This window comes from Eubalaena glacialis, chromosome X, assembly GCF_028564815.1.
Source record: "Eubalaena glacialis isolate mEubGla1 chromosome X, mEubGla1.1.hap2.+ XY, whole genome shotgun sequence".
NCBI lineage: Eukaryota > Metazoa > Chordata > Mammalia > Artiodactyla > Balaenidae > Eubalaena > Eubalaena glacialis.
The window spans coordinates 44,436,706-44,540,709 of NC_083736.1; the positions used below are offsets into that span (position 1 = coordinate 44,436,706).

The 104,004-nt window shown below is 48.3% G+C and overlaps 7 protein-coding genes and 1 long non-coding RNA gene across 21 annotated transcripts in view; 4 read left to right on the forward strand and 4 right to left on the reverse strand.

The window, feature by feature from the left end:
- Nucleotides 1-4,340, reverse strand: part of TFE3 (transcription factor binding to IGHM enhancer 3) — a 10,867-nt gene extending 6,527 nt beyond the window's left edge. The window contains exons 1-3 of one of the 2 annotated variants that reach the window (XM_061177684.1): nt 4,061-4,340; nt 1,675-1,788; nt 393-696 (exon numbers count right to left, since the gene is read on the reverse strand). In XM_061177684.1, the coding sequence (XP_061033667.1) occupies nt 393-696; nt 1,675-1,788; nt 4,061-4,176 (534 nt within the window). In that variant the 5' untranslated portion in view covers nt 4,177-4,340. The remainder of the gene's footprint in view (nt 1-392; nt 697-1,674; nt 1,789-4,060) is intronic. The other variant, XM_061177685.1, reaches the window with a different exon arrangement.
- An 8,357-nt stretch (nt 4,341-12,697) lies between these two features.
- Nucleotides 12,698-27,468, forward strand: CCDC120 (coiled-coil domain containing 120). 9 transcript variants are annotated; one of them, XM_061178956.1, is made up of 12 exons: nt 12,698-12,980; nt 16,898-17,061; nt 20,323-20,422; nt 20,591-20,681; nt 20,824-20,957; nt 21,623-21,763; nt 22,118-22,421; nt 22,768-22,830; nt 23,131-23,305; nt 23,437-23,535; nt 24,879-25,793; nt 26,294-27,468. In XM_061178956.1, the coding sequence occupies exons 4-12, from the start codon at nt 20,633-20,635 to the stop codon at nt 26,406-26,408; spliced, it is 1,995 nt and encodes a 664-aa protein (XP_061034939.1). In that variant the 5' UTR covers nt 12,698-12,980; nt 16,898-17,061; nt 20,323-20,422; nt 20,591-20,632; the 3' UTR covers nt 26,409-27,468. The 9 variants fall into 9 exon arrangements, with proteins under 9 accessions (XP_061034939.1, XP_061034942.1, XP_061034943.1 ...); XM_061178959.1 differs by having other exon boundaries at nt 20,323-20,365; XM_061178960.1 differs by lacking the exon at nt 20,323-20,422.
- Nucleotides 27,469-27,910: 442 nt separating this feature from the next.
- On the reverse strand, nt 27,911-31,128 carry PRAF2 (PRA1 domain family member 2). The gene is made up of 3 exons (XM_061178713.1): nt 30,559-31,128; nt 29,173-29,390; nt 27,911-28,740 (listed from the first exon to the last, which is right to left on the reverse strand). The coding sequence occupies exons 1-3, from the start codon at nt 30,735-30,737 to the stop codon at nt 28,601-28,603; spliced, it is 537 nt and encodes a 178-aa protein (XP_061034696.1). The 5' UTR covers nt 30,738-31,128; the 3' UTR covers nt 27,911-28,600.
- Nucleotides 31,129-31,209: 81 nt separating this feature from the next.
- Nucleotides 31,210-36,454, reverse strand: WDR45 (WD repeat domain 45). 2 transcript variants are annotated; one of them, XM_061178712.1, is made up of 11 exons: nt 36,345-36,454; nt 34,831-34,902; nt 34,628-34,702; nt 34,434-34,538; nt 33,457-33,562; nt 33,239-33,333; nt 32,655-32,734; nt 32,334-32,542; nt 32,153-32,254; nt 31,924-32,069; nt 31,210-31,676 (listed from the first exon to the last, which is right to left on the reverse strand). In XM_061178712.1, the coding sequence occupies exons 2-11, from the start codon at nt 34,883-34,885 to the stop codon at nt 31,567-31,569; spliced, it is 1,083 nt and encodes a 360-aa protein (XP_061034695.1). In that variant the 5' UTR covers nt 34,886-34,902; nt 36,345-36,454; the 3' UTR covers nt 31,210-31,566. The 2 variants fall into 2 exon arrangements, with proteins under 2 accessions (XP_061034695.1, XP_061034694.1); XM_061178711.1 differs by having other exon boundaries at nt 33,457-33,565.
- A 51-nt stretch (nt 36,455-36,505) lies between these two features.
- LOC133082478 (uncharacterized) lies at nt 36,506-45,776 on the forward strand. The gene is made up of 3 exons (XR_009698954.1): nt 36,506-36,759; nt 41,000-41,391; nt 45,249-45,776. It is a non-coding gene; the product is annotated as an uncharacterized LOC133082478 (long non-coding RNA).
- LOC133082346 (cytochrome c oxidase subunit NDUFA4-like) lies at nt 43,825-44,182 on the forward strand. The gene has a single exon (XM_061178896.1). It carries the CDS (start codon nt 43,833-43,835, stop codon nt 44,079-44,081), a length of 249 nt encoding a protein of 82 aa, XP_061034879.1. The 5' UTR covers nt 43,825-43,832; the 3' UTR covers nt 44,082-44,182.
- A 20,933-nt stretch (nt 45,777-66,709) lies between the features above and the next one.
- Nucleotides 66,710-92,382, reverse strand: GPKOW (G-patch domain and KOW motifs). Of its 2 annotated transcripts, none has more exons than XM_061179026.1 (12): nt 92,122-92,382; nt 73,620-73,809; nt 72,681-72,835; nt 72,457-72,581; nt 70,546-70,655; nt 69,534-69,747; nt 69,032-69,164; nt 68,223-68,376; nt 67,921-68,044; nt 67,760-67,829; nt 67,140-67,225; nt 66,710-67,046 (listed from the first exon to the last, which is right to left on the reverse strand). In XM_061179026.1, the coding sequence occupies exons 1-12, from the start codon at nt 92,168-92,170 to the stop codon at nt 66,915-66,917; spliced, it is 1,542 nt and encodes a 513-aa protein (XP_061035009.1). In that variant the 5' UTR covers nt 92,171-92,382; the 3' UTR covers nt 66,710-66,914. The 2 variants fall into 2 exon arrangements, with proteins under 2 accessions (XP_061035009.1, XP_061035010.1); XM_061179027.1 differs by having other exon boundaries at nt 68,250-68,376; nt 92,122-92,379.
- A 5,471-nt stretch (nt 92,383-97,853) lies between these two features.
- Nucleotides 97,854-101,728, forward strand: MAGIX (MAGI family member, X-linked). 3 transcript variants are annotated; one of them, XM_061178562.1, is made up of 6 exons: nt 97,854-98,120; nt 98,909-99,055; nt 99,803-99,885; nt 99,960-100,196; nt 100,308-100,479; nt 101,199-101,728. In XM_061178562.1, exons 1-6 carry the CDS (start codon nt 98,072-98,074, stop codon nt 101,501-101,503), a joined length of 993 nt encoding a protein of 330 aa, XP_061034545.1. In that variant the 5' UTR covers nt 97,854-98,071; the 3' UTR covers nt 101,504-101,728. The 3 variants fall into 3 exon arrangements, with proteins under 3 accessions (XP_061034545.1, XP_061034546.1, XP_061034547.1); XM_061178563.1 differs by having other exon boundaries at nt 100,308-100,440; XM_061178564.1 differs by lacking the exon at nt 100,308-100,479 and having other exon boundaries at nt 99,960-100,014.
- The last annotated feature ends 2,276 nt before the right edge of the window (nt 101,729-104,004 follow it).

Here is a 104,004-nt window from a genome sequence, read left to right on the forward strand (position 1 = left end):
CAGTCCCCAAGAGGCCTCCCGCAAAGCCTGTGACCCCACCTAACAGACGTGGGAACTGTACATGGCTTCCCAAGGCACTCCAATGGCCAAAGAATTCCTAATGCATAACCATATGTGAAGTGCTTCCTACAAAGCCACTTCACAGACTCCAGGGCCCACTCAGGGCACTCATGAGCCTCCATGATCCACCAAGACATCCTATGGCCCCCAAGAACCCCTCACAACTCCACAAGAACGTCTTGGAAACCCTAAACACAATGGGATACTAGCACAGCCCCCTTTTAACAGTACCTGAGACCTTCCTTAGAGCCCCTAGGACCTCGTCCCAAAGCCACCAGGACCAATCCTCAGTCACCAGGAGCCCCTCCCAGGGCCTCTGGATGTCACCTTACCTTGAGCACCTCCCTGGGCACCTGAGCAGGGGGAGGACGACCCAATGTGTGGCCCCCAGCAGAGACGCCGACCACAGAGATGGCAGGAGAGGCAGGTGCAGGACTAGGGAAGGGAGAGGCTGCAGCCTGTTCCCGACGCTCACGCCTCTCCTGCTCCTGGGCCTGGGCCCGCATTAGCTGCTGCCGCAGCAAGACCCGCGATGAAGAAGATGACGACATGGCAGGGGTCCTGGAGCCCCCTGCAGAAGATGATGCAGAGAGTGTAGCTGGGGTGGCTGGTGTGGCCTGCAGTGATATTGGGAGGCTGTGGAATGGGAAATACGGGGCCACAGGTAAGCTAAAAGTCTCGGCCCAAGCCTAAGAAGTCATAGTGCGATGGAGCAGACATAGGAACCTGGCCTGTTCTCTTGCCTTCAGAAGCCACAATGTGGAGGGGAGATAAAGGAACCAGACCTGGTCACAACCCTCAGGGGTCACAGTCTGGTAGGGGAACTTTAGCCCTCAGTCCTTATGGTGAAGCCTGGATTTGGGCCTGTTCGTATATCAAGCGGAGATACCATCATTGTTCAGCTCTGCGAGCTATTTAAAGGAGAGCAGAAGGAAACAGAATTGAGGTTGTGGGAGTAGATACGGACACAGAGGGCTCATTAAGCTCAATTTGGGGCTGGAGATGCTCCCTGAGCTCCTGGGAGTGGGCATCAGGCTATATGGGCAACCGCAGGCCCTTCTTCCTCCCCTGCCTGGGCCTCTGGTCCCAGGAGCTAGTCAGTCTTGAAAATCTCAGAGATTTCACAATCCTCTCTTCCTGCCCCTCTTCCAGGTCCCCTCCCCTCTCTTAGAGCCCAGGCCCATGACTCAGCACATTTAGACTTCCAAGCTTGGGGGAAAGAAGACACCAGCAGGGGTTCTTCAAGGGCTGGGAGTGGGTGAATTTGTTGAGTTGGGGGGAGGGTGACCAGGGGTTATGGGAACGGCTCCGCCTACTTGGGGGCTGGGCTTGATCAGGCCACGCCCTGTGTCTGGGAACTCCAGGCACCCTGCAATTTTAATCTATGAATGGATGTGCAGGTGGGGGAGGAAGCAAGGGAGATTTTGTCTGAGATACTAGAATCCTAGCTTGGCCTCCTGCTTTCCACATGCTCTTTCTGGCTCTTAATTTTACTATCTGAAAAATTCAGGCTGGTGAGAGAATGGGTTGGACTGGCACTGAGGGCCTCTGCCCATCAAGAGGGGATGGAGGGGCCTGAGGAATCGGGAGGGGAGTCAGAGAGAGGAGACATACCTTGAGCGTAGCGATAGGGGTTGGCTTTTGAGCTCGTAGAAGCTGTCAGGATCAAGGACGTTTTCTAATTCGATGTCAGCAACAATCCCCGATTCCGGAAGCAAAGAGTTCAGGCTGAGGGTGGGGGGAAGGCAGGGGTGAGGGTCAGTGATTGTATGGAGACGTCATTCCCCTGAGAGAGACAGAGACAGAGACAGAAGAGAAAAGAAGAGAAGAGAAGCATACACCAGGAGAGAGGAGAATAGAGTGTATCCCTCACATTCGGCCACTTTGCTGAAACCACCACCATGAATTCCCATGTCTTCTCCCCTCTCCACTCTCTTTTGCTCCGTGTTACCCATAGGTCCTTAAGATTAAAAACAATAAGCCTGGACCCCAGCTCCTCGATCTAACAATCACCTGGGTGTACAACCTGGGTTTCAGGAGAATAGAAACGAAGAATTGAGGAATGACAATTCACTTTGTGGGATTCCTGACTTTGCATTCAGAGTTCTCCCAGCCCCCACACCCCCCATTGTTTTCCTGGCTGTTGAATGTGAGCCCACATAGGTCCACAGGCATACTGCACGGTAGGGGCTTCCCTCGGCAGAACAGTCCATTGTAACACAAACTGAATGCATCACAAAGAGAACTGGGGTAGCTGATTCACTTTACTGAAGGATCCGCTACTTCCCAAAAGAGCTCCCGGCTACCAACCCTGCCCCAGCCAGAGTTTGTGGGACGCGAACACACATCCAAAAACAAGATGGAAATAACAAGGGCTCCCCTCAGTCCAACAATCTGGATTGACAAGAGGGAGAATTTGGGTGGATGATCTGCTTTATAGGAACATTCTTTTCTTGGTCAGAGGAGCTTGCCCAGCACTCTCCAGTTTTTTCGATGGATCAAAACACAAACACACCTCCAGTACCAACACCCACTGACACACAAACTAAGAAGCCATGTACACCCGTCCCTTTCAACTATCGCCACTACTGTGATGATCTAGGTTGTTATAAAGGCATCAGGAGATGGTAAATTCATATATTGAAAGGCTCCTGCTCAACCCTCCATGCTGGCTGCAAGACACTAGTGTGTAGGGGACATTAACATGCAGGCAGATAGATATGCATCCTTGAATTTAGTCAAAGATTTAGAATCCTGAGATTGTCATTGACTTGCCCCTCCCCAAGAATCTGTCTTCCTCCCTTTCCTCACTCACAGACGGGGCCCTAAAACCACCCCAGGAAGTCGGGAAGAGGAAGCTGGGGAGCTGCTGAGCTCAGCACAATCCCAGACAGAAAGTAGGCAAAGCCCCCTCCCATGCTCACACTTCCATTGCACAGAAGTTGGAAGAGGTGGGCACTGGAATGGGCACGGTATGGACAGAGAGGGCTGGGGCTTCCAGGCCCGCTGATGGAAGTAAGGCTAAGAGGTCAGAGAGGACCCACCCAGGCAGGGATGGTGCAATTGGTGCTCATTCCAGCTCTAGGGTCAGATTCAAGATTGTCTCCAGGGCCTGAAAGACAGACTGGGAAGGTGAGATAAAAAAAAAACCTCTGTGTCTGTGTGTGTGTAAGGGGTGAAAAGAGCTGGCTGAGAGGCTAGGGCAGGTGGCAGCAGGAACAAGACCCTCCTCTGGGTTCCAAAATAAGGTCTGAGGCCTTCTCTGGGCTAAGAGGTAGCACCATCTCCATTGCCTGTCTGTCTGACTGTTTCCCATTCAAGCCCCTATGGGGTGTGGGAAGAGGGCTTTTCCACTACCCAGCTGGATGGGTGGGCAGGTGAAGGGATTATTCTGATCAAGTCTTGATGAATGTTGCTTTTCTTGTTCACTCACACACACTCACAAGGCTGGTCCCACGCAGTATATCCGAGATACCCCCAAATCCCTCCAGAGTCATTTTATCCCCAAACACAGCCTCCAGCAACCAGCCACTGGGAGTCACCAAGCTCCTAAGACAGCACCTCTACATCTTAGGACGCCTTCTCTGAGGGAGAAAGTCCCTTAAAAATCAGTGCCTCACCTACAGAGTGCCCCCTCAAATTCATTCCCCTCATATCTGAGTCAGAGACCCCAAATTCAGCCTCTAGTCAGAGTCTCAGTCCCCGAAGTTCAGCTACCCTAGACTAGTTTTTGGACACAACATAATCAGCCCCTCGAGACCCAGTCAAGGGCCCCCCCCAAATCTGAACTAGGCCTCCCTTAATGCACTTCCACGACTCCTTTAAGCCTCAGTCCAAGCAAGCCACCGCCAGATTCCTTAGGTGCCCCCACAAGTCGGGCGCCCAGACGTCCTCCAAGACTAGGCCGAGGGCCTCCAATCACAGTCCTGGGCCCCCGCTGCCCCCAGATCAGGCCCCCGGGAACCCCAGTTAGCACTACCGGTCCCAGGCGGTCCCGCACCTGAGCAGCTGGGCCGAGTCGGCCGGCCTGCGCTCCTCCAACAGCAGGAACACGGCTCGAGGACCCTCCGCGCTGGCCTCTACGCCGTCCCGAGCTGGCTCGGCCGCATGAGACATGACGCCCGGCCCCGGGCGAGCCCTGCCAGGCCGGTCGGGCCTCGGCCCGGTCCCCCTAACAAAATAAGAGTCCCCCTCCCCCGCTCGCCACCGCCTCCTCCGCTAAGCCATGGAGCAAGCTCTGCGCGGGCGGGCGGCGTCGGGGAGATGGGATGGGCTGTGAGTCATTCCCCCGCCCAGAACGGACCAACAACCCCCCCACCCCCAACCTAACCCCGGACGACCGCCCTCCTCCCCCTCGTCCTCTTCCCCCTCCTCCCTGGGCTGGGGAAACTCCACAGGAAGTGACCGCAGAGAGAATAGACAGCTCGCTGGGCCACGCCCTCTGGGTGAGGCGGCCAATCGTTGAGGGGTGGCTCAAGGGCCCGCCCTAAGCTACGCCTCCGAAGCCGAGAGAGAACCAGATTCCGCAGGCCCTTATTCCGAGAAGGGGGCACCGAGGCCACGCCCTCAGAGACAGAGGCAAATCAATGAGAGGTAATTAGATTGAACCACGCCTCCTCGTCTCAAATTATCCCTCCGCAAGCTATTAAGCCGGTCCTTGGGTCCTCTGCGCCTGCGTACTGATGGCCAGTCTGCGCGCGGAGGGTCTCCAGGACACACTTCTAGCTGCGGAAACGCGCCCTCTATAGGCCAATATACGTAGTATCCACTCCCTAAACCGCGCTCCAACCTTGAACTAGCGGTGCCTCCTCAGCCAAACCCATAGCCTTGAGGCCTAGGCAGCTACATTCCCGGAAGGTGCGCACCAGAAACCCCACCCTTTCGGTACCTACAGTCCAGCCGCCCAGCTGGTCTTCCTGGAAGCGGTCCGCCTACTCTATGTCATTTAGAGCGGTTGTTGTACTAGGTCATTGCGCTGCACTGTAGGTGCTTAGTGAATCCTTGACGGATGAATGAGTGGAAGGATGGAAATTAGATCTGGCCCCTTCTGTGGTTGACTTCTGGAATTATAAAGACCAAGGTTAGAATATGGGCAAGGGACTTCCCCTCTCTGAGCCTCAGCTTTACTGGCCTGTCAAATGGGGGTCATAATACCTGTTTGACAGGGTTGTTATGAGGATTGGAGGTAATTTTTGAATAGTGCTAGCAGGTTGTTTGGCATACAATAATCTCTCCAAAACTTGATTCACTCATTTGTGCACTGATTTAACAAACATTTATTGAGCTCCTCTGTGTGCTAGATACATGCAAGCCGGCTTGCACACAGCAGAGGGTCCCACCCATACCTTCAGATGCACAGTCAGCTCACAAAATACCCAGACCTACAACCTTCCCTTTATCCCTCCCAACATCCCGAGACCATGCCCATCAGTTGGACCACTGGGAACTTCGCTGAGCGCCCATTTGCCTTGCACCTTCCTGTATTGGCACCCTTATTTCCCAAGTTGGCTTGGTAAACACGCACATCCCCATACGCTCACACACAAACATTACCCACATAATAAAGACAGTTCTTCCCCAAATTAATCTTTAAAAAATCAATACATTACTAATAAAAATTGCAAAATGAAACTTGTAGACCTGATGTTAAAATTCCTACAGTGCCTTAAATACGCAAGAATATCTAATTTTATAAAAGAAAAAAAAGAGGAGGGCGTCATCTTACCAGATTCAAAATGTCTGACAAAGCTCTAGTTATTAAAACATTGTGGGACTTCCCTGGAGGTCCAGTGGTTAGGACTCTGCGCTTCCACTGCAGGGGGCGCGGATGGATCCCTGGTCGGGGAACTAAGATCCCACGTGCTGCGCAGCCAAAAATAATAAAATAAAATAAAATAAGCACAGGGAAATATAACCATAAAAAGAAGCATCGTGATATGGGAGTAGGAATAGAAAACTAGATCAATGGTACAGAAAAAAAATCCAAAAATCGACCCAGGTATTGTGGGAATTCATAAATGACAAAAGTGATATTTCAAGTCACTGGGAGAGACATGGACTATTTACTAAAATAGTTTGGGGAGAAATGACTGTCTTTTGGGGGGAGGGATTAGATTCCTAATTTACTCAATTCAGAAAAATTAATTCCAGATTGGCTAAAGACCTAACCATTAAAAAAGAACCTATAAAAAATATCAGAACAAAATATGTTTGGAGACTATGTTTAAGTCTTTGGCAAAAAAGAAGGCCTTCTTAAACAGGATACAAAAAGCGAAAGCTATAAAGAAAAGTAACAATAAGCAACATTTATCAGTCATTCTTGGCACTTTATCTGTATTCATTCATTTTAATCCTCACAACAGACCTCTGAGGAGGGTTCCATTTATTTTCCCAACCTACAGATTAGGAAACCAAGGTACAGCAAAGTTAAGTCACTTGCCCTAGGTCACACCAGTTTATAAAACCTGGGATTGGAACCCAAGCACACTTTTTAAAAAAAATTTTTTTGTATTTTTCTTAGTTTGAATGAGCCTGCCATCTTTTTTTCCATTTATTTATTTATTTTATTTATTTATTTTTGGCTACATTGGGTCTTCATTGCTGCGTGCTCTCTGTCTCTGTCTTTCTCTCTCTCTGGAAGCTGGGGTTTCACTGCAACACAACTGAGGGGTGGGGTGAATGGGAGATATGTAGGGAGAAGAGAGGGCAGTTGGATGGTGAAATTAGGGATGTTTATAGAGAGATGTGAGGGGTGATTGAGGGTGGTTTGGGGTGAGGTTGGGGTCTATTACAGGACAGTTGGCACACAACTAAAGGACCACGTCTTCAGGAGGAATGGGGCTGCTAGAGGACAGTTTAAGAGTGCAGGTGGCAGCTATTGGAGGGTAAATTGGGAATACTCTTGGGGGGTTGGAAGATGGTTTGAGATGCAGTTGGAGGGACTATGGAAGGTTAGTGTGTGGTCTTTTGTAGTTCAAGGAGTTGTTAATAGAACTGTTAACTGTCATAGGATAGTGTGGTAGCCTAATGGCCCCCCAAAAGATATCCATGTCCTAATCCCTGGAACCTGTAAATGTTACCTTATATGTCAAAAAAAAAAAAAAGGTTTGCAGATGTGATTAAATTAAGGATTTTCAGATAGAGAGATTATCCTGGATTATCTGAATGGAACCTAATTGTAACCCCTAATTGTAACCCCTTATAAGAAGAAAGAAGAGAGACAGATTTGACAAACCATAAAGGAGAAGGCATTGTGACCACAGAAGCAGAGATTGTAGTGATATGACCACAAGCCAAGGAATGCCAGCAGCCACCAGAAGCTGGAAGAGGCAACAAACAGATTCTCTCCTAGAGCCTCCAGGGAGAGTATGGCCCTGCTGACTCCTTGATTTTGCCCAGTGGAATTGATTTTGGACTTCTGGCCCCCAGAACCATGAAAGAGTAGATTTCTTATTTTTTTTTTTAATTTTTGGCCGTGCCACGCAGCATGTGGGATCTTAGTTCCCCAGCCAGGGATCGAATGCACTCCCCCTGCATTGAAAGTGTAGAGTCTTAACCACTGGACCGCCAGGGAAGTCCCATAGATTTCTTATATTTTTAATCCACCAACTTTGTGGTAATTAGTTACAGCAGCCACAGGAAACTAATATAGATTTTGGTACCTGGATATGGGATGCTGCTGTGTCTTAGTCTGCTTGGGCTATCATAACAGAATACCACAGACTGTGGTATTAAACAACAGAAATTTATTTTCGCACAGTTCTGGAGGCTAGAAGTCCAAGATCAAGGTGCCATCTGGGTTGATTTCTGATGAGAGCAGTCTTCCTGACTTGCAGATGACTGATATTTGCTGTGTCCTCATGTGGTCTTTCCTTTGTGCATGTGCACTCCTGGTGTCTCTTCCTCTTCTCATAATGACACCATTCCTATTGGATAAGGGCCCCACCCTTATGACCCCTTTTAACCTTAATCATCGGCTTAAAAGCCCTATTTCCAAATACAATCATATTGGGGGGTTAGGGCTTCAACAAATGAATTGGGGGGGTTGAACACAATTAATTCCATAACGTGTTGCAACAAATACCTAAAAAAATTGAAATGGCTTTGGAATTGGATAGTGGGTAAAGGCTGGAAGAATTTTGAGGCACATGATAGAAAAAGCCTAGATTGCCTTGAATAGACTGCTAGTAGAAATATGAATGTTAAAAGCACTGCTGGTGAAGGCTCAGAAGGAAGTGAGGAGCACAGTAGAGAAAGCATACATTGTCTCAGAGAATACGTATATCATCATAAACAGAATATTGGTAGAAATATTAATGTTACAGGTGCTGCTGTTAACAGGGCTCAAGGAAATGAGGAACATGTTATTGGAAACTGGAGAAAAGAAAATCCTTATTATATAAGGCAGAAAACTTAGCTGAATTGTGTCCTACAGTTGTGTGGAAAGCAGAGCTTGTAAGTGATGGACTTGAATATTTAGCTGAGGAGATTTCCAATGAAAATCTTGAGGTACTGCCTGGTTTCTTCTTGCTGCTTATAGTAAAATGTGAAAGGAAAGAGATAAATTGAGGGAAGAACTGTTAAGCAAAATGGATCCGGGATTTGATGATTTGGAAAATTCTCAGGCTGTCCAGATTGCAAAAGACATAAAATTTAGGAGATTCATTGTCAGGAAAGTATGCTCTGGAGAGAAAGCCAAGGGTGTGGCTGGACAGCCTTTTGCTAGTACTAAAGAGATTTTGTGTGTGACTCATGGATCCTCTCAACCATCTCAGTAGAAGTCAGGAATAGAGATGGGATTATCCATGAAAAATTTGAGGAGGACCCTCTTGTCTAATGATGTGAATCCTTGTGTCTTCCATGGGAGATCCAAAAGATTTTTCAGAATGTTATACTGACGGAAACACTGCCTGATTGGCTTGGAAAAAAAAAACAGAGACAGGATGAAATGAAGGAAGGATTTTGGACTCCCAAAATTTTACTGGAAGGATACAGGCTAAAACTACTCAGCAGCAAACATGTGCTACCTTTCAAGGGAAAGAAAGAATGACTCTGAGGACACAGCCTTGAGCCAGAGGTAAAGCATCAAGCCACAGAGGATTTATTATTCTCAGGCCTTGAAACTGAATGAAACTTGCACTGCTGGATTTCACCATTTCCTGGGACCAGTGACACCTTTTTTTCCTTCCGTTTTCTCCCTTTTGGAATAGGAATGTCTATAACTCTCAGCCTATGCCTGTCCCACCACTGTGTTTTGGGAACAGATAACTTGTTTTCTAGTTCCACAAGTCCAGAGATGGAGAGGAATTTTGCCTCAGGGTGGATCATACCCAGAGGCTCACTCATACCTGATTTAGATTATTTAAATGATGAGATTTGAAACTTCTGAGCTGATGATATTAAAGTCAGATTTTGAACTTGAGTTGATGCTGTAATGGGTTGAAATTTTGGGAGTATTGGGATAAGGTACATGTGTTTTTCACATAGAGTGGATGTGCATCTTTGGAGGCCAAATGGTGTACTGTTGTAGGCTGAATGATGCCACCACCAAAGATATGCACATCCTGATTCCTGGAACCTTTGAATGTAACTTAGATGGAAGAAAGAGAAGAAAAGAAAAAGAAAAGGGACTTTGCAGTTTGTAGATGTGATTAAGGTAAGAATTTTGAGATGGGGAGATTATCTTGGGTTATCCAGGCAACTCTAATCGTAACCATAGTGTCCTCGTAAGAGGGAGGCAGAAGCAGATTTGACAGAAAAGAAGGCAATGTGACAATCAAGCAGAGATTGTAGTGATGTGGCCACAAGCCAAAGAATGCTGATAGCCACCAAAAGAGGGAGAGGCAGCAAGCAGATTCTCCCCTAGAGCCTCTGAAGGGAGCATGACCCGGCTGACACCTTGATTTTGGTCTTTTGGCCCCCAGAACTGAGAGAATAAATTTCTTATGTTGTTTTAAAATATTTCTTATGTTTTAAACCACCAAATTTGTGGTAATTCATCACAGCAGCCACAGGAAGCTAATACAGATGGCTTAGGGGTAGATTTGGGTTTGTTGGAGGGGCTTAGGGGTATGCTTGGAGGTGATTGAGGGCAGTTTGAGGGTATAACTGGGGCATTTGAAAGTGTTTGGGTACAGTTGGAGCCATCAAAGGGAAGACTGAGGTGGGGTTGGGGGAGTCACCAGAGGGTGGTTTGGAGGTGTGGTTCTTGAAGGGTGGTTTGGGTGGTACGGTTGGAGAAAATTGGAAGATGTTTTGTGGGTGTAGTTGCATGTCCCTTGGAATCCATGGGGAGATTGGTTCCAGGACACCCCCATGTGTGAATACCAAAATCCAAGGATGTGCAAGTCCCTTATATAAAATGGCATAGTACAGTTAGCCCTCCCTATCCCTGGATGTGGGACCAGTGGATATGGAGGCCGACTGTAATTTAAGACAGCTATAGCTGTCATTGAAGAGTGGTTTGGAGGTATAGTTTGGGGCTGTAGCTGTGGGACCAAGGGAAGGTAGTTAAGGGGTATTTAGAGGCAGAGTTGGGGGCTCTCGGAGGGGAAATTTGGGGGGACGAGGTTTGTAATTGTTGGAGAGTAGTTTGGAATTAGAGTTGGGTATCATTGAAAGGGCACTTTGGGGATATTCTTGAGAGTTAGAGGGCAGCTTGAGGGTAAAGTAGGGTCAGTTGGAAGGTTTGGGGGTGAAGGTGAGGACCTGGTTGGGTAGTTTAGTGAGGAAGTTTGAGGGTCAATAGTGTGGTTTGGGGATATAGTTGAAGGCTGGCGGGTACAGTCTGGGATGCAGTTTAGCGGCCTGTTTTGAGGTCTGGATGTCAGAGGGATTTTATGCGTTATAGTTGAGGAGCTATTAGTGGGTGATTTGGGGGGCAGTGAAAGATCATTGGACGGAATACTATTCTCAGCAATAAAAGGAATAAACTGCTGATACATGCTACAACATGACTGAACCTCAAAAACGTTATGCTAAGTGAAGGAAGCCAAATACCAAAAATCCACATATTGGATTTAAAAGGCAAATCTATAGAGACAGAAAGTAGATTAGCAGTTGCCTGGGAGTGGGAATGGGAACAGAGATTAAATGTATTTGGTGCCGCAACTAAGACCCGATGCAACCAAATAAATAAATAAATTAATTAATTAATTGAAAAAGGTATTTGGGCATGAGGGATCTTACAGGGATAATGAAAATGCTCTAAAACTGGATTGTGGTGATTGTTGCACACTTTGGTAACTTTACTAAAATAATTGAATTGAATTGCATGCTTAAAATGAGTGACATTTATGATATGCAAATTACACCTCAATTAAGTTATTTTAAGAAAAGATCATTGTCACAACAATGTGAATGTACTTAATGCCACTGAACTGTACACTTAAGACTGGTTAAAATGGTAAATTTTATGTTATGGATATTTTACCACAATAAAGAAAAATGTAATAACTGCAAAAAAAAAAAAGAAAAGATCGTTGGAGGATGCTTTGTAATATATTAGAGTCACTGAAGAATGATTTAGGGTGTGGATAAGAGTCATTGGAGGGCTTGAGGGACACATTTGGGGTCACGGGAGTATGATTTGGAGGTTCAGTTGGGTAACTACAGAAAGTTAGTGGTTATGGAGGTTTGTTGAGGACTGTTGGAGAGTCCCTCAACTTCGGGGTCGGAGTTTGGATCAGTGGAATGTGGTTTGGAGGTGGAGAGGGTGTTGGAGGGTAGTTTGAAGTGTGGTTGGGGGATCCACCTTGAGTAGTTGGGAGTACATGGGAGTTTTGCCAGGAGTGGGGTTGGTCAGTGGAAGGTTTGGTGGTGTTGGTGGTGGTGGGAGTTCATGGAACATGGTTTGGAGTTAGAGCAGGTGACTGTTGGAACTGATCTGGCGTGCAGGTGGGGGACACTCCAAAGGTAGTTGAGAATGTTTGGGGTGGTGTTGAGGGCTCTTTAGTGCCATTTGGGGATCAATAGAGTATGGTTAGGACGGTACATGGAGAGTGGTTTAGGGTCATGGAGGGTGTCTTGGGTGCATATTGGGGGTAGATGGAGGGTGATTTGGAAGTGCTCTTCAGAGGTTAACAGTTTCAGGGCTGATTGTAGATGGTTTGGGGGAACAACTTGGGGGTATTGGAGGGTAGCTTATTTGTACAGCTTGGGTGTCCAAGGAAGGCAGATTGGGGGTACTGCTTTGGGATCAATGGACAATAGTTTGGGGATACAATTTGGGAGATGATGGAGTGTGGTTTGGAGTGCATTTGGGGCACCGGAGGGTAGTTGGGGGAATTTAGAAGTGTGGTGGTGGCTGATAGAAGGCAGTCTGTGGGTAGTTCTTGGGTGTTCGTTGCACGGTGAATTGGGGTGAGGGGCGCTAGTCTGATCACTGAGGGGGCGTGGCCTCGGTAGGGGACAGCTCCACCGCCCTCGAGAAAGCGTGTGCGCAAGCGCTCCGAACTGGTTCGCTCCTGGCGCTCCCAGGGCAGGGCAAAAAAAAAAAAAAAAAAAAAAAAAAAAAAAAAAAATCCGAAGACCCGAACTGGCGCCTGCGCACTTGGCCTCCGCCGCTGCTGTGGTCTTGCGCCCCGCCCCCTGTCTCTCCGCCCCCCCCTACCCCGCCCCTCCAGGCTCGCGCCTAGCGGCGGAGGTGGCGGTGCCGCTGGGAGCGGACAGACCTGAGTTGAAGGTGGGGGGCCGGGGTCCACTGCCCTCGGCCGAGCGGCTGCTACCCTCCCACCCTCCCCGCGCCCCCCGTCTGGCCCCCAGGGTTAACAGTCGCACGGCCGAACGCGGCCCACGGGCAGGGCGCGGAAGGGGAGTAGGCACGAGCCCGGGAACGAGCTGGGGGCAGCGAGGGAGGGGCGCTCCCACCACTCTTTCAGGCCTGCACCGACCCCGCCTACGCCGCGGGGCGAGGACCCTCGGTGAGTAACGCCCGCTTGGGGTTGGAAGGGAGGAGACGGCGGGGTGAAGGCCCGGAAACGCCGACCGGCGATGTACCTGCTCGCGCACCCCCGACCTCTGACCCCGTGGTCTCCCCCTCGACCCCTGCCTTACCTGGCTACATCTTTTTTTAACCTCGAAACCCGGCCAGTCTTGGCCCCAGGAGCTCTGGTCTGACCCCTGACCTAACCATATTTTGGCCTGGTGTGATCCTCAACCCCTGTTTTGTACCTCTAAATCCAGTCCTGACCCCAACCCCATCCAGTTATGTTCTCAGGATCCTTGACCTGACCCCAGATCCTTGCCTGACCCTGTTCCATCTCTGAAGCTCATCTTGCCTTGTCTTGATCTCCCCAGTTTCCGTCCTGATGCTTGACCTGCCTATTCTCTTGTCCAGTCCCTGAACCCCTTCCAGTCATGTCCTGTACCCCTAACCCCAGTCTGATCCAGGTCTGTCCCGATTCCTGACCTCTGACTTATGTACTTTCTCCCCACCCAGTACTATCCCCCGGGTCCCCCTCCTGTCTCCTGAACTCCATCCTGGCCCACCACCTTTAGACTGTCCCTCTTGCCTCCTGCCATGTCCCTGCCCCCAAACCTATGCTGTTTTCCCTTGTCTTCTCTTGGCCCATCACTGTCCTCGTTCCTATCCTCATTCTGTCCTGGTCTTTTCCTGTTCCTTACCTCCACCCTGAACCTGCTCTTTTCCCTATCCTCTTCCTTGAACCGCTGTCTTGGCCTGTCCCCCATCATGTCTTCTACCGTTTTATACTGACCCTGATCCCTGCCCTCCTCTTTTGTCCCCTACTGTCCCCTACTTTTTCTCTGGCCTTTGTCCATCCTATCCCCTGGCCAGTGTCCTGGATTCTTCTCTGTCTTATCTTTTGACCTCCATCCTACAACTCTGATTCTGTTTTGTCCCTTATACCCCTTCCTGTCCTGTGTCTTCATTCTGTCCCAACCCCAGGCCCCTGTTTTGCCCCTTACCATGCCCCTCCACGCTGTTCAGATCTCCCTGCTTCGTAACACCCACTTTCCATCTCCTCTGAGCCCAGAAGGACAGGGGTTCCATTATACCCTGACCATGAACTTGGAGGTTCCGCTGTACCTGTTATCTCTGAAATTCATCCCAAATGCTTCTCTTAGCATGAGCAAGAGCAAGCAGCCTTGTGGGCCCCGTGAGGCTGAGGGAGTTTTCACACGTGATTTCCCCCACCCAGTGATCTCACACAGAGCTTGCATTTCTCTCCCTGCCCCAGGAGGGCATGGAACTGTTCCTGTGCCCGCTACCCTCTCCAAGTGTGAAAGAACACCCTAAATTATTCAGTGACTCTCTGGGAGTCTGTGAGGTCTGGGTCATGTTTCCAGCCTTGCTAGGTTGGGGGCTGCCCCATGTAGGGGTGGGGGACTCAGGGGTATGTGTGAGTCTTCTAGGTCATGTTACCCCCATCTCCTGGTCTTGATCCCAGGTGCAGTGATCCCTGCTTTCCTGGCCTGGAAAAAAGTCCATCCTAGGCCAGAGGCTTCAGGGCTTGTTAGGGGTAGGATGGGGGCAGGAGTTTATCCTCCTCCTGTCAACAGTAAGCAGTACAAATCTTGATGCTGAGTCCATCCTACCTCTGTGGGCAGGTCTGTGTGTATTGGGGGATCTCTGGTAGAATCAGGCTCATCCAGTAGTGACAATAACAACAACAAAAAAAATAAGAAGTTCTCTTACTGCCTGAATCGCCTTGATTTTGAGGACAGACAGGGAGAATTTGAATAGTGAGGAAGTAACATGTCATTCAACTATGTTTTATTACCGTATTTCTCATAGAGAATAGTGAGAGTTTGAATAATGAAATATCAGACCTGTTTCATTTATCCAAAACAGGTATCCAAACCTATTAATAACAACACACACATCCCTCACTGTCCCAGTATATTTGGTACCCAAGTTCCGAGAGGGAGAGTTTGGATAGTTCAGACAGTGAAAGATATTAAGTTATCTGAAGTTATTTTGTTTTTGCATTTTGCAGAGTGAGTAGGGAGAATTTAGATAACGAGGGATAATGGCTCTAACTCAGAAATGTATTCAAATCTATTCATTTTCCTGTGCTCCAGTGGCAAGAGTTGGGATAGTAAGGGTACAGCATTATATAAATGTATTTGGTTCCTCTATTTTGCCTGGTGAGTAAGGAAAGCTCAGAGAGTGAGGGATACCAGTCCTATCTCAAAAATGTATCCAAATCCATTCAGTTCCTGTATTTGGATAGTGAGAGTTCAGACAATTTTTCTGAATATATTTGGTTCCTGCATTTTTGATGTTGAGGAGGGAGAGGTTGGATAATGAGGGAAAACAGCTCTGTTTCAAATATGTCTGGTTTGGCAAGTAAGGAGGGTTCTATATCTGGGCTGCAAGTAGGGAGGGTTTCGAGGCTGAGGGATACCAGCTGTGTCTGAAAGTGTGTGTGTGTGTGTGTGTGTGTGTGTGTGTGTGTGTGTATTTGATTCCTGAGTTCGGACTGGGAGGAATACTTGTAATTATGTACGACATATTACATATACATATTGAGCACTTACTGTGGGCCAGGCACTGTCCTAAGCAAGCTTTGAATGTCTTAGCTCCTGTCATGCTCCCAACCCCCCGGTGAGTTTTATACTGCTGTCAGCATCCCCATTTTACAGATGAAGACATTGAGGCACAGAGAAGTTGAGTGACTTGTCCAAGCAGTCACACAGCCAGGAAGTGGCAGAGCTGGGTTGAATCTCAGACCCACCACTTGCTAGCCCTATGGGAGGCCACAGGAGGCTCAGGTCCCCGCTGGGGTGGGGCTTAGAGGTGGTTGTCTTCCAGACTGTTAAAAGCTGTGGACCAGGGCAATGATGTGTGTGGGTGACTCCGCCTTGCCTGGCCCAAGAGACCCAGTTACCTGCTCTTCCCTCCTTACTCTCGCCCCAGCCCACCTCTGCCTGAGTTTATTATTGTAGTTATTAACAGTTGTTAATGATGTGGTATGAGTTTTCTTGCACTTTGAAATGTCTTCCAAAGTTACTTTGGTCTCCATTGGCTCTGTTAGCACCGTTTACCCGTTTTCCAAATGCAGAAATCTAAGCCTTGAGACTCAATCTGCATTGCTGGCCAGGTACACTTGTCCCTCTCGGCTCTGATGGTTTTTTTTGGCCGTGCCACACGGCTTGCGGAATCTTAGTCCCCCGACCAGGAATCGAACCCATGCCCCCTGCAGTGGAAGTGCGGAGTTCTAACCACTGGACCACCAGGGAATTCAGCTCTGATTTTATAAACAACCCCCTTCCCAGCCTCCTTGGTGTCCCACAAGAGGTGGGAGAGGCCATGGCTGAGAGGACACTCCCCACCAACACCCAGCTGCCCACCTTGTGGCTGCTGCCTCCATCAGCCCCAGGTAGTGAAGGGAGGGAGAAGGGGGGTGATGAAAGGGGCCTTTGTGTCCCGTGCCGGAAATCTCACACCCAGCAAGAAAGGTGGGCAGGGTGGCGGGAAGCCTCAGTAACACGTACACTGGGGTACACTGGGCGTTGCTGATACAGAGCAAGTTCCTCTCCAGGCTTGGCCCACCTGCCAAGTGGAGAGGGAGCTTTCCTCACTCTCCTCTTTCACATCTTGGCATGGGCTGCTGTCGGGGCCTGGGTTGGGCTTGGGCCCTGAGGTCACAGGGCAGATGGTCCCAAATGGAGCTCAAGATGTGTGGTGTGTGCCGGGGCAGGCCCAAAGCCCAGGTGATGGTGGGGGGGAAACAGTACATCGCAGAGACTCAGAGCCCTCCATTTCCTTGACTCCTGGCCAGAAATGCCCCAGGAGGTTGGGGGAGGAACTGGGGCGACCCAGCCTGGATGTGAAGAAGCATGAGCCCCGGTTCCCACTCCTCCTCCCTTGCAGGAGTTGCCTCTGTCAACTTGCAACCCAGGACCCAGCCCCCTGAGTTCTGATTCTACCTGCTCTCATGCCTCTGTGATCAGAATCGGGCCTCTTCACCTCTGCGAGCCCCAGCTTTCATCTCTCCAAGCTGGCTATGAGGAGCTGGGTCTGTGCCATCCTCCCAGGTTTGTAGGGGTCAGGAGGGGTTAAACCACCAGTGTGTTTCTTCCGTTTGCTGGGATGATTTCTTCTGAAGCTGCAGAAGGTGGTAGGGTCTTGAGACATGGTCTCTCCTTAGAAAAGTGGACCTTGTCTGTCCCAACTTGGGAAACTATTACCCCAGTGAGGGTGGGAATTGCCCTAAGACCTTCTCCCACCCCTGCCTTGCCCTGGGAGGAAAGGATAGGGGTGTCAGGAACGTGGAGTGCTGCCAAGAGACGCACACCCGAGGTACCCCAAGTCCTCTCCTGTGCTTACAACTCCCCAGACCTCCATCCCTTGGCTCCCAGGTAGTACCCTAGGGTGGGCAGGGTCTGATTTGGGTACTTGGGCAGCACCAGAGGCAGTCGCCGCTCCCACGACCCTTAGCCCTTCTTCCTCAGTCCTCTGTTAGGTGTATGGGGTGAGGGGGGAGGTCCAGGCTCTCTTCTTGGCCGTGCTGGACACCCTGAGGGGACTTGGCTCCAAGACAGCTCCTAAGGGTGGCCGGAGCCCTGGTGTCAGGCAGGCAAGGGTTAAAAGGTATGGGCCGGCCCAGTCCCTGGCCAGGTAGGCTGGGCCATTGCCTAGTGGGAGGCGGCCTAGGCATCCGCCACTGCGCTCACCCGCTTATTGCCACTACCAGCTGGAGCAGGGCCTGGTTGAGACAACTACTTTTTTTGAGGTACCTGAGGCCACCCCACAGCACCTCTCTGCTCTGGCATTGGTGAGCACCTGGGAACAATGGGCCCAGGGGCGAGGGGTCGGGGGAGAAGGGCACAGGGTGTGCTGAAGTTCCCTGCGGGAGGCAGCTAGGTCTCTGTGAGAGGCACAGCGAGGAAGGAGGGCCTGGCTAGAGGGGCGAAGCCTAAAATGTCCAATTTTCTTTCCTGGCATGAAGCCGATTCCTTGCCGGAAGTGGACGAGGGGAAGGGATGGGGGAGAAGAGAAGCCAGCGTCCCCCTTCTCTGCTCCCCGCTACTTCCTCTCCCCCTTCCTCCCCTGCAGGGGTAGCCTCTGCCCTCCTTCAACCTGGGGCCCAGCCCCCTAGGAAAGCCCAGACTGGGCTGTTGAGAAACTACTTGCCGGCACCTGCCTGGTCCTCCACACTGTTCCCCTAGAGTGCGGGCGGTGGGGGAGGACCTCTGGGGCGGTGTGGGGAACAGGCCCAGGCATTGGGAGTTTGTATTTGCTCCGAAGGTGGCGGGATGTGGAAATGGGGGTCCCACTGAGGTGTTGGGGTGCCACCCAGGTGAGGTGTCTTGGTTGTAAACAGTCATTACAGCCAGGAATTTCTTTCTCGGCTGTGGTGTCAGAAGGGCAGACCTGAAAAACCTGCTGGGCCCGCCTCTGGGTGTGGGGGGTGCCCTCTGCAGCTCTCTTGCTGCAGCCCATCCTGGGACGGGACGGGGACACGGGGTCACCAGTGGGGAGACCCAAGGGCTGGTGTGTGGGTGTGTTGGGGAGGGGACTGCTGGGATTCCCCCTTCTCACCATCTTTGGGTGGGAACCAGGCAGTCCCAGGACCCCAGGCCAATATGCGGAGGGTAGGTGAGCAGAGGCAGAGGCTTGGGAGCGGGTGTGAGCGTGTTGGGGGTGTGGAGCGTGGACCCTGCCCGATGACCCCATGACTCAGGCCCTAGCTATGTCCCCGAGGTCAGGCTGACAGGGTGGAGTCGGGGTTCCTGCCTATACCCCATGTGGACTTCCAGGATGCCACGAGCTCCCAGGGAAGGAAGGCTCGAGGCATCCCAGTGTGGGATGTGGGACCAATCCTGGTGAACGGGCCCACTGGGGAGGAGTTGAGGTTCCTGTTGAGGTGGAGGAAGGTTTAGAGTTCCTCAAACCCAAATGGGGGCTGGGGAAGAAGGAACCCCAGGAGCCGAGGGGCAGAGCAGGCTAAGCTGGGACCTCAAGGAAAGCCTGCCGTGCCGGGCAATGTCAGACCTTGGAGGGGGGTGGTGAGGGCATGTGAGCACCTCTGCAGAGCACATGCTGCTGCCTGGATGTGCAAAAAGGCTTTAGGGACTGACCCCGCCCCTGATGTTGAGGACAAGGAACCCCTGCTTTGTGGGAGGGGCACAGCCCCCATGGGGTGGGTGGGAGGACTGCCGAGAAGCTGGTGGCACCCTATTAGCAGCTTGGCCACACCCCCAATGCATAGATGGGGAAGGGGCTTGAACCCACCCCTCCGTGGCTGCCTGGGTCTTCACACCTGGCCACCATGTCATGACAAAGTGCGAGGTAGGTGGGGATGGGACCTCTGTGGCCTCATGAGGTCCTCCCAATCGCCTGCCACCGAGGTCAGGCCAGGTGGTGGGAGGTGATGTCACCTGGCTGCCCAGCTGGGGACTGAGCAGGCTGTGGGACGGAGGGAGCAAACTCCAGAGGAAGGGATGAGGGCAGGGCTGGCAGCCAGCCAAGGCCGGCTCCATGGTCAGCCAGGGTGTCTGGGGGCAGAGGAGGAGGCAGGAGGCAGTCAGCTTGTTATCTGCAGCTGTGGGCTCTGCCACTCCCAGTCCCAGCAGGCTGACTTCCCTGTGCCGGGTGCAGGACAGGCTGGCGTGCGGGGAGGGGCCGGAGGGGTCCTGAGGCCAAGTGAACGCTCTCCCTGCCGCACGAGGGCCGCGGGATAGAGTTGGGACAAGTAGCGACCCACAGACCACAGTCATTCTTTTATTCACCCAGCAGACTTTCATTGAGCACTTGCTGTGTGCACAGAAGTGTTCTGAGTGCCAGAGATACTGATACATTTTCTGTCCTCATAAATGTACAAGGGAGGCACAGTCTTGTTTGACAGCAGTTGTGAGGGGACATAATGCGGGGGCCCACCTCTGGAAGTGACACTGAAGCCCCAGAATGTAAGAGAGAACCAGGGGCTGGAGTGGCGAGAGGTGAAAAGTGCACTTTGGACAGCAGTGGCAGCCTGCGCAAAGGCCTGGCGGCCTGATGGGCTGGGAGCTTATGAGGGATTGGTGGGGTTCAGCACCTCTAGTAAGGGGGAGTGTTGGACCGGAGGGGTGGGCCTGGCTACATCCGTAGCTAAGGGCAGATTATTTCATCTCTTTGTGTCTTACTCTCCTCATCTCTAAAATGGGGGTAATAATAATCACAGAACTGCCATCACAGGGTGGTTGTGAAGATTAAATGTGGCATAGAAGGTAACTGTTCCAGGCACCCAGGTGCTTAATAAATGCCTACTGTTCTTGTAGTTGGTTGAATCTGTACCATTAATTCTCCCTTCCCAGGCAAGACTCCTGACTGTGGCCCATGGGCCTTTGAGGAGGCATTGTAAGTCCGCCCAGCTCCCCACTTGCTGAGCTCCCACTCAATGGGAAGGGAACCAAGGTACCAGGGCCTTGACATTGACACAGATTCTCAGAGGGCAGGCCAAGCAGGTGGGCGGGGTCAGGGTACCCCTTATTCCCAGCTGGGGTGTGGGAACCTGGGTAGAGGGGGAGGTTGGCGGTGCACACCGGATGTGCTTCCTCAGTGGCTCCTGTGCATCACTGCTAGGCCTTGTCCAGCCATCAGCCACAGCCTCTTGACAGCACCAGGATGGAAGTCAAAGGTCAGCTGATCAGCTCTCCCACCTTCAGTGCCTCAGGTTAGTATCTGGTTCCCCCTCCTGCTGCCTCCTCCCCTGCTCTGAGTCACCACCTGCCCACTTGGGAAGGGTTGGTCCCTGGCCCCACAGCTGCCCCAGGCTGCCCTGATTGCCCCCCGATCTTTGCTCCCTCTGTGTCCAGCTGCTCTGTTTGGAGAGGCTGCCCCCCAGGTGAAGTCAGAGCGTCTGCGGGGGCTGCTCGACCGTCAGCGGACCCTGCAGGAGGCCCTGAGCCTGAAACTTCAGGAGCTACGAAAAGTGTGTCTCCAGGAGGCGGTGAGGGCCGGACCCTAAGGGTGTCGGTGCGGGGGGAGGAACAGGCACGAGGTAGGCAGACTGCGGTGGTGATTGCTGAGCCACTTGTCTGAGCTGTAGATTCCCCAAAGCTCAGCTTGCATGTCTTAGAATCAATAAAATATGGTGATATTTTGCCACCATCCCCTATCAACAATTTGAAATTCAAAAAAACTCAAAAACAGAACAAAACAAGTTATTTCCAAAACTTGGCAGTGAAACCTGACCTGAACTGACACGGGGTGATTTATAGTTTCGATTTATCCCCCTTGCTGTGAATGACCACACAGTTTGCCAGAAATAATAATGCAGTTCAGAGCATGCAGCCCACGCCCTGAAGGAAATGTCATATAATATGCAGTGTACAGATGGTGTCACCTTTATAAAAACTATGAAATTCTGTATTCCAAAGCAGGTCTCCCTGCCTCCCGTGCCCACTGCCCCGGGGACTTGGGCCACTGAGGCGCTGAGAGTCTCTGCTGCATACCCACCTGGTGGAGAATTGGGAGGAGGAAGAGAAATAACAGGCATGGGTGCTGAGCAGGGCTGGGCTCCTAGTAGGACTTCTGTACCTTCGGGGGTCGTTACTGCTTTGCCACATCCCCCCAACTAACACTTGGTAGTCTCTGACCCCTGCCCCCGCCCAGGAGCTGACTGGCCAGCTGCCCCCCGAGTGCCCACTGGAGCCTGGTGAACGGCCCCAGTTGGTCCGCCGGCGGCCACCTGCAGCCCGCGCCTACCCTCCACCGCACCCCAATCCAGCACACCACTCCTTGTGCCCTGCCAAGGTGAGCAGATGGGCGTGCAGAGCAACATGGGGGTGGGACAGGAGCCCGGAGGAAGCCGAGAGCGGGTTGCAGCCAGGGGAAGGAGAGGCTACGGTGAGGAGGGAAGGAGCTTGAGGGAGGTGGGTTCCAGGTCTGAGAGAGGATGCTGGTCCCTGTCAGGATAGGCCTCTCACCCCCAGGAAGATGAAGAGGCCCAGCCCTAATCCACACAGGCCCTGCCCCCAGAGGGAGAATAGGCCACCCCCAGGAGGGGCAGGCCCCGCCTCCAGCATAGCTGGGCTTTGCCACCACTTGGTCCTGGTGCTTGGCCATTTCCATTTCCAACATTTGGTCCTGTCCCACCCTCTTGGGTAGGCCCCGCAGGAGCTGGCGCTCGAGGCCCTGGAGCGCGAAGTGTCAGTGCAGCAGCAGATTGCGGCAGCTGCCCGCCGCCTGGCCTTGGCTCCTGAGCTCAGCGCCGAGCAGCGCCGACGTCGGCGCCAGGTCCAGGCAGATGCTTTGCGGAGGCTGCATGAGCTGGAGGAGCAGCTCGGGGACGTCCGGGCCCACCTGGGTCTCCTGGGGATCCCGCCGCCCCAGCCCCTGCCGCTGTCTGCTGGGACAGTTATCACTGCCCAGGGAGTCTGCCTGGGCACGCGCCTCGCTCAGCTCAGCCAAGGTGAGCCAGGCCCTGTCACCCCACCGATGAAAGCAGGAAGGTGGGCATTGGCTAAGGGACATGGTAGAGGTGGAGTGGGTGAGCAGCCAGTGAAAAGTGGGAGGTAGGCAGAACTTAAGGGGCCCTACCAGTAAGACGAATTGTGTAAACTGGCTCCTGGGCAAGGGTGGGGCCATTGGGAATAGGCATCAGGAAAGTGAGGGACCAAGCCTCTGGTGGTCTTGGATTTAGGTAAAGGTGGATTCTTGGGAAGTGTACGGGATGGGGAGGAGACGGCCCAGTGGTGTAAGGGGATGGGACCCAGACCTTGCATTGATAGGCCTGGGTCTCCCCTTCTTACCTGTAGAAGACGTAGTTCTGCACTCGGAGAGCAGTTCCCTCTCAGAGTCTGGGGCCAGCCATGATAATGGTGAGGACCCCTGTCCCCCAAATCCGCCCATCTTTTGATGCTTAGCCCCCACCCTCCCTCTTCAGCTCCTCTTTAGCCATGACCCATCCTCCTGTGGAGCCCGCATTTTCTTTGCTTCAATCCCCCCGCCCCGCCCCATCAGCCCCAGTTCCTGCCTCATCCCTTAGCTCTTCCTCAGCTTGTCGTACCTGCTTAGCCCTCTGCCCCTCCCTACCTCCCTAGCCCCTGCTCTTTGCTTTGCCCACAACCCTTCAGGCACCCTCCCATTGAATTCTCCCCCACTTTCTCCCTTCCACCCAGAGGAGCCCCGTGGCTGCTTCCCTCTGGCTGAGCGCCCTTCACCACCGAAGGCCTGGGACCAGCTGCAGGCAGTATCTGGGGGCAGCCCTGAGCGGCGAACCCCGTGGAAACCACCCCCGTCGGATCTTTATGGGGATCTGAAGAGCCGGCGGAACTCTGTGGCCAGCCCCACCAGGTGAGGGTGAGCCCCTCCCCTCCTTCCCCAGGAGCCAGGAGTGGGAGCTGAGCCTGGGCTGGCAGGAGGGCCTGCTGCTAGGTACGGTCTCTAACCTGGACCCCCACCTGGGCCTGCTCGTCTCTGTCTAGCCCCACACGCTCGCTGCCCAGGAGTGCCTCCAGTTTTGAGGGGCGAAGTGTGCCTGCCACCCCTGTCCTCACCCGGGGCGCTGGCCCCCAGCTCTGCAAGTAAGTGGACTCTGAGGGTGAGATTGAAGGTCAAAGGAGGGAACCGGTAGTTCTAACTGGGGGTGTTGGGGAGAGCATTATCAAAGGGTGTGGGACATGAAAGACTGGCCTTTAAATCTATCAGTTTTATTCTGGTTTTCTATGTAGGTTGTATGAAAACGCAAGAATTTTATTTTTGTTTCAGAACTTTTGTTCATAATGCACCCTATTGCATGATAAAGAAATATAGGTAAAACACCTTTTGGAATATGCCATATGTGTGTATGTGTAATGTCACATTATAAATAAAATTTTTTTAATTGACCAAAAAAAAAAAAAAAGAAAAGAAAAGAAAGGCTGGGTTTTGAAAGGTGAATAGGAGTTGTCTTGGTGGAGAAGGGGGTGGGGATTTGGGGCAGAAGCACCAAAGTTTGAGAATGGGCTTTTCTGTGCATTTTGGGCAAGTCATTTCCCTTCTCTGAATCTTTGTCTCCTCATTTGTGAAATGGGGATAATAATATCTGCCTGTGGAAGATACTGTAGGCATAAATGAGTTCTGGTTAACATGTACTGCGTACCTACCATCTGCTAGGAATCAGTGCTTTACTTGGTATCAAACTCATTTAATTGTCACAACATCCCTGTGAGGTAGGTGCTATTATTATTCCCACTTTAGAGATGAGGAAACTGAGACACAGAGAGGTTAAGTAACTTGCTAGTAAACTGAAGACCTGGTATTTGAACCCAGGCAAGTTTGACTCAAGAGTCCGTGCTTTTAACCACGGTACTCTACTACTTCTTAAACAAGTATGTACTTACTAAGTGCCTACTTTTTCCGGGCTGTGAACAAAACAAAGTCCCCATCCTTGTGACACTTGCATTCTATGAATAGTGGCTGTTGGGATGATAGTTTTGGGTGGTTCATACACATGATGGGACAGAGAATTCAGGAAGGGTCTTGAATTCCTGGCCTAAGGTTTAGGACCTCATGTTAGAGGAGGCGGGGAGCCCTGAGAAGCACCTTAGCAGGGGATGAGGGGTCAGATGTGTTAGGAAGAGCCCTCCGCCCTCCCCTGCTAGCATTTCCTCTTGAGCCCTACACACACTTACATCTCCCTCAGAGCTAACAGTCCCAGGCACCCCCCGTACGTTTTTAACCCCTCTGCTCCCCAGTCCGTGGCAGAACCTCTGCTGCTCTTTACATGCCACTACCTTTCACCTTTATACACACAGCTTCTAATCCTGGGCCTATTTTGGAGGTGTGGAAGTGAAGGCTCAGAGAGAGGCAGGATAGGGAGGGCACTCATCCCATCTCCCTGATATTTCTGACCCTTCTCCCATCACCCCCACCTCTGCTCCCCCAGACCTGAAGGCCTCCATTCTCGCCAGTGGTCCGGCAGCCAGGACTCCCAGATGGGCTTCCCCCGGGCGGACCCTGTCTCCGACCGTGCCTCCCTCTTTGCAGCTCGCACCCGCCGCAGCAATAGCTCCGAGGCCCTTTTGGTGGACCGGGCAGCTAGTGGGGGAGCTGGCTCCCCGCCTGCGCCTCTGGTTCCCCCTGCCGCTGGTCCCCCAGTCTGCAAGAGCAGTGAGGTGCTATATGAGCGCCCCCAACCAACTCCTGCCTTCTCCTCCCGCACGGCTGGCCCCCCAGACCCTCCCCGGGCTGCCCGGCCCAGCTCAGCCGCCCCTGCCTCCCGCGGGGTCCCCCGGCTCCCGCCTGTGTGTGGGGACTTCCTCTTGGACTACTCCCTGGACCGGGGCCTGCCCCGCAGTGGCGGCGGGACAGGCTGGGGGGAGCTGCTGCCCGCAGCTGAGATCCCAGGACCCCTCTCCCGCCGGGATGGGCTCCTCTCCATGCTCCCAGGCCCACCACCTGTGTATGCAGCTGACGGCAGCAGCCCCCTCCTCCGCAGCAAGGACCCCCACAGCCGTGCCACCCGCACCAAGCCCTGTGGCCTGCCCCTGGAGGCCGCTGAGGGCCCAGAGGTGCATCCCAACCCTCTGCTGTGGATGCCCCCACCCGCTCGTATCCCCCCAGCTGGTGAGCGCAGCGGCCACAAGAACCTTGCCCTGGAGGGGCTGCGGGACTGGTACATCCGGAACTCGGGACTGGCCACAGGGCCCCAGCGCCGGCCTGGGCTCCCCCACATGGGCCCGCAGCACCCGCCCTTCCTCCATGCCCGCTGCTATGAGGTGGGCCAGGCGCTGTATGGGGCCCCCAGCCAGGCGCCACTCCCGCATTCAAGGAGTTTCACGGCGCCCCCTGTCTCCGGCAGGTATGGGGGGTGCTTTTACTGATGGGTAGGGGTCTCTTGAGGCAGATGGCAAAGGTGTCCAGGCCAGGGAGCCAGCTAGTCATGGTAGTTAATGACATGGACCACGAGAGAAGTAGCTGCAGCCTTGGCCCGGGGTCATTGGGCCCTGCCTGACTCGCATTAGTCCGTGGGGTCTCGGTGGAGGGGTATCTTGGGTCCTGGTAGCAGCAGTTCTTCACCAAGCTAATACAAGAATTTTAATATTTGAACAACCAGTGCATGTCAGCTGAAAATGAGCCTTGAAACTAGGGTGCTGGGAGGAAGGGACGTCCTGTGCCCCTTGCCTTTCTCTTCCTCTTTTCACCACGCCCCACGCTTGCGAGCCTAAAGGTGCTGTCCTGTGCCTGCCTCCACCTCTTTAACGAGCCTCTTTTCCTCTCTCTTTCTGTGTCTTGTCCGTCTTTTCCTCTCTCCTCTGTCTTCCCACCCTGTCCTCCGGATTCCTGCTACCCCTTCTAAAGATACTACGCGGACTTCCTGTACCCCCCGGAGCTGAGCGCTCGTTTAAGTGACCTGACGCTAGAGGGGGAGCAGTCCTCCGGTTCTGACCCCCAGACCCCGGGGACACTGGTCTGACCCCTTCTCATATGCCCCTTGTTGGCCTGGGTATGACTTCAGTCTGGGGAGCACACAGCTGACCTCGCTGAGCCCTGGGGTGTGGCTGCTCTCGGTCCTGGGGGGCACCAACGTGATCTTCTAGGGCTCCTAGCTCCCCGTGGGCCCACGAAGGTGTCTGACACCCTGTGTCTCCTCTCACGCTGTGCTGGGGACTGGGGGCCCTCCGCCAGCTTAAAAGAGAGGGGAGGGGATGATGTAATGGGGACTCCAAGCCCCTTCCTCCATTTCTGTTTACAGTTGTGATCTAGGTAGTCACTGTCTTCCCTCAACACTAGACGTTTTATAAAAAAGGAAACTGTGATCTCGTCCTGGTTGGGTTCATTCCTGTCCCCATGCCCAACCTGTTCCATTCAGGAGCCCCCTCCACAAAACGGGCCATATAGGGTCTCAGGGCTCAGTTTGGGGCAGCCAGGAGACTCCGGTGTGAACAGAACTCCCTGCCACCCCCCACTGGGGCAGTTTTTCTTGGGGAGGTGCCCACATTTGGAAGGAATGAAGTCTCTGCCCACATTTGGAAGGACTGAAGTCTGGGTGGGGGGCTTGCGTTCATTTTCCCTCCCCCAGGGTGCCTGAAGGCGCCCCAGTCCCTGTCTGCCTGTCTGTGCCCGCTGCCTCTGCCCACAGAGTGAGATGACCCAGCCTTTGGCGGCAGCCTCCTCTGCCCCGACTATCCCCAGTCAGGAGGCCCCGCAGGAGGACCAAAGGGCAGAACCATTGGGTGTGTTGTGTCCTGGGATGTGGCGGTGGTGGAACCTGGCGTCTGGTAGATGACAATGAAATCCCCAAGTGACGTCTCGCCACGGGTTATGTCACACCTTCCTTGGCTTTCCTTCCATCCACCACTTTTTAAACAAATCCACACAAGCTGTGTTTTCTATGATACCTATCTGTGGCTTTCTGGAGCTGGGGGTTCCCCTACCCCCTTTACCTAGTGTTAAACTTTTCTTTTTGTACTAATGGATCTGGGCCCAAGACACTACCCACACTGGAAGGGGATTTCTATAATAAATGTGTAAACTGAACCCGTGCATTGCTTCCCTGTCTGCCTTGCCTTGGGGGCCCACATCTTTAGCTAAGACTAGATAATGTATTTTTACAAGAAAAGAAAATATAGCACCATGGAAACAGCCTGTGATAATGTCATCTGCTTTGGTTTTACTTGCTTTGTGATGTGGGGCAACTTCTTTGCCTTTCCGTGCTCAGATTCCTAGCCAAGAGCCCTTAGTAATACAAATGCTGGCAGCAAACACTCTGTGCCCTTAACTCCCTTGTGTGTTAATGCCACCCTAGAGGTAATAGGTTCAAGAAAGGAACTGAGAGCTCGTCCTTCAGTCCACATATTTGACAGAGACCCAGTCAGAAAGTCTCTAGTAGAATTGAAAAGCAGGTCACTTCTGGCCATTGAAACACACAGACTTTACCCAGGAGGCCCAAATTGGCTTGAGCAACGCAACAGCCTTTATTGTTGTAGCAACACTGATATATATGCCCCATTCCTGGTCAGGGCTACCCCCACCCCACCCCACCCCATCCCACCCCTTGGTCCTTGTCACTGTGGAACTTTGTGGGGGGTGGGCTGGGGAGTGGCAGAATCCCTAAGCAGAGCTGGAGGGAGGCAAGTGGGACTGGTGAGTGTTGGGGTCACCTGGGACCAAGGGTTCAACTGGGTCAGGATACCTGAATCCTCCACCCAGATGGGGGCTGAGAACACTTGGATCCTGGGTTCAAAGCTGGGGTGGGGTCTAGAAAAGCCTTGGTCCAGGGTTCAAGATCTGAGAATGCCTTGGTCCCAGTCCCCAGCTTTGGGGCTGAGCGTGGGAGATAGGTGGGTCCCAGATTGGGGTTGGGGGGCAGTGTCTCTGGGCCCAGAGTTGGAGGTTGGCCATGGATGCTCTGGTCTCCAAGCCCCAGTTTTGGGCTGGATGTGGGTGTCTCTGGTTCCCAAGTTCAGGGCTGGGAAGACTCTGGTTTCCTAAACTGGGGGGCTGGGTATGAGGGAATATCCCAGTTTGGGACCTGGGGGAAGGGTTGCAGTTGTCCTGTTTTTTGAACTGGGCAGGGGCTCCTATTTTAAGGACTGGGAAAGGGCTCTGGGTCTGGGCCAGGGTGGGGATGGCATTCTCCATGTCTTGGGTACAGATCCCAGGGCCCTAGGATCCAGCCTCCTGTTCTTGTCCCAGCGCCTCCAGCAGCAACCCCATTGGCGTCCGCTTGAGACCAATGCTCTCGATCTGGTTCTCAATCTTGTTCTTGAGGTTGCGCAGGCGCAGTGACGCGTGCACCAGGATCACTGTGGGCAATACCGAGAGGAGTGGGGTCAGTGGGATGGGACATCAGCCTTTAGCTAATGGGGGCCCAGAGAAGGGAACTGGAGCACAGGCAGACCAATGGCGTGGTCAGTAGCCAGGACGCCTCTGAACCCTGCTAGTGTGGCGGAGTAATGCGCTTCGCAACAGGGGCGTGGCCAGGGAGGGTGCCCAGTAATGGGGACGTGGCCGGTGGAAGGCACTTCATACTAGCAGTGACGCCCAGAAGGGCGGTTGTAAGAGGGACGTTCCCAGAGAGGGGAGCAAAGCCAGGGAAGCGCTTTGTAAAGGAGGTGTGGCCTTGCCCGCCGGGTGTCCCAGCCCCCTCTCAGCCCAGGAACCAGGGTACGGCGGGCCTGGTGCCGTTTGCGAGCGCTGGCCGTCTTCCCGGCCATCTCAGGGTAGTGGAGACTCACGAAGCACGGGCCCGGCGATGCTGAGCAGGAAGGTGCAAGCGCCGCCCGCGGCCCAGAGAACGAGGAGGCCGACGGCAAGCACTGCGGCCAGGCAGGCGGCTGGGTGGCTGCGACGGCAGCGGCGCACGGCTGCTCGAGTCTCAGCCGCCCACACCAGCATGCCAAGGGCCACCGCCACTACCAGCGCGCTTAGGAGGGTGTGCAGCGGGCGCACGTACCTGCGGGGACAATGGAACTAAGCTAGCTGGGCAGGCGGGGAGAGGGCCGCCTGGCCCCCGTGCCTCCCAGACCACCGTCCACCAGAGTCCGTGCCCCAAGAGCTTTGGTTCCCACCCCCACCCCCACCCCCCGCCCCCGCTCCCGCTCCGGACCCTCCAGCCCGGCAAATACTCCCGTCAGCCCTGTCTCCAACAGGTCCACCCTTCAGGGATTCCAACTCCCAGGAGCCCTGGGCTCCCCTGGAGCCTGTGGACCCTGTGGACCCTCATTTCTTTCTGTCAATCCTACAGTCCCATCTTCCTGAGATCTGCTTCAGGCCCTCCCATCCCGCTAGGCCCCAGGGCTCACAGCCTTTCCCTGCTCTTTCCTTCCGACCCTACCCCTGCAGGACCCACTCCAGCCGGCCCCCCCATCCCAACGTGCCCCAAAACCCACTCTTTGCAAAGGCCCAGCCCTTGCAAATTCCTCTTCCAGTCCTTCTGTTTCCATACATTTCCCTCTCCCCAGGCCCAGAGTCCCTTCCAGACTTCCTCCCCTTCAAATTCCCCCTCCAGGCTCCCATTTCCTATAGATTCCTCCCTCATTACTAGAACCCCTTCCAGGCTTTCAGTGCCACTCTTAACTTCCAGTCCTGCCCAAGTCCCTCTTCCAGGTTCTCCATCCCTCCCTGGTCTCAGGCCTTCCATCCCCGGGTCCTCCCTCTAGACTCAAGTTCCCCAACAGGTACCTGCTCCTGGAGCATTCCAATTACAGCCAGGTCCCTCTCCAAGCCCAGATCCTCCAGAAGTCCACCCTTCAACTTGACCACGTCCTGTCCCTGTCGTAAATCCTCCAAGGCCATCTTAATCTGGCCCCATCACCCCTCAGGCACAGTCGTGTCCCACTTTCGGGCCCTCCTTATCTTCAGGTCCACACTTCCCCCTACCCCCGCAGGACCCACTCCAGCCGCCCCCCCATCCCAACCTGCCCCTAAACCCACCCTTTGCAAAGGCCAACCCTTTCAGATTCCTCTTCCAGGCCTTCTGTCTCCCAGTTTTCCCTTCAGTTTCACACTCTACTGAATTCGCCCTTCAAGGTCTTGCAGCCCCCTCAAAATCCCGCGGGTCCACCCTCCATGCCCAGCGGGCGCCCCCGGCCAACCTGCGCCTCCCTCCCTCCCTCCCTCACCCGGCCAGAGCGAGACCGAGGCCGAAGCAGATAAGGTAGTTGGTTTGATAGTAGAGAAGGTTGTTGATGACGCGGTGGCACCATCGCTGCGGGTCGCGTGGATCCGGGGCCGCCAGACGCGCCGACCCCAGAACGAAGTCGTCCAGGGCGCGTAACGGTGGCAGCCGCACCTCCGACATCCTGCCGGTCGATGTAGCTGGACCAGCCAGAGGAGCGGCCGGACTACAACACCCGTTCTACACCGCGCCACCGTGGGGCACACCGGGAAACGGAGTCTGGGCCCTGCAACCGCTACCCTGACGACCTAGTGGACTGCGCAGAGGCAGCAGCGCACGTGACCGAAAATACCAACAACACGCCGGAACTGTAAGGTAGCAGGGGCCGCTGGGAAATTAAGTCTCCGCCGCGGGGCGAGGCATTCCCGTCCACCCCCAGGCGGGGGCGCCACGGGGACGGTTCTGGGCGGTGCTGGCGGCTCTGGCACACAGTGGCCAGACATTAGAAGACATGCAGAGACTGTCAGATGGACCCGAGGAGGATCCCACTTCCTTCCTGTCAGGGTCCAAGAGGTTCACACCTTTCCAGGAAACTCCTGCAGGGCTTTTTCAGCCTCATCTCCTCCAGGCCCCACTCCCGAGGTCCAGCCATAAATACTATTAGGGGCCTTTTATTCATATTCATCATATCAGAGATCGTCTCTTTCTGGTAAGTCTTTTAACACTCCCCACAGGTTGGATTAGGGCACCCACTCTGGGTCCCTAGCAGTCTTCTCCAGGCTGGGAGCCCCAGGGGGGCCACTGTCTCTCTGAGTCCCTGGCCTGGCTCCGTGGGCACACAGTCATCAAGAAGTGCTTGGGGCGACTGAGCTGTTTAGGCATTGCTCTTAAGAGTGGAAAGTGGGCACCTGCTCCATTAATGTTTGCTGGCTGGTGGCTTCCACAGCACTCCCACCCCCGCACAGGCTTTGCAGTCTGCCACTGCAGGTCCCTAGCACAACCCACAGGGTCCTTAAAAGTCATCATCATCACAGATGTCAAGGTACACATCGAAAGCCTCTCTGTTGCAGTTTCCATCGGGAGTGAAGACATATTTGTGGAAGGTCCCATCTACACAGATGGCTGGAGGAGGGGGGAGGATTGGAAAAGGTTAGATGCTGCCAAAGCCACACACTCCAGTCCTCTCAGGTGTCCCGTGGCCCAGGGTCTATCTCCAGGTCTTTGCCCACGTGCCATCTCCCTTAGTGATGGTGGAAGTGAACCACCCGTTTGGCTCCCTCAGGCCTCCCATGCCCTAAAATTCTTTCAGGTCCAATTTGTAGGCCTTCGCCCATGCAGTACCCCCCAGTCAAGGGCTATTCCCACTCACCAATGACAGAGTTGACATTCTTGGAAGTGTTGCGACCAAAAGCACAGATGCAGGCTGACTCAGCAGGCACGGTGAAGCTCGCCAGGCTCCACTGAGAGTCCACATACTGCCCAATCATAGGCCCCACCTTGCCCACGCGAGCCAGCCTGCAGGCAACACTGGCTAAGCCCAGGTGTGATATATGGGCAGGGGGATGGGGGTGAGGCAGGGTGGGGCAGGAGGCACTCACGCAGAGCGGCGGTTGAGGCGGGTATCCTTGAGAGCAAAGATATGGACTGTGCCCTTATCACTGGATGCACACAGGAAGGAAGAATCATGGCTGAAGTTGATGCTGAAAGACAGACCAGCAGTGATGCCCACGTGTCATGTGGTGTGGGGTCAGGAGCCCACCACGCATACCCTGTGCTCACCAGTAGAGGGTGGCGGGGTCAGTGCCTCGGCGCAGCTCCACCAGCTTCTCCTTGGACTGCGTGTCAAAAAGGCGAATAAGGGTGCCCTTCTGAGAGGCTGAGGCCACTACCGTGCCTGGCTGGTTCAGAGACACGCAGGCCACGTCGCTCTGATGTGCATTGATGGTAAATGGAGCAGATGAGGTGCCGGGCTTTGTGCTTGCCAGGTCCTATGATAGAAGAAGCAGTTTGGGCTTGGGGTAGGTGGTAAGGAGGTAAGTTGCCAAGAGTCCACAGGGAGAGCCAGCCCACCTACCCACCCCTGCCCACTGGACAGCTCACCACAAGTTGCAGGCTCCCGCACTTGTGTCCTGGGAACACTAGCAGTTGTTTCTCCAGGCTGGGGCAGAGGTCACAGAGCCCTAGGGTGGGGGGCGGTGAGCTGGTAAAGAGGACGTCGGGGCCAGGCAGGGTCTCAGGATGGACAGAGCTGGATAAGGGCCGGACTTCAACCTTCCATGATACATGTTACCCACAGAACCCACAGGGGGCTTGCCCTCAGGTGTGCTCCCCACCATCAAGGCAGATTCCCTGCCTCCCTATGCAGCTCTGGCAGCCCCAGGAGGCCTAGGAATCCCTGGCATACCCATTAATGTCCTTAATGAGCCTTTCTGCTCTGCTGTCTGAGGTAGCCAGGGGTGAGGCGGGGCCGAGAGTAGAGAGAGAGAACTGGCTAAGGATGGGAAAATGGATAGACTGGGAGTGTGGGCATCTCAGCCCACTGGAGCATCTTTATACAAAGAATCTCTCCCTGCCTCTCTTTCCCAGTTACTCTCTGTGTGCCCCTTTCTGTCTCTCTTCATTTCTGCCCCTCTGCCCCATCCACTGCCTCCTGCCACTACACCTGCATCTCTGGGTCCTCTCACCCTTGGGGTTGTCCCGGGTGTCAAACTCAAACAGCTTTCGGGGATTGTCGGGGAAGGAGTACACATAGATGCGGTTCTTCAGCACGATCACGATTCTGTGGGCATCACACAACACAGGATGGTCGTGAGAGGAGGGCAGGGTGCCCATGCAGGACTAACCCTCTAGCCTGCTGTGGGGACCTCCGACCTCCCCCACCCCCAGCCCACCTCAGGCTCACTTGTCATGGCGCATGCGCACAGCCAGCACTGGCTTGGTGAAGGTGAACTCCAGCACCAGCTTGTCCTTGGAGTCCTTGCCCTCCCGGGCATCGTCCCAGATCAGCACTGCTGGGCAGGTGGGTGTGTTGTCGGGGCCAAGGTTTAGGGTGAGGGGCAGCCCTGGTGACACAAGACCTACCCCTACTCCCCACGGGACCTCAACCCACTTGCTTAACCTTTTGCTAACACCCAATATGACCTCACACAGCATGAGCACTTGTAGATGTGATTCCTGAGAAGACAGGTTCTAGAACCGTTATACTCATTTACAGATGAGGAAGCTGAGGCTTGAAGGGGTTTTCTATCTAGGCAAGGACCTCACAACCCATCAGCAACCAAGCAGGGACTCACACCCAGGCCTGTAACTTCTCATCAGTAACTATTTCTGCCTCCAGGGTCCCAGCTCATACCCCCCAGAAGATTTCTGTGAGGAATCCTAGGGTATCTCTTGCCATGTCCCAGTGGGATCAACAAAAGCCCTTAAAATAAGATGGTGCTTGAGACTCAAAGCAAGAGGGCACTGGGGAGACAGCCCCAAGATTTTAAAACCTATTAGTTGTGTGACCTTGGATAAATCACTTAACCTCTTTGGGCCTCAGTTTCTTCATCTGCAAAAATGGGGATGATGATACTTCCTACCACACAGAGTTACTGTGAGGATTAAATGAGTTAATACATGTAAAGTGGTTACAACAGCACCAGGCTCACAGCAAGCGCTCCATAGGTAAGGACATGGCATACAGGAGGCATTCAACAAGTGTTTGTTAAATGAAGACAAAACACCAAGCTTCTCAAGCGATAAGATCCAGGACTTGTAAGCTGTAGGCCTCACTGTGTGACTCTGAGTTAACTCTGACATCTTCATTTGCCAGAGCCTCCGGGAGGCCAGGATTCCGGGGAATCTGGGCCAAGGGTGGGACCGGATGAGGACACTTACCTGAGATCTCTGAGAACTTGGGGCTGCTACCACCGCCCACCAGGGCCAGCAGGTTGGAGCGGTGCAGCATTTCCACCAGGCCCATGCTGCCCACCTGCTCATGGTCTGGACAAGGACCAGGATGTCAGTAGGGGTGGGTGCCAATACCCAGCCCATCCCTTCTGCCCATTGCCCCTCCCCCACCGACAGCTCACCCAGATGCCCCTTCTCCATCAATGGCTCCACGTTGTAGATGCGCACACCTGTCTCCATAGCGCAGCAAAAGCAGCCTGGGAACGGGAGGAATCCGGGCTGCCTCAAAGGATGCCCAGGTGGGAAGCTAGGGGCTTAACACCCACCTCTGGCCATTCTCTCCCTCCCTCCCTCCCAAAAGGGCACAGGCACAAGCCTCTCTCACTTTGGTCTTGGTTGAAACGCAGACTGGTCACTCCTCGAAGTGGCTGCTGAGTCATGGTCCAGGATTGCTTCCCTGGACACAAATGGGGGTAGGGTTGGGAAGAGTCCTGGGGTCTGTTCTCTGAGTCCTAGAACTCCTGTCCCCAACTGATTTCTTCTTCCTCCTCCCACTCTGCTACCTAACCCCAGCAGGACTGCAAAGAAGACAAAATCAGGGGGAGAATCCTAGGGTCTCCACTCTAAGCTCCCAAGACCCCAAAGAGCATGGACAGGAACATTCACATCTTCTTACACTTGGTTGACCCCAGCTCTCTCGGCCTACCCTGACCTGGACCCCCCCCCCCCACCTCTTCCTTACTCCCTCCCTGACTGACTGCTTATCAAGAGATAATGGGGTAGGGGGTATCCCAGTGATACCTCCTCTCTACCCTCAGCCAATCCTGGCCCCAGTGCCCAACATGGCCTGGAACCACCCCCTACCCACTTCTCATCTTTACACCTGGACCCAGCACCTAAGTCTGCCTGTCAATAAATGGGGAAAGGGGGCTCAAACATCCGCTTCTTCCTGCACCTCCTTGACCTGGCCCTGAGACCTGCTATGGTTCGTCCACCGCTCACAGGAACTCCCCCGCCACGTCCTTCTACTCCAACCTATTCTACCACTCCAGAGCTCTCTCACACCTTCCTTCCTCACAGGCTTCCTGAAATCCCTTCAGGATCCCATTCCCACCTCCACACAACCCCTTCTCATGACATGCTAACTTCTGTCCAACCATGGACAACCTGGACCTTCCCCCAGACCCCTGTATGCCCTAAAGACCCTACCTCAGGATTCCCTTATCACTCCAAATCCCCCACCCCTGGGACATACCCTTCCACGTGTTCTGCTGTCCCTGACTCTGACATGGGTTGGCTTGGACGTACCCCCAGGAATTGCATCCCCCTAAGGTTCCTCCTCCAGACCCCCTATCGCCTCCCCAAGACCCTGCTCCAGGGTCTGACCCCTAACCCCTCAAAACCCTTGCCCAGGACACACACTTCCCAAAACCCCTACCTGGGACAACTCAATCCCCCCCGCAAGACGCCTGCCCTGGACCCCCCCTAATATTCTTGTCCCAGAGTCCCCATACTCCCTTCAAACCCCCATCTCCCCAAAACCTTTGCCCAGGCACACCCCTTCCCACTCTCCAAACGTCCTCGCTTCCCCCCTGTACCACCTCCACCGGACCGCCTCACCCCCAAAGACCCATTCTTTGGACAGCCCCACCTTCCAAGATCCCTTTTTTGGGACCCCCATTCCAAAGACACTTGCCACCCAGGAACCCTGCCCAGGGATGCCTCACACATCGCTCCCACCACTTATGTCCAAGACCACCCTCATACTCCTTCCAGTGCCAGCACCTCCCTGTCCTAGATACCCCCATCCACCAAGACCCTTGCTCAAAAGACCCCTCCGTCCCCCAGACCGCAACCAATTCTTGGACCATGCCCCAGCTCCCTGCCGCCTGCACTGACCTGACCTCTGCGCGTCCCCTATCCTGGCCCAAGCTCTCGGTGCCGCCCGCGGCACGGCTTCCTGACCTCCCGTGCCTTGACGCCCCACTCCGGTGTTTACATCAGGCCTTACTTCCGGGGGAGGGAGTCTGTGACCGGAAATGACTCACCCTCGCCGGAAAGCGCGGCTGCAGTCCTCCAAAACCAGCTTCTGGGGCTTTGGAGCAGAGAGAGGGAGTGCGGCGTTCTCCCAGGAGAGCACGGCGAGCAGAGGACGCTCCGCCAGGGCATGACTGTCTGAAGGAACCGAGGACGGGTGGGAGAGAGAGAGAGCCTTCCCCTCGCTGAGCGGAAAAGGGCGAGAATTCCTTAACTCGGTCCTGCTCGGAGAGCTAGCGGCGTTACCTTCTGGGCTAACAAGACTTGGACCTCCGAGGTGGGCTAGAGGGGCCGCCCCTGTTAGCTATTTGTAGTTCTCCCAGACTTCTAGGGAGGCGACCAGGGAGCCTCGAGGCGAGGGTGGGCCTCGAGGCGGGGGTGGGCCTGGAGACCTTCAAAGCTGAGTCTATCCCCATAGCCAGGGGATGCCAGGATGGGATTCCCCACCCCACCCATGCTTCGTTTTATTTACAAAGTGAAAAAGTATTTTTGATGGCAAGAGGTATAAGTGTTCACTGTGGGAGGAAAAAAGACCCCAATTGTGTACATACTGGAAATATTTTTGTATTCAACTTATAAATTTTGAGATGTGGACTCACGTGTAGTTTTGAGAAATAATACAGAGAAATCCCATGTGCTTTAACACTTCCCCCTGAAGGTAACATGTTGTATAGTAAAATACTACACTCAGAATGTTGACACAGTTGTGACACTAAGTATCACAGAGTTGTGATATTGACACAATCCACCCATCCTTTACTTTTTTTCAAATATTGTTTTGATGCTTTAAAAATTATTAATATATAATAGACATCTGTTTTATTCATCCATTTTAATTGATTCATGGTATTCCGTGGAATAAATGTATAACTGTTCAGCTGTTCCCCTACTGATGGCCATCTAGGTTGTTTGATGTACTGTGTTGTCAACATCCACAGACATATTTACTTGTGAATTTTGTCCCCGTGTACTACCCTAGGCGTGACTCCATTGCTGTGCTCCTCAGCAAAGCCAATCTTCTGGCTTTCTTCGGTCTCTACTTCCTCACATCCCAGAGCACATTTAACTTTTTTTTTTTTTTTTTGGCCACAGCATGGGATCTTAGTTACCCAACCCGGGATTGAACCTGGACCCTCGGCAGTGAGAGGGCCGAGTCCTAACCACTGGACCACCAGGGAATTCCCAGAGCATATTTAACTTAATTCAGTTTGGCTTTTGTCACTTCCATGTCTCTGAGACTGCTCTTAACCAGATCACTGATGAGTAACAATCTTCCCAAACCAGCAGTCACTTCTCTACCCCTTCTTGTAACCACCCAGCATATTCCACAGTTTCTTGCTCTCACTCTCTTAGTTTTCTCCTATATCTCTGGCTACTCCTCCATCTTTATCCAATTTCCAAATACTGTGGTATCCTTAGGTATGATCCTGGCCGCCTTACTTTTGTAGTCAGTATTCTCTCCCTAGGTGACTTCATGTTGTCTCATAGCCTTAATTATTGCAAATATTTGGAAGATCCACTAATTTAGGCCTCTAGCCTAGACCTCTTTCCTGAACACCAGACTCATATGCTATGGCCTGTTTGATGTGTTCACGTGGATGTCTCATAAGGCATCTCAAATTTAACGCATCCAAACAGATCTCTTGAATTTCCCTGGCTCAACCACCCTCCTGTCTCCCTCATCTCAACCAATGGCACCATAACACCCAGTTTGTCACTCAAGCCAAAGAGCAGATATATCATGCTTGATTCTCCTTCTTTGTCATTGGCAAATTCTGTTGGTCCCACTGTCCAAGTGGTGTCACAAATACAACCCCTGGCTCATGCATTTTTAGTCAAGATGGAGTAACAGGGACCAAATTTGTCCTCTCACATGAAACAACCAACCACTGCCCCCCCAAAAGGCAGAATACATGAAACAATGGTTTTCAAGACATACACATCAGACAGTGAAGGACAGTGATCCCTGAGAAATGGGAAAGAAGATGAGTCCCAAACTGCCCCAAGTTACCACTTGGAGAGTTTTCATGCTGTGGCACAGAAAGGGGAGAAGGCAGAGCCTGGTGGCCTCCCTAAATTAAAATAATCCAGAGAGACAAGGGCAGCTAGAGTTCGAAGGACAGAATATCAGGAGAGAGCTTCACAGAGAGAGAACCACAGAGATCTGCAAAGAGTCCCCCTTGAATATTCAGCAGAGTACTGATAAGTGCATGCATATGAAGAAACTACCCAAGTCCAGGGAAAGAACCATCCAACTGGATTAGAACAAGGCCTGGCACATAGGTCAATTGGAAAAACGTAATTCACAGGGCACAGAATACACAGGAAGGTTGTGGGGAATAATTAGCCCTGGACTTAGTACCAGTGCAGACCCAATTAACAAATCATAAAAGGAAGACCCTGAAAGATCAAATTGTTTCCAAGTAACTTAACTATCTCAGTACAAAGATCAGGAAGATTTATAGGAATACTAATAATAAAACCCTAGCACCTAAGGTAAAATTCACAATGTCTGTTATCCAAACAAAGATGATTAGGCATAAAAAGAAGCAAGAGGTACATACCACAATATGGAAGAACCTTGAAAAACGTATGCTAAGTGAAAGGAGCCAGTCACAAAGGACCGCATATTGTATGATCCCATTTATAGACAATGTCCAGAATAGGCAAGTCCATAGAGACAGAAAGTAGATTAGTGGTTGCCTAGGGCTGGTGGGGTGGGAGAGGAAGGTGACTGGGGAAAAAAAGGCAATGACTGCTAAGGGGTATGGGATTGCTTTTTGGGGTGTTGAAAATGTTCTAAAACTGATTGTGGTAATGGTTGCAGAACTCTGTAAGTATACTTAAAAAACCATTTAACTGTACACTTTATTTTTTTAATGAATTTATTTTATTTTTGGCTGCGTTGGGTCTTTGTTGATGTGCGCGGGTTTTCTCTAGCTGCAGCGAGCGAGGGCTGCTTTTCGTCGTGGTGCATGGGCTTCTCATTGCGGTGGCTTCTCTTGTTGTGGAGCATGGGCTCTAGGTGCGTGGGCTTCAGTAGTTGTGGCACACGGGCTCAGTAGTTGTGGCTTGTGGGCTCTAGAGCACGGGCTCAGTAGTTGTGGTGCACGGGCTTAGTTGCTCCGCAGCACGTGGGATCTTCCTGGACCAGGGATCGAACCCATGTCCCCTGCATTGTCAGGCGGATTCTTAACCACTGCGCCACGAGGGAAGTCCTAACTGTACACTTTAAATGGTGTATTGTGTGGTATGTGAATTATATCTCAATAAAAGAGCGTTGTTTTTTTTTAAACAGGAAAACACGAACCATAATGATCAATCAATGGAAACTAACACAGAATGGACACAGATGTTAGAATTAGGAGAGAATGATGCTAAAAAAGTTATTAAAGCTACACTCCATATGTTAAAAAAGTCGAGCAGAGACATGGAAGATATATAAGTACCCAAAATGAAATTCTAAAGATGAAAAATACACCAGATGGGATTAATGACTAGACATTGCAGAAGAAAAACATCAGTAGTTTAAATCATAGCAGTAGAAACTAAGAAAATGGAACAGAGGAAGAAAGAATCCCCCAAAACTGAAAACAGAAAAAAGCATAAATGAGCTGTGGGACAATTTCATGTGGCCTAATATGCAGGAAATAGAATCCCCAAAGGAGAGGAAGGGGGACAGAAAAAGTATGTGAAGAAGTAAAGTCCTAAAACTTTCCAAAATTAATAAAAAATATAAACTCACAGATCCAAGAAGTTCAATGAACACCAGCAAAAGGTAGATGAAAAATACTACACAAAGGCACATTGTGGGAATTCCCTGGCCGTCAAGTGGTTAGGACTCTGTGCTCTCACTGCCGAGGGCCCGGGTTGGGGAACTAAAATCCCACAAGCCACGTGGTGCGGCCTAAAAACAAACAAACAAAGGCACATTGTTATAAAACTGCTCCAAACCAATGATACAGAGAAAATCTTTTTTGTTTATTTTTTCTTCCAATTTTATTGAGATATAATCAACTTACAGCACTGAATAAGTTTGAAGTGTACAGTGTAATGACTTGACTTACATACATCATGAAATGATTATCACAATAAGTTTAGTGAACATCCATCATTCCATATAGATACAAAATTAAAGAAATAGAAAAAAAATTTTTTCCTTGTGATCCTCTTAGGATTTACTCTCTTTTATATATAACATACAGCAGTGTTAATTATATTTATCATGTTGTACATTATATTCCTAGTACTTATTTATCTTATACCTGGAAATTTGTACCTTTTGACTGTCTTCATCCAGTTCCCACTCCTCCAACCGCACCTCTGGTAAACACAAATCTGATCTCTTTTTCTATTAGTTTGTTTTTGAAGTATAATTGACCTTCAACATTCCTGGTGCTGTTATAACTTCTGGTTATAGAAGTATCACCCCACCTTCACCTCCACAATGAGTGTTTTACCTCACCTTTTTTCCTGGAGCAAATAGGACTTAACGTCTTTTTTTTTTTTTTTTTTAGTTTTTGGCCAGGCTGCGCAGCATGCAGGATCTCAGTTCCCTGACCAGGGGTCGAACCCGCACCCCCTGCATTGGAAGCGTGGAGTCTTAACCACTGGACCGCCAGGGAAGTCCCTAGGACTTAACATCTTATTTGAATTAAGATGGGTTCCTAAGTCTTTAAATTCTTTTTAGTTTGCTTTTCAAACCAGTGGTCTGGTTATTCACTTAATGTTGTATATTAATAGGACAGTCACCAGAGAATGAAGAATCATGCACATGCCTGTCATACAAAGTTGTCATGAGGAAGGGTGTCAGAGTTGAAAAGGACCAAGATCTAATGACCGAGTAACCTGTGGAAGAAATCCAAACTTGGATGAACGTTTAGGCATTCCAGATTTGTGGGAATGAGTTGTAAGTATCTATGTCTCAGTAAAAATCTTTCTCAAAACATAAATCTTGAAGTTAAGCATGGCTCTGCTCAGACCCGGTTGGGTCAACTTTAATATTAGAATTGCTCCTTGGAGCATTTCACCTTCTTTTGTGGACGTGACTCAATGAATTAATTTTCTCTAATGCATCCTGGAAAATGGATTGTTTGTAGATTGAGAAATTGTTTAAGTTTTGCTCTGATGTCTTGAAAAGTAGCATACTAATCTCCTTCATTTAACAACTAATTATTGAACATTCATTCATTCATTTATCCAATATATATTGAGTGCCTCCAACACACCAGGCACACTGTGCTAAATTTGGGGAATCAAACAGTAAACAGAGCAATGTCCTTGCAGGAGAAAGGTGATGAATGAATGAATATACATATATTTATATTTATATATAAATTAGAGATAAGATGGATTAGGAGATAGGAAGGGTCGAGGTAAGGGTAGGAGGTTGCTATCTTATTTGGGATGATCAAAGAAACTTCTGTGATAAGGTGACATTGGAGCAGAAACCTGAAGGGAGTGAGGGAATGAACCCTGTGGAAATTTGGGGGAAGTGCATTCTGGGCAGAAGGAACAACAAGGATATCAGTGCAGCTTGAGCAGATGAGTCACAGAGGGGTGGAGGGGGGGCAGAATATGCAGGGCCTTGTAGGCCATTTAAAATGCTTTGGCTAATTGTGAACATGTGGTTTCCCCAACCTGAGTAACCTTCTCACATCCCTCTGTTGTTCCCTACCATCCCTTGGCCACATCCTCTGTATAACTTGTACCAATTCCTGAAGGCTTAGTTTTTGCATTATACTTTCTTGAGAGTCTTTCCTAATATAAAAGTTGTATTAAAAATTCCTCCCCCATAGTGCTCTGCACCCCCCACAATGTTACAAGGTACAGAGTTGACTTGCTATGCTTGAGACTTCTCCAAGGGCAGATGTTATGTATCCCCAGTGCCCCTCATCAAACCTAATACTTAGTAGATGCTCAAGAAAATGTTTGTTGAACCAAATAAATGTACAATTCATTAAAAAAAATGCTTTGACTACTATTCTGAGTGGGATAGGGAGCCATTTGGAGGGTTTGGAGCACAGGAGAGAGACACGACCAGACTTGCCTTTTCAAAATAGCACTGGCTTCTGTGTGTGGACTAAGGCAGGGAGCAGGAGAAGGGAAAGCAAGGAGGGCAGTTAGGAGGCTATTTCAGTAAGCCAGGCAATGGTTTTTGGTGGTTTGGACACTGGGCAGTGGAGGAGATAAGATGTATTCTGGAATTATTTTGAAGGTAGAGCTGCAGGGATATGTTGATGGGTTAGATATAGGATGTGTGGATGATAGAAGTTAAGAATGACTCAGAAGGTTTTAGGTAAGCTGAGAGTCAGCTGGAGGAACAGATTAAGAGGGGGAATTGGGAGTTTTGTATTATTTTTTGAACTCTGAAATGCGTATGAAATATCATATAGAGATGTTGGGTAGGTGATTGGATATAACTGAAGGTCAGGAGTGAGGTACAGGCTGGAGATAACAAATTTAGGAGGCATCAGTATATCAAAGTCGTTTAAAGTCAGGAGACAGAGGAGATCACCTAGGAAGTGAAAGTAGGTGGGGAGGTTAGAAGCCTAAGCCCCGAAGCATTTCCAAGGTACAAAGGTCAGGGGAAAGAGTAGGAACTGGCAAAAGATTGAGTAGGAGCAGCCAGTGAGGCGGGAACAGAACCAAGAAAGGATTTCTGGAAGTAAAGAGAAAAGGCATTTCAAGAAGGGAGTCAAATGTTGCTGAGAGGGAGGAATTCCCTGGTGGTGCAGTGGTTAAGAACCTGCCTGCCAATACAGGGGACATGGGTTTGAGCCCTGGTCCAGGAAGATTCCACATGCCGCAGAGCAACTAAGCTCATGTGCCATAGCTATGGAGCCTGCGCTCTAGAGCCCGCGAGCCACAACTACTGAAGCCTGCCCGCCTAGAGCCAGTGCTCCTCAACAAGAGAAGCCACCGCAATGAGAAGCCTGCACACCACAATGAAGAGTAGCCCCCACTTGCTGCAACGAAGACCCAACGCAGCCAAAAATAAATAAATAAATTAATTAATTAAAAAGAAAAATGTTGCTGAGAGGGAAGATGAGGAGCACTCATGATATGCACGCACTGGGTGTACAAAGATGAACCAGAATGCCAGGCACATAGTAGGTGTCCATGTACTTTTAATTGTAACAAAATATACATAACATAAAATTTACCACCTTAACCATTTTTGAATGTACAGTTCAGGGGTGTTAAGAATATTCACACTGTTGTGAAACAGATCTCCAGAACTTTTTCATCTTGCAAAACTGAAACTCTACTCGGTGCGGAGACTGTTTAGTCCCGGGCCTTGCAAGTTTATTGTTCTCTCCATCTGGACTCGAGGCTTCCGTCACAACCATGCTCCGCCAAATCATCGGTCAGGCCAAGAAGCATCCTAGCTTGATCCCCCTCTTCATATTTATTGAAGCGGGAGGTACTGGAGCAACACTGTATGTCTTGCACCTGGCATTGTTCAATCCAGATGTCAGTTGGGACAGAAAGAGTAACCCAGAACCCTGGAACAAACTGGGTCCCAATGATCAGTACAAGTTCTACTCAGTGAATGTAGATTACAGCAAACTGAAGAAAGAAGGTCCAGACTTCTAAATGAAATGTTTCACTATAAAGCTGCTTAGAATGAAGGTCTTCCAGAAGCCATCCGCACAATTTTCCACTTAACCAGGAAACATTTCCCCTCTAAATGCACGAAATCAGGGACTTCCCTGGTGGTCCAGAGGTTAAGACTTTGCACTTCCACTGCAGGGGGCGCCGGTTCGATCCCTGGTCGGAGAACTAAGATCCCACATGCTGCGTGGTGCGGCCAAAAAGTAAAAAATAAATAAATAAACGCACGAAGTCATGTTGGTGTATTGTGTTGGGGTTTACACTGATTAATAAATAGTCTGAAACTTGAAAAAAAAACTGAAACTCTAGACCCATTAAACATCTCCCCATTTTCCCCTCCCCCAGCCCCTGGCAACCACCTTTCTACTTTGTTTCTATGAATTTGACTCCTTTATTTTATTTATTTATTTATTTATTTATTGGCTGTATTGGGTCTTAGTTGAGGCACGTGGGATCTTTCATTGCAGCGCACGGGCTTCTCTCTAGTTACGGCACGTGGGCTCCAGAGCATGTGGGCTCTGTAGTTGCAGCACGCGGGCTCTCTAGTTGTGGTGCACGGGCTTAGTTGCCCCCTGGCATGTGGGATCTTAGTTCCCTGACCAGGGATCGAACCGGTGTCCCCTGCATTGCAAGACCAATTCTTAACCACTGGACCACCAGTGAAGTCCCAATTTGACTCCTTTAGATACCTCATATAAGTGGAATCATACAATATTTGTTTTCTTATGACTGGCTTATTTCACTTAGCATAACATCCTCAAGGTTCATCCATGTTGAAGCATGTGTCAGAATTTCCTTCCCTTTAAAGGCTGAATAATATTCTATTGTATGAATATACCACATTTTGCTTATCAATTCATTTATCAGTGGACACTTGGATTGCTTCCACCTTTTGGCTATTGGGAATAATGCTGCTATGAACATGGGTGTGCAAAGTCTCTTTGATACTGTGCTTTCAATTAATTTAGATATTTGTCCAGAAGTGGAATTGCTGGATCATATGGTAATCGTTTTTTTAATTTTGGGGGGAACTGCAATATTGTTTTCCATAGCAGCTGCACCATTTTATATTCCTACCAGTAGTGCACAAAGGTTCTAATTTTCTCCATATCCCAACCAACACTTCTTTTCTTTCTTTTTTTTTTATAGTAACCATCCTGATGGGTGTGAGGCCCAGAAAATTGTCATTCTTGACCTGTATAGCAGTTCCCTGGAAACCCTCACTTATAGGGCTTGTCTTTATTTGACCTGATTCAGAGCTCTCTCAGGTCAAATAGCCTTTTAAAAAATAATTGGTGACAACTGTTTAACATCACAGCTGCCCGAGGTGGTGATAACAGCTGGAGCAAACAAGAAGTTGACCAACAATCATGAAAAACTGGGAATAAGATATCCAGAGGGACCTTGAAAAGCTCTGACATATTTCTGGGAATCTGGAAGGCCATATGCATGTGCAAGTGCAGGGCTGCAAGCATGCCAAGGAAAGAACTGAGAAGGCCCTAAGCTTTCAACTCTGGGTGATTTTTTTTTATTGGAGTATAGTTGATTTACAGTGTTGTGTTAGTTTCAGGTGTACAGCAGAGTGAATCAGTTATACATATATCCACTCTTTTTTAGGTTCTTTTCCCATATAGGCCATTACAGAGTACTGAGTAGAGTTCCCTGTGCTATACAGTAGGTCCTTTTTTTTTTTTTAAATAAATTTATTTATTTATTTTTGGCTGCGTTGGGTCTTCATTGCTGTGCGTGGGCTTTCTCTAGTTGCGGCGAGCGGGGGCTACTCTGTTGCGGTGCGCAGGCTTCTCATTGCGGTGGCTTCGCTTGTTGCAGAGCACGGGCTCTAGGCGTGCGGGCTGCAGTAGCTGTGGCTCGCAGGCTTAGTTGCTCCGCGACATGTGGGATCTTCCCGGACCAGGGCTCAAACCCATGTCCCCTGTATTGGCAGGCAGATTCTTAACCACTACGCCACCAGGGAAGCCCTACAGTAGGTCCTTATTTGTTATGTATTTTATATATAGTAGTGTGTATATGTTAATCCCAATCTCCTAATTTATCATTTCCCCCCACGTTTTCCCTTTGGTCACCATAAGTTTGATTTCAAGATCTGTGAGTATGTTTCTGTTTTGTAAATAAGTTCATCTGTATAATTTTTAAATTAGATTCCACATATAAGCGATATTGTATATTTGTCTTTCTCTGTCTGACTTACTTCACTTAGTATGATAATCTCTAAGTCCATCCATGTTGCTGCAAATGGCATTATTTCCACCTCTGGGTGATCTTGAAGCTCTATGGAGAACTCTGCTAAGGCAGAGTTGTAAACTACCTTGCTGGAGTGTTCAAGCATGCTCCAACACACACAGAGATACCCTAGGCAAAGGTTGAAGACTTATTGGTTCAAAACATTTAAAGAAATCTCTCTCTAACCATTAGCTGACCACTAAGTTAATGGAGCAGAGACTTTGGTGATCACACATATCAAAGAATACAGACTTTACAAAACTAGTTCAGAAAAGTCACTAAACAGACAGCAGCAACAATAAAGCCTGGGGTGGAGAGAATCTGAATTCCAGAGCTGCTGCATTATTTAAAATATCCAGATTTTAAAATTGCAATGAAAATAGAAAGTATGAACCATACACAGGGCAAAAAAAAGCATGAAATAGAAACTGTCCCTAAGGAAGCCCAAACATTGGATATACTAGACAAAGATTTTAGGGTTTTTTTGAAGTATAGTTGATTTACAATGTTGTGTTAGTTTCTGGTGTACAGTATAAGTGATTAAAAATATACATATTCTCTCTCTCTTTTTTTTTTTTGGCCGTGCCTCGTGGCATGCAGGATCTTAGTTCCCTGACCAGGTATCAAACCCGTCCCCCCCTGCAGTGGAAGCACAGAGTCCCAACCACTGGACCACCAGGGAATTCCTGAATATATATATTCCTATATATATATATATATATATATATATCTGCTAATCCCAAACTCCTAATTTATCCCTCCCCCATCCCCTTTCCTCTTTGTTAACCATAAATTTATTTTCTATGTCTGTGAGTCTGTTACTGTTTTGTAAATAAGTTCATTTATATCATATTTTAGATTTCACATATAAGTGATATTGTATGGTATTTGCCTTTCTCTGTCTGACTTCCTTCACTTAGTATGATAATCTCTAGGTCCATCCATGTTGCTGTAAATGGCATTATTTCACTCTTTTTTATGGCTGAGTAATATTCCATTCTATATATATACCACATCTTCTTTATCCATTCATCTGTCGATGGACATTTAACTTGTTTCCATGTCTTGGCTATTGTAAATAGTGCTGCATGAACATTGGGGTGCATGTATCTTTTTTTTCTTTTTTGGCTGCGTTGGGTCTTCATTGCTGCATGCGGGCTTTCTCTAGCTGCAGCGAGCGAGGGCTATTCTGAGTTGCAGTGCGCGGACTTCTCATTGCAGTGGCTTCTCTTGTGGCGGAGCATGGGCTCTAGGCGTGTGGGCTTCAGTAGTTGTGGCGTGTGGGCTCAGTAGTTGTGGCATGTGGGCTCATTAGTTGCGGCACGCGGGCTCTAGGGCACGCAGGCTGCAGTAGTTGTGGCATGTGGGCTCAGTAGTTGTGGCTCACAGGCTCTAGAGCGCAGGCTAAGTAGTTGTGGTGCATGGGCTTAGTTGCTCCATGGCATGTGGGATCTTCCCAGACCAGGGATCGAACCCATGTCCCCTGCATTAGCAGGCGGACTCTTAACCACTGCACCACCAGGGAAGTCCTGTATCTTTTTGAATTAGAGTTTTCTCCAGATATATGCCCAGGAGTGGTGTTGCTGAATCATATGGTAACTCTATTTTTAATTTTTAAAGGATCCTCCATACTGTTTTCCATACTGGCTGCACCAATTTACATTCCCACCAACAGTGTTGGAGGGTTCCCTTTTCTCCACACCCTCTCCAGTATATATTATTTGTAGACTTTTTAATGATGGCCATTTTGACTGGTGTGAGGTGATACCTCATTGTAGTTTTGATTTGCATTTCTCTAATAATTAGCAACATTGAGCATCTTTTCATATGCCTATTGGCCATCTGTATGTTTTCTTTGGAGAAATGTCTATTTAGGTCTTCTGCCCATTTTTTGATCAGTTGTTTTTTTGTTGTTGTTATTGAGTTGTATGAGCTGTTTGTGTATTTTGGAAATTAAGCCTTTGTTGGTTGCATTGAAACCATGCAACTCAGATTGCGACTTGAACCCAGATGGTTGTTTCTGGATGCAAAAAAATAAAGTGATGGTTACAGAAAGTAATGAAAGGTTTGTGGAAAGTGGACTGTGAGAAAAGTGTTTTGTGCACAGTCAGGATTGACTAAGTTTAGAATATATTTAATTGAGTAAATGAATTTTAAAAGTAAGCTGGTGCAAGACTTGAATGTGGCTTTTCTCTCTTTTAAGAGGACATTTTTTTTTTAAATAAATTTGCTTATTTATTTATTTATTTTTGGCTGTGTTGGGTCTTCATTGCTGTGTGCGAGCTTTCTCTAGTCGTGGTAAGCAAGGGCTGCTCTTGGATGCGGTGCACGGGCTTCTCATTGTGGTGGCTTCTCTTTGTTGTGGAGCATGGGCTCTAGGGACGCAGGCTTCAGTAGTTGTGGCACACGGGCTCAGTAGTTGTGGCTTGTGGGCTCTAGAGTGCAGGCTCAGTAGTTGGGGTGCATGGGCTTAGTTGCTCCACAGCATGTGGGATCTTCCTGGACCAGGGCTCGAACCCGTGTCCCCTGCATTGGCAGGCAGATACCACTGCGCCACCAGTGAAGTCCCAAGAGGACAGGTTTTCTTAAAATGTTGAACTGCCTTTGATAACAGATATTAAGTTTCTTTACCTTTTAAGTGACCTGTTCTGTATTTGTCTTTGAAATCTTTTATTGTCACTTTGATTACGGAATAAGTATTGTCTCACAGTGACCTATGATCTTATTTGACCAAGTGTTTTAAAACTTTTTGACAAACTTCCCAAATATCAAATTTTAATTAAAGTTCTTTTGATTTCCAGCTAATTTTGGGATACTGTAGAGGGCCCCTGAAGTATCTCAAAGAGAAATATTTAACTAGGGTTATTTGGTATGTTAAGTTAAATGTAATCATTCGTAATTCTGGTTATTGTAACCAAGTTTCTTTACCGATTACACTGTAATCAGATGTTTAACCATGCCTTTTAAGTCTTTTGTCATTTATAGATAGTTATTTTTGTACTCTGATGCTGTTACAAAACGTGCTTCATCATCAAGGAGATTCATAGAAAGGCTATGGAAGCAGTTACAACAGTTCCACATCAAGATGATAACTATGCGAGGATTCCAGCCCATACTGACTTAAAACAAGTAGCTGTCTTTCCCCTGGGGCCCCTAGATCAGGCATCCAGAGATGTTTTTACTCCCTGACAGGCAGGGTCGACACCCCTACTCAGCCTCGAAGCAGTTACAGAAGATGGACCATTGCCCCTCTGCTTCCCATAAGAATATGGGAGTGAAATCTCTGAGAGGAGAATGAAACAGGAGGGGAGGGGGCAGGGCACAGCCTTTAAAAGAATGATATAGCCCAAGGACACAACATAAACTGATTAGAACCAAATAGATCCAAGATGGCTTCCACTAGACCTTGAGCCTCAGTTTATGCTCATTGTAACACACCCGCAAGCTAAATGACACACCCACAGGTGACATGACAGTTCCAAGGCCGACCATAAAGGTCAAAAAGTGGGCGGTGGCCCTATTTCTGGAAATCCCCACCCCTTCCCCAAAATAGCTGGAATACTCCTCCCACTCATTAGCCTATGAAATTACCCACCCCTATAAAAACTGACAACCCCATACCCTGGTGCTGCTCTCGCCTTCTCAGATGGCCCACACTCTGTGGAGTGTGTTTCTCTCTAAATAAATCCACTTCTTAACTACTTTGTCTCTCACTGAATTCTTTCTGTGATGAGACATCAAGAACCTGAGCTTCATTAAGTCCTGAGACCAAGTGTGTGATCTCAGTTAAAAAAACGTGGGTTCAAGTCCCAATCTGGGTTTTGGCTGGGTTCGAGTCCTGGCATGTGGGTTCAAGTCCCAATCTGAGTTGCACGGTTTCAGCATCATTTGCAAATATTTTCTCCCAGTCCCTAGGTTGTGTTTTTGTTTTGTTTATGGTTTCCTTTGCTGTGTAAAAGTGTATAAGGTTGATTAGGCTTCATTTGTTTATTTTTGCTTTTGTTTCTATTGCCTTGGGAGCCTGACCTAAGAAAACATTGCTATGATTTATGTCAGAGAATCTTTTGCCTATGTTCTTCTAGGAGTCTTATGGTGTCATGTCTTATATTTAAGCCTTTAAGCCATTTTGAGTTCATTTTTGTGTATTGTGTGAGGGAGTGTTCTGACTTCATTGATTTACATGCAGCTTAGACAAAGATTTTAAATCACTAGCATAAATATGCTCAAAGAACTAAAGGAAACCATATCTAAAGAACTAAAGGGAAGTATAATAACAGTGTCTCACCAAATAGAGAATATCAACAAAAAGATAGAAATTTAAAAAAAACAAATTCAGGAGTTAAAATAGTTGAATATGATAAAGTTAAATAAAAAATAAAAAAATAATAGAATATGAAAATAATGTAAAGAAAATAAATATGAAATAACTGAAATGAAAATTCACTAGAGGGGCTCAACAGCAGTTCCCCATATCCTTTGTCCCACAGGATGATACTGAAACAAAAGGGTCCAGATGGCTGCAACACAAGTGGTGGAACACCCTGTTGCTGAGGAGCTGATTTCATGCTGCAGGTAAGCATTTTTATACCCTGCAGCTGTACCCTAAGGGTGAGACAGAAAGCCTCGTACCTCATCAGAATTTGGGAGATGATAAGAATCTCTCATGACAGCTTCCCATGAAGATAAAAAAGTGAGTGGGAAATGGCCTTGTAGCAGTTCTTCACAAGCTTCCCATGCTCTCATGTTCTGGGAGGATCACAAGGCTTCTGCCAAGACCTAGATAGATCAGCTGTGGTTAAGCATTACCTACAGGAACTATGAGGATCTATGCAAGGTCAAGGCACCAGCATGAAGCAGTTTCCCTATATTACCAAGATAGACCATTTTCTGGGCCATAAAATTAATCTCAATAAATGCAAAAGGATTCAGGTTATACAAATTGTTTTCTCTGGCCACAATGGAACTGAATTAGAAATTAATAACAGGAAGATCTCTGGAAAATCTCCAAATATTTGGAAACTAAGTAACACACTTCAAAATAATTCATGGATCAAAGAAGTCAGAATGGAAATTAGAAAACATTTTGAACTGAATGAAAACGAAAACTCAACATATTAGTATTTGTCAATGCCACTACCGCAGTATTCGGGGGTGAATTTATTGCATTAAATGCCTGCCTATCTTAGAAAAGAAGAACGAACTAAATAAGAAAGGTCTAAAATCTATTATCTCAGCTTCCACCATAAGAAACTAGAAAAAGAAGAGCAGGGCTTCCCTGGTGGTGCAGTGGTTGAGAATCTGCCTGCCAATGCAGGGGACACGGGTTCGAGCCCTGGTCTGGGAAGATCCCACATGCCGCAGAGCAGCTAGGCCCGTGAGCCACAAGTACTGAGCCTGCGCGTCTGGAGCCTGTGCTCCGCAACAAGAGAGGCTGCGACAGTGAGAGGCCCGCGCACCGCGATGAAGAGTGGCCCCCACTCGCCACAACTAGAGAAAGCCCACGCACAGAAACGAAGACCCAACACCGCCAAAAATAAATAAAGTGTAAAATTTAAAAAAAAAGAAAAAGAAAAGCAAAGTAAACCTAAGGTAAGCAGAAGAAAGGAAATAATAAAGATCAAAGTAGAAATCAATGAAAATAGAAAACAGAAAAACTATGGAGAAAATCAGTGAAACCAAAAGCTGGTTGACTGAGATCAACAAAACTGATAAACATGAAGACTTACAGGAAAAAAATAAAAAGGGAGAAGACACAACTTACCAATATCAGGAATGGGAGGTGACATCACTACAGATTCTACAGATACTAAAAAGGTTAAAGGAATATTATAAACAACTTTATGCCAATAAATTCCACAACTTCATTGAAATGTACAAATTCCTTGAAAGACACAAATTACCAGAGCTCACTCAAGAAGACACAGATAGCTGCCAGGGGTTGGGGAGAGGAAAGAATGGGGAGTAATTGTTTAATGGGTACAGAATTTCAATTTTGCAAGATGAAAAGGTCTGGAGATGGATGGTGGTGATGGTTATACAACAGTGTGAATGTACTTAATGCCACTTAACTGTACACTTTAAAATGGTTAAGATGGTAAACTTTATGTTATATGTATTTACCACAATTTTTTAAAAAAATAGAAAACTTAATAGCCTTATATTTATTAAATAAATAAATAAACTTTATACTTAAAACCCTTCCTGGAACTTCCCTGGTGGCACAGTGGTTAAGAATCTGCCTGCCAATGCAGGGGACATGGGTTCGAGCCCTGGCCCGGGAAGATCCCACATGCCGTGGAGTAACTAAGCCCGTGTGCTACAACTACTGAGCCTGCACTCTAGAGTCCACGAGCCACAACTACTGAAGCCTGCGTGCCTAGAGCCTGTGCTCCGCAACAAGAGAAGCCACTGTGATGAGAAGTCCGTGCACCGCAATGAAGAGTAGCTCCTGCTCGCCGCAACTAGAGAAAGCCTGTGTGCAGCAATGAAGACCCAACACAGCCAAAAAATAAATAAATTTATAAAAAACAAAACAAAACAAAACAACAAAAAAACAAAAACCCTTCCTACAAAGAAGACTTCAGGCCCAGATGGTATCACTGTCGAATTCTTTTTTTTTAATTTAAAAAAATTTTTCACTGGTGAATTCTATCATGCATTTAAGGAAGAAATAATATCAACTCTACATAAATTCTTGCAAAAATTTGAATATTTCCCAGCCCATTCTATGGGACCAGCATTACTCTGATACCAAAATCAGATAGACATTACAAAAAAAGAAAACTAATATCCCTTATGAATACAGGTACAAAAATTCTAAACATAATTTTAACAAATTGATTCCAACAATATATTATAAGGATAATACATCATGACCATGTGGAGTTTATCCCTGGAATGCAGGGTTGCTTTAACATTCAAAAAATCAATCAATGTAACTTCTCATACTAACAAACAACAAAAGAAAAAAAAAACGTGATCATCTCAATGGATGCAGAAAAAGAAGTTGATAAAATTAAACATGATTTCCTGATAAAACTCTCAGGAAAGTAGGAATAGAAAATAACTTCCTCAACCTCATAAAGAGCATCTGTGTAACAGGTATATTAAAAACACTCATTGCCACTAATTATCAGGGAAATGCAAATCAGTACCACAATGAAATATCACATCACACCTGTCAGGATGACTATTATCAAAAAACCAAGAGACAACATGTGTTGGTGAGGATGTGGAGACATTGGAACCCTTGCACACTGTTGGTAGGAATGCAAAATGGTGCAGCCACTGCAGAAAACATAATGGATTTTCCTCAAAAAATTAAAAATGGGGGGGGGGGAATTCCCTGGTGGTCCAGTGGTTAAGACTTCATGCTTCCACTGCAGGGGGCACAGGTTCGATCCCTGGTTGGGGAACTAAGATCCCCACATGCATGCAGTGGCAGCCAAAAAAAATTAAAAAAATAAAAAATAGAACTACCATATGATCCAGCAATTCCACTCCTGGGTATATATCCAAAGGAATTGAAATCAGGATTTCTTAGAGATATCAGCACTCCCATGTTCATTGCTGCACTATTCACAATAGCCAAGGTATGGAAACAACCTAAATGTCCATTGAAAGAAGAATAAACAAAGAAAATGTAGTATGTACATACAATAGAATACTATTTAGCTCTAAAGAGGAAGGAATTATTGAAATATGCAACAACATGAATGGACCTCGAGGACATTTTGCTAAGTGAAATAAGCCAGACACCTTATGTGAGGTATCTAAAATAGTCAAATTCATAAAATCAAAGACTAGAATGGTGGTCAACAGGGGCTGATTTAGAAGGGGAAATGGGGAGTTATTAATCAACAGGAATAAAGTTTCAGTTAGGTAAGATTAATAAGCTCTAGAGATTTGCTATACAATATTATACCTATAGTCAACAATAATGTATTATATACTTAAAATTTGTTAAGAGCATAGATCTCATGTTTAGTGTTCTCATCACAATAAGATTAAAAAATAAATAAAAGCTCCTTGGAAGAAAAAAAAAAGATATGTGGATTGGCTAAACTATTTTGGAAGCCTTCTGCATTTTTCATTAATAGGCATGAGAGTCTAGTTGTGACCATGGCCTCTGTCCTTAGAGACATTGCCCAAGGTTTGACCCTGAAACAGATCCACTTCTGCCGTTTTCCTGTGAAAGCAGTTCGTAACTGGTGCTTACATCATAAGCCCCTGGGGGGTTCATTATAACAGAATGCTGGTTCCTATCCCCAGAATGTCAAATTCATTAGGTCCAGGAAGAGTCTGAGAATTTGCATTTCTACCCTGTTTTCAGGTGATGCTGCTGCTGCTGGTCTGGGGTCCACACTTTGAGAATCACTGGTTGCCTGATACCACGAAGTAACAGAACTCTGCCCCTGGAGTATTGTCCTAACTTCCTCAAGGGAACCCTTGATTCAAGGTATGGCCAGAGTCCCTAGAAGGACAGGAAGCTGGGATTTTGCCGTGTTTATAAACAGGTTTATGGTTAGCATGTATTGAGCCTGCTTGGTAATAAATGTTTGTTTAATAAATGACAAGTACGTTGGAGAGAGAGAAAAAAAAAACCCCTGCAGCTAACATTGTACTTAATGGTGAAAGACTGAATGCTTTCCCTCTAAAACCAAGAAGAAGACAGATACCTACTCTCACTACTGCTATTTTATATTGTACTGAATATTCTGGTCAGTGCATAAAAGGCAAGAAGAAGTAAAAGGCAATCTGAATTGGAAAGAAATAAACCTGTCTTTATTTGCAGAAACATGATTATCTAGTAGAAAACCCAATGGAATCTATAAAAAAGCAAATAAAATTAATGATAGTTTAGCAAGGTTGCAGGATACAAGATCAATGTACAAGAATCAATTGTATTTCTATACATTAGCAATGAACGATTGGAATTTTTATTTAAAAATAATATGTACATTCAAAGAAAGATAGACAAGATGAAAAGGCAGAGGGCTATGTACTAGATGAAGGAACACGATAAAACTCCAGAAAGACAACTAAATGAAGTGGAGATAGGCAACCTTCCAGAAAAAGAATTCAGAATAATGATAGTGAAGATGATCCAGGACCTTGGAAAAAGAATGGAGGCAAAGATCGAGAAGATGCAAGAAATGTTTAACAAAGACCTAGAAGAATTGAAGAACAAACAAACGGAGATGAACAGTACAATAACTGAAATGAAAACTACACTAGAAGGAATCAATAGCAGAATAACTGAGGCAGAAGAACAGATAAGTGACCTGGAAGACAGAATGGTGCAATTCACTGCTGTGGAACAGAATAAAGAAAAAAGAATGAAAAGAAATGAAGACAGCCTAAGAGACCTCTGGGACAACATTAAACGCAACAACATTCACATTATAGGGGTCCCAGAAGGAGAAGAGAGAGAAAGGACCAGAGAAAATATTTGAAGAGATTATAGTCGAAAACTTCCCTAACATGGGAAAGGAAATAGCCACCCAAGTCCAGGAAGCACAGCGAGTCCCACACAGGATAAACCCAAGGAAAAACACGCTGAGACACATAGTAATCAAATTGGCAAAAATTAAAGACAAAGAAAAATTATTGAAAGCAGCAAGGGAAAAACGACAAATAACATACAAGGGAACTCCCATAAGGTTAACAGCTGATTTCTCAGCAGAATCTCTACAAGACAGAAGGGAGTGGCATGATATACTTAAAGTGATGAAAGGGAAGAACCTACAACCAAGATTACTCTACCCGGCAAGGGTCTCATTCAGATTCGATGGAGAAATCAAAAGCTTTACAGACAAGCAAAAGCTAAGAGAATTCAGCACCACCAAACCAGCCCTACAACAAATGCTAAAGGAACTTCTCTAAGTGGGAAACACAAGACAAGAAAAGAACCTACAAAAAGAAACCCAGAACAATTAAGAAAATGGTCATAGGAACATGCATATCGATAATTACCTTAAACGTGAATGGATTAAAGGCTCCAACCAAAAGACACAGGCTTGCTGTATGGATACAAAAACAAGACCCATCTATATGCTGTCTACAAGAGACCCACTTCAGACCTAGGGACACATACAGACTGAAAGTGAGGGGATGGAGAAAGATATTCCATGCAAATGGAAATCAAAAGAAAGCTGGAGTAGCTATACTTATATCAGATAAAATAGACTTTAAAATAAAGAATGTTACAAGAGACAAGGAAGGACTACATAATGATCAGGGGATCAATCCAAGAAGAAGATATAACAATTATAAATATATATGCACCCAACATAGGAGCACCTCAATACATAAGGCAACTGCTAATAGCTATAAAAGAGGAAATCGACAGTAACACAATAATAGTGGGGGATTTTAACACCTCACTTACACCAATGGACAGATCATCCAAAATGAAAATAAATAAGGAAACAGAAGCTTTAAATGACACAATAGACCAGATAGATTTAATTGATATTTATAGGACATTCCATCCAAAAAAGCAGATTACACTTTCTTCTCAAGTGCGCATGGAACATTATCCAGGATAGATCACATCTTGGGTCACAAATCAAGCCTCAGTAAATTTAAGAAAGTTGCAATCATATCAAGCATCTTTTCTGACCACAATGCTATGAGATTAGAAATGAATTACAGGGAAAAAAATGTAAGAAACACAAACACATGGAGGCTAAACAATACGTTACTAAATAACCAAGAGATCACTGAAGAAATCAAAGAGGAAATCAAAAAATACCTAGAGACAAATGACAATGAAAACACGACGATCCAAAACCTATGGGATGCAGCAAAAGCAGTTCTAAGAGGGAAGTTTACAGCTATACAAGCCTACCTCAAGAAAAAAGAAAAATCTCAAATAAACAATCTAATCTTACACCTAAACGAACTGGAGAAAGAAGAACAAACAAAACCCAAAGTTAGCAGAAGGAAAGAAATCATAAAGATCAGAGCAGAAATAAATGAAATAGAACCAAAGAAAACAATAGCAAAGATCAATAAAACTAAAAGCTGGTTCTTTGAGAAGATAAACAAAATTGATAAACCATTAGCCAGACTCATCAAGAAAAAGAGGGAGAGGACTCAAATCAGTAAAATTAGAAATGAAAAAGGAGAAGTTACAACAGACACCGCAGAAATATGAAGCATCCTAAGAGACTACTACAAGCAACTCTATGCCAATAAAATCGACTACCTGGAAGAAATGGACAAATTCTTAGAAAGATATAACCTTCCAAGGCTAAACCAGAAAGAAATATAAAATACCAACAGACCAATCACAAGTAATGAAATTGAAACTGTGTTTAAAAATCTTCCAACAAACAAAAGTCCAGGGTGAGATGGCTTCACATGTGAATTCTATCAAACATTTAGAGAAGAGCTAACATCCATCCTTCTCAAACTCTTCCGAAAAATTGTGGAGGAAGGAACACTCCCAAACTCATTCTATGAGGCCACCATCACCCTGATACCAAAACCAGACAAAGATACTACAAAAAAGAAAATTACAGGCCAATATCACTGATGAATATAGATGCAAAAATTCTCAACAAAATACTAGCAAACAGAATCCAACACCACATTAAAAGGATCATACACCATGATCAAGTGGGATTTATCCCAGGGATGCAAGGATTCTTCAATATATGCAAATGAATCAATGTGATACACCATATTAACAAATTGAAGAATAAAAACCATATGATCATCTCAATAGATGCAGAAAAAGCTTTTGACAAAATTCAACACCCATTTATGATAAAAACTCTCCAGAAAGTGGGCATAGAGGGAACCTACCTCAACATAATAAAGGCCATATACGACAAACCCACAGCAAACATCATTCTCAATGGTGAAAAACTGAAAGCATTTCCTCTAAGATCAGGAACAAGACAATGATGTCTACTCTCACCAGTATTATTCAAAATAGTTTTGGAAGTCCTAGCCATGGCAATCAAAGAAGAAGAAGAAATAAAAGGAATACAAACAACAGATACAAAAGACCTGTATGCAGAAAACTATAAGACACTGATGAAAGAAATTAAAGATGATACCAACAGATGGAGAGATATACCATGTTCTTGGATTGGAAGAATCAATATTGTGAAAATGACTATACTACCTAAAGCAATCTACAGATTCATTGCAACCCCTATCAAACTACCAATGGCATTTTTTACGGAACTAGAACAAAAAATCTTAAAATTTGTATGGAGACACAAAAGACCCCAAACAGCCAAAGCAGTCTTGAGCGAAAAAAAACGGAGCCGGAGGAATCAGACTCCCTGACTTCAGACTATACTACAAAGCTACAGTAATCAAGACAATATGGTACTGGCTCAAAAACAGAAACACAGATCAATGGAACAAGATAGAAAGCCCAGAGATAAACCCACGCACCTATGGTCAAGTAATCTATGACAAAGGAGGCAAGGATATACAATGGAGAAAAGACAGTCTCTTCAGTAAGTGGTGCTGGGAAAACTGGACAGCTACATGTAAAAGAATGAAATTAGAACACTCCCTAACACCATACACAAAAATAAACTCAAAATGGATTCGAGACCTAAATGTAAGACCGGACACTATAAAATTCTTAGTGGAAAACGTAGGAAGAACACTCTTTGACATAAATCACAGCAAGATCTTTTTTGATCCAGCTCCTAGAGTAATGGAAATAAAAACAAAAATAAACAAATGGGACCTAATGAAACTTCAAAGCTTTTGCACAGCAAAGGAAACCATAAACAAGTTGAAAAGACAAGGGAGGGTGGGAGGGAGGGAGATGCAAGAGGGAAGAGATATGGGAACATGTATATGTATAACTGATTCACTTTGTTATAAAGCAGAAACTAACACACCATTGTAAAGCAATTATACTCCAATAAAGATGTTTAAAAAAAAAAAAAGATGAAAAGACAACCCTCAGAATGGGAGAAAATATTTGCAAACGAATCAATGGACAAAGGATTAATCTCCAAAATGTATAAACAGCTCATGCAGCTCAATATTAAAGAAACAAACACCCCAATCCAAAAATGGGCAGAAGACCTAAATAGACATTTCTCCAAAGAAGACATACAGATGGCCAAGAAGCACATGAAAAGCTGCTCAACATCACTAATTATTAGAGAAATGCACATCAAAACTATAATGAGGTATCACCTCACACCAGTTAGAATGGGCATCATCAGAAAATCTACAAACAACAAATGCTGGAGAGGGTGTGGAGAAAAGGGAACCCTCTTGCACTGTTGGTGGGAATGTAAATTGATACAGTCACTATGGAGAACAGTATGGAGGTTCCTTAAAAAACTGAAAATAGAATTACCATATGATCCAGCAATCCCACTACTGGGCATATACCCAGAGAAAACCATAATTCAAAAAGACACATGCGCCCCAATGTTCATTGCAGCAGTATTTACAATAGCCAGGTCATGGAAGCAACCTAGATGCCCATCGACAGACGAATGGATAAAGAAGAAGTGGTACATATATACAATGGAATATTACTCAGCCATAAAAAGGAACGAAATTGAGTCATTTGTTGAGGCGTGGATGGATCTAGAGACTGTCATACAGAGTGAAGTAAGTCAGAAAGAGAAAAACAAATATCGTATATTAACACATGTATGTGGAACCTAGAAAAATGGTACAGATGAACCGGTTTGCAGGGCAGAAGTTGAGACACAGATGTAGAGAACAAACATATGGACACCAAGGGGGGAAAGCAGCGGGGGGGTGGTGGTGGTGGTGGTGTGCTGAATTGGGCGATTGAGATTGACATGTATACAGTCATGTGTATAAAATTGATGACTAATAAGGACCTGCTGTATAAAAAATTAAAATAAAATTCAAAAATTAAAAAAAATATGTACAATAATATCAAGAAATATGAAACACTTAGGGATAAATCTGACAAAAGATTTATCCTTTTTTTCTTCAATACAAAACTTATACACCGAAGACTACAAGAACTGCTGAGACAAATTAAGGAAGACCTGTATAAATGGACCTTGTTCATGGGTTGGAAGGCTAAATGTTATTAACATGTTAGTTCTTCCCAAATTGATCTATAGATTTGATCCAATCCCAGTAGGCTCTTTTGTAGTAGAAACTGACAAAAAAAATTCTAAAATTCATATGGAAATGTAAAAGACCTAGAATAGCCAAAGCAACTCTGCAAAAGCATAACAAAGTTGCAGGGCTAATCCTACCTGATTTCAAGAATCATTATAGGACTTCCCTGGTGGTGCAGTGGTTAAGAATCCACCTGCCAATGCAGGAGACACAGGTTCAAGCCCTGGTCCAGGAAGATCCCACATGCCACAGAGCAACTAAGCCCATGCACCACAACTATTGAGCGTGCGCTCTAGAGCCCACGAGCCACAACTACTGAGCCCGCACGCCTAGAGCCCATGCTTCGCAACAAGGGAAGCCACCACGATGAGAAGCCCGCGCACAGCAATGAAGAGTAGCCCCCGCTCTCCGCAACTAGAGATAGCCTGCGCGCAGCAACGAAGACCCAACGCAGCCGAAAATAAATTAATTAATTTTAAAAAAAGAATCATTATAAAGCTATAGTTATCAATACAGCATGATACTGGCATACAGATAGACAAATATATCAATAGAACAAAACAGAGTCCAGAAATCAATCCAAAAATATGTGGACAACAGATCTTTTTCTTTTCTTTGTGGTGGATAACTAATTTTTGAAAAAGCGGAAAGCAATGCAGTGGAGGAAGGGTAGTCTCTTCAACAAATGGTGCTGGAACAGTTGGATATCCATACCCAAAAGAATGAGCCTGGTTCCATACCTCCCACCACACACAAAAATTAATTCAAAATAGATTAAAGACCTAAACATATAATCTAAAACTATAAAACTTCTAGAAAACCTTTGTGATCTTGGATTAGGCGAAGATTTCTTAGATATGACATCAAAAGGACAATCCAGAAAGAACAAATTCATAAATTTGACTTCATCAAAATTGAACATTTCTGCTTTTCAAAAGACATTAAGAGAATGAAAAGACAAGCCACAGACTGGGAGAAAATACTTGCAAAGCACGTATCTGATAAAGTATCTGTATCTAGAATATATAAGAACTGCTTTTTGAAAACAGTTTATTAATAGGATATGGCAAAAACAAAAGGGGTGGTGTATCTGTAATTTTCATAAAGATTCTTAAAGCGCTTTTTTTAAATAAATGTTTGCTTATTTTTTATTTATTTATTTATTTATTTATGGCTGTGTTGGGTCTTCGTTTCTGTGCGAGGGCTTTCTCTAGTTGTGGCAAGCGGGGGCCACTCTTCATCGCGGTGCACGGGCCTCTCACTATCGCGGCCTCTCTTGTTGCGGAGCACAGGCTCCAGACGCGCAGGCTCAGTCATTGTGGCTCACGGGCCCAGCTGCTCCGCGGCATGTGGGATCTCCCCAAACCAGGGCTCGAACCCGTGTCCTCTGCATTGGCAGGCAGATTCTCAACCACTGCGCCACCAGGGAAGCCCAAAAGCACTTTTTTTTTAAAGAATCAGGTTTATTTTTTTAGAGCAGTTTTAGATTCATAGCAAAACTGAGTAGAAAATACACCCCTGCCCCTACCTCCATGCACATCTTCCCCCACTATTGACATCTCGCACCACGGTGGTACATTTATTACAATCAATGAACCTACATTTATTGACAATAGTACATCATTGTCACCAAAAGTCCCTAGTTTACATTAGGGTTCACGCTTTGTGTTGCACATTCTGTGGGTTTTCACAAATGTATGACACATGTCAACCATTAGAGTAGCATACAAAGTAGTTTCATTGCTGTAAAATCCTCTGTGCTCTGCCTATTCATCCCTCCCTTACTCTCTAACTCCTGGCAACCACTTTTTACTGTCTCCATAGTATTGACCTTTCCAGAATGAATGTCATATTGTTGGAAACATTCAGTATGTAGCGTTTTCAGATTGATTTCTTTCACTTAGTAATATGCATTTAAGTTTCCTTTCATGGCTATATAGCTCATTTCTTTTTAGCACTGAATAATATTCTATTGTCTGGATGTACCACAGTTTATTTATCCATTCACCTACTGAAGGACAATTGTGGTTGCTTCCAAGTTTTGGCACTTATGAATAAAGCTGCTATAAATATCCATGTGCACGTTTTTGTGTGGATATGTTTTCAGCTCCTTTGGGTAAATATCAAGGAGCGTGATTGCTGGATCATATGGTAAGAGTATGTTTAGTTTTTTAAGAAATGGCCAGATGGTCTTCCAGAGTGGCTGTACCATTTTGCATTCCTACCAGCAATGAATGAAAGTTCCTGTTGTTCCACATCCTCACCAGTATTTGGTATTGTCAGTGTGTTGGATTTTTGCCATTCTCATAGGTGTGTAGTGGTAGCTCATTGTTGTTTTATTTTTTTTTTATTGTTGTTTTTAATTTGCAATTCCCCAAGGACTTAAAGCACTTTTGAAGACAAGGATGGGATGAGGTTATAAGGAAAATCAGTACTACCAAAAGATTAGTGAGCAAAGTTGTGGCATTTAGTCCTCTTCTGAGATGCTGTGGGGGAACAGGATATATTTAGTGCCTCTCCTCTTTAGCTGGTGGTGTCTGTTTTCAGACAATAACTCTTCCAGAGAAGCGGTTAAAGATCGGGGGTGGGGTGGGGTGGGATGTGGAAGTCAGGTGCTGAGGGTGCCTCCGAGGCCTGGGAAGGAAGTTGCTTCCCAAGTTTGAGGCAATGCCTCAAAGTACCACACTGGCACTGACAGAGAAGTAAGCCTTCCAGGAAGTTCCAGCAGCCCCACTGGGCAGCCAGTGGGAGAGTCAGTTCCCGACAGTGGAAATCAGCCAGACTGACCAAAGCACTTGAGGGGCAGCTGTATTTAATGTGGCTGTGGGGGTGGGGGTGGCATCAGCAGGCAGTCTCTGGCAGTGGCTGCATGAAGACTTATGATTGTCACCTCAGTCAGAACATTGCATGTGGCCCTCAAAGCACCATAGTACCTCTCGGACCTGACCTACATCCCCTCTCCCTCATTTACTCCCCTGCAGCCACACTGGCTTCACTATTCCTCAAACACACCAGCAATGGTGCCACCACAGGGCCTTTGCACTTTCTGTTTCCCGACTCAGACCACTCTCCAGATAGCTGCATGACTCTCCCTCACTTCTTCATATATTTGCTCAAATGTCACCTTTGTAGTAAAGCCTTCCCTGGCCATCCTATGAATACTGCCCACTCTGGATCCCCTTTACCCTGCTGTACTTTCTCCCTGCTCCCCCCGCCACCAGCCCCATGGCTGTTAGCATCTTCTAACATACTGGATAATTTACTTCTTATGCTTATTGTCTCTCAGCCCCACTGGAATGTCAGCTCCACAAGGACAAGGATCTTTGTTTTGTTCATGGTGTTTTTTAAATCTTCAGTAGCTAGAATCATGCCTGGCATAGAATGGAGACTCAATACTTGTTGAATGAATGATTTACCCTTTACTGTATCCCTAGCATGCAGAATAGTATCTGGCATACAGTAGGGGTTCAACAGATGCCTGCTGAATGAATTGGAGCAATAGGGGTAACCTGGTGAGGACGTAGCTTTCCAAGTTGTTGGATACTTTCTCTCTCTGCTTGATGCTACAAACATAGAGATTAAGAGGCCCCAGTGTGGGAGTGGAGGGGAGCATTCCCCGGCTGAGGAAGCAACGTCAGAAATGAAGGGCCTACCTGTATATTTCTGCCACCAAGCTCAGCCCCACGCAGTAGTCCCAATCACCCAAATAATTCACTTCTCTCTCAAAAGGCAGAGAAGCTGCTTCTTGAGTCTGCTGCCACACATTCCTGGTTCAGTGTCTGGACAGTTTTTTAACAGAGGTTGCACCCTGCCAGGGAAACTTTTGGAGACTTGGCAGAAGAGGCAGATGCTTTTTCACCCACATCTTGCCCAGACCCTGTGATGTGGAAGAAGCCAGTCTGGACAAATTGTACGGGTCATGGTCTCCGGCTTGTGAGTGGTCTGTGGAGAGTTCATGGGCTCACAGAAGCTGTCGTTGCAGTAACCACTGCCGAAGGGGCAACACTGGCAGCAAGCACAGCAGCCGAGAAAACTGCACAGACTCAAAGGGTATTTGTACACAGTGAACAAGGGGCAGATTGGGAAAGCTTCCTGATATTGTCTACGCTTCCCGGAATGTAAGGAGCCCTGTCCTCAAACTGAGGGATCAGGAGGGATCCTCTCAGGGGAAGCATGTAAAGCCCCGATGATCTGCCCCGGGGGGACCAGGTGCTCTGCCCAGGGCTAGGCTTTCTGGACACAGCGCCGTATGCAAGAACTTCAGGCCCCATTTCCAAAGGCAGGCTCAGGAGAAACATTAACTCCAGGAAATCAGATCTGATGAAAGATCTGTTTTAAGTGTCATGGCGCACAGAGGAGATGGAGGGATTTGTCTGAAACTGCCAGGTTATGCCACGTTGCAGGGCAGACACATGGGACCAGGGCCATTCCCCGAGGAGCTTTCTGTCCTTCTCAAGGGCATTACCAAGATGGATTTATTATGATTTGGAGAAAGGAGGCGGCCTTCTTGACTGGGTGAAGCACGTAACAGCATAGGAAACTGATTTCTGGGTGTGCCAAATTGGGAACCTCTAGAACTCCCAACCCTTCCCAAGATTTTTTTAAAAATATTTATTTATTTATTTTTGGCTCACGCCAGGTCTTTAGTTGCAGCACATGGGATCTTTTTTTTTTTATAAATTTATTTATTTATTTTTATTTTTGGCTGCGTTAGGTCTTTGTTGCTGCGCGTGGGCTTTTCTTTAGTTGCGGCGAGCGGGGGCTACTCTTCGTTGCGGTGTGTGGGTTCTCATTGGGTGGCTTCTCTTGTTGCAGAGCACGGGCTCTAGGCGCACGGGCTTCAGTAGTTGTGGCACGCGGGCTCAGCAGTTGTGGCTCGCGGGCTCTAGAGCGCAGGCTCAGTAGTTGTGGCGCACGGGCTTAGTTGCTCCGCGGCATGTGGGATCTTCCCGGAGCAGGGCTCGAACCCATGTCCCCTGCATTGGCAAGCGGATTCTTAACCACTGCACCACCAGGGAAGCCCCATGTGGGATCTTTTAGTTGTGGCATGCGGGCTTCTTAGTTGTGGCACTCATGTGGGATCTAGTTCCCCGACCAGGGATCCAACACGGGCCTCCTGCACTGGGAGCGTGGAGTCCTACCCACTGGACCACCAGGGAAGTCCCCTAACCCTTCCCAAGATTAAAAATACAACTCAGCCTGGAATTCCAGGGCAGCGTGTGCAATCATGATGACGACTCGAGAACGAGCAACTGGGGGTGGGGGTTTGTTCTCTGGTATCTGCCTTAACAACCCTGTTTGGCTAATCTTGAAAACAGAGTTCTGGAATTAAGCAGGGACGATAAAAAAAAAGTAAATCGGTCTGTGTAAGTGTCCCTCATATTGGGGTTACTATACTGGAAGGTTTTCTAATCATCCCTTACCTTACTGGGCACACTGATCTGGCCAACTTACTGTCTTTCTATACCTGCTCATTTTGGCTCAAAAGGGTAGTCTGCCTCTGCTTGGCAAGGACAGAAGCTCACCTTTATTATCCTGCTTGAGGGGGAAGTGTTTAAATTCTCCACAGCTGTGCCGTGTTCTGAAGCATCAGTTTATAGCAGAAGCCTAGATCTAACTCAAATACCATTAATTACATCAATGACTTAGTGACTGGGGATGATTTAGAAACACTTGTGCCTAAAGTTCTGACTTCCCCTGATTTTTTTTTCTTCCCTTGTTGATTTTGTATCTTAGGCCATTAAACAGGAAAAAGGATTCTCTGGAACCCTTTAATGGAAAAAGGATAACCTTTTTGAGAATCCAGTTACCTGGAGCAACCAGAGAAATTCTACCCGAGATAGACAAAACTTCTTCACCTTTAAAGTTTTGGGACTAAAACGGGGGCCCCGAGATTAACTGGCTCCTCTGGAAAGTAGTGCTAACACGTCCCATTGGTGGGGAGAAGCCTCCCTTCCACTTGACTCCTGTCACAGGCTCAAGATATCCTCTGGGCATCTGCTCTGGACCAAAAGTAAAAGCAGAGCCTGCTAGATTCTTGCTCAGAAAGTTGTCCAGAGATGTGGTGTTCCAGAATCCCTAGTCTCTGCTCGGGGACAGTGTTCATAGCTTCTGGACTCCGATAGTGAGCTCGGGAGTGGATGGATCCTTCCACTTGGTGAGCAGCCCAAGCTAGGCGGTGGGGCTGAAAAAAGGACTGGTTCCCACCTCAATCAGCGCGGCTCCCATCTCCACTCACAGCTCAGCACACCATTTATGATCTCTTCATGTTACAAAGCATTTGAACTGGTTTTTATTATATACTAACTTCTGGTAAACACTGGGTTTGTTTCTAGCCTCCCTTCTGGTCCATCCTGTCCCAGGGCTGCACTGCAAGTGGAGGGCGGAACCATGACCCCCCCACCTTCGTGAAGGCAGGCTTTTCACACTGTACGGGATTGGTAACAACCTGGGGGATGGGAGTGTGTCCACAGGTCAGTCCTCCGAGTCGCTGGGGCCCACGTACTGGCAGATGGCATCATAGTGAAGCTCCACCACCCGATTCTCTCTCTGCAGCTGCACAAGAGCCCGGCTCTGCTCTCTGTCCCAGTCCAGCAGGCGGCCCACCTAGAGTAGGGGCGGGTGGAGTCAGCAAGGCCAACCCAGACTCAGGGACATTCCCTGAGTGCTCCCGCGCCCATTCCCAGGTCTTGGACTCACCCTTCCAGCCCATGGCCCCAGCACCACCATCACCCGGTTGCCCTGGACCTTGGGGACCAGGGTCTCCAGCATGTCTTCCCTCAGGCCTGTGGACAAGGAGAGGGGAGTGAGGCCCGCAGCAAGAGCCAGCCCAGTCAGGGTCCTGTCAGAAGGGCCTTTCCTGTATTCCCTGGTGCCACTCTGTGCCTGTTGACAGATGCGAGGCCCCCACATCCATTTCACAGAGGAGGAAATCTAAGGAGCGGTTCCTGGCAATAGTTGTAATAAAGGGAGCATTTATGTATGATGATGATGGGTGGGGGTGATAACAGACACCATTTATTGTGGGCACGTTGTATGCCCTGCCCTGCACGGGGAGCTTACACACATCCCTACAAGGCACCAGTTATAAGAGGGAGAAATAGGTTATCTCCATGCTAATTTTGCGGAAGAGGAAAGTGGGGCTCAGATATTCACCATCATGGAAGCGTCTGATGATATGTTAGAGGATGCTGGGCCTTGCAAAAAACTTAACTCTGTCCAACCTCCCGCCTTTGCCTGGGCCAGGCTCTTGGCCCAAGACAGCCGTCTCAGGCAGCCTCCAGGATGATAACGACCCAATGGCCATCCCTCAGACTCACCTTCCAGGACCTGGCCTTCATCTGTCCGACACACACAGGTATCTGGGCTCAGGACATCTTCGATTGTCATCTGGGGAAAGGGTCAGGGGACATGAGAATGTTAGAGAGCTAAGTGGGCCCAGTCCCTGGGGAGGAAGCGGACCCAGGTGCGGGGTTCCCACCTTGGTGTTGTAATACTGGCCACCCTTGTGCAGCTTGTCCACAAACCGCACACGCAGGTCCCTGTGCAGCCAGTGCTGACTCCTGGGAGCTGCTTTCTCACTCTTGGCTGCAGGCGCATCCTGTCTGTGGAGCGGGGCCAACACCAGGCTTAGTTCCTTATCAGAGGCACATTCTGGTCATCCCACCTTCGCCGATGTCTTAAAACCCACTCATAATGCCATTCCTAGTTCCTTCTAGGCACGTGCCTTGCCCTAGAAGCCTTCTCTGACTGCTGGAGCCTCCCCACAGCCCTGTCCCCTACCCCCATCTGAGATGCTCAGGGTCCCACCGGTCTGGATGGTGTTTCCGCTTCCTCGCTGAGTCCTCCTGCCGGACGTGGAGGTCCTGATCCTGAAGGGCCTTCCATGACGAGGTTGTTCCGTTCTGTTGCCTTGGGGAAGCTTTGCTCACCTGGCCTGCTCAAGGGGGTGTGGAGAGAACCAGGAAACAACCTCAATGTCTCCCTCTCTTCCCTTCCAGGCCACACCTCAGCCTCAGGCCACCTCCCATCTGCCAAAGTGCCCGTCTCACCAACAATCCTTTGCCTGGGCTATTAGAATGCTCTCCCCTTCCTTTCAGCTGTCTCGGCCTCCTTCAGGAAGCCTTGCTCAACCACCCCAGCCCGTCCTGTCGGCGCTTACCTGAGTCAACTGCCTAGGGCGGGCTAGGGAGTCCTGGAGGGCTGTCGGCTCCCATCTCCTACGTGCCAAACTGATCCATCCTACTGACGTGCCTAGAATGCCTTTCTCCCCATTATGCCCTAGTCCTAGCTGCTCTCAGTCCCTAGCAAAAGAGAGGTTCACCACCCCAAAGAGACAAAGACATCCCAAGGGTAGGAACTGGTTTCCACACTTGTTCCTTCCTCCTCAGAAAGAGGCTAAAGACCCAAGGGTACTAGATCAACCTCTCTTCAATCAAACTGAATAAACCACTATGTTCATTCTCACCTCTTAACTCTGACCAGAAGTCACCCTTGCCAGGCAGACCACTGTCCTGCCCCTCTGCAGATCTAACCCCCCGCCCCAGGAATACTTCTCCAACTCCCCCAGCTAAGTTAAGAGGCTCACTCACTCGGATCCAAGGAGTTCTTGTCAAACTCCTGCTGGGAGACAGGCCGCAGGCAGTACTCACTAACTGTCACCATGCGGCTCCCCACAGCCAGACGGACCATGGCCCGAGCATTGTCAGGATCGAGGCCTTCCACCTAAAGTGTTGGGGGGGAAGAAGTGAGTGGACCTGACCCACGTTCCTAGGACCACGCTGTCCACCCTTACCTCTAATAGGCCTGACCCCTGTGCCTCTCCCAGCAGACTGTGGGGCTTGGAAACACTTTAAGTATGTAATCCTCAGGGACTTGTGGCATATGGCATTCTCTCCATTTTAGTTGAAAACTGAGGCTCAGAAAGGCCCAGCAAGTAGTCCTGAGTTATTGAATGAGGCGACAGGCCAGGCAGTCCTGAAAGACAAGGACTTCCGGCCTTTATACCCCAAACCCAATTCTGCCTCCCTCTGACCCTCATGTCAATTTTCCCTGCTGCCTGTCTTGGGCTCCAGGCACATCTTGGTTCCTTACCTTCCCATAGAGGCCTCGGTGAGGGCCAGAAAGGACCGCCACAGCTCCTCCAGGCGCCAGTCCTTGAGGCTGGTCTTCCTTATCCTTCTCTGGCTCCTCATCTGGCCTCAGCAGGTGGTGGGGGCCGGTGGGGGCCAGGGCCTGGACCTCAGTCAGGTTGGCGCCTAGCCCTAACCCCCTGGGCCTCAGTGAGTTGACACGGGGCTTCACCACTCTGCAGGGAACACAGAATATGGGCTTGTTGGGGGGATGCATCGGTCTTCAGTGCTCCGTTCCCCACCCCTACCCCCAACCACCACCCAAATCCCAACCTATTGATATGTTTGAGAGTATCCTTCCCAATCTCATATTAGGGACTATTTCTGACCTGCAGAAATGGCAATTTTATTTGGTTCAACCTAATAACCTATGGTGTATAACATCTATGACACAGTATTTACAGTGGGATATGAGGCAGATCCCAATAACCAAATATACTAATTTTTCTACAGGGGAAACCATTACTATTCATACCAAGCAAGAGAAACAGATTGTAAAAAGCTCAATGTCAATTCAGTTCACATTTGGCTGCCAAATAGTTTATGAAAAAAAAATGTTTGGTTTTCAGAATTCTTTAGACTTTGGAACTGTGGAGAACGGATTGTAATCTGTATGATCATGATAATAGCAAGTGTTTAGCCTATGCTTACCTGGGGCCAGGGCCTGCTGTAAGTGCTTTATGTGTATCATTTCACTTAACTCTCACAACAGCCCTGGGAAGTCAGTACTGTTATTATCCCCATTTTTCAGATGAGGAAGCTGATGCCCAGAGAGGCAATCTTTACATAATAGGATCTCTTAATGGAGTTTCAAAGGGCAAATAGGAGGCTTAAACAGTAGTGGAAGGGGCTACTGAAATACATAGGGTAGTAATGTGCCCTCTCCCTGCCTGGATGGTTCTAGGTGGGCGGTAACCATGGGGGTCTGTTCCCTGGCCCGTCTGCTGTCCCCTGCCCCTACCCTAGAAACTCACTGATTGAAGGTACGGCCGATGCCCTCGCCAGGTTTCCAGCCCATGCCCCGCAGCATGGCCAGCCCATAGGCCTCTACAGGGACTGCCTCATAATCAGCCTCCTCCGGCACCTATGGGTTTAGGCAGAGGAAGGACGGTCAGGCTTGGCTTACAGTGGGCCCTCTGAAGTGTACTTGCTATCACCCACTGGGTGACCCTCGAGACTTCTTTTCCAGTCAGCTCAAGGGTGAATTTTTATTTCTTCTTGCCATCCCTCACTTTATTCCTCCATGTTCAGTCCTTGGACAAATCTTTATAAAGCACCTATTCTGTGCCAGCTACTGTTCTAGGTGCTGGGGATAAAACAGTGAACAAAATAGACAAAAACTCCTGCCCTTTGTGTGGCTTACATTCTAGTTGTGGAGACAGAATAAATAAAATTCATAAAACATGATATGCCAGGTAGTGATAAGTCATATGAAGAAAAATAAAGCAGGTTAAGGGGATGCAGAGGGCTGAAGAAAGGAGTGTCACTGAGTTGATATTTGAGCAGAGACCAGAAGGAGAGACAGAGGGAACCCTGAAGATAAGAGAAGAGTCCTCCAGAGAGAACAGTAAGAGCAAAGGCCCTGAGGCAGGACAAGATCTGCTATGTGTGGAGAGCATTGTGAAAGTCAATCTGACTGAAACAGATGTGGAGGCAAAGAGAGGTGGTAAGGGATTAATCAGGAGAGCTGGGCAGGAGCCACGATAGGGTGGCAGCCACAGGGGGACCAGTGAGGAAGTTACTGCAATAGTCCAGATGAGAAATGCTGGTGGCTCAGACCAGAGAAGTGGTAGTGGTGATGGTGAGAAGTGGTCAGATTCTGGATGTATTTTGAAGGGGAAGGATGGATGGAACTGTGATCAACTGAGATGCGGAAGGCTCTGAGAGGAGGGAAAATTAGAGAAAGGAGGCCAAAGCTGGAACAGGATGGAGAGTGAAGTGAAGGTCTTTTTAAGATGAAAGATACCAGAGGATGTCTGAAGGCTGATGAGAACAGTTCAGTCGAAAGAGTCTCTCTGGTTTGGGGCTATAGGAGAACTAGGACCCAAACAAGCATTGCCAAAAAATTGTGAACGAAGAGGTGAAAAGTAGGGTCCATGGGTATGAAAGACAGACTTGGTTACTTCTGTGGACACACCCCTCACCTCTCCTGTTATCACCTCCCATCATCACTCCCTCAATTCTTTATATTCGCTCTAGACACACCACAGATTGTCACTGATGGACACACACCATACCGATTTTCTTCCACCATGCCATTGTCTGGGTGGTTGCTGCCATTAGGAGCACTCACCCTCCTCTTCCCTCTCACTAAACCCTACCTGTCTTCCCGGCCTCACTCCTACCACTCTGATCTGAGTCTCCATCACCTCTAGCGTGGACTGCTGCTCTCCTTGCTTCTGCCTCTGCTTACTAGTCTGTTCTGCTCATAGCAGCCAGAGAGAGCCTGTCAAATCATAAGTCTTGTCCCTTCTCTGCTCAGAGCCCTCCCATGGCTCTCATCCCACTCAGAGTAAAAGCCCAAGTCCTCACCATGGCCCACTTCTGACCTCACCTACTACCCTTCCCTGTCACTCATTCCACTCCAGCTACGTTGGTCTCCTTGATGTTCCTCAAACACTCCAGGCAGAGTCCACCCTCAGGATCTTTACATTTCCTGTTCCCTTTGCTCATCTCCTTCAGATAATCCCAGAATCCAAGTATCTTTTCACACCTCAGTATCTGGATTCATTTGTTAATGCTTCCAAAAAGGATGGAAGGAGGCAGGGCGAGGCAGCAGGCCTTTAGTACACACACAGACTCTGCCTGCTGTGTGCAGGGACGCAAGTCCTGGCAGACAGGGCAGTGAGAGACTGGGGAAGGAGGGAGGCCAGGGGCCAGCTCACTGTCTCAGCCCGGGGTTCGCTGTCTGCCCCTTCCCCGTTGGGGGTGCATCCTTTCTGGATCATGGGGATAGCGAGCGTGGGGTCGACACCCGCATTCTCTCTCTCCTCCAGAGACTTCGTGGATTCTAAAGAAGAATGGGAGGGAGCAATGAGGTTCCACCCTATCCTTCCATTTTCCTCCCCTTCTTCCTTCACTAGGGCAAGGCAAAGGAGGGATCACTCACCCTCAATGAGCTCCTTCACAGCCTGGGACAGCATCCCATCCACCAAGACCTCAGTATGTGTGGATGGCCCAGGGGCCTGGGTCGGTGGCTGCCTGAGATGGCCATTCTGGATCAACGGGATGACAAGTTCCTTGGGGGCTTCTGAGGGCTGCACACTGATGTGGACACAGAGGGGTGAAGTTGGGAGAGTAGCACAATCAGTGAGTTCTGAGCCACAACCCTTCATTCAGAAGAAACAGAAGAGCCACACACACCCCCAGCCCCATTGACTACACCCTCCCTTCTCCTGTCCGGCTCTCCTGTTATATCTCTGGTGGTGCTTTCTTTGGATTCTCTCCCCCACCCCCAACTCTTAAATGTCAGTGCCTTCGAGGAATCAGTCCTCAGTTCTGGACCCTCTGTTCATCCCAAGACCCACTTCCGTGGCTTCCACTATGACCTAAAAATCACCATCTTCAGCCCAGACTCTCTCCCCAGCTCCAGGCTCCACACCAGCTTCCTGGATGGTTGATTCTCTTCTGGAAGTCCCTCCCTCAGACTGTCCTTTCCGAATTAAGCTGACGATCGCCTCCCCCAACCTGAATCTGCCACTCCATCCTGCTCCCCGTATGGGAGAAGCCCCATCGCTTCACCTGGGACACTAGGAGTCCTGTCATTCTCCCCTCCTTTCCTTCTTTCAGAACGCACGCTCCTCAGGGCCCTCAAGGCCTAAAGACACTCCCTCTCAGGAATACATCCTCTCCTCTCAATCCCCTCGGCCAACAGGTCCAATTTCCCCACCTCCCCTACTAACTCCCTCCTTCTGAGCTCCACGGATTTTCTCCGGCTGTGCTTCAGACTTCCCAGGCCACTGTCACCAAGACAATCAACTCAAGATTCCACCCTCCCGCAGGCACCCACCGCACCGCTTTCCAAGGGATGAAACACCCAGCGCTTCACCTCTGCAGCTCCCTCCCTTTCTCGGTCTTCAAGAAATCCTTCTCCGGAGCCGCGTCTCCCGCCAGCCGTCTCCGGGCGGACGTGCGATTGAAGCTGAATGAAATTGGGGCACTGAAGGCTCCCGCAGGCCGCAAAACACCATCTTTGGCGTCCGCCATCTTCCCCTCGTCCCAGGCCGGCGCGCTGCTTGCTGGGAAGTGTAGTTTGCGCTCGCTTTGCTGGGGCTTGACCACCAGTGCTACAACTACCTTTCCCAAGAAACACTGGCACCGCCAGGCGAAGGCGGATAGGGGCAGTAGGAAGTAATTGCCGCTCTTTTTATTTCACAAGAGCGCGTGGCGCCAAGCGTACAGGGAAATGTAGTTCTTGCGGAAGGTAGGCGTGGTAGAAGGTGGCTTCCTTCTTGCTAAGTCGTCACTCTTTCGTATAGGCGTTTATTGGTCGCCTACTGTGTGCACGTTACTGTGCCCTACTGGTGTGGGAAATGTAGGTAAAATAAATCATTAAGAAAAAAATCTGGGCTTCCCTGGTGGCGCAGTGGTTAAGAATCCGCCTGCCAATGCAAGAGACACGGGTTCGAGCCCTGGTCCGGGAAGATTCCACATGCCGCGGAGCAACTAAGCCTGTGCGCCACAGCTACTGAGCCTGCGCTCTAGAGCCCGCGAGACACAACTACTGAGCCCGCTCACCTAGAGCCCATGCTCCCAACAAGAGAAGCCACCACAATGAGAAGCCCACGTACCACAACGAAGAGTAGCCCCCCCGCCCCGCTCTCCGCAACCAGAGAAAAGCCCGCGTGCAGCAACGAAGACCCAACGCAGCCAAAAATAAATAAATAAAATTAAATAAATTTATTAAAAAAAAGAAAGAAAAAATCAGTGAGTGCCAGTTGTGTACAATAATAAATAATAGACATGTAAGTGGTACCTACACGATGACAGATTTAATAGTGGACAAACTCTAGATTCAAATACAGTTGACCTTTAGATAACACGGGTTTGAACTGTGAGGGTCCACTTATATGTGGATATCTTTCACTAAGTAACCTACTACAGTACTACATGATGCAAGATTGGTTGAATACGAGGATGCAGAACATGGAGAGCAGACTGTAAAATTATACAGGGATTTTAGGGACTTCCCTGGTGGCCTAGTGGTTAAGAATCCACCTGCGGGGGGGGGGGGTGTGTGATGAATTGGGAGATTGGGAATGACAATATATACACTAATATGTATAAAATGGATAACTAATAAGAACCTGCTGTATAAAAAAATAAATAAAATAAAATTCAAAAATTCAAAAAAACAAGAATCCACCTGCCAATGCAGGGGACACGGGTTCGAGCCCTGGTCTGGGAAGATCCCACATGCCGCGGAGCAACTAAGCCCAAGTGCCGCAACTACTGAGCCTGCACTCTAGAGCCCGTGAGCCACAACTACAGAGCCCACGTGCCACAACTACTGAAGCCTGCGTGCCTAGAGCCCGTGCCCTGCAACAAGAGAAGCCACCGTAATGAGAAGCACGTGCACTGCAACGAAGAGTAGCCCCCACTGGCCGCAACTAGAGAAAGCCCGTGCACAGCAACGAAGACCCAACACAGCCAAAAAAAAAAAGTTATATAGGGATTTTAGACTGTGCTGGGTCGGTGCCCCTAATGCCTACATTGTTCAAGGGTCAACTGTATTAATAAAATAGTCTGGCCTCCTCTCTAGAGGCTCCAAGTCTAGTGGGGAACAATGACACTCAAAACGGATTTTTAAAAAAATAGTTCCTACCAACTTTAAATATGTTGTGAGAGCCAGGTCCTAAGCCCTCAGAAGATTAATGAGACAGACTCCTGTCTCAAGAGTTTGTAAAGTAGAAGAGTGATACTTAAACAAATAGTCACAAGAAAGAATATTACAAATCTGCTAAAAATTCATCCCAAGGAAATCATCCAAGATGTGCAAAAGTATTTTTATATGAGATTCATCAGAGTATTATTTATTGTAACAAAAGCTTGAAGACCACTTAAATGAACAACAAAAGGGGATGGGCTAAATGAATTACAGCACATGGTTTGGGTGGAACGAATATACTAGAGCCTTTAAATGTGAAGCTATACATATAGTTAAATGAAATGGGGACATAGTCACAATGTTTGGAAAGTAGAATAGTATGGTGGGTCAGAGGTTGCTCTTGAAAACAGGAAGCCCAATATTCAATCAATTTTGTGGCCCTGTTTTGAGGCTTACAAGCCCTGGGCATCCTGGGATAGGCCCTGGTATCTCAAGGGAGAAGCCATTTTGGTTTTCAAAATATACAACAACAACAAAAACTTTAAATTTTTATTTTGAAATACTTTTAGACTAAAAGAAATGTTGAAAAAATAGTACAGAGAGTCCCTGTATATCCAGATCCCCCCTAAACATTTTATATAACAATAGTATAATTATCATAATCAGGAAATTAACATTGATGCAATACAATTAACTAAATGATAATTTTCTGTTCCAGGATTCAATCTGGGATCATACTTTGCATATAATGGTAATGCCTTTTTTTAAAAATTTATTTTATTTTATTTTATTTTTGGCTGTGTTGGCTCTTTGTTGCTACGCACGGGCTTTTCTCTGGTTGTGGCGAGCGGGGGCTACTCTTCGTTGAGGTGCGCAGGCTTCTCTTGTTGTGGAGCACGGGCTCTTGGCGTGTGGGCTTCAGTAGTTGCGGCGCACGGGCTTAGTTGCTCCGCAGCATGTGGGATCTTCCCGGGCCAGGGATCAAACCCGTGTCCCCTGCATTGGCAGGAGGATTCTTAACCACTGCACCACCAGGGAAGCCCTGGTAATGCCTTTTTAAGTCTCCTCCAACCTGTGAAAATTCCTGTCTTTCCTTGTCTTTCATGACCTTAACATTTTTGAAAAGTACAGTTCAGTTATTTTGTAGAATGTCCCTCAGTTTGGGCTTGTCTGATGAGTTCTCACAATTAGGCTGAGGTTATGGGTTCCTGGCAAGAATGACACAAAGGTGATGTGCCCTTCTCATCACATCATATCAGAGGGTTCACAATATTATATCTTATTACTAATGATGTGAACATTGCCTGGGAGGTGAACTGTCCATGGCTGAAGTGATACCCATTTCCTGAAGCAGCCACCTGAGATAGTGTGCACAATACAGGCTTATGCAGGCTAGGGCCAGAGGTCCCTGAGGGTCTTGCCTTCTGGGTTGGTTCACACCTGGTCTCTGACTCACTCCTGACATGTGCCACAGAGCTCATGCCAAGTCCTGATGCAAAACTTCGTGGTGAAAATGTAATGGGAGAAAAGACACTTTTTTCCCTATCTTTCCTTCATTCTGAACACAAAATCAGGAAGTTTTTTCTATACAAGCACTGAGAAAAGTATTTGCTTGCCCTGCAATGAAGGAAGAATATGAAAGTTTTGCAAATTCAACCATTTATTCTTTTGTTCATTGAATAAACATTAATTGAGCACCTACTCTGTTACATGCCCTTCCTTCAAGGTACTCATATGGGATTATGGGAAAAACCCATGGTTACGAGTGTGGTTATGGCTGTAGACAGACAGGGCTGTGGGAAGGGGTGGCTGAGAAGACAGAAGGGGATTAGTTGTACATGATACCACTTCTAAGAGGGGTGAAGATTTAAAAAGCTTTCTAAAAGATGGCAGGAAGTGAAGCTGGAGTGATGTGCAGTGGCTTGGTCATGGGTAGCAAGGAATTCGAGGCTTAGGACTTTCTGCTGCATGTGATGAGAGAGTCATGAGAAGGTTATGTGACATGACAAAATTTATGTTTTAAAAAAGTAATGTAGGGGGGCTTCCCTGGTGGTGCAGTGGTTAAGAATCCGCCTGCCAGTGCAGGGGACACGGGTTCGAGCCCTGGTCTGGGAAGATCCCACATGCCGCGGAGCAACTAAGCCTGTGCACCACAACTACTGAGTGCTCTAGAGCACGCGAGCCACAACTATTGAGCCTGTGTGCCACAACCATTGAAGCCTGTGCGCTTAGAGCCCGTGCTCCACAACAAGAGAAGCCACCACAGTGATAAGCTCACGCACCGCAATGAAGAGTAGCCCCCGCTCGCCGCAACTAGAGAAAGTCCGCGTGCAGCAACCAAGACCCAATGCAGCTAAAATAAATTAAAAAAACAAAAAGTAATATAGGGACTTCCCTGTTAGTCCAGTGGTTAAGACTCTGGCTTCCACTGCAGGGGGCGTGGGTTCGATCCCTGGTCGGGGAGATCCCGCATGCCATGCAGTGTGGCCAAAAATTAAAAAAAAGTAATGTATATCAAAGGTATAGGGACAATGTACTCAATACACAAAGAACTCCTGTAGTTCAATAACTATAAAAGGCAAGCAACCCCCAACTGAAAAATGGGCAGTGGACATAATTAGGTGGTTCACGAAATGGGAAATACAAATAGCCATGAAGCACATGTAAAGATTCTCAACCTCACTAATACTCAAAGCAATGCAAATAAATAAATAATAAAATGTCCTTCATTTAACTCATTGGTAAAGACCAAAAGTAAAAATGACAAATACTTCTGTGGTAAGTTCTCTATGCCAATTGCCCAACTAAGCACTCGTTTAGTCCTCCAAAGGATTCTGTGAGGTAGGAACTATTTTAAAAATCCATTTTACATATAAGAGAACTGCAGCACAGAGAGGGTAACTGAGTTGGCCAAGATCACAAAATAGTAAGTACTATGGATGATGCCCAGAGTTACTAAAGATGGAAGAAAATGGGCACGTTCATACACTGCTGATAGGGGCACAAATTGATTCAACATTTACCAGGGGCAGTATAATAATATATATGCCTTCCCTGACCCAATGACTCCATTTCTAAGAATAGATCTGAAGGAAAGAATGGAAAATTGGGGCAGGATGTTCTGTATGCTAATGAGTGAATGTATGTTATACTTTTACTAAAAAGGTTTAAAAATTCTTCATGGCTTGACAAGGAACAATAGCTACAATATTTCGTTAAATGGAAAAAGCAATTTGAGGAATATGTAGGGGATTTCTGGGAAATTAATAACGTTCTCTTATTTAACCTGGTGAGAGTCACACAGGTACTGAACTGATTTTACAATTTGTCAAACTGTTCATGTATGTTGTATGCATGTTCTTCTCTATTAGGTATATTTCACTTTTTTAAAAAATAGAGAAGCACTTCCAGAATAGTAGCACTAGGAGCTTGGTAGACCTTATCCTCAACAAAGCAACCCTAACTAGTGAAAGTTATTTTTTAAAACAACACTTTAAAGTCTCTGGGAATTGCACAAGGGCATACAGGAAATGGAGAAACATTTGTTCAAGAAACTCCAATAAATCACTGTAAGAACACCAAGGGTCTGGCTCTTGAACCATGACTTGCTCCCTCCCTGCACCCCAGCTCAGTGTGACAAAAAGAAGCTCTACTCCAGGACAGTGTGGCCAAGAACATGGGGCTCTCTCTCCCTCCAGCTCCCAGTCTAGGGCAGTGATTTCTCCTCATGAGGGGTAGGCTACCAGCATGTCTCATCTCCTCCAGCCCCATGTTACAGAAGCTCTATTCTGGGAACGCATGACTAAGAGGTCTGGGGCTCTCTTCTACCACCCAGACCCCATTCTTAGGGTGGAAGCTTTACCCCAGTGTGGCAGACCAAGCATACTGGGCCCCAATTGCCCACTCCACAGCTTACTGTTAGAGTTGGGGTTCCACACTGGGAAAGACAAGCAGATAATGCCAAGGGATATAACCTCCCCAGCACCCTGCTCATAGAAGAGGAGTGTCAGTCACTCCAAGAGAAGTGGGCTTCTGATCCACCCCCAGCTCTTGAGGGGGAGTACAAAGAACAGAGAGTTTAATAGCTCTCCTTAAGGGGACTGACTTTATTTGGACAGAAAGTCAAGAAGTTAAAGAATAAGGGCTTTATGAGCAATTAAGAGGCGGTTGGTATCTCCAAGATAGCAACAAGCAAAACAGAGAGAAACAGCTAAGAAGAATCCTTCTAGGGTCAGAGCAAGCCACAAAGACTGCTCTCAAAGACTACACCATACTTATACCAGAAACATTGTAAATCAACTATTCTTCAATTTAAAAAGAAGATTTAAAAAAAGACTACCCCATATTTTAATTGAATAAGGGGCCTGACTTTAATTGAATAAGACTTTAATTTGTTAACTGGAAAAAATTATGCACCAGGGTACTGTAAAAAATTTGTACCGGTTAAGCTAGGTGTGGTATCAATACAGGCAGACCAGCCAGAAATTAAACCAGGAGATCAGGGAAAGAAACAAAGAGAGCCTGGATAAAAGCAAGGTTATCCCAGGGTGACTGTGCTCATGCCCAAGCCTGAACCCTTTGAAGAAGGACATCAGGTGGAAATAGATTTGACTAAATTAGTCCAGTCAAGTCACTAAACAAATAAACAAGCAAAAGAAAACAAAAATGGGCAGATCAGTATCTAGAGTTGCTATAATATATTATCTAAAATGTTCAGTGAAATATGCAAAGAAACAAGAAAATGTGACCCATACATGGCAGGAGCAGGAGGAACAGGAAACAGAAACTGTTAGAGGGCCCAAATGTAGGACCTAGCAGATAAAGACTTCAACGTGAAACAGGAAGGAAGGGGGCAGGGCACAATCTTTAAAAGAATGACATACCAGTTGAGGATAAGACATAAACTGGTTAGAACCAACTAGGTCCAAGATGGCAGAAGATTCAACTTCCAAGAGACCTTGAGCCTCATTATATGCTCATTTTGATATATTAGCATATGCTAAATGACACACCCATAGGCACCATGACAGTTCCGAGGCTAAACATAGAAGGCCAAAAAGTAGGTGGTAGCCCAAATCCTGGAAATTCTTGCCCCTTCTCCAAAATAGTTGGAATAATCCTCCCACTCAGTCTACAAAATTACTGAGCCCAAAGAAACTAACCACCCCATATTTCAGGGCCTCTTGCCTTCTGAGCTGGTCCACACTCTGTCTGTGGAGTGTACTTCTCCCAGGGCCACTCTCGCCTTTTGAGACAGACTGCATTCTGTCTATGGAATGTGTATCTCTCTAAATAAATCCACTTTTTACCTATCACTTTGTCTCTCACTGAATTCTTCCTGCGATGAGACATAAAGAACCGGAGCTTCATTAAGTCCTGAGACCAGCTGTGTGATTTCAATTAAAAGACGGTGGGTTTAAGTCCCAATCTGGGTTTCAGCTGGACTTGAGTTCCAGTCTGAGGCGTACGGTTTCAAAAACAGCTATTAAATTCGTTCAAAGAAGTAAGAAATCATGTATAAAGACGTAAGGGAGGAAAAACTGATGTGATGACAGGAGCAAAGAGAAAGAGATTGGAAGATGCTATGCTTCTGACTTTGAAGATAGAAGAAGGGGCCACAAGCCAAGGGATACAGGTGGCCACTAGAAACCAGAAAAAGCAAGGAAACTGATTCTCCCCTAGAGCCTCCAGGAGGAATGTAGCCCTAACAACACCTTGAATTTAGGAACTCTGACCTCCAGAACTGAACCAAGATGGCAGAGTAGAAGGATGTGCTCTCACTTCCTCTTGTGAGAACACCAGAATCACAACTAGCTGCTGGACAATCATTGACAGGAAGACACTGGAACTCACCAAAAAAGACACCCCACATCCAAAGACAAAGGAGAAGCCACAATGAGATGGTAGGAGGGGTGCAATCAGAGTAAAATCAAATCCCATAACTGCTGGATGAGTGACTCACAGACTGGAGAACACTTATACCACAGAAGTCCACCCACTGGAGTGAAGGTTCTGAGCCCCACGTCAGGTTCCCAACCTGGGGGTCTGGCAACAGGAGGAGGAATTCCTAGAGAATCAGACTTTGAAGGCTAGTGGGATTTGATTGCAGGACTTCGACAGGACTGGGGGAAACAGAGACTCCACTCTTGGAGGGCACACACAAAGTAGTGTGTGCATCGGGACCCAGGGGAAGGAGCAGTGACCCCAGGGGAGACTGAACCAGACCTACCTGCTAGTGTTGGAGGGTCTCCTGCAGAGGCGGCGGTGGCTGTGGCTCACTGTGGGGACGGGGACACTGGCAGCAGAAGTTCTGGGAAGTACTCCTTGGCGTGAGCCCTCCCAGAGTCCGCCATTGGCCCCACCAAGGAGCCCAGGTGGGCTCCAGTGTTGGGTTGCCTCAGGCCAAACAACCAACAGGGAGGGAACCCAGCCCCACCCATCAGCAGTCAAGTGGATTTAAGTTTTACTGAGCTCTGCCCACCAGAGCAACAGTCAGCTCTACCCACCACCAGTCCCTCCCATCAGGAAACTTGCACAAGCCTCTTAGATAGCCTCATTCACCAGAGGGCAGACAGCAGAAGCAAGAAGACTACAATCCTACAGCCTGTGGAACAAAAACCACATTCACAGAAAGACAGACAAGATGAAAAGGCAGAGAGCTATGTACCAGATGAAGGAACACGATAAAACCCCAGAAAAACAACTAAATGAAGTGGAGATAGGCAACCTTCCAGAAAAAAGAATTCAGAATAATGACAGTGAAGATGATCCAGGACCTCGGAAAAAGAATGGAGGCAAAGATTGAGAAAAGGCAAGAAATGTTTAACAAAGACCTAGAAGAATTAAAGAACAAACAAACAGAGATGAACAATACAATAACTGAAATGAAAACTACACTAGAAGGAATCAACAGCAGAATAACTGAGGCAGAAGAACGGATAAGTGACCTGGAAGACACAATGGTGCAATTCACTGCTGCGGAACAGAATAAAGAAAAAAGGATGAAAAGAAATGAAGACAGCCTAGGAGACCTCTGGGACAACATTAAATGCAACAACATTCGCATTATAGGGGTCCCAGAAGGAGAAGAGAGAGAGAAAGGACCCGAGAAAATATTTGAAGAGATTATATAGTCGAAAACTTCCCTAACATGGGAAAGGAAATAGCCACCCAAGTCCAGGAAGCGCAGAGAGTCTCATACAGGATAAACCCAAAGACAAACACGCTGAGACACATAGTAATCAAATTGGCAAAAATTAAAGAAAAAGAAAAAATATTGAAAGCAGCAAGGGAAAAATGACAAATAACATACAAGGGAACTCCCATAAGGTTAACAGCTGATTTCTCAGCAGAATCTCTACAAGACAGAAGGGAGTGGCATGATATACTTAAAGTGATGAAAGGAAAGAACCTACAACCAAGATTACTCTACCCGGCAAGGGTCTCATTCAGATTCGATGGAGAAATCAAAAGCTTTACAGACAAGCAAAAGCTAAGAGAATTCAGCACCACCAAACCAGCCCTACAACAAATGCTAAAGGAACTTCTCTAAGTGGGAAACACAAGACAAGAAAAGAACCTACAAAAAGAAACCCAGAACAATTAAGAAAATGGTCATAGGAACATACATATCGATAATTACTTTAAACGTGAATGGATTAAAGGTTCCAACCAAAAGACACAGGCTTGCTGTATGGATACAAAACAAGACCCATCTATATGCTGTCTACAAGAGACCCACTTCAGACCTAGGGACACATACAGACTGAAAGTGAGGGGATGGAAAAAGATATTCCATGCAAATGGAAATCTAAAGAAAGCTGGAGTAGCAATACTCATATCAGATAAAATGGACTCTAAAATAAAGAACGTTACAAGAGACAAGGAAGGACACTACATAATGATCAAGGGATCAATCCAAGAAGAAGATATAACAATTATAAATATATATGCACCCAACATAGGAGCACCTCAATACATAAGGCAACTGCTAATAGCTATAAAAGAGGAAATCGACAGTAACACAATAATAGTGGGGGATTTTAACACCTCACTTACACCAATGGACAGATCATCCAAAATGAAAATAAATAAGGAAACAGAAGCTTTAAATGACACAATAGACCAGATAGATTTAATTGATATTTATAGGACATTCCATCCAAAAAAGCAGATTACACTTTCTTCTCAAGTGCGCATGGAACATTATCCAGGATAGATCACATCTTGGGTCACAAATCAAGCCACAGTAAATTTAAGAAAATTGAAATCATATCAAGCATCTTTTCTGACCACAACGCTATGAGATTAGAAATGAATTACAGGGGAAAAAAACGTAAAAAACACAAACACATGGAGGCTAAACAATACATTACTAAATAACCAAGAGATCACTGAAGAAATCAAAGAGGAAATCAAAAAATACCTAGAGACAAATGACAATGAAAACACGACGATCCAAAACCTATGGGATGCAGCAAAAGCAGTTCTAAGAGGGAAGTTTATAGCTATACAAGCCTACCTCAAGAAAAAAGAAAAATTTCAAATAAACAATCTAACCTTACACCTAAAGGAACTGGAGAAAGAAGAACAAACAAAACCCAAAGTTAGTAGAAGGAAAGAAATCATAAAGATCAGAGCAGAAATAAATGAAATAGAAACAAAGAAAACAATAGCAAAGATCAATAAAACTAAAAGCTGGTTCTTTGAGAAGATAAACTAAATTGATAAACAATTAGCCAGACTCATCAAGAAAAAGAGTGAGAGGACTCAAATCAGTACAATTAGAAATGAAAAAGGAGAAGTTACAAAAGACACTGCAGAAATACAAAGCAACCTAAGAGACTACTACAAGCAACTCTATGCCAATAAAATGGACAACCTGGAAGAAATGGACAAATTCTTCCAAGACTGAACCAGGAAGAAATAGAAAATATGAACAGACCAATCACAAGTAATGAAATTGAAACTGTGATTAAAAATCTTCCAACAAACAAAAGTCCAGGACGAGATGGCTTCACAGGTGAATTCTATCAAACATTTAGAGAAGAGCTAACACCCATCCTTCTCAAACTCTTCCAAAAAATTGCAGAGGAAGGAACACTCCCAAACTCATTCTATGAGGCCACCATCACCCTGATACCAAAACCAGACAAAGATACTACAAAAAAAGAAAATTACAGACCAATATCACTGATGAATACAGATGCAAAAATCCTCAACAAAATACTAGCAAACAGAATCCAACACCACATTAAAAGGATCATACACCATGATCAAGTGGGATTTATCCCAGGGATGCAAGGATTCTTCAATATATGTAAATCAATCAATGTGATAAACCATATTAACAAATTGAAGAATAAAAACCATATGATCATCTCAATAGACGCAGAAAAAGCTTTTGACAGAATTCAACACCCATTTATGATAAAAACTCTCCAGAAAGTGGGCATAGAGGGAACCTACCTCAACATAATAAAGGCCATATATGACAAACTCACAGCAAACATCATTCTCAATGGTGAAAAACTGAAAGCATTTCCTCTAAGATCAGGAACAAGACAAGGATGTCCACTCTCACCAGTATTATTCAACATAGTTTTGTAAGTCCTAGCCATGGCAATCAGAGAAGAAAAAGAAATAAAAGGAATATAAATTGGAAAAGAAGAAGTAAAACTCACTATTTGCAGATGACATGATACTACACATAGAGAATCCTAAAAATGCCACCAGATAACTACTAGAGGTAATCAATGAATCTGGTAAAGTTTCAGGATACAAAATTAATGCACAGAAATCTCTTGCATTCCTATACACTAATGATGAAAAATCCGAAAGAGAAATTAAGTAAACACTCTCATTTACCATTGCAACAAAAAGAATAAAATACCTAGGAATAAACCTACCTAGGGAGACAAAAGACCTGTATGCAGAAAACTATAAGACACTGATGAAAGAAATTAAAGATGATACCAACAGATGGAGAGATATAGCATGTTCTTGGATTGGAAGAATCAATATTGTGAAAATGACTATACTACCCAAAGCAATCTACAGATTCAATGCAATCCCTATCAAATTACCAATGGCATTTTTTACGGAACTAGAACAAAAAATCTTAAAATTTGTATGGAGACACAAAAGACCCCGAGTAGCCAAAGCAGTCTTGAGGGAAAAAAACGGAGCTGGAGGAATCAGACTCCCTGACTTCAGACTATACTACAAAGCTACAGTAATCAAGACAATATGGTACTGGCTCAAAATCAGAAACATAGATCAATGGAACAAGATAGAAAGCCCAGAGATAAACCCACACACCTATGGTCAAGTAATCTATGACAAAGGAGGCAAGGATATACAATGGAGAAAAGACAGCTTCTTCAATAAGTGGTGCTGGGAAAACTGGACAGCTACATGTAAAAGAATGAAATTAGAATACTGCTTAACACCATACACAAAAATAAACTGAAAATGGATTAGAGACCTAAATGTAAGACTGGACACTATAAATCTCTTAGAGGAAAACATAGGAAGAACACTCTTTGACATAAATCACAGCAAGATCTTTTTTGATCCAGCTCCTAGAGTAATGGAAATAAAAACAAAAATAAACAAATGGGACCTAATGAAACTTAAAAGCTTTTGCACAGCAAAGGAAATCATAAACAAGATGAAAAAACAACCCTCAGAATGGGAGAAAATATTTGCAAACGAATCGATGGACAAAGGATTAATCTCCAAAATATATAAACAGCTCATGCAGCTCAATATTAAAAAGCAAACAACCCAGTCCAAAAATGGGCAGAAGACCTAAATAGACATTTCTCCAAAGAAGACATACAGATGGCCAAGAAGCACATGAAAAGCTGCTCAACATCACTAATTATTAGAGAAATGCAAATCAAAACTACAGTGAGGTATCACCTCACACCAGTTAGAATGGGCATCATCAGAAAATTTACAAACAACAAATGCTGGAGAGGGTGTGGAGAAAAGGGAACCCTCTTGCACTGTTGGTGGGAATGTAAATTGATACAGACACTATGGAGAACAGTATGGAGGTTCCTTCAAAAACTAAAAATAGAATTACCATATGATCCAGCAATCCCACTACTGGGCATATACCCAGAGAAAACCATAATTCAAAAAGACACATGCACCTCAATGTTCATTGCAGCACTATTTACAATAGCCACGTCATGAAAGCAACCTAAATGCCCAATGACAGATGAATGGATAAAGAAGAAGTGGTACATATATACAATGGAATATTACTCAGCCATAAAAAGGAACGAAATTGGGTCATTTGTTGAGACATGGATGGATCTAGAGACTGTCATACAGAGTGAAGTAAGTCAGAAAGAGAAAAACAAATATCGTATATTAACGCATATATGTGGAACCTAGAAAAATGGTACAGATGAAATGGTTTGCAGGGCAGAAATTGAGACACAGATGTAGAGAACAAACGTATGGACACCAAGGGGGGAAACTGGCGGGGTGGTGGTGGTGGTGGTGTGATGAATTGGGCGTTTGGGATTGACATGTATACACTGATGTGTATAAAATTGATGACTAATAAAGACCTGCTGTATAAAAAAATAAGTAAAATATAATTCAAAAAAAAAAAAAAGACGTAAGGAAAAGTATGATAAGAGTATCTCAAAAATAGAGGACATCAATAAAGAAGTAAAGTTACAAAACGACCAAATGGAAATCCAGGAGCTGAAAAGTACTGTGAAATATAATTCATATTTCATGGCAAGACAAGAAAAATTTAAACATAAAAATTCTTCTCTGCCCTTTGGCCTCCTCTCTCCCCGCACTGTGCATTGTGTATCTGCATTATGCATTGCCCAAACCTCTCCCATCAGCAGGAATACCTGCTCAACCATAAAGAGCAGCATTGAAACAGGAGGGAAGGGGGCAGGGCACAAACTTTAAAAGAACAACAGGGACTTCCCTGGTGGCACAGTGGCTGGGAATCCACCTGTCAATGCTGGGGACACTGGTTCAATCCCTGGTCCGGGAAGATCCCACATGCCGCGGAGCAACTAGGCCTGGGTGCCACAGCTGCTGAGCCTGCACTCTAGAGCCTGCGAGCCACAACTACTGAGCCTGCGTGCTGCAACTACTGCGGCCCACGTGCCTAGAGCCTGTGCTCCGCAACAAGAGAAGCCACCACAATGAGAAGCCCGCATGCACCGCAATGAAGAGTAGCCCCCAGTCGACTCAAGTAGAGAAAGCCCGCACGCAGCAATGAAGACCCAACACAACCAAAAAAAAAAAATGATATAGCCATTGTGGATAGGACAAAAACTACTTAGAACCAATTAGGTCCAAGATGGCAGAAGATTTGACTTCCAGTAGACCTTGAGCCTCATTATATATTGAGCTCATTGTAATATATTAGCATGCTAAATGACACACCCACAGGCACCATGACAGTTCTGAGGCTGACTATAAAAGGGAAAAAAGTGAGCAGTGGCCCAATTCCTGGAAATCTCCACTCCTTCCCCAAAGAGTTGGAATAATCCTCCCACTTGTTAGCCTATGAAATTACCAAGCCCATAAAAACTAACCACCCCATGTTTTGAGACCACACTCTGTCTATGGAGTGTATATCTATCTCCCTAAATAAACCTACTTTCCTTCTTGGGGCAGAGCCCCCTTGCCTGCCCACTTGTATCCCTCACAAGAGTCCTATATTAATAAGTCTACTTCTTGCCTATTGCTTTGACTCTTGCTGAATTCCTTCTGTGCTGAGACATAAAGAACCTGAGCTTCAGTAAGTCTTGACTCGAGCTGAATGACTTTAATTAAAAGACAGTGGGTTTGAGTCCCAGCCCATGGGTTCAAGTCTCAATCTGAGTTTTGGCTGGGTTTGAATCCCATCTGAGGTGCGATTGTGTTCTAATCTAATCAGACCAGGTGTGCAGGTTTCAGCATCAACAAGACAACTCCTTAAAAGATAATATTCCTTCTTGATCTTGTAACATGACCTACCATGATGATGCTTAGATATGGATTATGTAAACCATCAATAATACATCATTTGGGCTTCCCTGGTGGCGCAGTGGTTGAGAATCTGCCTGCCAATGCAGGGGACACGGGTTCAAGCCCTGGTCCGGGAAAATCCCACATGCCGCGGAGCAACTAGGCCTGTGAGCCACAACTACTGAGCCTGCACGTCTGGAGCCTGTGCTCTGCAACAAGAGAGGCCGCGACAGTGAGAGGCCCGTGCATCGCGATGAAGAGTGGCCCCCGCTTGCCGCAACTAGAGAAAGCCCTCACACAGAAACGAAGACCCAACACAGCCAAAAATAAATAAATTAATTAATTAAAAAAAAGGAATCCCTGTCTTTAAAAAGAAAAATACATCATTTGATGTACAGCCCTCTTTCTCAAAAAACATATAACTGTGCCTTGACTTCTAAGGGGTGGAACAGTTCTCGGAGCTTTCTGAGATGCTCTTCCTGGGTTATAACTCTCAAATTTGGCTTGAATAAAAATTTCCATTTCTTTCTTGGATTGACTGATTAGTTCTTCATCCACAGTACAATAACCAAAATGAAAAATTAACCAGAGGGGCTAAAAGTAGATATGGTCTAGCAGAAGAAAGGAGCAGTGAACTAGAAGAGAGGGCAATACAGATTATGCAATTTGCAGAACAGACAGTAAAAGGAATCAAGAAAAAATGGACAGAGCATCAGACAAATATGGGACACCATTAGGAGCACCAACATATGTGTAACGGGTGTAGCAGAAGAAGTGGAGACAGAGAGAGGAGCAGAAAAAAACTCCAAGGAAGTAACAGCTAAAAACATTCTAAATTTCATGAAAAAAACTTTAATCTACACGTCCAAGAAGCTTAACCGACTCCAACCAGGATAAAATACAAAGAGATAGATACCTAGGCACATCATAGTCAAAAATGTTAAAATCCCAAGAGAAAACTTGAAAGAACAAAGAGAAAAATGACTGATCATCTATTATACAAGGTAACCCCAATAAGAGTACAAGCAGGCTTCTTATCAGAAACAGTGGGTCCATGAAACAGCTAAGATCCTATTTAATAGTGAAAGTCTGTATACTCTGCACCCACGATCTGGAAAAAAACAATGTCTGCTCTTGCTACTTCTATTCAATATTGTACTTGAAGATCTAGCCAGGAAAAGTAGGCAAGAAAAAGAAATAAAAGGCGTCCAGATTGGAAAGTGTTAAGAAAGGAAGGACAAGGAAGTTAAAAGAGTGAATTATTTCTGGCAAGGTCACCCTCCCTTAGGGGGAAGACAGGGGAGGGTGTTTTAGGCAGATTTTCTCACTAGTGCAGACCAGGAAAAATCACAAACTGATTGGCTTAAAATTCAAATGTAGGATAGCCTGAAACTACAGTTAGGTTAGTTATTAAGTATCAGTGGGGCTTAGCACAAGTCACTCCATTTTGGGCTGGTTGTTTCTTTTTAACAAAAGGAAGAAGTAAAACCATCTCTATTTGCAAATTAATCCTAAGAAATCCACTAAAAAAACAATTAGAACTAATAAACAAGTTTGGCATGGTTACAGGATAGAAGATCAATATACAAAAATCAATTGTATTTCTATAGACAAAAATGAAATTAATAATTCCATTTACAACAGCCTCGAAACAATAAAATACTTTGGAACAAATTTAACAAAAGAAGCTTGAAAACTGTACTCTGGAAACTACAAAACATTGTTGAAAGAAATTAAAGACGACCTAAATAAATGGAGAGACATCCAATATTGACTCAAGGCTTGTGCTGGATTCTCAGCTGGTCCTGTCCATTGCTCTCCTGCAGCACCCATCCTTCTCTGCCACCCTCTCTCCCCATCCAGAAACCCAAGATTCATTAAGGAAGTCTTGGCAGGATGGACAGTTCAAGCTTCCCAAAAGTACACAAGGTTTTAAAAACCGACTTTATTTGCCATGCTAGGAACTCTGGCTGGGAGGCAAGGGGATTTACATTCCAACACTGAAGGGCTGAAGGATGAAAGAGGCTAAGAAAACCGTTAATGACCCTCCAATGAAACAGCATAGGCCTATCCCCCTATATATACATTCTAGCCTCATCTCTTTGAACTCATCCGGGCCTCGTTCACCATTTACTACTTAGGCAGTGACCCTCAAGTAATCATTCAGGCTCCGGCCACCCAAATGACCATCCTGATCCCGGCTTCTTAGCTAATAACCCTGGGACCAGCTATTTGAATAATCCTAAAGACCTTCCTACCTCCCTCTAATAACACGCAGATCCCGCCCCTCATATTAAACCCTTAGGCTCACCCTGCAGGGTGCTACTCCAGGATTCCGCTGCTGAAGATTCCAGGCCCCGCCCTCCAATCAGCCTATAAACTTCAACCTATTCCTGACCTTTCGAACCGCTACCCCAGTGCGCTTATAGACTCCACCTGCTTGACTAACATTCCAGGCCCGCCCCTTAGCCAAATGCCCGCCCCCAACCCTCTCCAGGCCCCGCCTCCTCAGAAATGCCACTCAAAACCCCGCTGACAAAAGTAAAGATCAAGCTCCGCACCCACAACTAACCTTGCAACGTTCACCTACTGCAGTAACCCTCTCTGTGTCACCTCCTAGAGGAATAGTCTAGGCTAACCCCAGCACCCTCGAATCACCGCCGAGGCCCGTCCTCCCAGCTCACACCCATTGGCCCCACCCAGGGGAGTAGCTAACAATCCTGGGCCCGCCCCCCAGAACCCCGCTCCACTCCGACCACGCCCCCGGGAGGCCACGCCCCATCACGCACCCTCCTTGGGGCGCAGGCGCAATGTGGCGCCGGCCCGGCGTACCAGCGCCGCCACGTCGGCTGCAGCTCGGGCCGCCAGGGGGCGCGCGTCCAGCCGCGCCAGGAGCTGCCGGGCGCTGGGGCCCGCGGGCGGGGGAAGGCCACGGCCTGCGCGAGTGAAAAGAACAGATCAGGGCCCACCCTGAGTCTCAGCGACCCCCTACGCCACCCCCCACCACGACCGAAGACCTAGAATGCCCCTCAAGATCCCGGAGACCCGAGACCACTCCCTCGATAGTTCTGAAAGTCACCGACTGCCCCTCTCATCTCCCGTGACCCCCGACCATCGCGGGTATGCCCGTGGACCCCCGCCGGCTCCCACGATATCCCTGGACAGCTATTTAACCCCAATATTCCTGGACACCTCCGAACACCCTGTGAATAACTCTGGAGGTCTCTCACTACCCCCCTAAAACTCCAGATTCCAGACTCTTCCCCCGAACATCGAGAAGGATCCCGATTCCCCCAGATGTCCCAACAGAACACGGTCTGCCCCCTGTGGCCCAGGCACCCCCGATTCCCCTCCAGTTATCCTAGGCAACCCTGCCAGCCCACATATCCCCAGAGCCCCCAGCCTAACCCCCCACAATTCACCAAAGACCCCGAGTGTCCAGGTGTCCCCAGTGACCCCGGGCAGACCCCTCCGGCACACCTCCCCGGAGACTCAGGAGAGACCCCCAGGTCTGGTGCGCCGCCCCGCAGCGCGGGTGCGGGTAGGGCGCCTCGAGCCCAGCCCGGGTCGCTGGGCCCCTGCCCTCCACCGCCGCCGCCCGCAGCCGCTAGGGCGCCAGGGTTGCTTTGTTTACCACCTGTCAGAAGGAAAAGGTGAGGAGCAGACAGGCGGGGCGAGGGCTGGCAGGGACGCGCCCACTACCCTCCCACCCCGCGCCCCGTACCTCGTCTGCTCCCCTTAGGGTCCGTGGCGTCCCCCGCGCGCGGCTCCATGACCCGTACTTGGCCTGGTGGACGCACTGCCGCCAGCGACGCGTTTGGAGCGCCCGGGAGCGCTCACCTGGCGGCCCGCCCGGGCTTGGACGCGGCTGAGGCCGGCCGGTCCCGTGCTCGGCGCCCCAACCAGCGCGGTGACCTACCTGGCGGCCGCCAAGGAGGCCTGGCCCTGGGAGCCAGCGCGAGCTCTTGGCCTCGCTCTGCCTCAGGCGCTGCCTCTCTTTCCCAGCATCATGGGAAAACTCTTTCCGCCCAGGGGATGTTGTTATTCCACGTGTGAGAGGGGGAAGTCGAGGCCCAGAGAAGTTAAGGGCCCCACCCGAGCTCTGACGACTAAAAACGGGGTGCAGAACCGGAACCCAAGTTTACCAGGGTATTCTGCAGCCTCCACCAGAGCTTTGCACATCGTAGGCACTCAGTAAATTTGCAGTGAATGTTTCCCTACTGGGGGACTGGAAGAGTACGGTGGGCTGGGGAGGGGGGGTGCCCTTGGAGCCTTTGGGAGCTCCGGGAGGCTTCAGGGGCCTGAGCATGATAGGGTTGGGAGATTCAAAAAGTAGGGAAGGGCAGGTCTCCTGGAGAGTGGAGAGGCAGTAGGAGCCTGGACTTGAGGAGCCTTTGAAGGCACATGGTGGGGGAGGGGACACTAGCCAATGAGAGGGGAGAAATGAGGCCCTTCCTAGGTTTGAAAAGGGGGGGGGGCGTGTCTGGAGACAAAGCCCCCAAGGGTGGAGCACTTGGGCAGAGTGCTACTGAAGTGGAAGGAGGAATGGGGAGCTGTGAGAGAAGGCCTGTGGCCACCACTTTGTGGAAGAAGAAACTGAGGATGGGAGGGGCCCAGGGTCGCACAGTCAGCCAACAACAGTGGGGGTCTCAGGCAGCTTACCCCCAACAGTCATCTGGTCCATGACTGTTTCATTATGGGATGTGAACACACTGTGTCCTGATGTCCATTCTGGCAGGCTGTGCAACCTCTCTCATCCACCTTTCAGGGTCCTGGTTTTGTTGTAGTTGAAAGGGCTGAATGGTCCCTGCTTTCCTTCCTCCTGTAGTCCCATGCCCCTCCCATCTCTGACCTGACCTTGTCTGTGGGGGAACACACTGGACCTCCTTCACTGCTCTGCCCTGTTCTTGTTGTGACCGAATGGGGCTTTCACAGCTCCCTAAATATGCCCACTGTTATTCCCATCTCCCTGCTTTTGCCTATGCTGTTCCCTCTTTCTAGGAGGCCTTTCCCAGCCTTTTGTCCACCTGGAAGGTGACTGCATGTTATCAAGGCCCAATTCAAAGTCTTCAACCCTGCGTTCTTCCATTTCTGAAAAGAAAGAACGCATGTTTATATGCAGACGATGGATGATTGTCCCTGCAGAATTGTAAACCAAAGTGCTTCTGTCTGTGGGGATGAGTCCAAGCTGATTTCTTTTCCTGAGTCTTCCCAAGAGAACTGGGTTGAGGAGAAAAACCAAGGCTGAGCCCTAGGCATCCATATCCTCTCCTCCACTGGGAAGCCTTGCCACTCTCTCCTCCAGGGCCCAGTCCCCTTTCCCTCCCCCAGGGACCTCCCCAATCCTGCAGGGCAGTGCTGGTCACCAGGATCACTGGCCTCTCTGGGCATCTGCCTGCCTGAACTGGGATCTGCTCTGTCCCTCTTGGCCACCCTTGGGAGTCCAGCTGATGTGTGCACTCCCAGGGGTCCCCAGCAGTCCCCAGCATAAGATGGCTACATCTGCCCACCTTCTCTTCGGAGAAGCCAAGATGCTTTCTTTGTATAATGCCGTGTAAACCTCTTACGTATGGCTTGTGGAATGAGAAATAAGGCAACACAAGGCACAATTATTACCCCAGTTTTATAAATTGGGAGAAAGAGGCCCAGAGAGGGAGAAAGAGGCCCAGAGAGTGTAAGTAACTTACCCTCGTCTGGCCCTGTTCTTACTGAGACTTCAAGCACTGAAGATGGAGATGGCAGCTTCCAATCTGGGGTTTGGGGCTTGGGGAACCAGTGATTGTGGTAGAGGGGTGCTTAAAGATTGAGGAATGGGTGCCTGAGGTTCTATAGATTGCTTGATGGGAGGGCCTTGCAGAGGAGCATTGTCGAAAGTTCAGGATGGTGGATGGTGAGGGGAGCTTTCCAAGTATCCGGCAGCCTGGATGTTTCAGAAATGGGGCAAGGAGCTTGCCAACTGGATGGGGGCTCGAGGGTTTGGAGATGGGGGATTGTTTGAGACTGGGAGATGCTCAGTCTTAGGGGAGTTTGCAAAGGAATGGGGTGTCCAAGGATGGCCTCAGGGATGAATGGTAGGGATGGGACCCTGGGTGGGAGTTTGATGAGAGCTGATACCAGCAGGGCCATAAATCTGGGGATAGGGGCAAGGATTGGGGTTGAGGGAGCCATGCTCAGGTCACCAAGGCAGCTGGCAGGGTTGGGGGGGCCAGACAAAAGGCAAACCCTAGCTACAGAAGGTGGAACCCTAGCTACTGCTTTGTCTGGACCCTCAGTGTACCCCTCTGGGAAGTGGTGGTAATGAAGTGTGCATGGTAAAATTGCCAAAGGATTAGGAATAAACCTTCCAAACCACATGCATTGTGCCCAGCCAACCTGTGGTAGCAGCTCCGGTGCTTATCTTTAATCAATATTGATTACAATCAGGCTGGACAGGCCAAAGCCCCTCTTAGTCCTGCTCCATTGTGGGTTTAAACCAATGCATTCTTAGCCTCATCCATTCATGAAAATAAGCCTTTTGCCCCTTTTAGCGTCACCTCATTCATGGATTTAAGTCAGTCCCTCTCACAACCCCACCAGTTCTTATTAATTTAATCAAATATTTCTTCTTTTCAAGAAATAGATCCCTTTTAAAGGGATTGAGGTTTAATTGCCATAAAATTTGATAGGTTTTGAACTTGTTACTGAACGAGGTTCATTTGCTCAACACTCAGCAAGCCAAACGCTGAGACAGCAAGGTCTGCAGCAGAGAAAGGGTTTATTCACCACCTCCCCAAAGGCACAGGGCTTGAGATACTTATGGGATAAAGAAGCAGGGTGGTCTTAGGCCCAGGGTAAAGTGTTTGGAGGCAGGGAAAAGGTGAGGCAATCGACGTTCTGCACAGGTGTATATGAGTTACATGCTTCTTCATGGAATGCACGTTCAAAAATGGAGGTGCTTAGCATGATCTGAGGGTGGAGTTTTCGGCCCTCTGATGTCAAAAGGTCATTCATCAAACACCTGTGCAGGCCCAGTTTTGGGGTCGGTGGTCCCAACCAGTCTTAACTGGCTCGAATTGGACAAGAGCTGACTCCAAGTTCCTGGAAAACAATGGTAAGCCCCATTACTATAGCAACCCATATGTCAGAGGTGTTATCTATAGGGGGTGGTAAAGGAGTCAAAAATAATTAAGGCGAGTTTGGTCAGTGAAGGCAGGTTACAAGCAGAGGAGTTTTTAACAAGCTGTTCCCTTACCTGCTGTTCTGTAAGACAAGCTCAAGAATTTCTGTTAGCACTTGAACAGAAACATTAACCCTATGGGGCATGGTTTCAAACTGTTTACAACTGTGAGACTATCACTACAATCAAGATAGGGAACACAGTCCTCACTGCCAAAAGTTTTCTCCTGCCCCTGTGTGATTCCTCTTTCCTGCCTGCTGTCCCCTTCCCCTCGTCACACCAATCTACTTTCTTTCACTGTACATTAGTTTGCATTTTACTAGATTTTTATATAAACAGAATCATACAGAATGTACTCTTTGCGTGGGGAGGTAGGTCTTGCTTCTTTCACTTAACATAATTATTTTGAGATCCATCCAAATTTTACATCCATTTTTATTGCAGTGTAGTATTCCATTGCATGAATATTCCAGTTTGCTGATCCATTCACCTGTTGATGGACATTTGGGTTGTTTTCAGTTTTGGGCTATTAACATATGCTATGGGCTCGTGTCTCCCCAAAATTCATATATTAAATTTCTAACCCCCAATGTGATTGTATCTGGAGATAGAATCTTTAGGAGGAAAATAAGGTTAAATGATGTCATAAGACGGGAGTTCCCTGGTGGTCTAGTGGTTACGATTTGGTGCTTTCACTGCTGTGGCCCAAGTTCAACCTCTGGTCAAGGAACTGAGATCCCACAAGCCACAGAACGTGGCCAAAATTTTAAAAAATGGTGTCATAGAGTGGGGTCCTAATCTGATAGGATGTGGCCTGATAAGAAGAGGAAGATCGATCTCTCTCTCTCTCTCTTCCATGTGAGGATACAGAGTGAAGGTGGCCATTTGCGAGCTGGGAAGAGAGCCTTACCAGGAACCAAATTGGCTAGCACCTTGGTCTTTGACTTTCCAGCCTCCAGAACCGTGAGAGATAAACTTCTGTTAAGTCACATGGTATTTTGTTATGGCAGCCTGAGATGACTAAGACAACAAATAAAGCTTCTATGAACATTCATTTACAAATATTTGTGTAGACATATGCTTTCATTTCTTTTAGGTAAATAACTAGGAGTGGAATGGCTGGATCATACATGTAAGTTTAACTTTTCAAAGATACTGCTGGACTTCCCTGGTGGTCCAGCAGTTAAGACTCAGTGCTTCCAATGTTGGGGATGTGGGTTTGATCCCTGGTTTGGGAACTAAGATCCTGCATGCTGCGAGGCACAGCCAAAAAAAAAAAAACAAAAAACCGATACTGCCAAACTGTTTTCTAAAGATGCTATATACCATTTTACATTTCCATCAACAGTATATGAGGGAATTCCCCGGGGGTCCATTGGTTAGGACTCGGTGCTTTCACTGTCTGGGGCCTGGGTTCAATCACTGGTTGGGGAAATAAGATCCCACAAGTCCCACGGCATGACAAAAAAAAAAGTAAACAGTATATGAGAGTTCCATTTCCTCCACATCTTCACAAACAGTTGGTATGGTCAGATTTTTAATTAACTTTAGCCATTCTAATATGTGTGTAGTGGTATTTCATCATGATTTTAACTTGCATTACCCAAAAGACTAATAATATTAAGCATTGTTTACACGCTTATTTGCCATCTGTATATGTTCTTTGGTAAAGTTTGTGTTCAAATCTTTTGCCTGTTTCTTCCTCCACAAAGTGGTGGCCACAGGCCTTCTCTCACAGCTCCCCATTCCTCCTTCCACTTCAGTAGCACTCTGCCCAAGTGCTCCACCCTTGGGGGCTTTGTCTCCAGACACGCCCCCCCCCCTTTTCAAACCTAGGAAGGGCCTCATTTCTCCCCTCTCATTGGCTAGTGTCCCCTCCCCCACCATGTGCCTTCAAAGGCTCCTCAAGTCCAGGCTCCTACTGCCTCTCCACTCTCCAGGAGACCTGCCCTTCCCTACTTTTTGAATCCCCCAACCCTATCATGCTCAGGCCCCTGAAGCCTCCCGGAGCTCCCAAAGGCTCCAAGGGCACCCCCCCTCCCCAGCCCACCGTACTCTTCCAGTCCCCCAGTAGGGAAACATTCACTGCAAATTTACTGAGTGCCTACGATGTGCAAAGCTCTGGTGGAGGCTGCAGAATACCCTGGTAAACTTGGGTTCCGGTTCTGCACCCCGTTTTTAGTCGTCAGAGCTCGGGTGGGGCCCTTAACTTCTCTGGGCCTCGACTTCCCCCTCTCACACGTGGAATAACAACATCCCCTGGGCGGAAAGAGTTTTCCCATGATGCTGGGAAAGAGAGGCAGCGCCTGAGGCAGAGCGAGGCCAAGAGCTCGCGCTGGCTCCCAGGGCCAGGCCTCCTTGGCGGCCGCCAGGTAGGTCACCGCGCTGGTTGGGGCGCCGAGCACGGGACCGGCCGGCCTCAGCCGCGTCCAAGCCCGGGCGGGCCGCCAGGTGAGCGCTCCCGGGCGCTCCAAACGCGTCGCTGGCGGCAGTGCGTCCACCAGGCCAAGTACGGGTCATGGAGCCGCGCGCGGGGGACGCCACGGACCCTAAGGGGAGCAGACGAGGTACGGGGCGCGGGGTGGGAGGGTAGTGGGCGCGTCCCTGCCAGCCCTCGCCCCGCCTGTCTGCTCCTCACCTTTTCCTTCTGACAGGTGGTAAACAAAGCAACCCTGGCGCCCTAGCGGCTGCGGGCGGCGGCGGTGGAGGGCAGGGGCCCAGCGACCCGGGCTGGGCTCGAGGCGCCCTACCCGCACCCGCGCTGCGGGGCGGCGCACCAGACCTGGGGGTCTCTCCTGAGTCTCCGGGGAGGTGTGCCGGAGGGGTCTGCCCGGGGTCACTGGGGACACCTGGACACTCGGGGTCTTTGGTGAATTGTGGGGGGTTAGGCTGGGGGCTCTGGGGATATGTGGGCTGGCAGGGTTGCCTAGGATAACTGGAGGGGAATCGGGGGTGCCTGGGCCACAGGGGGCAGACCGTGTTCTGTTGGGACATCTGGGGGAATCGGGATCCTTCTCGATGTTCGGGGGAAGAGTCTGGAATCTGGAGTTTTAGGGGGGTAGTGAGAGACCTCCAGAGTTATTCACAGGGTGTTCGGAGGTGTCCAGGAATATTGGGGTTAAATAGCTGTCCAGGGATATCGTGGGAGCCGGCGGGGGTCCACGGGCATACCCGCGATGGTCGGGGGTCACGGGAGATGAGAGGGGCAGTCGGTGACTTTCAGAACTATCGAGGGAGTGGTCTCGGGTCTCCGGGATCTTGAGGGGCATTCTAGGTCTTCGGTCGTGGTGGGGGGTGGCGTAGGGGGTCGCTGAGACTCAGGGTGGGCCCTGATCTGTTCTTTTCACTCGCGCAGGCCGTGGCCTTCCCCCGCCCGCGGGCCCCAGCGCCCGGCAGCTCCTGGCGCGGCTGGACGCGCGCCCCCTGGCGGCCCGAGCTGCAGCCGACGTGGCGGCGCTGGTACGCCGGGCCGGCGCCACATTGCGCCTGCGCCCCAAGGAGGGTGCGTGATGGGGCGTGGCCTCCCGGGGGCGTGGTCGGAGTGGAGCGGGGTTCTGGGGGGCGGGCCCAGGATTGTTAGCTACTCCCCTGGGTGGGGCCAATGGGTGTGAGCTGGGAGGACGGGCCTCGGCGGTGATTCGAGGGTGCTGGGGTTAGCCTAGGAGGTGACACAGAGAGGGTTACTGCAGTGGGTGAACGTTGCAAGGTTAGTTGTGGGTGCGGAGCTTGATCTTTACTTTTGTCAGCGGGGTTTTGAGTGGCATTTCTGAGGAGGCGGGGCCTGGAGAGGGTTGGGGGCGGGCATTTGGCTAAGGGGCGGGCCTGGAATGTTAGTCAAGCAGGTGGAGTCTATAAGCGCACTGGGGTAGCGGTTCGAAAGGTCAGGAATAGGTTGAAGTTTATAGGCTGATTGGAGGGCGGGGCCTGGAATCTTCAGCAGCGGAATCCTGGAGTAGCACCCTGCAGGGTGAGCCTAAGGGTTTAATATGAGGGGCGGGATCTGCGTGTTATTAGAGGGAGGTAGGAAGGTCTTTAGGATTATTCAAATAGCTGGTCCCAGGGTTATTAGCTAAGAAGCCGGGATCAGGATAGTTATTCGTGTGGGCGGAGCCTAGTTAAATGGATGAGCAAGTCTGTCTCTGCATCCTAGAGGCAAGGAAATGAGATGAGGCTAGAAATATTAACTCAGTAGGCTGGTCCTAGATAGTTTCTTTATAGTACCCTTCCGACTGCCTTTTTCATCCCCCAGCCATTAGCATGCTGGATTCTGCGGACATAGAGGTCACAGACAGTCGCCTTCCTAATGCCACTTTCGTGGAACACCGGCCCCAGGTACCACCTTGTCCTCCTTCGAGGCCACCTGCCTCGAGACCGGCAGTGTATGTATACTTGTGTCCTTACTCCAGCATCGTCGGTCAGAGACCTTGGGTACACGTACCGCGCCACTCCAAGTGACCCAGGGTAAGGCACGTCGTGCTTCGAAGCCGCCCCAGGCCTCTGGTCAGTTCTGTGTGGAACTCGTTCGCAGTTCCGTGGGCTTTGGCTTCACATTAAGTGGAGGCCGAGATGCAGGCGGGGACGCTCCGCTGGCAGTGCGCGGGCTGCTGAAGGACGGGCCGGCACAGCGCTGCGGTCGCTTGCAGGTGAAGCATAAGGCACCCTCCATTCGACGGTGCCAGCCCTGTCCTATCCTGTTGTCGATGTGCTCTCCATTTTGACCTTTCTACAACACCCCTTGCCTTGCACTCTTGCAGGCCGGCGACCTTGTGCTCCACATCAATGGAGAGTCAACTCAGGGCCTCACCCATGCCGAGGTCATGGATCGGATTCGCGCAGGCGGTCCCCGGCTCTACCTTGTGCTAAGCAGGCCTCCTGAGACCCACCCCGGCAAGCCTGAGGGGGTGGGAGGGCCCTGGAGAGAAGATGGTGGGTTTCTCAGAGGATTGGGGTCAGGGATCTGTGAGATGATGAGGGTCGCAGAGTGGAGAGGCTGGGGACCTGGGTGAGAAGGGTTTGGTGGTCTCAATGGGGAGGATCAGGGCTTGGTGTTTGTGAGGGTCATGATATTTTCAAAAGTGAGGATGGGAAGACCGGAGTCCCAGGATAGGAATAAGGGTGGATTTCAGAGGGGAGGCTTTTGAGGTACTGGGAGGGAAGAGAAAAGAGGGGTTTGGGGTAAAAGTGGTTGTTCAGAAGGAAGGGTCGTGGTCCCCAGATGGGAAAGCAGAGTGGGTCTCAGTGGAGAGGGGATGGGATGGGGATCCAGAGGGTAGGGGGTCTGGTCCCAAAAGATGAGGGATCCATTAGGGAAAGGGTTGGGAGTTGAGGAAGGTAGGATGAGCAAGGAGAGAGTCTGGGATCCTAGATGGGAGGGGTTTGACTTCCTTTGGGAGTTGTGGGAATTGATTTCTGAGGGGAGTGTTCTGCATCCAGGAAAGGAGGGGACTCGGGAAAGGAGGTGTCGGGTCTTGAGGAGTGGCTCCGGTTCCTGAAGGGCGTGTCCATTCCTTGAGGGAGGTTTCTCTAAGTACTGGGGTCTCTGTCTCCCGCAGCCCTTCGAGTCTGCCGGCCACCCTCAGCCAAGGGGCCCCATCTCCGTCCCCCACCCTATCGCCCAATCTAATCTGCAGTCTTGCCATCCCCAGATCGCAGCGCGGATCCTGGGGGACCAGCGGTGACAAGGTCTCGCAGCTCCAGCGCTTCCCCACTTCAGCACCCTCGACCCCGTACGACGCCCCAAACCCGGGGCAGCCCGGAGTCTAGCCCAGGAGTGGCGGACGACCCCGCGGTTCCTCCTCCTGAGGGCAGCACGGAGAACCCCAACGACCACACCCCGGATTCCCCTGGACCCTGGCTGGTGCCGAGCGAGGAACGGCTCTCGCGAGCCCTAGGGGTCCCGGGGGCCGCGCAGCTAGCCCTGGAGATGGCAGCCGGAAGGCGGAGGCACTGAGCGTGTAGCAGACGGGTCACTTGGTACTGCCCAACCTGGATCTGGCGTGCTCCGCCCGCCGCTCACTAGCATCATGGGGAGAGCTTCCTTGGTCTTCTCCCCCCTCCTGCTTCGCAGTCGACCAGCCCGCGCTCCCCTCGAGGCGTCAGTGGTACGGCCCTCCCAGACCGGCCAGCCCTGCGCTTCTTGCTTCGGGCAGGGGAGGTAATAAAATGGTTCGATCCAGTCTTGACTTGCCAGGTGCTCTAGGCCGGGTGGGGCTTCCGAGTCCAACTCGTAAAGCAGCGGGTGGGTCGACCTGGTTGCGAGGAGGGCCTCTTCTAGCAACCCTTGACAAGCTTACTTCCTGCTGTTTCTTTCATGCCTCTAGAGAGGTCTTCGCTTCTGCCGGCATAGCCCCACGCCGTTCCCCTTCGCCAATTCCTGCTTCTCTCCCCATTTATTCATTTCACTTTTTTGGACGTGTGCAGGGCTCAGTTAATTATTGCGCGTGGCGTGGGGAATGCAGAGGTGGGCCTATTGTGGCGGGGAGTGCACCAGTGTACCCACAACCCCGGCCAGGAATCGTCCAGACCCTCAGCTGGGCTGGATAGCAAGGCTAGAACCGGGGCGGCTTCCTTCGCCGAGAACCTGCGGTCTCTCACTTCCAGCCTGGTCTGCCAGCTTTGGCTGGCTGTAGACTGCCACCCTCAGGGCACTGGCTGGGGCCCCGAAGCCCCCTTCGGGGCGGAGCCAGGAAGGTGTGAGTCAGCGGGCCGGGCTAAAAAAGGCTTTTAGAACCGTTGGGCCGCGCCCCCCCTCTTCCATAGATGGTGACGAACTGCAGACGGGCTTGTGTGCACACGCTACACGCTGGGCGTTCCCGGTCCTGGGAGAGGCCCGAGTTTCCTCCGTCCTGGGAACAGAGCCCCAAAGCCAGGGCTTATATGGCCAGCCGGACTCCGGTGTAGCCCCAGTGCGGGCGCTGACCGAGGCCAGAAATGTCCAGTCACCTCCGCTGTCACCACATCCTGAACACTTCGTCCCATCCCCCCCAACGAAGGAAGCTGTGGTCTAGAGGGAATGGGCAACTCTACCCCCTACGGGGAGGGGCTGGAGAGGTGAGGGAGGGAAATTAAAGGGCCCGAGTGTGAGTGTCCAAGGTGGCGCTGGGGAGGAGAGAGGGACTGTAAAGCTAGGCTGGGAGTTGGGGTATAAAGAGGTGAAGAGGTGAACCCTTGAATGATTAGCGCTGTAGGCATTGTGGGGGAGTGCACTGGGGCTTCTAGTTGACCCTAACTCAGAGCCTGGTAGAAGTGTGGCTCTAGGGAAGTCAGGAAAGGGCTCCAGAGCCCCAGTCCTATAAAAACAGTCACACCCAGGAGACTAATAATATCGATAGTACCCGCAGCCACCATTTACTTGGTCTTATCCTGGCTACCGGCTTTACTGGAACTATCCATTTCCATCTTAGTTACACATCGACTCAACAATCCCGATGTGACCATTTCACAGAGGAGAGAAATGAGGCCCAGTGAGTAGAAATAGCTTGAGGAAGTTGGGGATTGAGGCAATATTTAATCTTCCCCGATTCCCAAGCCTGTCCTCTTAATCTCACCTGCATTTGAGAAGTATTAATTGAGCCCCAACTGTTTACCTTGCACTGTGATAGGCACTGGTGAGATGCTGGAGGAATGAAATATAAAGATTTCTATCCTTGTGTAGCTGAGGTAGTGGGGGCGGGTAGACAGATGTCAGAAAAGAAAAGACAGAAGAAGATGAATAAATAAAAGATAATTTCAGAGAGAAGTGAGAGTTAGGAAGATAGCAAAAGGTAATGGTGGGGGAGGTAATGATGGTGGGCTGCTGGTCTCTTTGAAGACATAATATTTGATCTGGGACCTGAGTGACCAGAAGCTAGATGTTTGTAGAACTGGGGGAAGGGCATTGACAGCAGTGAGAACAGCAAGTTCAAAGGCCCTGATACAGAGCAGAGTTTGTTCTGTTCTAGAAACTCTGGCATGACCTCACAGAGTTGGAAAGCAAACACTCAGCCTTGGGAAAGGTATGCTTCATGCCTTCCACTATCCAATCCCTCTTTCAGCAACCTGGGCTGAAAGAGGGGAGCCCCTTAGTTTTGTGGGAACCTGGGTTCGGGGGTGGGGGGGAAGCAGGCAGGCCCTTGGGTTGAACCATCCTGGCCTTCCAGCCATGGCTCTCCTCTCCTCAGATGAGATGAGAATGAAACCAACACTCACTCTGGAGAGAGTGTGCCCCTCAGCACATCTTGGGGGAGATCCTGATTCCGTGACCAGGTGCATGTCTCAGACGCAGAAATTGAGGCTGAGTCAGGAGAAATTACTCGCTCAGGATAACACACTCTTCAAATGTCATCAGCCTTTTCACCCAGTCTGGCACCCAGCAGCCTTCCCCTCATCTTGCCAAGCTCATGGCAATAAATAAAGCTGTGCTCCTTCCCCATTCTTCATCTAAGACTGGGCTGACAGCCCCTCTACTTAGAA

Excerpts from the sequence above, each read along its gene's own strand:
- CCDC120 (XM_061178956.1), top strand. The coding sequence starts at position 20,633 with ATGGAAGTCAAAGGTCAGCTGATCAGCTCTCCCACCTTCAGTGCCTCA. Across the intron at positions 20,682-20,823 it reads TCCCACCTTCAGTGCCTCAG|CTGCTCTGTTTGGAGAGGCT; the intron begins GTTAGTATCTGG and ends CTCTGTGTCCAG. Across the intron at positions 21,764-22,117 it reads ACTCCTTGTGCCCTGCCAAG|GCCCCGCAGGAGCTGGCGCT; the intron begins GTGAGCAGATGG and ends CCTCTTGGGTAG.
- WDR45 (XM_061178711.1), bottom strand. The coding sequence starts at position 34,885 with ATGACTCAGCAGCCACTTCGAGGAGTGACCAGTCTGCGTTTCAACCAA. Across the intron at positions 32,735-33,238 it reads CACCCGGGACAACCCCAAGG|GGCTCTGTGACCTCTGCCCC; the intron begins GTGAGAGGACCC and ends CCCCCACCCTAG. Across the intron at positions 32,543-32,654 it reads GCGGGAGCCTGCAACTTGTG|GACCTGGCAAGCACAAAGCC; the intron begins GTGAGCTGTCCA and ends CTTCTATCATAG.
- MAGIX (XM_061178562.1), top strand. The coding sequence starts at position 98,072 with ATGGAGCCGCGCGCGGGGGACGCCACGGACCCTAAGGGGAGCAGACGA. Across the intron at positions 98,121-98,908 it reads CCCTAAGGGGAGCAGACGAG|GCCGTGGCCTTCCCCCGCCC; the intron begins GTACGGGGCGCG and ends TCACTCGCGCAG. Across the intron at positions 100,197-100,307 it reads AGCGCTGCGGTCGCTTGCAG|GCCGGCGACCTTGTGCTCCA; the intron begins GTGAAGCATAAG and ends GCACTCTTGCAG.
- GPKOW (XM_061179026.1), bottom strand. The coding sequence starts at position 92,170 with ATGGAGCCGCGCGCGGGGGACGCCACGGACCCTAAGGGGAGCAGACGA. Across the intron at positions 67,226-67,759 it reads TGAAGGCCAGGTCCTGGAAG|GCCTGAGGGAAGACATGCTG; the intron begins GTGAGTCTGAGG and ends CCTTGTCCACAG. Across the intron at positions 67,047-67,139 it reads TGGGGCCATGGGCTGGAAGG|GTGGGCCGCCTGCTGGACTG; the intron begins GTGAGTCCAAGA and ends CCCCTACTCTAG.
- LOC133082346 (XM_061178896.1), top strand. The coding sequence starts at position 43,833 with ATGCTCCGCCAAATCATCGGTCAGGCCAAGAAGCATCCTAGCTTGATC.
- PRAF2 (XM_061178713.1), bottom strand. The coding sequence starts at position 30,737 with ATGTCGGAGGTGCGGCTGCCACCGTTACGCGCCCTGGACGACTTCGTT. Across the intron at positions 29,391-30,558 it reads CTCGGTCTCGCTCTGGCCGG|GTACGTGCGCCCGCTGCACA; the intron begins GTGAGGGAGGGA and ends TTGTCCCCGCAG. Across the intron at positions 28,741-29,172 it reads CATCGCCGGGCCCGTGCTTC|TGATCCTGGTGCACGCGTCA; the intron begins GTGAGTCTCCAC and ends TATTGCCCACAG.